The following is a 116,553-nucleotide window of genomic DNA, read 5'->3' as shown; positions in this document are numbered from 1 at the left end:
CCCCGCACCCCATCGTACCCCATCACCCCCAATCCCTCCCTCTGGCCTGAACCCACCACCCCACACCACTCCAACCCCTTTGCCCTGGAAACCACCACAGCCCAGCAGCCCCAACCCTTCAGGAGTTCCTTCAGGGAGATGAAAACCTTTTCACTCAGGAACCAAAGAAAATAAATAAGAAATACATCTTTATATTTATATATTTATCTACATAATTACCTAATACAATTAAAACAAATACACAAACATGATAAATAATATAAATAATAATGTTTTTACAGTGCTTTTTTTTGGAAAACAAGAATGTGTGAACCCTTCCCTGGCCAGATCCAACCAGCCATCCCTGCGTGTGATCCCATTGTCGGAAAGGCTCCAGGAGATGCCGAGCCTGTGCCAGACACTCCAGCCATGAGCTGTGCACGTTCTCTGCCCGCTGGAGATGGCTCCTGCAGCCTCAAGGGTGTCCTCAGGTCACCAGGAGTTGGTGTCACCATCTGCCTGCAGGTTAAGTGACATTTTTCTCTCTCCTTTCGAGAATAAAAGCATAATCCTTGTGGAATTGCATCGAGGACGTGACTGGAGGCAGAAATAAGGGGCAGAATAATCCTGGCTGGGTGGGTGACAAGTGGCCTTGTGCTCTTGGAAGAGCGTTGTGTGCAGGGCCAGGTGTCCCTTCCTGTGCTGGGGGGTGAAGGGCAATAATCTGACTTCCCCAGATTTTAAGGCAATTAAGGACACTTAAAGCACCGCTCCTCCTGCTGCTCCATCCCACTGCCAGTCTTGCCTGGCATACGGAGATGGATGGAGTAGGAATAGCGGTGACGGGTGCTCAATGCCATGCCTACAGCAAAAATAGATGTGGTTGGGCTGCGATGATGCAAAGCCAGAAGAATCCTTCTCCTCCGATTTCTCTGGCTTTGCTTTCAGTGCAGCTCCTGCCTGGCTGTCATTTGTCACTGGTGCTCACAGCTCCTCCATCCCCAGTACATTTTTTGGGGTGATTTTAGGCTGAAATTGGTTGATAAAGTCCTTTTCAAAGATCTTGCTCAGGTCATTCCTGCCTCGTCAGGGATGAGCTGTCGGCAGGAATGGGGTAGGAAGCTGCTGGTTCATTGTGTGAGGTCACTGCTACTGGGAAGCAGTGGGAGAAACATGAGATTTTGGGATTAATTAGTGCCCACGGGATGCAATACTCATTTACTACTCCTCAAATCAGCCTTCTGCTGGAGCTGGATGTAACAGAGGAGTTACCTGCAGGAACTCATCCCTCCTGCCCCTGATTTTTGGCTTTGCAGAAAGAGCTCAACAAACTTCTGCAGATGCTTTCCCAACCCTATGGAGCTGATACTGTTTCCCAGTTTGGGTGGATCTGTCTTGGTCCAGATGTGATGTTCAAGGGAAATCTGTGCTTTGGGGAAGAAGATTTCAGAGCACTGGTACAAAACAGCTGGAGAGGTGACAACCAGATGGAAAAAAAGGTCCTAAAAGGGGTGCAGGATCCAGCAGGAAAGGGAAAGCATCTTCCAAGGGTAGCCTTGTAGGCAAAATCATTCCTCCCTGGAAAGAGATGCTGGCATGGAATGAGTCTGGAATGCAGCAGCAAGACTGATAAAATGAGCAAAAGGCCATGAGAGGTTGAAGGAGGGTTTGTTTAGTCTGGAGAAGGACAGGATAACCCACTGTGTGTGAAGGGCTGCCTTGAAAAAACAGGACAAACTAGGAAAAAACCGGAGTGTTTGGTCGACTGGACACAGGAGGAACAGGAGATGCTGTTCCTCAGCTGGAGGTTTTGGGAGGAGGTCAGGCAAACATCTGGGACTACCAAATCCATGTTGGGGCCAGCCCAGGGGGTTCCTGAGTCTCCTCCCAGCTCAGGAGAAACAGTCTGGCCCACAACTCCATTTTATCCCAAACCCTTGGTAAGCCTGTCTCAGCAGGCAGGTTGGGATCCACGAGATTCCATCACCCTGTTCTGGCAGACTGGTCTTACTGGGACTTGCACTCAGGGCACTGGTTGGGCTCCTGCTAATGGAGCAGCTGTGTTGGGATCTCTCCTTGGATCCCACATCCCCAGAGGGTGTTGGGAACAGGACGGAGAAAGGACAGCAGGCGGAGGGAGGATCCTGCCTCGAGCCAGCAAGGATGTGGTTACCCCAGGAGTTACCCCAGGAGGCTGCAGTAATCCAAGAGGGAAAAGCTCAGTGACCTGGCCCAGGAGAAACCCACCTCACCTCTCTGACCTGCAAGTTTTCCCTGAATCCTTAAGGATGTTTTTCACTATTCATCATACAGAGAATCTCAGGAGAGCTTCATCCCACCCCTGCACTGTTGGGATTGGGAACAAGGTGGGAATGCAGCTGCTCATTGCTCCATGGGGGACACCTCTGGCTGCCGAGACTGCACAGGTCAGGCAGTGCCAAAACAAAGCCCTGAGTAAACCCTGTCCTAAAAATGAACCCATTTCCTTAAGGAAAGGACTTGGTTTGCTGTCCTTTGTTCTCCCCAGCCTGTGGCAGAGATGACTGTGCACAGTGGACTGGGACATGCTGCCAGAGCAGCTCCCACCTGCCCCTCACCACTCTGAGCAAGCCACCAGGCAGCTCCAGGCTGGGCCTGATCCCAAATTTCCCTCATGTGCTGGTGATGAACTGTCTGAAATGCAATTTTTGGCTTTTAGAATCCTCCCAGCTGGAGAATGGTGCAGCTGCTATGGAGGAGAGGGAAGAGCATGAAGGACTGGCATGGAAGCAGCCCACCTTGGGAGACAGGAAGAGCAGAGCTGAGAAAATAATTCACAATTTGGTTGGAAAATGCATCCATGCTTTTCAACCATTTTGCTCACCCTTTGCTGGGACATCAGTGAAAATCTACTCACTACTCACTGGATTTTAGAAGTTTCCAAGTCTGCAACAGTCAGGAATGCTGAGGTGGAGGGACTGGCACGGCTGGGTAATTAAATTAGTGTCTGTGTTAATTACAGCTGTGCTGGGGCTGAGCATGAGTGAGACATTAACGATGGGAATGGTGGACAGGCACCAGGAGCTCCAAGCTTTGCTGACTCTCCCGAGGTGATGCCAAAGGTATAGATCTGTGGGAACACAGTGTGGAGCACAGGCCAGGTGACAGAGATTGGCACTAAAGAGGGTGCAAGCAGGAAAATTAAAGGATCAACTTCTCCCAGCTCCAAAGCAGCTCCACTGGGATGGATGGGAGCACCTGCATTTTATGTGATCAATGTGCAAAATAAATTGCTTGAACCCCAGTGAAGGAGATGCAAGGAAAAATGGGATTTTTAGGAGCTCATGGAATTCCATGAGGAGCAGTGCAAGGGGTGCCTGAATATACTGAACCCACAACTGCCTCCATACTGCCCAGCTCCCTCAAGCTCCACAATCCCTCCAGGGCCCCTCCTCATGCCCAGGGAAAGGCAGGAGATGCTGCAGGGACAGGAGCATCCCCTGCACAGGGAGAGGCTCAATCTACCCCAGAGGAAATTCCACCTGCATGTGTGGGGAGAGGAGAGCAGCACAAACAGCTCCTGGTTTCCTTTTTCCCCTCCACGTGCTTCCAAGGTTTTCATCAGTCCTCCGCTGACAGGAAAGCAGGTCTGGAAAGGGCACAGCCTGTCACATCCAGCCAGCAGATGCTGCTCCAGCAGAGATTCCCTGCTGCCCTGGTGGGATCCATGCTGGGGGTCAGGGCAGGCTCCTCCTCCCATGGATGATTCCTGCCTTCCTGCTGGCAGAGCACCAGGCCAGCCAGCTGTGGGTTCCAGCACACATCCCACAGCCTCCTGCCAGCTGTGCCACAGGGCAACACTTCAGCCTGGGAGCATCAGAGCCTGGGCTGTTCCTGGACTGAGAGCTCTGGGAATGATTCAGCAGTAGGAAGTGCTGGACAGGCTCTCCTCACCAGGCCAGCTACAGCAGCTCTTCCCCAAACCCCCAGAAAATCTTTAATGTGGATTATGGGGTGCACCTCAGCAAGCTGCTGCTCACAGTAAACACCCACTTCCTCTGGCACCCTTGGTGGGATTTTCATCTGGATCTGAGCCTTACCAGCACCCCTGGTCCTCACGACGACTTTGAGGGGCTGCAGCGTGTCCAGGGAATGGAACAGAGCTGGGAAGGGGCTGGAGCACCAGGGGTGGCTGAGGGAGCTGGGAAGGGGCTCAGCCTGGAGCAAAGGAGGCTCAGGGGGGACCTTGTGGCTCTGCACAACTCCTGACAGGAGGGGACAGCTGGGGGTGGTCAGGCTCTGCTCCCAGGGAACAGGGACAGGACAAGGGGAAACAGCATCAAGCTGTGCCAGGGAAGTTCTAGTTGGACAGCAGAAGGGATTTCTTCATGTAAAGCGTGGTCAGGCACTGGAAGGAGCTGCTGAGGGAGGTGGTGGAGTCCCCATCCCTGCAGAGATTTAAAAACCCTGTGGATATGGCTTTTGGGGACATGGGTACGTGGTAGCCTTGGCAGTGCTGGGGAGTGGCTGGAGTCCATCTGAGAGGGCTTTTCCAAACAAAATGATTCCATGATGCACCATGGCCTTGCAATGCTCACACCAAGCACAGACCTGGCACAGGGATTTGGGACACGCTCAGCACAGGAGCCATGTGACACATTGCAAAAAATGGGTCACCAGGAGCAGCCAACTCCAAAATGTGTCACCAGGAGCAGCTCAGACAATTTACAATAATTACTGCCATGGTCCTGTTGTACACTCTGGAGAGTAAAACCAGGGAAATTTTAACAAATACCTGGATGATTTTTAAATCCCTAAGACACCTGGTGTGCTGCTGCTGGCTACCTCCTCTCCAGGCAGCTGAAGCAGGTGGGGCCTGTTCCCTCAGTCTCTTTCTTTGCATGATGGCACACCATCCTCCTTAAACTTTGTTCCCTACATCCATAGAAATAATCAGTTTTGAGTCTAGAAATTTCCATTATTTCCACAAAACCCCACATTCTCACCACAAAGCAACGTGGAAAGCTCCTCCAACACAAGATTAAAAAATAACTGGCTCAGAGATCCAAGTGCACAAATTCACTACGTGGTATGACAGATACACATGAAGTGTTGGCCCAAAAGCTTTTAAATACAAGTGGCAACAGCTAAACACCCAAATAAGGGATTCAGTGCTCATTTCACAATTGAGAAATAGACTTGAGAAGCACCTCAGATGCAATTTACTTGTGGATGTTTACATCAAAAGACTGGTTCTTCCTGGAAGGAGTGGATGGCACTTGCCCTGGGATTACCTCCATGCTTTTGTTTTCTTGGCAAAAATAAGAAGGGAAGGAAAAAAAACAAATGTCTTTTTATTTTATTTTCTCACTTTTGGAAAGCATTTTACACAGGTTTGGATCTTGGGAATAACTTGGAATCAGTAGAAAAAACTTACTGAACAGTTTTTGTCTTTACAATAGAAACCTTTCAGGAGTCAAAATGGAGACTAAAAAAATACATGCAAAACATACTCCTTTCAAAACACAACTGGAAACAAAGCACCAAACTACACAAATACGCAGAATGAAACAGCATTGAACACCACAGAAGTTGTCTTCATAAAAGGTGTAAAAGTCACCTAATTCACTAGGCACTGTCACTTGGTTAAACAGAAGAGACAATAAAAAAATATTGTCCACAAACTTGCAATTTCAACTCAAAGGCTGTAGCTAGAAATTCCTCTATGTGTCATGCTTTAATAGCGACCTGAAAGACAAAAACCCAACAGTCAGACTTCATGGATTGAGAGATTTCTGGCTAAATCCACTGCCTCTCCTCAAACCTGCATCAGATCTGAGCTGATGGCCTAGAGGTAAGCAAACTCCCAAACTCCTGTTTTAACAGAGTTTTGGAGGAAGAAACAGGATCTTACACTCAAAACAAGGGCTGTTATCTCACTTGGTTTTCCCTAAGTATTTACTCTTCCCTCAAGGTTTCTCAATGAAGCAATAAAGGAACTGTGGCTCAATAAAATATCCACACCAAAGTCCATCTTAGTGGACACAGCAGCTCAAAAGAAGTTCAAGGAATGGCAAATTTACTTCTCAGACATGAACTCTGTGACTGGGCTAGGCCCAGGTATGGTAAGGCTGGAGGGGCTTGGAGCAGCCTGGTCTATGGAAGGTGTTCCTGCCCCTGGCAGGGGTGGAATGGGACGAGCTTTAAGGTCCCTCCCAACCCAAAGCATTCCCTGAGCCCATGGCTACTTACGAGGTGAGTAGGACCGGGATCTGGACCGGGATCTGTAGCCCCCTCGGCTGTAGTACGGTGACGGTGACCTCCTCCTGTGACAGGGGTGACACAAACAATCCCCTTGTTAAAACCTGCACAGCTGAGTGGCACAGCTTTATGTGGGTAGCTCTAACCCCATCCTGGTCTCAGGAATGCTAACAAGCATGGGAGACCTGATCAACGTTTCTACTGGGTAACAAAGCAAAGATCTGAATTCTTTTTTTTGTTACCAGTATTATTTTTGACTAATACAACAAATACAAGCTCTTGCACTCACAATCTGCTTTCATGTGAATTTAGTTTGAAGCCAGGAGCATCCCACACAAGCAGGGTAAGCCAAATCCACCTTCACTTTTAATCTGAATTACTTGTCCAAGGTGAAGATGTCCTTGACTTACAGCCAGGCACCCCCAAATCCAACCCAAGCACTCCCAGGTTTTGTGTTTCCTTGTCCAGTTCCACTAATCCAGTACACACCTGTAAAACTGATCCCTGTCCTGAACAGCTCTCCAGCCTCCTCCGCCGCCACCGCCTCCTCCTCTGTGAAAACAAAAGCAGAATGACTTTTAGGAATTTCAAAAATAAAAAGTTCACTGTACAAAACTCCTCCATCGAGTAAGAAAATCATGTGAAGATAAGACAACATTAGTTCCTATACTGGGTGATGCTGATTTACTTAATTTAACATTGATTTTTAAACACCTATTCAAGGAAAACCCTCTTACTTATTATTTTCAAGCAGCAAGATCAACTCACTATCCAGAAGAAAAACATTGATTCCAAGGTGGAGGCAGGGAAAAACCTCCTATCCTGACATTTTAACACTTTACAGTCACATTTAAACAAGAACTGTGATGTAACTTCTTCTGGAGAACAAAAACCAGACCATACAGCATTAACACTGAGTGGTTGGACTGGAACCTCCTCAGATTCAGATCAGCAAAGCTTTACCAGGAGACTAAATCAAGTTGAAAGTCTTCCCCAGTTGTTTTTGGAGGATTGCTTTTTAAAGTTTATTCCCTTATTTACAGTTAGTTTTTCAGGCAAAATTAAACTTCCCACTGCAACAAGGAGAAACTGAAGTTTTAACAGAACAATTCCCATCTGACACTGCATTTCCCTTAGGGCATTATTTTCACACAGGGCAGGGAATGCAAAGGAATTGTTACCAATGGAATTTTTAGGGTGGGGTATGCAATGCTCCACTGCATCTTGAACAATTCCAACTCTTTCTTCCTCAGGGAAGCCCTGACAACACAGCAACACTTCTCTGTTCCTCAACCAACCCATGTGTGTAGGAGGGTAAAGTAGCACCATGACATTTTTCAAGTAGCCACAGAAGAGTCATTTGTGGCTCCATATTTCTTCACAGAATCCCAGAATGGTTTGGGTTGGGACCCTCAACACCATCCAGGGGCACACCCCTGCCACAGGCAGGGACAGCTCCCACTGGCTTTCTCCTGACCCAATAACAGCTTCTGGTAACATCCACAAACCCTATCAGAAGGAAAAGGCACCACTTAAGACTTGGGCACATTGTAACTTTAACACAGAATTCTGCAATTGCAGGAAAGTTTGGTAGTGCACATAGAAAAAATCAACTCTTCTTTTTGTGTTCAACTTAAAACGGTCCCAGAAATTGTGAGGATTTTGCAGGGGACGAGGATTTTGCTAGAAAAATGCTATCACCAAAATCAATAATGATTACACACACATTCAACCTGGCAAGGGGTGTTAAAAAAGTCTTTTAATGCAGATGTCCAATCCCCAATTCCTTATTTTTGAGGTGCCATAATTATCAGCAGGAGCTACTGGGGACCACAGAAATTTCCCACTTTTTATCTACTACACTGTGCTCAAAATATAAATTGACACTGTAATACCAACTCAAACATTAATCTGCACTATTTCAGTGCTAACAGATGAACCTAAAGAATCTAAAATAAAGAATCTAAAATAAAACTACAAAGAACAAACTTTTGTTTTTTAAAGCTTCAGTGCAGAAACATTTTGGACTAAGCTAGGCCACAGGTCAAACAACATCAAGTATTTCTCAATCCAACCAACTTGATTTGTACTGAGCAATCATTTTGGTGGAGATGTCACAGGAAGATTCCAGAACGACATCGAGTGCAAAAACATTCTGGAATAGTTATGTAGGATGAACTGCCTAAAGCTTGCACAGGCAGATGAGAAAGCAGAGTTTAGAAAGCAGCAAAATATTGCAAATATGCTCACCTGTATGACCTGCTGTAGTAGTCACGGTCATCGTAGCCTCTGTCATAGCCTCTGTCGTAGTAATCTCGTCGCCGTGAGCTGCCACTGCAGGGAGTGAAGGAAATTGCATTTACTAAGACACAGAACTTTAACTTTGTTGGTAGTCAGGTAAATTCACACTATTTAAACTAGATTGTATTATTATGTCCCATGCTTACAGCTGGAAGACTGTGAGCACTCCTGTTTTCCCATCAGTGCAGGTGGGAACAGGACTACTTAAACAACTGCTTTTTAAATGCTTGAACTTTCAGTTGTTTTCCTCAATCTTTATAAACCTCAACCTTCTGGTATCACAGGCACACAAGGAATTCCATTCTGAAGCAACTCTTCATCCCCTTTTAACTCTGAAAAAGCTCCTGTTCAATCAACTTTGTGACTAAAAAAATCAGAAACTTGTAGTCTTAACATCACCATCAGTAAGCTGAAAGTCTAGGGAAATGAACTGGGGAATGACTTGGGAAAACAACTGACACTGCTGGCAACTTGAAGTCAAAAGTGCATGCAGTATGTGAAGACAGCACACTGCTAAGCCCTAATGCTAACTGAGCCACGCAGCTCCTTGACCAACACTTGTTCACTCACTCTTGAAAATCTGAGCTTGGAAAGGACACGAATATTTGAAGGTACACAGGAAAACTACTTGAAGTAATTTAGAAATTGTCAAAATGTCTTCCTGTTGACACAAGCATTACTACTGATGCTCATGTCTAGTGTTTTCAGTGTACAGCACAGCAGCCATGAATAAGGGAACACAACTTATGCATTAATGTGGAAAACCACTCAGAATCAGGTCTCAGAGGAGAAACAGGAATTTTTACAAAATAATGAATCCTATCCTGTACTGGTTGGGAAGGAAAAAACCCACCCAAATCACAGATAAAACTCACTAAGTAGGTCTTCCCATATAGATTCCAGGGGTAGGTGTGTGAGGTCTCTTTGTTATGGAAAAGTCTACCCGGATCCTTCTTCCATCCAGCTCCATTCCATTGGCACGTTCCTTTGCCTAAGGAAGGACAGAAGAGCATTAGCTGTAGGTATGAACTTTAACAACAATTTCTAACCACTGCATTAAGTGTTAAAATGTCTTAAACACAGCTGAGTTTGGAGGCAGGTCTGAGTGTCACATCTTGCACTGAATGAACTGTGCGAGACAATCTAGGTAAGCTGAACTTCAGTGCCAGTAATCACTGAAAATGTGACTTTTATGCCATTAAAATCCTGAAAGGAACACCACTGGGCAATTGTTTCAGTGCCTCTGACACGACTAAGAGCAATCTTTGAACATGCTGATGTAGGGAGATATAACTACTCCATCACACAACATAAAACATTTAAAGGTTAAAAGAACATCAATAAGGTATTCAAATACATCCTTCAAATTACCATAACCTTGAATATAATATCAGAGTTACAAATAAAAAGTAAAAAACCAAAACCAATTGTGCTTTGGTTTATTTTTGTCTGGCAAGTAGCAGGACCTACATATCAAGCTGCAAACCAAAATGGAAGACTTCATGACCTGGAAAAAACGTGGAAGAGATGTGGAAAAGATGTGGAAAAAACTGGAGATTCTTTGGAGTTTATGCAGAATGTAAGCCTTGTTCCAGCCCATAAAGGGTAGCTTTACAAGGATTGGTATGAGTGTAGGATTCTCTACTTTTTGAGAAGTGATTACAGAATTCCCAATTCATTCCGCAGCACTGGTAAGCCCAAATTCCATGATTACAAAACTCCAAGTATTTTCCAGGCTATGAGTTTCTCCTGGCTATACCCTGTGACAGAACACACACCCCAGGAGCTCAGAGCCCAGCAAACACTTTATAAATACATAATGAGAAGCCCACACTGTGCACCCCAACCGACCTCCTTGGCATCCTCGACGTTCTCGAAGTAGACGAAGGCGAACCCTCGGGAGCGCCGCGACTGCTGATCGTACACGATGGAAACGTCGGCAATGGGGCCATACTTGGAGAAAACCTCCCGCAGGTCTCGTTCTGTAGTGTACAGACTCAGCCCAAACACTCCGAGACAACAGTTTGGATCAGGATTTGCCTAAAGGAAAGGACACAGATATTCAAATCAAATTGGGTTTATCTGCAGTGCAACATTTTTCTCAAGTTGCGATTGTCAGAGCTTCAAGAAGAAAAAACTAAGGTGGGGCTGACATTTGGGTCATGTGAAAAATGCCAATCACTTGGTTTTTTTTAAATTTTAAAAGCTTAATAGTAATAAAATGGTTACAAAAATAGTAATACAATTAGAGTAATAATAATTTGGACAATTTGAATTAGGATGAGACAACAGAGACAAAGAGTTATGGATGTCAGGATACCTTTTTCTGGGCAACACGAGCCAGAAAAAGGACACCAATTAACAAAGGATTAACCCTTAATAGCAATAGCCTGTTGCATATTCATACATCATGCATAAATTCCATTCAAAGACAGGATTCTGTCTGGTCATCCCCAACATCTTCCTCTGAATCCTAATAGCACCTTCAAGGCAGGAAGAAGTTCTTTTCTTCTGTTAAGAGGGCAATAAATTCCCTTATTCTGAAAGATTTAAGTGTCCTGTGGCTGCTATCTCGCTGCGAGTCCCTTCTTTAAAAAAATTATCCTACATAGCATAGTTTCTATTTTAACATTTCTTATAACCTAAAACTATATTTAACACACTACTTAAGAGAATTAATACAGCATTACTTTCTAACACAACACATCTAATATTCATTTTAATATTTGCGAAAAGCCAATCATAAACCAGACATTTTTCACAGGTCACCTACTAATAGACAGCAATACATTAAACCTACAGGAGCACAAGCGTTTCACAAAGGCCTTTGTGTTCCTCAGGGCGCAGAGCCCGTGACTCATGGCTCACACACGTACCCTGTTCCCAATGTGCCGTCTGCGAGTAGACATGGGGGAATGGCTGTGACTGTGCCGCCGCCGGTAGTCCCGACTGTACGACCTGCTCCTGGATCTCCTGTGCGAGCGCGACCGCGAGCGCGACCTGGTGTAGTGTCTGCGGGAACTCCTCCTCGACCTAGACCTGAGGGAAAGAACAGAGAGGTACAGTGCTGGGCTTGTTGGGGTGTTAAATATTTTAAAAATCCAACAGACAGTCACAAAATGCTCAAATAATTGTCTTCCAAAATCCTGCAGTACCACATACCTCAGGTATAATCCATTTACTCACTATTCTCAATAGATGAATCTCTCTACTCTCTGTGTGCTAAATCTTTACTATCAGATTACTGCAGATAGTCTCAGGGCATTCCTGCTGCAGTCCAGGAACTTGCACTTGATCAGTCAGCTCTTCCTTTAACAAAGCTACCTGGGTGTGACAACTTAGGGCTTAGAATATTCAGTGTTTAGGTAAAAACAAGTGGAGTGGCTTTCTTTTCACACTAATCAGTCAAATATGCTTTAACACAAAGCATGCACCACTAAGGAGGGCACTCTCTTTCTTAGTGCTGCCTTGGGTGACACTGAAATCAAATGTCCCTGGAAAAGAGCTTAACACAATCTGAAGAAATCAATCCTGAGCTGGCTCATTTACCTGCTGGTATTTCAGCAGTTATTTGGCACTGTTTGTTCATGAATATTTACATGTTCTGACTCTTAAGCGCATTTATGCAACTGCTCACTAATTCTTTTTCCCCAAAAATATTTTCTTACATCATGAGCTCTGTGGACATGAGGGTCTGAAACTCTACAATTCCTTCTCCCAAAGCCTCATCCCTCCCAACACAGGCAATCCTAGAAGAAAAGCTGAGCACTCATACAGGGATACTACACCTGATCTTGGTCTGCTGATGGCTGCACTGAGTAACCTGTGCTCCACACCACTCCAAAGGAAAAACCCTCAAGGCTAAGAAGTGCAGTAAACAGTGTAAAAGTCAATGGATCTGAGTCACAAATTCCAGATTTTCAGGCTTTCACGTCTTAAATGTCCCCTTCCTCTAATTCCACAGCAGCACCACTCCACTGGTGTGAGGGAAGCTCTGAACCTGAACTGCTTTAACTCCTGAGCATTTAACAGCTTCTTCCAAGATTTCTCACCAAGTGTCACCAGGCAGGCAAACTGTTCAATCTAGTTCCTCAAAAAACACCTCCAACCCCATCAGGAGAGAGTCAGAGAAGCTCAACTTAAAATGCATATCCATGTTCAGGAGAAATTAATTCAGCATGTCCCATTACAGCACTTCTCATTATGTATTTATAAAGAAAACATTATTTTTGGCAACAAAATAAAAAAAACAGAGAGAGAACTTCCCTGAAGCTGGGAAAACAGTAAAAAAAGAAAGAATATAAAAAAAAAGAAGCTCCACACATGCACACAGCCACATTTTAGACACTGATATAGGAAAAAAAAAATTAAGGCAAACAGAACTGATATTTCAGGTACCAGAATGGTATCAGCCAAAGATAGGAATGACAAACATCAATAAAAGTGATTTTAAAATCAAGTATATCCACACGCCAACTGATAAAAACACCAGGACACAGGTTGGTTCCCAAATCAAAGTTTAATTTATAAAGCTTGTAACTTAAAAATACATTTGCAACAGAAACTACCAAGAAATAAAGAAGTTATCACAGGGTTATTTCTCTGGGGAAAGCCAGAGTTCAAAGATCTGCCCATGACCACATCTCAACGTGTGACAGCACTGAACAGAGATTAAAGTAGGTTGTTTCTAAATATGTGCCTCGACACAATTCTGTCCAAATCTACTAATCAACACTAACTCTGGCACATAATTCCATTATTTCCAGCCAGAGGCACCTTCAAGATAGCTGTTAAATGCTCAGGAAGCTGTGGTAGTTATAAATTTCTACTGTTTGGTCATCAAAAAGTAAAAGCCAATTGCCAGGGTATTATTTAAACACTGTTTATTGCAAAAGTAAGATGTGCCAGGTCTCTCATAAATTCTACATCTTCTATTTGCTTCCTCAGAATTGTGTACCATCTGTGACTGTATTTTCACTCAGTGTTGTGGTTATTCTGTAAGTGGGAAATATTTTAAGGAGTATGGAATCCCAGGAGTCATATGGATTAAAGGGCAGGAGAATATGCTGGGGTGTAGTGACTTTGTTGTTTTAATATTAAAAGGTTTCCTCAAAGGTGTTCTACAGCTTCCCTGACCTGAGGTTTTCAAACCCCAAGTGGATAAAGCCCTGACAGCAGGGTCAGAGCCCAGAGCAGGACCTGGGACTGGGCCCTTCCCGAGCTGCCCCAGCATCTCTCACTGCTGGCACTCCCACAGGACACTCCAATTCCACACTCACTAATGGTACTACTCTAACAAGTATTTATTCCTTTTATTCAACACATTTCTTCTTACACTACAGGGACTGCCAGGTGCATGATATGACACTTGTGACTGTGCCTGAATTAAACAAAAACCTTCATTCTTCTGCTGTCACAGCTTCCCAATCACATTCCTTCTCACAAAAGCCTTTCTGTCTGATCTTGCAAGATTTAACACACTACTTGATTATGTTTTCAACCCTGGGTGATTGCTGACAGCACAGTATCTTCCTCCAGCCTGCCCCCCAAGGCTTTGGCAATTCACTACTTGTTCACACAGAAAGTTTGTTGTGAACAGCTCACCTGAAAACCACACTGCTGAAACCTCACTTTTTTTAGCCTGAATGTCTACAAATGAGTGAATAAATTATCAACACATTAATTACTGTAGTCAGCTGTCAACTACCTACTCTTTTTAAGAGGAATTCTGACCCTGCACACAGCTTGCTTGGCAGGTGATTATCAGGAGAGGTAATACAGTGCAAAAGGCACGTGGATGTTTGTGCTGCCACATAACAAATACAATAAGCAAGCTCTCCACAACCTTTCTGGAAGAGCTTGCAGAGCTGTCTAATATTCAAAGCTTCCCACGATGCTAATTTTCAAGTTAAATCAACGTATTTAAAATGTCAGACTGTGAAATTCCCATTTATCTCTACTGCTTCTTTCAACTATTCAAGGAACATCACTGCTTCCAGTGAAGAAATGTAATACAGCAATGTGGCTTAAAATGGGAAATCTGTTGATGCACAAAAAAACTAAGATCTAAACTCCAGGCTCAGAGACAATTTAGTATACCAAGAGATAAAAGGCAGGCACTTCCAAAGTGTATCAGCAAGGATACAAAGCTCCATAGCTATTTAACTATTGGAAGAAGCAGCAGAAACATCTGAATTGATATAACTTGTATTTCCCAATCCTGAAACCACGCATGCCCCTTTGCAGTCCATGTCCACAGAAGAGTCACTAACTCTGGGAACAGAACTGGCTAAGCTGGGCCATCTCTGACAATCATCTGACTTGTGAGGAGGAGGAAGAGGTAAAAGAAGCAAACTCACCTGGATTCAGACCTGGATCTAGATTTTGACCTGGAGCGCCTGGAATCCTCCTTAGAGCGAGATCTTGCAGGGGTGTGCCTCCCCGACTTGCCAGACCCATGAGCACTTCCGCTTCTGGAAGCAGAACGGGATTCCTGCACGCAGATATTGAAAGCCTAATTTGTACACAATTCCTTGTTCACCTAGGGGCTGTAAACAAGCTCCAGTGAAATCAATGGTAAATATTCATAGCTATGTGTCCGGGCAGTCGGCATTAGCACTGCCTAGATTTTTAAGGAGGTTTTATTTTTTTTTTTCCCTGGTAGACACTTCTTTACCCTGCATGTACTTTTGCTATTAAACAGATAATGCATGCATGTTTAGCAAAATATACAGGGACACATAAACAGACTAGTAATTACTTAGCGTAGTGCTTTCAGATTCCAGATTACTTCTTATCTTAACTTCATTTTTATTCCTTTTCTTCATTCTTCCGTTTCAAATTCTGACTTCTTTCATCTTCCCCACTTCACACAAATTGCTCAATATTCTACAAGTGGGACTTCTGGTCTGATAATTAGCATGCATTCACTTTCTTTTTTTTCAAATTTCAGCTTCACTTATTCCTGAGCTTCAAATAATTCTCATTTATAAAACTTGTCAAATGGCGACTTCCGCATTTTCCTTCTTCAACATTAACCTTAATAGAAAAAGAACAGGATGAAGAATATTTAAGAACTCCAGGATAAAATCTAGTGCCAAAACTGAAACTAGAAAAAAAAAGTGTTGTGGACTTTTACTATAAATGCAGTTCAAGAATTGAATCTACCAAAGCCCTATAATTTTATCAACAGGTTCAGTCAACTCAGTTTAACTTAACCCTAAGTAGCTGAATTTGCTATTTATGCCTGTATTTAACAGTAAGTGCAACTGGATCAACTGAGTACCTACTAAGGAATTGTAGCATCAGCAAACTCCAAATAATTTGCTCTATCAGCCACACACTGAGACAAAATCACCAAGGAGTGACTCCAGTGAGGTCCTGCTGCGGCCACTGCTGGATGTGCAGAAAGCACAGCATTGGTCATTCCATGAACTTCAATTATCTGAATTTTGGGCCCCTCCTGCAGTTTGGCAGCCCTGGTGTGAAGGTTTAGGAGCACACACCCCCAGCTGCCTGCACAAGTGGCATTATATGTGCAGGCTTTGTGTTTCCACAGAAATCTGCATTCCCCACTGACCAGAACTGCACTGGAGCCCCACACTCAAACTGCTCTGGGCTAACACCCCACCTGCTCTGTTATATGTTGGCAATCTCTTCTGGCAGTGACATGACCTAATTAGCAGTTTGAACTTATGTATTTTTATTTTAAAATCAGTAAAATGCTTGGTTTTAGTCATATGCCTTTAATACCTGAACACGCTAGTAGAAAATATTCTTTATTTCAAGGTATTAGAGAAAACTTAAAATTCAGCAGAATTGTACTTCTTTCTAAAATCAAGCCTTAATTTAGTGTAAATTCTGATGAAGCTCACCAATGACACTGGGTACCATTTTTTTCAAAAATCCCGTTTTAGTTTTCTAACACCTCTTAAACCTGAACACTAACTTAATGGGAATCCTGTAGCAAGCATTCAGAAATTCATTTGCTAACAAGAAATTTGCACACTTCAATCACTTCCATACCACTTCAACCAAATGTTACCATTTTACAATTCCCTTCTATACAGGGGAAAGAAACACGATGCACAGGACAAAGCAGGTTTGCAATTAATCCCAAGAGCAACAGAAATAGCACAGAGTTGGCCAAAGCTGTATTCCTCATACAGATGTTTAATGTTTTGTTCTAAACTACAGTTTCCCCATGTACTAACACTGCAAAGGGCAGGGGGAATGTTTAGGAGCAATTTAATTTACAATTAACTAATTTAATCTAAATCCATTAGTAACTTCCAAAGAAAACACTCCACAGAGATGAGTTCTGAGTTAATACATTAATTTTGCCATAAGAAGTCTAAGCTCTTTAACAAAGTTAGAGAAAGCAAGATTGAAGAAGGATTAAAACGCAAACCAAGGCTGCTTTTCACCTGAGAAAAAATAATTCCATTCACAAAAGACAATCTGGGCTAAACACAAGGAGTTGTATCCAATTACAGGTGGAGACCAGAAAGAAAAGGAGAAATGCAGGATTGGAGGGAAGCAGTTGGGAGGATTTTGCCCACAAACACACACCAAACCCTTTTTCAGAGCATTGAAAAGTCAAAAAGCTTTGAAGAAATGAGTAGAGAACAGGCAAATCTTCATATATTTGGTACATTTTTCAGGCAGTCTTTGCTGTACTATGCTAAGGTTGATATGGAGTCTGGACACTGAGGAGCTGAGCAGAAACTTGGGAAGAAAATGTCTTTAAGACAAATGTCTACCAAAACAAAAACAGTTTAACAGCTGGCCTATTTTCATTCAACTCCTTTGCATTTCAAATTTTCCAGTCTTTAAAAATCCACTTTTTTCCCCAGATCATCCTTCAATCCACCCATTTTACAGGATTATTGCACTTCTTTATTCCAGCCTTAAAGGAATTCAATGCACCTCACCTGCTCTGGACATCACCAGGACTGGTAATAAGCCCAAAATTACCAAGTTGTCCCTGTTTCACCCCAAGCCCCAGGAAATCCTCCCGATCCAAAACTCCAAGTACCAGGGGCCTGCAGCACTGCAAATTTATTTTACACCCTTGAGGGCTCACATCAGTCACTCCCACAGCTTGTTTCTTGCATCCTTTTTGGTTGTTCTTTATATTTGCTTTTCCTACTCTTTGCTCTTTCACTCTGTGAGTTTTAAGTTATTGAAAAATGCCCAAGTGTGCTCCTGGCATGACACGGGGAAGAGGGAACAAACAATCTTCTTACTCTGACTGTATTCCAGCACTGCTGGTCAGCACATCCAGACTTTTATTCACTAAACAATAACCATTTTTCCCCCCTAACCTTGTCAAGTTGAATTTAACCTCCCTCCCCACATCCCTTGTCTTTATCAACAGCTCTTCCCCTTCATCAAGCACTTCTGGAATTCACGTGGAAGCCCCGAAGCTTGTGGATTGTGGATTCCAAATGGTTCATTCCAGACCTTGAGCCCATTCAAACCAAGTGCTGGGGTGATTATATCAGCTCTAAGCACATTCCCAAAGAGCCATGGACTCTGAGCAGGGAATGTCCCAGAGCAGGATTATTTGGGGGACAGTAGGTGGGAAAGGTTTCCATGGACAGAAGCAGTAGATGATGGCCGCAGTTCTTTGCACTTCTGAGATCCAGGTTTTCCTCACAGGAATCAGTTACAGATTTCAGTCAGTAATGTAAGATACAGAGAAATAAAAGTATTAAGGTTTTATAATCATATATTCCTATGAAATAATCTATTTCCACTTGTTTTCCTAAGAAAAGGTGCAGCCTCACATGACACTATCAGACCTGCAACCTCTTTATTCAAGGTGTCACTGTGCTGACTGCACATTCCCCAACCTCTCCCTGATGGAAGTTGCCTCCCTTCCCCTGAGGAACACGAGATCACTGCTGGGGATTCACTGCAGGGAGAGCAGAAACCTTCCACAGGTTTCCAAACTCCACACAGAAAGAACAGTGTGTTCTCAAAAATCAGGCCACAGCTTCCTCCCACCACCTCTGCCACGGGCTCTGTGAGCTCCTCCAGTGCCCAGGCTGGAAGGAAATTAATCCACCAGCAAAACCCAAATTATCTTCAACAGGTTCGGGCACTGAATGAGCTCCCCAAGAGGTGCCATCAAGAGCCAGCTGGTGAGGGAGGAACACAGGGCATGGTCCATCCCTGGGGTGGCACTGAGTGATCAGCTCATCTCTAATCTCAAACTGCTTCCTCAGACCTCCTCACACAGTTTAGTAATAAAAACCACTCTTTCTTGAAAATACATGTATTAAATACCTTGTAAGTAATCTGTAAACTGAGCTTTTATACATTAGAAACGCCCAAATCCCCACCCCGACTTGCATATTAAACAGTTTCTGACCACATACCAAGCCATTACTACAATTAACTAATTCACAGGGCAGGATTCATTAATTTGGCCTTTAACTCATCTTCTTCCAAACCTTCCATGCCTAAATTCCATGTGTTTCAGTGAGAACAATTTCAGTGAAAACGAAATTAAGTTGGAAAACCATGACATTGCAACACAACGACAGCATCTCAAGTACATTCCAGTATTTAACAATTTACAGTTTCTTCAGTTCATCTCCCCATGGAGCAAAAGCTGTGAAAGAGAACTCAAGTGGGGATTTTTTCACCTTCTTAACTTTCCTCTCCCTTTTATAAACACCACAATCCAGAGTAAATTCGTGCTGCTGCTTAAACAAGTCCCATCCCTGGCAAAAGCACCTGGAATTTCTTCATCCCCAAAGCGGCCATGAGGGCTCAATCAAGTCAGGCCTGCAAACCGATGCAGCTGGAAATGGAGTAAAACAAGATGCAGCTGACTGAATTCCCAGATCTGACTGCCTAAGGAACACCAATAAAGGAGAGAGCTCAATTCCTGCTGGCAGCCTGCACCTGGGACGGTTTAAGACAGCTGCAATCATATTCCAGATTATTTATCCAAACACTAACTCAAGTCTGCAGAGACTCCAGCTTGGAAAAGCACAAAAGCCATTGACTCAGTAAAACATAAGCCTTCAGTAAGCAAAAAAATCCATAAATAACACAGGCAAGAGCAGAAGGAAAACCAATCCCTGCTCCAGTCTGGAATAGCAGGTGTGCAGCTCTATGGTTTCACCTTTACAGACATGTCCATTTCAAACAACTTACCTATTTAAAGGTCACAAAAGTTCACACATAATTCATTCTAGGCACTGGCAAAGACTGCCTACAAATGCTTTCATACATTTTTAATATTAAAAATATAATCTGCACAATTGTTTCACACAAAGAAACTTTGCTATAGACGCTTTAATATTTCCACTGTTTCTGACTGAAAAGATAATGCAGGTTATCCTAGCAAATTTTATTAAGACTACACTGGCTTCCAGTTTGACCTTCACAACAATTAAAGCATCTTTAAAAAAAACTAACGCACAAATAATTCACCCTGAGCAAAAAACACCCCCTCACCAAAAAAACTTCAGAGTGAATGAAGATACCAATGAAAACCCTGGTGCAAGCACGAGCCTATTCCTTAATCCCTGTCTTTCACCATTCATTCCCATTTTTAGCTCCCTGGAGACCAATTTTTTTTATTTTTACCATCCTTGAAGTAGAAACACTTAGACATAACAGCTTCTAATAGTGAATTAATTAGACAAAACCGTATTCTAAGAAAGACATTGCTCAAAATTACTACGTTTTTTAATATTTATTGCCCTCTCTATTTTAAAACTTAGGAACTTATCACCTCCACAATTCCCTCCGATACTGCAACAAAATATTTGAATTATGCTAAAAAAATCCCCAAAACCCAGTAGTGACCCTAAATAAAGACATCAAAAGCTGATCCAGTAAACAAAAAGCAACTACAGATGTGTATCAGAAACGTGAAGCTTAGCAAGGCATCTATTTGGACATTAATAAAAACTCTTTTGGACAGTGAGATCTTTCCGAGGCTAGGAGCCCTGGCAGGGATCTGCTGCAGTTTTCACAAAGCCAAGGGGTTGCCTCCATTATCAAATTTAAATCAGAGAAGAGCCCAAGCCACCTGGACGCCAGGCCCGAGAAGCAGAGTTATTGTTACAGGGCAGATACAGCGAAAAGCGGTCTAAATTAAAGAGCGACTCAAGAGTGGATAGCGAGGCGGCTCTGGAGGGAGGATGATATCAGGATTCCCCCTCCGCAGGGTGGGATGGAGGGCGAGGGGCCCCTGAGGGCCCGGGGCCGCCATTTTGTCCCTCCCGGGCGCGCGGTCCCGGCCCAAGATGGCGCCGGGCGCCTCATGCGGGGAGCGGCCCCTCCGCCATCGACCCCGCAGCGCCGCCTCACCCGCCTCTCCGCTCCCGCGGAGGCTCCGCCACCCGCAAAAGGGGACACGGGGAGGACACGGGGGAACCGGCGCCACCCGAAGGCGATGGAGGGGTGTGTGGGGTTGGGAGGGAAAGGGGGGGCCCGGCCGCGCAGCGTGCTCGGGCTCCGTGTATTACCCGCTCGCCGTAGTTTTGCTCCCCGCTGTCGCTCATCGTCCCGTCCCGCTGCTCCCGACACCGCCGCCCGAACCGGACACGACCGACCCCGGCGACAGCGCCGTCCGCGCGGGAAGTGACGAGACCGCGGGGCCGCGCGCGCGCGCTCGGCAGGACACGCCCCCAGGGGCACATCCCTGAGCCGGAGACCGCGCCCCCAAAGCCACGCCCCCAACCTTAGACCACGCCTTACAAAAGGGCCGCCCATGAGGCGAAATCACGCCCCCTACGTGGCCGCGCCCCTTCTCCCACCCCAAGCCCCTTAGCCGTCACTCGACTTGAGGCCACGCCCCTGACGTCAGCTGTGAGGCGACTGTCACGACCCCGCCCCCACTAAGCCCCGCCCCACCGAGGCTCCGCCCCCGCCCCGCCCCCTCAGGTGAGGCTCCGCACCCTCGCCTCAGGTGAGGTCGCGGCCCTCGCCCTCGCCATGCTGCGGAAACAGTTTAAAAATGTGATTGCGAGGGAGTTTTTTTGAGTGTTAAAGCATTAGTTCAAAGCACGTGGGCAGAGAAGAGCGGGATATTTCTTAGGCACCCACTCGAGGGCAGCAGAGTGTCGCTGAAATGGCGGGCTGTCCTCTGTCCTTCGCAAAGTTTCTCCACAAAATATGCACAGCAAGGAGGAGCGTCACAAACACCTCCATTGTATCTGTTTTATGTCACAAGCAGCACCAGTAAAGGGCCAGGACTGTGCAGGGATTAGCAAAGGACACCCACAGAGAGAGGACCACCCGGATTTAAAACACACAGCTGTGGTTTAACCAAAATACTGAATTCTTCAGTGCTTTTCAAACCACAACACTGCACAAAGCTTGGAGCTGGGAGACAGGAAGGAGACATTGCACCTGCTCAGCTCATCCCAGGGAGTCCCAGAATTGGCTAATTTAGATATGAAAAGCTCATCCATTTCCACCCCCTTCCACTAGCCCAGGAGCCTCAGGTGATCGGGAATTAGGGAAGCCTCCCTACCTTTGGGAACACCTGAGCCTGCTGTGCCTGGCCTCTCACACAGAGATGTGTGAGATGATCCCAAGGAGATTATCTATCTCCCTGCTCTCAGCAGCACTCAGAGAGCGAGCCTTTTGTGCAAGGAGTGCCACTGGATTGCAGAGGCATTTTTTTGTTTGCTTAGGCCACTTCCAGCTTGTATTGCAGTGCCAGTCTGGATTTGGGGGCCCCCTGGCCATGGTCTCCACAGATATATTCCTGCCAGAGTTTGTGAAACACCTTTTGCAGTTAAATTTACAGTCTCACCTGTGCTTGGACACTGTTTCCTACAGCGTTCTCCCTGAGAAACTGGCTGCTCATGGGTGCACTGTTAGCTGGGCAAAAACCTGGCTGATGGCTGGGCAGAGGGAATGGTGGGAATGGAGTCACATCCAGCTTGGGCTGGGCACCACTGGAGCACCCCAGGGCTCAATGTTGGACTCAGCACTGTTTAATTCCTTTATCCATGGTCTGGATGAGGGGATTGGCCACCCTCAGTACGTTCATAGGTGACACCAAGTTGGGTGGGAGTGTGGAGGGCAGGAAGACTCTGCAGAGGGATCTGGATAGGCTGGATCCATGGGCTGAGGGTCAACAAGGCCAAGTTCCTGCCCTTGGGTCACACCAAGCCTGTGGAGCTCCAGGCTGGGGACAGACTGGCTGGAAAGCTGGGACAGGCCCTGGGGGTGCTGGTGGCAGCAGCCGGACACGAGCCCAGGTGTGCCCAGCTGGGCAAGAGGCCAATGGCCCCTGGGCTGTCCCAGCCATGGTGTGTCCAGCAGGCCCAGGGCAGTGACTGCCCCTCTGTGCTGGGACCTGTGAGGCACCTCCTGCCCTGGGGACAGCTCTGGGCCCAGCAATTCAGGAAGGACATGGAGGGGCTGGAGTGTTCCAGGGCAGGGAACAGAGCTGGGGAAGGGGCTGGAGCACCAGGAGAGGCTGAGGGAGCTGGGAAGGGGCTCAGCCTGGAGAAAAGGAGGCTCAGGGGGAACCTTGTGGCTCTGCACAACTCCTGACAGGAGGGGACAGCCAGGATTGGGGTTGGGCTCTGCTCCCAGGGAACAGGGACAGCATGAGAAGAAACAGCCTCATGGTTACAGATGAAATGCTAAAATAAGGAGCAAGTTTCACTGCACCCAGTGCTCTGTAGAGACAGTTGTTATCAGTTCCTTTTGCCAATAGCATGCATCCTGTGAATACATTTACATGGGAATTGGAATCCTGCTGATTGGCAAATCAAAGTGAAATATGATGTTTCTTTATGCAGAGTGTGTGATGCTGTGAGATGCACAGGAAGGAGCCTGAAGGGATCAGGATGATATGTCCCTTTCTTATAAAGAGACCAAAAAACATGGGAAAAAGGCAAGACATCAGAGTTAAGGTGGGCCAGGAGGCTCCCTCTTGCCTTCCTCCTTTCTGAGGATTTAGTGAAGGGAGCCCAAACAGAGTGGGAACTGTAGGGAATCAAAAAAGGGTCTGGAGAAGGGCACAAAGAGGCACAGGGAGCTGAACCAGCACTTTTGTCCACCCAGATCTACCAAGGACAATGCTGCTTTGCAGCCAAGTTGTTTCACCTCTTAATCCTGTTCCTTCCTCACACCCCCCCTTAGGAGGTCAGTGTCATGCAAGAGCAAAGATTAAGTAACGATTAAGAACATGTAAGTGAAGATTAAAGATTAGGAACAAAGGGTGAGTGAAAATTCACGAGGAGAAAATGTTTGCGCCTCAGAGCTGCTATAACAGCTCCCAGAACAGCAATTTCCCTCTCTCCAGTTATGTGTAACCCCTAAAATTGATCCCAAGTGAAGACTGGCTCGTGCCTACACTGTTGAGGTCTCTGGGCTGCTCTGGCTACATCCATATCAACTCCTGGTGGAAACCTTCCAGCTGTTCCTCAGCTGAGCAAAGGCTGAAGTACATCCATAGGTCCTGCTAATCCATGCTAATTGAGACTGAACTTTGAGGTTAATTTTTCAGTTTTTTTTTTTCAACAGATAACCAACCAAAGGAAAAAAAAAATCCAAAAAACCCATAAAAACTAAGGTGGGAATTACTTAAATTGGAAGTTTCACAAACCCACCTGCACAGTTTATTCTCAGGATCGATGGAATGAGTCACCTGTTATGCTTGCCATGTTTACCATGTAAAAGGCAAACAGGGATGCTCAGCTGGGGGGGTTGTGGCATTTGCCTGCTGAATTGCAGGCTGAAAAAGCCACACTTGTGAAGTTATGGAAAGGAGTTTGTCTGTTCCAGCAGCACACGTGTGCAGCTGCAGAGCCAGCCTGCCAGCTCCTGCTGCCCTCAGCCATTTCTGCCCCCACACAGCACATGGACAGGCTTCCAGAGCAGCAGCAACCACAGGAGGGAGTGAGCCAGCTCAGGAATCAGTAGTGAATGTTGGTGGCTCTGCTGCTGAGGGGGACAGACCAGGCTCTCAAACAGCTTTTCCCTGGAGCATGTGTGGCACCTTTCCCACGTGAGCTCCCACTGCGGCCTTTCCTGGCTCTGTGCTGCCCACAGCTCTGCCACACCCAGCACCTGTGCAGCTCTCTGCTGCCAGGGGATCACAGAAACCATCCTGCTAGGAGTAACCTTTATCCCCAAGTCCCAGCTCAACTTCCTGCCAACAGAGCAGAGGGAAGTGAGCAGAACAGAATCATTTAGGTTGGAAAACTCAAGTTCAACTGAAGCCATGATATTTTCTGAAAAATCCTTTCCTTAGGATTTTTTTCTCCTGAGAAGCTGAGAAGCCTCAGGAACAAAATGTAAACCATGATTATCTGCTGCGGTGGAATGCAACAGGTGCATCTGTGATTGGTCTCATGTGGTTGTTTCTAATTAATGGCCAATCACAGCCCAGCTGTCCAGACTGTCTCAGTCACAAACCTTGGTAATTCATTATTTTTCATTCTTAGCTAGCCTTCTGATGAAATCCTTTCTTCTATTCTTTTAGTATAGTTTTAATATAATATGTATCAGAAAATAATAAATCAAGCCTTCTGAAACATGGAGTCAGATCCTCATCTCTTCCCTCAGCCTCAGACCACTGTGAACACCATCACATTCAACCATCAGCCTTACACTGCTAAGTCCACAACTTGTTCCCTGGGAGCTGAGGCAGACTCCTGACCCTGTCAGAGCCAGAAGGTTCCCCCTGAGCCTCTTCTTCTCCAGGCTGAGCCCCTTTCCAAGCTCCCTCAGCCCCTCCTGGTGCTCCAGCCCTTTCCCCAGCTCATTTCCCTTCTCTGGACTCACACCAGCTCCTCAATACTCGTTTTATGCTCTTGGCTGTGATTTCCCTTTACTGTGGATGTCTGTCTTGGGAATTTATATTTGTTGGGTGAGATAGATCTTGTCTCTTGGGAACTTCCTCATCCTGCTCAGTCCACTGGAGCTGTGCAGTGTCCTCAGGTGGCTTCAGGTGTGGCTGTGGTGTCTGTAGAGCTGCTTTCTGGTGAAACAGAGCTAGTGCTGGTGTCATCAAAGGACAACAGAGGGAGCAGGAGTTTTCCTGGAAATCCTCTCCAAAGCTTTTCCCCAGAAATTCTGCAGAAGCTCCTCTGTTAATTTGGCACTGGAGTGCTCATCTGCCTCCCTAGCTCTGGAAGTGTCTTGTAGAGTAGACACAGGTGTTCCTCTTAGCTGGCTCTTCAGAGGGAATAAGAGGGAATATTTCCCAAAATGAAAACTGACAGAGCCTGTGTGACATGCCTGTCTCCATCCATCACTATGACATGATTATTTTGTTTGTTCTTGCCAAACTTTGACATTTCCTGCACACGTCTAAATAGTGATTGCACACGGTGTTCTGGACCCAGGGCAGTGACAGCAGCAGACAGGGAATGTCCTGTGGGTGGAAAAGCTGCTGGAGAGCTGCCATGAGCATCCTCAGAACTACAGCATGGCCAAGCCTGCCATGACCCCACACTGCCTCATTTCTGAGCAACAAGTTGTTCCTGTAACTGCTGCACTCTCAAATGCATGAGGCTTCTCCAGGGAAAAGGAAAGGGCAAGGAGCAGAGCCCATCTCAGGAGGGCTGAGCACCTCTCCAGGGTACCAGGAAAACAAAACTCTCCCAAAGCTATGTTGTTCCTCCTATCCTGTTGAACATCTTTTTCTCCATCAGGATGGTTCTTGATAGGAATCAGCTTCTGGAACACAAAGCTGCTGTGGGGTTGCACCAGGAGAGGTGGCTTGTCACAGATGTCTTTTATGAAATTTTTTTTTTTAAGATTTTTCTTCCTGAGAAGCTGAGAAGCCTCAGAAATGAAATGTAAACAATGATTATCTGCTGCTGTGGAATGCAACAGGTGAATCTTTGATTTGCTCATGTTGGTTGTTTCTAATTAATGGCCAATCACAGTCAGCTGGCTCGGACAGAGAGCCCAAGACACAAGCTTTTGTTATCATTCTTTCTTTTTCTATTCTTAGCCAGCCTTCTGAAGAAATCCTTTCCTCTATCCTTTTAGTACAGTTTTAATGTAATATATATAATAAAATAATAAATCAAGCCTACTGAAACATGGAGTCAGATCCTCATCTCTTCCCTCATCCTGAGACCCCTGTGAACACCATCAGAGTGGCTCTGGTTGCCCTCCCAGCTGCCAGGACTCAAGAGGTGTCTCCATATAGGCACTGCCATTCTATCTCCATCTCCACAAAGGGTTAGTGAGATCTGACATGGCCAATGGAAGAGAAAACCACACCATGCAGGACCTGAAGGATTGTCAGGATGTTACGCTGAGGGGAGATTTGGGTTGGATAATAGGAAAAGGTTCTTCCCCCCCAGAAGTGGTGGAGCACTGAACAGGTTCCCAGGGAAGGGGCACAGCCCCAAGGCTGCCAGAGCTCCAGCAGCATTTGGACAATGCTCTCAGGGATGCCCAGGGTGGGATTGTTGGGGTGTCTGTGCAAGACCAGGAGTTGGACTGGATGATCCTTGTGGGTCCCTTCCAGCTTGGGGTATTGTGTGATTCTATGATTCCATGATACCTGGGAGGGCAGACAGCCATCAGTGACAAGCCTGGAGAGCAGTGTGGATGTCAGGCTGCTACTGGCAGCAAGGGCAGTCATCACTATCACTGGCAGCTCCCAGCTCCTTCAAATTCCCTGTGTGTGACCCCCCACTCCAACAGCAATCCCACACCACATCCAGGTGGTTCAGTTCAGTAACCAGAACACTTGGGGGGGGTTCTACCTTTTCCTTCTGAGGCTATTGTGGGTGAGCTGTGAGACCCTGCATAAAGGAATCACAGATCACAGCAGTGTCCTGCTTGGAAATGAGAAGAAAAAATACATACAAGGATTACATGCAAGAAATGGCTTTCCTGCACGCTCCACAAAGCCATTAAACAGGTTCTAATAGGCTCATTTTATAAAACACTGATACAAAGGTGGAAAAGAAATACGAGGCTGCTGTATAGTACAGACCTGACTGAAGGTACTTCAGATATGAGCCCAAGTGTGCAAAGACATTTTTGCTGTCTGGCTCCCACAGACTCAAAAAGTGTCCACAATCCAGCACCAGGAATTAGGGGGTGAGGTGAGGCCTCATGAGGGCCATGGGGATACCTGACCCCTGCTCTGGAACATTGAAAGATCCATTAGTGACACTGCAGGGATGTGAGCAGGATGTGGATGTGATGTGCCATGGATTGCAGGTGATCCTGTGCAGCCTGGAGAGGCCACGTGCTGCCAGGCCTCAGGGGCTCTCCTGTTCTCTGCATGTACTTCACAAGCCTAAATGCATTATTTAACTGCTCTCTTTTTAAAAGACTGGGGCAGAGGTTTGCCTGAGATGATTATTGCTACTGCTTGCAGAATTAAACTGTGGATTAAAATAGGTTTTATTTAATTAACATAAATGAAATAAATGTTTGTGTCTGAATCAGTCTCAGGAGAGGTCCCAGATCAGACAGTGCCAGTAAAACTGACTGACCTGTGCTTTTTCCAGCAGGATGAGCACAAAAATCTCTCTGTGGCATCTAGACAAGATTCCTTAATCTCCTTAGGCTGTCTCAGGGACAGGCATAGCTGCCAACAGTGCAGGGGCTGGGATTGCAGGGCTGGGTGGGTAAAATTGTGCTTGGGTTCCACGTTCCAGTGGAAGTGAAAGCAGCCTGGGATTTGGTGAACAAAGTACCACAAAGTCCTGGATATTGCTCTTCCTCAGGTCCTGCTGCTGCCCTCACTGACACACAGCCCAAGTGCCCCAATCCTGATTATCCTCGTGCCAGCTGGCCTGTGGACAGCTGCATGCAGAAAACCTAAAAATTCCAAGAATTGCTCCATCTGAGTGCTTGCATATCCAGCTCTAAAATCCTCATGCACCACCTGTGTCCTGTCTGTCTGTGGGTGTGATGGCAGCTCAGTGCTGAGGCAGAGAGAGGGAAGCGCAGTGGGATGATCTGCCAAACCTGTTTATCCCACATTTTTCCTGAAAAGTGTGTGCCCACTGATCCCAAACAATGTATCCCTCAGCCCTTCCCTTATCTTATTCCTTTATGGAAGTGTGGCAATCAAGAGGGGAGGGAGTTCAGTGCCACCCATCTCCTCTCCCAACACAAGGCAATCACCACAAACCAGGGTTCACTTCCAGCATGTTCCATAGAATCATGGAATCATTAAGGCTGGAAATGCTCTCTAATTTCAAGTCTAACCATTAACCCAGCACTACTGTGTTCACCACTGGCTCATATCAGGAACAGGGTGTCCAGCAGGCCCAGGGCAGTGACTGTCTCTCTGTGCTGGGACCTGTGAGGCACCTCCAGCCCTGGAGACAGCTCTGGGCCCTCACAGCAAGAGACACTGAGGGGCTGGAGCACATGCAGGGAATGGAATAGAGCTGGGGAAGGGAATGGAGCACCAGGAGTGGCTGAAGGAGCTGGAAAGGGGCTCAGCCTGGAGAAAAGGAGGCTCAGGGGGGACCCTGTGGCTCTGCACAGCTCCTGACAGGGGGGGACAGCTGGGGGTGGTCGGGCTCTACTCCCAGGGAACAGGGACAGGACAAGGGGGAACAGCATCAAGTTGTGCCACAGGAGTTTCAGGTTGGATATCAGGAGGAATTTCTCCACTGTAAGGGTGCTCAGGCCTTGGAAGGGGCTGCCCAGGGAGGTTTAGAGTCCCATCCCTGCAGGTGTCCAAGGAATACCTGGACATGGCACTCAGTGCCATAAGCTGGGTGACACAGTGGGGTGTCACAGCATATGTTGGAGTCGAGGGGGCCACAATATACAGAGCATCACCACACAAATTCAGAAAGCTTTAAGCACTTGCTCAAGCAGAGTAACACCTTACCTCATCAGAAAGCTTCAGGCATCTGCCCATACAGAGTAACAGTGTCACTCCAGAAAGCTTCAAGCAGCTCTTTGCTGTTTTACAGTACAGCCTTTTATATTCCTCATCCCACATGCACTGCACCTGTGTGCCCTCTGTTCCCTTTGGTGGTTGGTCAGTGCCCCTGGGCACTCCGTGGCTCATTGCTGTCAGTGCTGCTCACCTGCTGCTCACAGCTGTGCCCACTGGGGCTCAGCCCCACTCCCAAACACCACAAACTGTGTGCCTACAACACAGGTTGGGGATTGGTCACAGGTTGGACTTGATGAGCTTGGAGGTGTTTTCCTACCTCATTGATTCTGTGATTTTGTAAACTATGTCCCAAAGTGTCCCACTGACACACCTGAACCCTTCCTTTTGCAGCAGCACCCAAACACCCACACAACCAAACATGGAACACCCAACCTCCATCCTGCGGTTGCTTCTGTTGCCAAATCAGGTGGAAATACACAGAAAAATGCTGGGAAACTCTGAATTAATCCCTTTTTTTGACTAACCATACTGCTTCTCCAGATCTTCTTATTCCAGCTCTCCCATTTAACCACCTGCTGCTGTTACACCCCTGAAGATATAAATTGGAGGTTTTCCCATATCATACAGTGGTGTAGAAACCCAGGAGTCTAGAAGATTCCTAAATTACTTTGGCTCTGTAAAAACGAGTCCTGAGCCACTTGAGTCCCAAGGCTGAGTCAAAGGTGAGCGTTAGTTTTCTTATTGCCACATGGGATAAGAGGAGTAAGAAACTGTAGTGCTGTATTAGTCATTCTTGCAATAGTCATAACTATTATTTGTACAATAGTTCAAGGGCTGAACTATAACCTGTTGGAATGTTTAGGAGCTTATTGAGGAGAGGGGAGCAGATGGGGAGCAGGCAGGGATGGGTGAGAGGGCAAAAATTATATATTTATTGTAGCAAATGTAGATATATTTTATTTATGCACACTGCATACATGCATAGATAGACGGGTATATGGGAATATATGTGTAAAGTCACATAAACCACACACGAGTGTATAAAATGATACACTCGTGTTATTCCAAGGCAGAATGGGTTCAAATTGAAGGAGTAGGTTTATATTAGATATTAGGGGGAAAAAAAATTCCCTGTGAGGGTGGTGAGGCCCTGGCACAGGTTGCCTAGAGAAGCAACCTGTGCCCAACTCTGGACATCTTCAAGGCCGGTCTGGACGGGGCTTGGAGCAACCTGGGATAGTGAAAGTTGTCCCTGCCCATGGCAGGGGTTTGGAACGAGATGGGTCCAAACCATTCCACGATTCCATGGTGATCCTTCCTCATAAGCATACACCCGCAAAGGCGCAGCTCTGTGTACAAAGCATTCTCTAATAAACCATAATTAGACGGCTAATAGCATTTACCCGTAAACACCAATAACCACCTGAACGCGCGCCCGTTGCGGCAGCGGCGGTGCCGGGCCCGCGGCGGGGCGGGGAGAAGGCGAATCCAGCCCCGGAGCTGCGGCCGTGCCGGGGAGGAGGAGAAGGCGAATCCAGCCCCGGAGCTGCGGCCGTGCCGGGGAGGAGGAGAAGGCGAATCCAGCCCTGGAGCTGCGACGGGGTGGGGAGGAGGAGGCGAATCCAGCCCCGGAGCCGCCCCGGCCGGGCGGGGCCTGGGCCCAGCGGAGCCGCCCCTGCAGCCGCGGCCCGGCCCGGCATGAGGCTGAGCCGGGCGGCCGTGCTGGCACAGGCCAAGGCGGCCGCGCTCGACGGCGTCCGCCGCCTCAACTGCTGGTGGGCGCGGGGACAGCAGGGACAGGGGGCCGGGGGACGGCAGGGATGAGGGGGGACAGGCAGGGGTGAGGAAGGAGGACAGGCTCGGGTGAGGCTGAGAGGACAGTGATGGAGGAGGGACAGGCAGGCCTGGGCTGGGGGCACAGGCTGGGATCAGGAGAGGGCACGGGCAGGGATGGATGAGGGGCGGCAGGGCAGGATGGAGAGGGGAGAGGAAGGGTTGGAGATGGGATAGGCAGCGGTGAGGCTGGGGACACGGGCAGAGATGGGGAGGGGGTTCAGACAGGGCTGGGGAGGGGGGACAAGGGTGAAGGGAAGGAGCTGGGTGTCAGGGATGGGGAGGAGAGACAAGGATGGAGGAGGGAGCTGGGTGTCAGGCCGGGATGGGGAAGGGGAGGCAAAGCAAGGCCCGTGGCAGACTGTGCTAGAGCAGTTTGGTGGGGCCAGGCGGGGGCTGGGGCTGTGAACCTGGCTGTGGGGGTGCAGGGGGAGGCTGAGCTGTGCTCTCCCTGACTCCCCTCTCCTCTTGCAGGGGCAGCCACCTGACGGATGTAAGTACTGGAGGAGCCAGAGGAGCCTGGGCCCACAGCTGGAGCAGGGACACCGTGGAGGCCATGGGATTGGCAGGGCACTGGGGAGGGCCTGGCTTCGGTCTGGCCTGGTGCCTGTGAGCTGCAGGACTTTTCAGGCTTGATTAGCATCTCACACCATTAAAAAGGAAGTGATTGCTGCTGTTTCCACATTGGAAAATTTCTCTCCGAGGTCCAGCATGGAGTCTCGGAGAGCAGGACCCTGAGTCCTGCCTCTGTGGTGATTTTGGATGAGGTTCTGTCGCTAGGGGAGGGCTGGCAGGGGTGGGAGGGAGCCTTTCTTGCATGTGGAGGCTGCAGAGTTGCTGGAGCAGAAGAACAATGTGACACTGCCTGGTATCTGCACTTCCACTCCTGAGCAGAGGCTGGAGGAGCTGCTGACGCTGCACTCTCTGTGTCAGAAAATCTCTGGTGTTGTTAAGCTCGGGTTAGACTGAAGCAAACCCAAATTCCTGATGGTGCTTTTTGTGATTTCAATTTGGTTTATTTATATTTTCCCCCATGAGTGCCGACTTGTTGTTTCTGTCTCTCCCTGCTCAGATATCAATATGCCGGGATTTGCCCAACATCGAGGTGATCACGTTCAGGTGAATGCCAGTTTGCCAGCTTTGGAGAGGGCAGGGAAATCACCTTTTCCTGGGGGTTGTTTCTTTCCATGTTGCTGGGGTTGTGTGTGTGAGCTGCCTGGCTCTTTGTGCCCCATTTCTCAAGCAGCAGAGATACAGACAGGATTATTCCACAACAGCTCTTGTGCACTACTCCCTGTGCTCTTGAGAAAATATTCTCTGTTTTGACAAGTGATAAAACCCCTTAGGATTGTTGCTCCTGAAATTCTACTCCGTAGTTTTGACAGGGATCTTCTTGGCCTCTCTATGTGGCCTGTTTCCAAAATACTTGTTGAAATATTTTGTGGATCTCTCAAAGCTTTCCCTTTCCGTAATATGCTCAACTTTCACCTGTCCTGGGGATCCCATGGAGCGAATCTCTGTGAATTGGAGCCTTTTAACTTGGGAATTTTACGTGGGTTCTCCTTGGGTGGGTCTGAGGAGCTGCTACAGAAAAGGGGGCAGGTTTGGGGAAAGAAGAGGCTCTTTGTCATCCTCAGCAGGGTGGAGCAAGGGCTCTTTCAATTCTTCCCTCTGCTGACAAAGATGAAATGCCACAAGCCGTGGGCTGAACGCCCCTTGCTGTGCCCTGCTGGGGTGAGGCAGTTGCAGGAAGGGGCATGGGGCAGGATGGGCTCTGACTGTGTCTTTGCAGTGTGAATGGCATCTCAGACCTGGAGCCGCTGCACCAGTGCCAGAACCTGAGCGAGCTCTACTTGAGGAGGAACAACATCAGGAGCCTGGATGAGCTGTTTTACCTGAAGACGCTGCCGCGGCTGCGGGTGCTGTGGCTGGCAGAGAACCCCTGCTGCGGGCCCGACCCGCACCGCTACCGCATGACCGTGCTGCGCAACCTGCCCTGCCTGCAGAAACTCGACAACCAGGGTGGGCTTTGGTCACCTGCACGCAGCCCTGGGCCACCAGGGTGGGCTTTGGTCACCTGCACACAGCCCCGGGCCACCAGGGTGGGCTCTGGTCACCTGCAAGCAGCCCCAGGCCAGTGCCACCTGGGAAAAGGGGATGTGTTGGCTCCTCTTGAGGGCATCCTTTGAGTTTTGCTAGTCAGGGGATGTTAGGGGTTGAGTTAAATCTGGTGCTTCTAAGCTGTTTTCTCTCTGTCTTCCCTTTTCATTTATCTTCCCCTTTCCCATCTGCCTCCTCTTCCTCCTTCTCCTTTTCCTATCTCCTTTTCCTTTCCCTATCCCTGTCCCCTTTTCCCTTCCCTATCCCTATCCCCTTTCCCTATCCCTATCCCTTTTTTCCTTCCCTATCCCCTTTTCCCTATCCTCTTTTCCCTTCCTTTCCCTTCACTATCCCTTCCCTATGGTAACAAAACAGAGTGCCTCATTATAGCTTGGACAGTACCACTAATTAGTGGTTTTTAGAGCTCTCTCTTTGCTGTGGCCAGACAAAGGTTCTATAACTGGATCTGCTGCTGTAGAAAAGCTTCTCTGTTTTCTTTTTCTTCCATCCAGTAGCAGAAATTTGGTTGCTTTTGGAGCCTTCTCCAGAGACAAGAAATAGTAAAGCACGTTTGCATCCCTCCCTGATACCCTTCTTGCTTTGGGAGGCTGGTGATTGCTTCCAGCATTCTCCTGCACTCTCTGCAGCAGCAGAACCTGCCCTGCTAGAGATGCCATCCCCTTGGGCTGCTGCAGTTGGTAGCAACAGGCATTTGCTGTGTCCCTTGCAGCTGTGACAGAGGAGGAGCTGTCGCAGGCGCTGGTGGATGGCGTGGAGATCACGGCGCCGCCGGCCCGCAGCCCCGTGGAGAACGGCTGGCCCAGCACCGCCTCCAGCACCGCTGGAGCCACCACGGAGCCCCAGAGCCAGCTGCTCAGCTGCTGCCTGGAGGACACCAGGTGAGGGCTGGGCAGCTGCCAGCATGGCTGGGGTGCTGAATTCGTGTGTAGCAAGAAAGGAGCCTGACATTCCAGGCCCACAGCCGGTGCAGCTTCCCACTGTGCTGGTTGCTGCAGTGGAGCTGTGCTGGTTCTGTGGGGCTGGTTCTGCTGTTGGGGGTGGCTTGGGCTCATCAGCTGCTTGTGCAGGCAGGAGTGGATCCTCTCCATTCCCTGGGGTCCTCCAGCTGGATTCTCCTTGCATGGCTGCCTGTGATGAGGAAGGATTGGCCTGGCAATTCTCCCACCTGGTCATAATAACATTTGCTTTTCCTCCCTTTTTTTTAAGCAAAACTCAGGATGAGCTTGATATGAAGCTTGTTCCCAGGGATAAATACTCCTCCTTTTCCACTCAAGAGACAGACTGCAGCTGCAAGAAGACAGTGAGTATCTTTTAAAGACCAAATTGCTTTTCCTTGTACGCGGGGCTGAGCCCCAGTGTTGAAGGATGTGAAGAACTTTGGATGTCCCCAGAGGAGGGGAACAGAGCTGGAAGAAATGTCCAGGAGCAGCTGAGGGCTCTGGGTTTGTTTGATTTGGAGAGAAGGAGGCCGAGGGGTGATCTCATGCCCCTCTGCATCTTCCAGAGGAGAGGATATGGGGAAGGGGTGCTTAGCTCTTCTACTTGGGATCCAGTGATAGAAGACATGGTGATGGTTCAAAGCTGTGCCAGAGCAGGTTCAGACTGGATATTAGGAAGTGTTTCTTTAGCAAGAGGAGGTCAAACCTTGGGAAGTGGCTGCTTAACAGGAAACTTAAGTGGTTCTTCAGCCCCCTCCATCATGTAGCCTTGGATGAATCTGGATTTTGGTGGTTCAGCTGGGAATTGCAGAGTGCTGGACTCAGTGCCATTGCATCAATCAGCAGAGCAAGATCTAACCCATAGCTGCCTAGAGCAGCCCCACTGTCTCTGACCTTTAAAAATGGGAGAAGTAGTACCCCATTGCAGCTGAAGAGGCTCAGGTTGGATGTTGGGCAAAAGATTCTCCCTAGAAGGACAGCTATTTAGGCTGTGGAATCTCTCCCTGGAGTTCTTCAGGACATGATTTGACAGAGCCACGACCTGGCATTGGCACTGGTCCTGTGGTGGTGGCAGGGCTGGAGACCTTCAAGGGTCCTTTGCAGAGAGCACCAGCTCTCCTCATTCCTCAGAGCAGGGCTGTCCTTTCCCATCCTACACACGCTGGAGAGCGAGTGCAGCCGCTCCTGGCTGTGCCTTTCCTGACAGAAGGCAGGCTGGAGCGTGGCCGGCAGCCAGAGGCTGTGGGCAGAGCACAGGATGGGTTTGTCCTGCATTCCAGCCTCATCACGTGCCTCTCCCTGCCTGTGTTTGCCCCGAGGGCTCGGCTGTGGGTGTTAGTCCCGGTCTGGTGGCTGCAGGTGGCTGCTCCAAACTGCTGCCAGTCGTGGTGGTGGTGGTGGTGGTGGTGGAGGAGTTCCTAGAGAGAGCAGGGAAAATCGAGTGTCCTTGTCCTGGCTGGCTGGTCCAAAGCAGTGTGTGCCTTATCCCCACAGAACAACGTCCTGGATGCCATCCTGCTTCTCATGAAGGAACTGGACGCAGAGGAGCTGGAGATCATCCAGCAGACGGTGGCCAGGAGGCTCCAGGCCTTGCAGAAGAAGGAGCTGCAGGAGGAGTGACAGCAGCCATCCCCTTCCAGCCTCCCTGGAGCCCCAGCCCCACGGTGCTGTCCTGCCCACACCCCTGGCTGCAGCCAAAGCCTCGGGCATGGCATGGGATGCTGCTTCTCTGGAGATTCCCTGCCACTGCAGCAGGCTCTGACACTGTACCCTGCGTGGCTGGGGCTCTTGGGTGGGAGTTGCAGGCAAATCAGCAAGGCAGAACTGAACAGGGCTGCAGCCAGAGGTGCTGTGATTTGAGGGGGAGCAGAGCCTGCTGATGGCTGGGAGGGACTCCACCCTTCAGCCAGCCTGGGGGTGCACAGCACCTCTGAGGGCAGTTTGTACCACAGAGATTTGCTTTGGTAGAGTCTGACAGGGAGACATTGCCTGAGATGGTCACCAAGACCTATCTGTGCAGGTGCTGAAGGTCAATGTCCAGTTATTAATTTATTTTCCAGCTCCTGGCTGACTTCTTCAGGTCCTTCCTGGTGTATGCAGTGCCTGCCGGTCAGGCAGCCCAAAGAGAAGCTCAGAGCAGCCTAGGTGAACCAGGAATGACTCCCACATCCTGAATGCTCAGCTGTACTCTCACCCCAGCATTCCCTGCAGGCATTAGAGCAGCTTAAAGAAACATCCCAGTTAAAAGGCCCTGACCATTCTGCCTGCTTTGGACAGGCATCCGGGGTGGGTGTTGCTCTTTAACTGATAAAACTGCATTTACCAAGTTTTGTAGAGCTGTTAAGAGCAAACTAAACTGTTGTGACATACCAAATAAACCCAATTATCCCTCAAGGCTGTGTGAGTGGTGGCTGGAGTTCAGCAGAGGCCTGGCTTGGGGCACTGCTCCATTACCTCTGGTTCAGGGAGTGCATTGTGAGCACTGTGGAGGAGGAGGAGGGCTGTGCCTTCCCGCTTCACTGCGCCTCTGGAACGGTGAGCCTGCTCCCAGCACTGCCTGCAGGGCCACTGGGCTGCCTTACAACCTTCCTGCAGCCACAGCAAAGGCAGGCAGCAAAAGAGGTGCTGAGCAAAGCTCAGTGCAGAGCCACCTGGGCAGGATGTGTCCCTGAGATACAGGACACGAGGCCTCCCTGTCTCCCAGTGCTGCACTGGTGATGTGGCTGTAACATGGCCCCAGTCCCTGTTTGAGCAGTGTCCAGGCTGTGCTACCAGGAAGGAATGCTCCTCAGGGATGGTGACAGCCTCCTTGTGTCCACAAGCCTGTTTGCCTGACCTTGGTGGGAACAGGCACAGCTTGACCCTCATCACTCAGGGGGAGATTTGCTGATGTCTTTAACTCCTCTAAAGACCTTTGTTCTTGCCTTTTGCGTTAAACCCAGCTGCACTTGTGTGATTTATGATGTCCCAGACTTTGACATCCAGGGCCTGGGAGACTCACCCTGCTGAGTGCAAGTCTTCTCCCAGGCCCCTGGCCTGTCCATGTCAAGGAACGAGGGAGTTGCTGTTGGGGTGAGCTGGACCCCCAGCTTCTCTGGGATGTTAGTGATCAGAGGAAGTGTCCATCAGGACCTGGTCATGGGGCTGGTGGAGCAATCACTGTGCCCTTGAGGCCACACTGACACAATTCCTGGAGAAGCTGGGCTGTTTTTTGCCTATGTGCTTGACATCCTTGGCTGTTGCTGGTGCTGCCCTCGGGGCTCCCAACTGCTCCTTGCAGCATCCCCAGCGGGAGCTCAGCCCCTCCAGGGCCCTGGCAGCCTGCCTTCCCCTGCAGGATGCTTCTGGAGGCTCTGCCCTCTCTTCAGGGTGGGCTGGATGTGCTGGGAATCTGGGAGCACAGTCACGCCCCTCCTGCTCATCCTCGGAATTCAGTGGCTGTGCCTGTCCCTTTTCTCCCAGGAATTTGGCCCTCCAGGTATTTTTTTTTTGGTGGAAATGAGGTGTGGGGGCTGCAGCGATTCCTGTCCCTCAACATGCAGCTGGTCTGAGCCCTGTCCCCATTCACACCCTAAACCTGTTTGCTGCAGGGCAGTGCTGCAGACAGATTTTCCACATGACCTGCTGTCACCCTGCCCTGCCTCCGCCGGGAATATCGAGCGGTGAATGCAGATGATTCCAGCTCTGGAAAATGCCAGCAGCTGTGCTGAGCTGTTCCCTTCAAACCACCCTCAGAGACTCTGAGAGGCTGCTGGTGAGGCAGGTGTGAGGGCCATGGCTGAGGGAGGGAGGGAAGGAGTGGGCTGGGGCTCCCCCAAAGTGGAGTGGCACATGGGAGAGTGGAAGAGCCCCTTTCCCACCCAGGAAATGGAGCTCCAGGAGAAGCCAGGTCTCTGCCTGGGGTCTCCAAAGCAGGTAGTTACAAGAGCAGCAATGTTGCCTCCATCAGCAAGGTCTGCTAGTTATGGGTCCAGGGAGGAGATAAAAGTTACTATCTTCCTCCAGAGCCTAAAATGTGTTTAGTCAGGGGAAAAGCACTGAAACAATGGAATGGTTTTGGGTGGGAAGAGACCTGGAAGCCCATCTCATTCTACTCCCTGCCATGGGCAGGGACACCTTCCACTAGCCCAGGTTGCTCCAAGCCCTATCCAACCTGGCCTTGGACACTCCCAGGGATCCAGGGGCAGCCACAGCTGCTCTGGGCAACCTGTGCCAGAGCCCCACACCCTCACAGGAGAAATTCCTTCCCCTTATCCCATCTAACCCTGCGGCAGTGGGAGGCCATTCCCCTTTGGTGTGTCACTCCAGGCCCTTGTCCAAAGTCCTTCTCCAGCTTCCTTATTGGCTCCTTCAGGTACTGACTGTGAGGTCACCCCTCAGCTTCTCCAGGTGAACAATCCCAGCTGTGCCAGCCTTTCCTCCCAGCAGAGCTGCTCCATCCCTCTGCTCACCCTGGTGCCTCCTCTGGGCTCTCTCCAGCAGCTCCAGCTCCTTCCTGTGCTGGGCCCCAGGGCTGGGGCAGCTCTGCAGGTGGGGTCTCACCTGAGCAGGGCAGAGGGGCACAATCCCAACCCCTTTCCTGCTGCCCACCCTGGGATCAGCCCAGCACAGGGGGGTCCTGGATGGGGCATGGCCAGCCCTCACCACCTGCAGCCCCAAGTCCTTCTCCAGGCCTGCTCCCTCTGCTCATCCCCAGCCTGGATTGATCCCAGGGGTTGCCCTGACCCAGGGGCAGCACCAGCACTTGGTTCTGTCAAACCTCAGGAGATTCCCATGGGTCCCTTCTGGAGCTTCTCCAGGGCCCTCTGCATGGCCCTGTCCTTCGGGAGTGTCACTGCACCCTCAGCCTGGTGTCACCTGCAAACCTGCTGAGGGTGCCCAAACCCTCTGTGCCACTGATGGAGACCCCAAATGTCGCTGGTCCCAGTGCAGAGCCTGGGGCACCACTGGTCACTGATGGCCACTGTGAGCCACTGCCCCTCTGGATGTGACCCTCCAGCCAATCCCTGATCCATGTGACAGCCCATCCATGGAACCCAGCTGTCTGCAATGCAGAGAGAAGGATGTTGGGTGGGATTGTGTCCAGGCTGTACAGAAACCAGGATAAATGTCATCCATAACCTTTCCCTTGCCCGCTGAGGGAGTGACTCCATCAGAGAAAGGCAGGGGGCAAGTCAGGGGCAACTTTCACTCGGGGACAGCTCCATGGGGAGGACAAAATGCTTGACCCCAAAGGCTGTGATGCATGCTGATGCTGTCCCACAGGCTGGAGCCGTCAGCCAGCAGCCCCAGGAGGGAAGTGGCCTGGGAAAGGGGCTCCCTGTGACCGTCTGGCACAGCCTGAGCATGCCGAGCTCGGCCAGAAGTGTGAGAAATTGCCTCACAAACAAGCCCAGCACCACCCTAAAGCACTTGGGTGGTTCCCTGGAGGTGGGAACGCAGTGATTTTTCTCTGGAATCGCAAAGCATTTGCGAAAGGATGCTGACCTTGCACCCACCACAACTTGGACAGGGAGGAACAGCCGCCTGTGGTCCCACTCTCCCAGGCTTTGAGGATGCACAAAACCAGGGAATGTCTTGGCCCAATGTAGCAGGCACAGGGCCTGCTAGGGCCCCATGGAAGGCAGAGGCCTGAAGATAAGAAATGCCAAGTCATGGCAAGCCTGTTTTCCACCTTTCTGACCCCAGCTTATCTCTCTGTAACCCCATAGGTCACTTCTCCTTAACCCCTGCTATTGGACAATTTTGGATCCCCCTATATCCTATGTAATGAGCTGTTTTAGCCCTTTCTGGTTAGAAGAGCTGTTGCTGGAACCTTTTGCAGAACATCCAATAAAGACATCACTGTGGAATCCCAGAATAGCCTTCTCCTCTCTCGCCCTGAGTCTGCTAGCCTGCCTGCAGTACCTTGCAAGCTAGGAGCTAGAATCACAAAGGGCTGATTGATAATCACTAAAAGAGCTGATATCCCTTAAGCTTGCTAAGACTGCCAGTGGCTATGAGCTGCTTGGGATTTCAGGAGTCTGTCCCCATAAAAGACTGAGCTATCCGGCCTTGCAGCCTGCCTGGGGGCAAACCAGCCCAACATTAACCCGGCTTGAGAAACCCATCAGGCTTTGGTGTTCCCCCCACCCCAGCCCTGTCCTGCCACCCGTTGCCCCCACAATGACCACTCCAGGAGGCAGGTTTGGCTCCAGCAGGTTTTATCTCTAGAGGAGAGGAGCAGCGCCGCGGGCGGTGCAGGATCCAGGGTGAGGTGACGGACACGGCGCCCACAGCCACGTGGTGACGGTCGCAGCCAAGCGTCATGCAAGGGGACAGGGGCTCGCCAGGACCCCCGTGCTCAGCCCTCGAGACCCCCATGGGGGATGGAGCTCCACAGGGACACCCAGAAGCTCCAAGGAACTGCTCCAATCCACTCTGATGGCTCTGCATCCTCCTCGCTCCCCTCCCGCACGTGGGGCAGGCGACTACAAGCAGTAGCAGTTGGCTCAGGCGGTCAAGCCGCTAAATAAGGACTCAAAATACCCCAAGATTAAATAATAATAAACTATTAAGGGAAGATTAAGGGTCTGGGCTGCACGGCTGGCTCAAGCAACTCTTCTGCATCCGCACAGGGACCAGAACCTGCAGCAGTGATTGTGCCGTTCTGGGACACAGCACCAGGCTCTGCCTGCTGTAAGGGGTCGATGGCAAAGCTACAGGGCTACTGAGAACAGAGGGGACCAGTGCTTCCCCAGCAGCATGTGGGCACAAGAGGACATGGCGGGGGCTGTGGGCCAGGCTGGTGGGACTAGAAGCCCTTCTCGATGCTGAGGGTGCGCCGGGTGACGTGCTCCATCTGGCCTGAGATGTACTCGGTGAGGCTGATCTGGTAGTTGGCGAGCATCTTCAGCATCAGCCGTAGGTTCAGCCACCACTGCTCCTGGGGCAGCCTGTGCCTGTGCAGGGGACACAGCTCTGGAGCAGACACCCCAGGAAGGTTCCCCCAGGAGCTGGTGAACCGCTGGGGCATGGGGACTTACTCAAAATCCGTGACTTTCTTGAGCTCTGTCACAGGGCTGAAGGCCACCACCTTCTTCCGCAGCCCAATCACACAGGCAGTGTCTCCAGAGTTGGCAAACACACGTCCTGGGAAAAGGACACTGCTGACCTTGGCCACCTCACTGGGGACCAAGCCTGGAAGCCTGGAGCAGCAGCCACCAGCCTTCCCTACGCCCTGTGGGATCCCCAGCCCTCGGCTCACCCTTGCTGTAGACTTGCTGCAGCTTCTCTGACATCCACAGCACCGCCTTCACTCCCAGCTTGGTCCCGTAGTTCCGGTCAAAGGGGGTCGGGGCTCCCCCCTGGGGACAAAGAAATGGGGATGTCAGGCCTTGCCCAGCTCTCAGGGCCAGCAGGGCCCTTGCCACCCTGTCCCCTGTACCTCTGTACCTGCTGCAGGTGGCCCAGGACATTGATCCTGCAGTCGAAGATGCCTTTGCCCTCGGAGGAGTAAAGGTTGTAGAGGAACTCGGTGGTGTAGTGCTCATGGCACTTCTCATTGCTGGGGAGCAGAGGAAGGGTTTGGGGGGCTGCTCCTTCCCCTGGCATGACCAGGGGATCTCCCTTTGTTTCCCATAACACCTTTTTTGTGGTGTTTTGTTCTCCCTGAGGCCCAGAACCCCAGTTTGTGTCTCCAGGACGACCCTGGGGCTGGAGAGGCACCCAGTGTCTCCAGGGCCAAGTGCCAAACCTCACCATGCCTAGGACCCCTCTCTGGCCATGGGAAGGGCTCAGCTCCAGCCTTGCTCCCTGCCACGGGGCTGGGGTTTGCAGTGACTGTTCCCAAGTGCCCCCAACTCACCGCAGCACCAGCCCTCTCTGGATATCCGTCTTCATTTTGTCAGTCAAGTGCTCCACGTTGGCCTGCAGGATGAACACCAAGATGCCAGCAGCCATCCCACAGCCCTCCTGTCCTGACATCAACCCAGCATGGCCATGTCCTCCAGCTCCTGCCCTGCTCTGGAGCCCTCCCTTCTCCAATTTTCCTTCTCATTTTAGCCAGAGAGCCTCTCCTGCCCGCCCACCTTTAAGTCGTGGATAGTGAAGGGATCCTCGTAGACGTAGGCAGCGTCGGCGCCCACGGCGATGCCGGTGACCGTGGACAGGTACCCGCAGTAGCCCCCCATGGTCTCCACGATGAACACGCGGCGCTTGGTGCCCGAGGCCGACTGCTTGATGCGGTCACAGCTCTGCGCCCAGACAGGGGGAGGTCACACCAGGGAAAGCCACCTTGCATGGGACATTGGCCACTCCAGGCCGTGATGGAAGGCGGTGGAGCACAGTGAGCTGTCCCTGTTGGTGTCCCTCACCTCCATGGCAGCGTTGACAGCCGTGTCAGAGCCCAGGCTGAAGTCGGTGCCGGGCACGTTGTTGCTGATGGTGGCGGGGATGACGCACATGACGATGCAGAGCTCCTCGTATTGGCCACGTGCCTCCACCAGCTGCAGCACCCCCTCGTACGCCTGCAAGCAGACAAAGTATTGGGAAATGCTGGCCCTCCCTGCAGCCAGGTCTGCATCCCAGAAAGATTCCTCTGGGATGCCCACAGCCACCATGGTCCCCACTGATTCACCTCAAAGCCCCCAATGACCAGCAGCCCCTGGATGTTGAATTTGCGCACGTTCTCCACGATCTTCTCCATGCAGGTCTTGGGCAGCGTCCTGTGGTGGGGGAGGGGGGCAGACAGTGGGGTGAGGATGGTGGGAACACCCTTCCCCTATGTTCCTGTCCCCAGGGCTGCACTCACCGCTTGGTGCCCAGCATGGAGCCACCACGGCCCAGCCATCCTGCCACATCATGCCAGCCCACCTCGCGGACCTGTGGGCATCACCAACAAGTTAGGGGAGGGGAGAATCCCCCCATCCCCAAGCCCAATCCCATCCTCCAGGACATCCCAGGTGCTCCTTACCTGCCCCTTGGCCAGGCCCTCGAAGCCGTCATTGACCACATAGATGGTGTGTCCCTGGCAGATGCCGATGCGCACGGCCGAGCGCACCGCAGCGTTCATGCCGGCGGCCGGCGCTCCCACATTCAGAATGGCCATGCTAAAGGGACTCTGCGGGGACAGGGATGGGAACAGCACATCCCCACATGTCCCCAGAGCAGGGATAGTGTACCCTCCTGCTCCCCGTCACCCCTCACCTTCTCCTGAGCCGGCTTCTGGTGCGCCAGCAGCTTGTAGATGTTCCAGTTGTTCTCAAAGCTCCTGCAAGGACACGGTGATGTGTCTGCAAGGCACGTCTGGGAGAAGGGGAAGTCTCCCCACTGCCCCTGGATGTGACTGGGGACACCCTTCTGGTTGCAGGAGCCAACAGCGTCCCCAGAAGGAGAAGCCTCTATCCAAGAGGGATGTCTCCCCTGGTCCTGGTCCCTCCTCCTCACCTTCCACGGAGCTGGATGGCCTCGTCAAACCTCTTCTCATCCATGGCCTTCTGCACATCCTTTGTCTTGAGGAGGGGGAAAGATGCAACACCATAACACCCACGTTCACAGGGAGGGGAGTGAGACCCCCCAGCCAGCTTCCCTGGTACTCACCACCTGGACACACTCCATGAGTGGCAGCCGCACCGACTGGTTCCCGGAGTGGCTGACCACACAGGCTGGGGTGTCTGGCGTGGCCTCCAGCAGCGCCATCACCGCCTCCATCCCCATCTTGCTGCTCTGCAAAGGGACATGGGCACCCCTGTGACACTGGGGCCCACCAATGCCAGCTGGGTGGGATGCTCAGGGATACTCCCACAGGTTTGGAAACCACGTGGCTGCTGATTCACTGCTGGAAAGCTGATGGGTTTATTTAAAAATCCATGAAATTTGGAGTAAATGAGGAGAAATGGGTGCAAGGCCGAGCCCATGTGAGCCTCACCCCTTTCCATTGGGCAGAAGGATGGCAGGAGCAGGGTTCCCCCTCTCTGTGTCCTCCCCTGCACCTACCAGCACGCGGTCGAAGGCGGACGGGGTCCCTCCGCGCTGCACGTGGCCGAGGACGGTGACCCGCGTGTCGAAGCCCAGGCGCTGCACCACCAGCTGTGGGGAAGAGGGGACACCACGTTGGGGACCCGTCGGTGTCTGTGGGTGCCAGGGTGGTGCCGGGGCTGTCCCTTACGTCCTTCACGTAGTTGGAGGAGATGGGTTTGCCGCTGCGGTCGATGGCGCCCTCGGCGATGATGATGATGTTGAGCCGCGAGCCCCGGCTGCGTGTCTGCCACGAGGGGAGGACAAAGGGCCACCCCCTGAGCTATGTGTGAGCGCCCTGCCCTCCCCTTCCCACCCTCTGTGCTGCCCTGGGGGTGCTCAGGTCACGGGCAGCCGAGCCCCCAAGCCAACGCTGCCCCTGGCACGCGAGGGCTGGATTTGCGCTCGGCTGAGTGCCCCGGCTCACAGGGACAATGGCGGCAGCTCCCGAAGCTTCGCAGGGGCCGGGCACGGCTGCAGGGCTCAGCCTGGGCCTCTGCAGGGACTCCCCAGGGGGAACAGGGCATGGATGGGATGGCAGGAACCCCCCCTCACCTCCCCGAGCCTCTCGCACATGAGGTCCTCCCAGCCGTCCTCCGGAGGGGATTCAGGGATGAAGAGCCAGTCAGCGCCCGAGGCCAGGCCGGACACCAGCGCCAGGTACCTGGGGGCACATGGAGGTGGGCAGCACTGGCCCCAAAATGTGGCATCCCATCCCACCAATGGCTTCCCCACCCACAGGGACTTACCCACAGTGGCGACCCATCACCTCCAGCACGAACGTCCGCTGGTGGCTGCAAGGACACAGGTGAGAAGAGAAGGTGAGTGGGTGGGTGGGTGCAAAGGCCGGGGCGCTGCAGCCCCCAGCCCCCCATCCCCCTCACCTCTGTGCTGTGGTGGTGATGGCGTCCACGACCTCCATGATGCGGTGCAGCGCCGAGTCGGTGCCGATGGTCATGTCGGTGCCACAGAAGTCGTTGTCGATGGAGCCCACCAGACCCACGATGTTCAGGTGGCAGTTCTTCCTCGCCACCTCCTCGCTGATCTGCCCTGGAGGGGGTCACAGCCACCACACCGGTTATTTCAGGGCACCATCACGGGGCTACGGCCCAGGCCTCCTTGGGGTCACAGCACTGGGGTGACCCTCCAGGCCTCACCACCCCAAAGAGGGGCTCACCCACCGTCTCGCACCAGCTCCTCGAGCAGCCCAGCCCACTCGGAGCGGAAGATGTTGGCCCCGGTGAGGCTGCCGTCACCGCCGATGACGCACAGGTTGGTGATGCCGTGCTCCACCAGGTTGCGGGCGGCGCGGAGCCGGCCCGCCCGCGTGGTGAAGGCCTTGCAGCGGGCACTGCCGATCACCGTCCCGCCCTGGGGACAGAACGGGACACGGGGCTTGTCACACACCTGTGGGGGGCTGGGAGCTGGAGTCCCGCGGCCCCATGGTGGCCCTCACCAGCTGGATGATGTTGGAGACGCTGAGCCAGTTGGCTTGCTTGATGTTGTCACCCCCCTCCACCAGCCCCTCGTAGCCCTGTGGAGAAGCAGAGGGTGGAGGTGAAAGGTACCCCAGCAGAAGGGGGGGGAGATCCCCCCAGCCATGATGGGGAGCAGGGGGGAGCCCCAACCTCGTAGATGAGGAAGACCTTGGCTCCCACGTATATCCCCATGCGGGTGACAGCGCGGACAGCGGCGTTCATGCCTGGAAAAGTGATATGTGAGTGGAGCATTCCCATGGAATCCTGCAGATACAGGATCCTACAGGTGACCCTGAGGTGTCCCTTCAAGCGGGAGGAACCCCATGGGAGCCTGCATCTCACAAGGAATGCGATCCCATAGGTGACCCTGAGGTGTCCCCTTGAGTGGGCGGGGAGCCACGTGGGCTGAGACCGGGGAAACTCACCGCAGAGCCGGGGACGAGAAACAGCCCGGGAGCGAGAGAGTTGCTTATCCCGGGGGGAAACGGGGATGGGGACAGGGACGGGCACACCCCATCCGTGGGCTCCCCCCGTGGGGCCCCTGCCCTCCCACGGCCCGAGGGCGCCAGGGACGGGGACGCGGGGCGGGCACACGGCAGGGGGGTCCCCATCCATCCGCCCGCCCGGGAGCAGCGCGGGCCGCGGGCTCCGGCCCCGGGTGGTCGCGGTCACGGGCACGGACACGCGGGGACCCCGCGGGCCCGGGCCGAGCCCCCCGCCCCGCCGGGCGCACCTTGCGCGTCGCCGCCGCTGGTGAGGACGGCGATGGCCATGCCGGCCCCCGCCATCCGCAGCCGCTCCAGCTCCGCCGCCGCCGCCATCGCTGCGCTCCCGGTGCCGGCGCCGCCGCCGAGGACACGCCCCGGGACACGCACGGACCGGCGACACGCCCCGAGCCAGGGGACACGCCCCGAGCCAGGGGACACGCCCCGGCCGCCGCCACGGAGCGACAGACGGCGGGACACGTCGCTCCGTGTCGCGACATGGTGCGCTGTTATATCGTGCCGGGCAGTGGGGACATGCCCCGCCGTCCCGCACCGCGCCATCCTGCCGGAGATCCGTCCTTGAGTCCTGAAGGATTTGGCTGATGGAGCTGCCCAGCTGATCTCCAGGATGTTTGGAAGGTCCTGGGTGTCCGGTCAGGCCCAGGTGATTGCAAAAAAACGGAGAGGTTTTCCTTGTCCCCATCTTCAAAAAAGGTGGAAAGGAGGAGCCTGGGGCGCGGAGCTGCCGGCCGCCAGCCTCCCCTCTGTGCTCGGGAAGATGGAGCTGTCCCCGAGTGAAAGTTGCCCCTGACTTGCCCCCTGCCTTTCTCTGATGGAGTCACTCCCTCAGCGGGCAAGGGAAAGGTTATGGATGACATTTATCCTGGTTTCTGTACAGCCTGGACACAATCCCACCCAACATCCTTCTCTCTGCATTGCAGACAGCTGGGTTCCATGGATGGGCTGTCACATGGATCAGGGATTGGCTGGAGGGTCACATCCAGAGGGGCAGTGGCTCACAGTGGCCATCAGTGACCAGTGGTGCCCCAGGCTCTGCACTGGGACCAGCGACATTTGGGGTCTCCATCAGTGGCACAGAGGGTTTGGGCACCCTCAGCAGGTTTGCAGGTGACACCAGGCTGAGGGTGCAGTGACACTCCCGAAGGACAGGGCCATGCAGAGGGCCCTGGAGAAGCTCCAGAAGGGACCCATGGGAATCTCCTGAGGTTTGACAGCACCAGGTGCTGGTGCTGCCCCTGGGTTGGGGATGAGCAAAGGGAGCAGGCCTGGAGAAGGACTTGGGGCTGCAGGTGGTGAGGGCTGGCCATGCCCCATCCAGGACCCCCCTGTGCTGGGCTGATCCCAGGGTGGGCAGCAGGAAAGGGGTTGGGATTGTGCCCCTCTGCCCTGCTCAGGTGAGACCCCACCTGCAGAGCTGCCCCAGCCCTGGGGCCCAGCACAGGAAGGAGCTGGAGCTGTTGGAGAGAGCCCAGAAGAGGCACCAGGGTGAGCAGAGGGATGGAGCAGCTCTGCTGGGAGGAAAGGCTGGCACAGCTGGGACTGTTCAGCCTGCAGAAGCTCTGGGGTGACCTCACTGTGGCCCTCCAGTACCTGAAGGAGCCAACAAGAAACATGGAGAGAGAATATTCCCAAGGGCCCTGACAGGGGGAATGGCATCAAACTGCCAGAAGATAGGTTCAGATGGGATACTGGGAAGAAATTCTTGGCTGTGAGTGTGGGGAGGCCCTGGCACAGGGTGCCCAGAGCAGCTGTGACTGCCCCTGGATCCCTGGAAGTGTCCAAGGCCAGGTTGGACAGGGCTTGGAGCAAACCTGGGTGTCCCTGACTATGGCACGGGATGGAATGAGCTGGGCTTTCAGATCTCTGCCCACCCAGAGCATTCCATGCCTGTATTCCATGCCATGGCATTGATGCTATTATGTTCCATGCCAGGCTGTGCCATGCTCTGCCGATGAGACAAGCTGGACCTTTTAGCACAAATTTCCCATTTTAAAATTTTTAATTTATAATTATTTTAGATGTAATTAAAAAACAAACCTATGGAGGTTTGGCCCTGCCATTGATTTCTCATCCTCACTGCCCATCTCAGCTTCCCAGTGTCACCCCTTTCCAGGGAGGGGGGTCCTGTTGCTGGATGCCCTCTCCGCAGGGGATGGGATCCTATAGGTGACACCCTGAGGTGTCCCTTCGAGCAGGGGGAACCCCATGGGACCCTAAACCCTTCAGGGAATGGGATGCAGGTGGGTGCAGTGAGGTGCTGGGAGGCTGCTCCCTCCAATGGTCCCCATCACCCTGCTCCCCCTGCTCCCTCTGCTCCCCCAGGGGAGTGGGACAGCGCCCTGCCCATGGGGAAACTGAGTCAGGGGCTGGCAGCTCGCCCAATTCCAACTGTGCCAGGAGGAGCTGGAGCCTCATCCTGCATCCTCAGGCACCGCGGGGCCCTGCACATCCGGCAGGGAAGGGGTGGCTCGGCTTAAGGAAATGGGAGAGACCTGGCCGGAGTCCCGCTCTCCTCCCCCCGCAGCTCCACCTCCCTCCCCGGCCCGCTTAACATCCCCCGGGCCAGCAGCGGGGACAGCAGAGCGATCCGAGCCCGGAGCGGGGCAGGGGCTGAGCTGCGAGCCGGGACAGCAGCAGGGACACCAGCGTGTCCCCAGCGCGGTGCCGCGGCTGAACTGCGGGCCGGGACAGCATCAGGGCCACCAGCGCCGTGTCAGTGCTGAGCTGCGAGCCGGGACAGCAGCGCGAACGCAGAGCCGGGGCTGAACTGCGAACCGGGACAGCAGCAGGGCCACCAGCGTGTCCCCAGCGTGTCCCCAGCGTCGTGCCCAGGCTGAGCTCCGAGCCGGGCCACCAGCGTGTCCCCAGCGCGGTTCCCGTCCCCACGATGCTGCGGCTGCTGCTGCTCGCCGGGATCCTGGGCTGCGGGGCTGAGCAGGCAGGTAAGGCTGGTTGGGGACAGCGTGAGGACACACGGGGCTCAGGGAGGGTGACGGGACGGTGGCTGATGTCCCGCGTCTCCCGCAGCTCCGCTCGCCTTCACCATGCTGCAGCTGACCCGCGTCTACAAGGGCAATTCCATGTTCCGGGGGAACGCCAGCCTGAATGGGCAGCTCAGCCATGTCCTGGAAGGGAATAATGTCACCCAGGTGATCCCGCTGGAGTCCCCGGACGCCTGGGCCCGGCGGCAGGACGAGGTGATCGCCTACCTGGGGAACTTCAGGCAGCTGGTGATGCTCTTCAACAAGGAGAGACCCACCGATTGTGAGTGGTGCCCGGGGGACGGGGGTGGGTGCCCCGGGGAACGAGAGCCTCTTCCGTGCTACCAGGGACAGATGGGCGAAGGGATGGGGACACAGCCATGTGCAAAACCTCCCTGTGGGCAAAGGGAGCCCTTCTGCTGAGCCGGGAATTTCTTACCCGGAGCACACCCTGTGAATGGGATGATGCTCAACCTGTTGCTGCTCGTCAGGAAAAGGGCTGGGGGCTGTGTGGTGGTGAGGTGTAGGAACCCTGTCTGCTCCCTGCCTGTGCTCTGCCTGCATCCCACCTGTATCCCACTGATACCCTGCCTGCATCCCGCCTGCATCCCGCAGCCTGTGGGAGCTGTGGGACGCTGCTGCCGATGGTTTTGTGCTCCTGCTCGCTCTGCCCCACAAGCCCTGTCACCTCTGCTGCTCCTGCCCGAGGTGTGCTTTCCTTTCCTTTCCTTAGTTACCCCCAAACTGGTTTTGCCCCAGCCCCACACTCCTGTACCCTTGGGGAGCCCGGTGTCACCGCAGAGTCTCAGGCATGACCTGTCCCTGTCCCGGTGTCCGTGTCCCGGTGTCTTGCTCCATCCACAAGAGCCACGAGCAGCTCTGTGCCCAGAGCCTCCCTCTCTGCAGAATCTGTGCTGTGTGGGGATAAAGGAGGGGAAATAATCCCGGTCACTGCCATGCTCAAACCGAGGGGAAGCAAAGCTGTGGCTGGTGCTGAGGCTGGGTGAACTCTGTGCCCAGTTTGCTGCTGGTGCCCAGGGCGGGAGCGTGGTGACCCTGTCCCCTCCCTCTGTCCCTGCAGTCACCCATCACCTGTGCTGCCACCTCGGCTGCCGCCTCTACCCCAACGGCACGGCCCAGAGCTTCTACGAGGTGACCCTCAACAGGACGGCGTTCCTGAGCTTCCATGTCCCCAGTGCCACCTGGGAGCGGCGCTGGCCCGGAGAGCTCCCGGTGGCCGCCTTTGCACAGGCACAGCTGATGAAATACCCCATAACCACGCAGGACCTGCAGTATTTCCTCAACACCACCTGTGTCAGCCTCCTGCAGGATCAGAGTGCCAGGACAGGTCCGTGCTGGGCCGGGGATGGGGATGGGGACATGGTGGCGCGGCCTGGTTGTCACCTCTGTCCCTCTCGCCTCTTGCAGGAAGAGTCAGTGGCCGATCGCGCACCCCGCTGGTGCTGGGGCTGGTGCTGGGCAGCCTCGGCCTGCTGGGCATGGCCCTGGGCATCTTCCTGTGCACGGGAGGGAGCTGCTAGTGTGGGCAGATGCCCCATGTCACCCCATGGACACAGGGGATGGACCTGTCATCTCCTCGTGCAGCCATCACCACCCCATGGAGGCAGGGGACAGACCCATCATGTCCCTGTGGAGGCAGGAATGGACCCATCATCTTCCCAAGGATCCAGCAACTCTCCATGGATCCATCATCACCCTGGGGAGACAGGGATGGATCCACCATCTCCATGTGGAGACAGGGATGGATCCATCATCACCCTGTGGAGGCAGGGATGGATCCATTATCTTCCCAAGGACCCAGGAACTTTCCATGGATCCATCATCACCCTGGCGAGGCAGGGATGGATCCATCATCCCTGCATAGAGACAGAGGCTGGATCCATCATCCCTCCGTGGAGGCAGGGACCAAGCCCATCCCTGACAAGGGATACACGTCCCCATTGCCGCAGGCTTTGCTCCCCAAGGACACCAGTGGCTTCCCAGTCCTGTCCCAGCTGGGCTGACCTCTCCAGCAGCCCCCAGCCCTGTGGATGGTTCTCACTTCAGGCAATGCACTGGGGATCCACACAGAAACATTGGGCATGGATGGGAAAATGGCGGGGGAGAGGCATGGGGGAAAGCAGCAGGAGGAACAGCCATGGAATGGTTAAAAGGATGGTGTTAAACCCTCATTCATCCCTGTTCCAGTGGGGATGGAGGGAGGATGTCACACCTTGTGTAATAAAACTGCCCATCAGCTCCCACCACACCTCTGGCTGCTCTTGTTTCCCCTGGCAGCACCAATGTGGGGCTGTGGATCCATCCTGGGCCATGGCTGCTGCTGCTGCTGGGTGGGCTCGCTGGTGTTGCCAGCCCCTGGGTTGTGTGCTAAGTTTTCCAGGTCCCTGGAAAGACACTGGTGGTGTTTGCACCTCCTGAACTCATTTCAACCCTCTCCCAGCTTTGGTTTGACTCAATTGAGTAATTTTCTCAACGTTTTTAATTTCCTTGCTCGATGTGAGATGCTGAGGTCAAGTACACACAGCTGTGAGGGGACAGTTTTCCACAATCCAAATCTGAGCTAAAACCTCCACTCTGACTGTTTAAACTTTGATTGTGTTGATAAGAAACTCTTGGCCACATTTCCCTTTCACCCAAAAGTGGATTTTGAGCTCTCCTGTGCATCTCCACTGCTCTGGCAGCAGGAAGGGAGCCAGGAGCTGGCTGGGGACAGCACAGGATAGAGGCTTTCCTGGATTAGCTTCCAGCTCTTTCTTTTCTAAACACCTTGTGAGCAAGAGAGGGTGGGATGAGGGAAGATGGGAAAAGAGATGAGGACAGAAGGGATGCGAGGATGACCTTAGGGGTTGGAGGGATGGAGGAGGAGGTCACATCTCATCACCCTGGCCCCCAGCCACCCCTGGAGCAGCCCCTGCCTCCCCCAGGCTCCTGGGGCAGGGGCTGGGGCGCTCCCCACCCTTGGCGGGCTCCGAGAGGCCGGAGAATCCAAAACAACACGGCCGAGGCCCGGCAACGTCATGGCTCAGCCCTTGGAGCAGTGCCCTTGGCAGGAGCTGTGCTGTGGGCTGAGTGCTCCAGGCACATCCAGGGACACCAGGGCAGTGCCCAAGGTCACACGTGCTGCATCTGCTGCCTGCAAAGGCATGCAATCCCTTCCAGCTGGGAGGAACCGCTGCATTCCCAGCTCTGCTTTGAGTTTCACACTCAGGGCCTCTCTGGTGCCTGCAGATGTTGCACTGTGGTCCCCAAGACTTGGAGGGATTGCTGATCTCAATCCCCTCTCCCTGAGCTGCAGCTCCCTGCTCTGGCTGGGATGGCTGAGTGTGGATGCTGTGGGATGCCCATGGCTGGGATGGAGCAGGGATGGCACCCACAATGGACAGACCCAGGTGGCAAACACTGGCGGGGAGGCCTGGAACAGCAGAGCTTGCTTTGCTTTTTGCTCCAGAAATGTGTCATCTTTTGGACAGATGAGCAAGTCTGAGCTTGCCCACTTCACACAGCTCTGGAAAAGCCTTTTTCCTGCCCCTGAGCTCCCTGTGTGTGTCTGGAGAATGCTCCAGAACAGAGCTGACCCTGCTGCTGCTCTTGAGTTTCCACAAGGGACTGGGCAGTGGGGATCCCCCAAAAGTGCAGAACCCCAAGGAACAGCTTCATCTCCATTGGTGTCCATGGGCAATGCACCCAAACCTGGCACCTCCACCCCAAGGCAACTCCCTGGCAGTGACAATCAGTGTCTGACCTGGATGTGGTGGCCAGCAGCAAAGGATTATGGTGGCAGCATCCACCTCCAACACATTGTAGCCCCAGAATTTCTCTTCCTCTCCCCAAAACCCTCAAGTGCCTCATGGTGAGGCCTGTCTGGGTGTGGCAGCTGGGGACAGTAGTCCAGCTGCCTCAGAACAGGGAGCTGGGCTCCTGTTCCACACACACTCCAAGAGCAGCCACATGCACAGCTTATCCCTTCCCAAATTTGGTTGCTCTCCCGCTCCGTTCACAGCTTGGGACGGGCGCCAGTGTGTATCCCATCAGCGAGGGATGGTTTCAATTTTCTCCTTGGAGGACTTCTGGGCTCTGCAGGAGGGTGAATGAACCCACATGGAAGCCTCTGGCAGCTTTAGCCAGCTCCCAGAGTGATCCATCCCTGTTATCTTCAGGGATTGCTGGGCAAGGCTTTGTTTTCCATGCATGGTTTCCATCAGCCCGCTCTGCTGCTGCTGTCTTGGATAAGGGCTCAGATAAGACACCCAAGCCTCGATCCAGCAAGTGATCCTCACTAGTTCCAGTGAGGCAATGTCCTCGTGCACCAGCTCTTTCCTTCAGCCATCCCATGGGGAACTTGGATGGGATGGGCATCACCCTGTTTCCTTTTGGACATCAGCTCCCTCTGCAAGGCTGGTATCTCCACCTGTGTCCTTTGGGAGACAAAGGGCTGGATGGCTCCAGGAGCTGCCAAAAACCAGGCTCTGGTGTCTGCTGGGGTGGGAGGGGGGGAAAAAAGTGGGGCTGATGGGATCCATCTGGAAGGAAGCGGGATTATCCCTGTAAACACCTCTTACGCACTCGGCGCCTGCACTGGTGTCATTGTGGCTTTTCAGGACTAAACAAACCCCATCCTTTCAAATCCTCACAGGTCACAGTGTCACAGCCACAGATGTTTGAATTCCTGACTTTGGGACGTGCTTGTTAACACCAGGGGCTGCACTGGGGGTGAGGGGATCTGCCTCCCAGCAGCCTCCTGCTCCCACATGGGAAGGAGCAGCTCCCTGGAAAGCCTCTGAGCACAGGGAAGGGCCGTGCTGGCCACTCCCTCCTCGCAGGGCCATCGGTGCCCAGCGCTGCCCTCTTCCCTTCCTGCTCACCTCCCAGGTCAGCAGGAGGAAAGGGGAGGAGAGCTGGCTGCTGGCCAGGAGCAGGGATAGGTGGCAGGCAGTGGGTATCAGCCATCCCCCACCTCTGCCCTGCCCCTGGGGGCTGCTCCACCAGCCCCTGCAATGCAGGGAGCAGGGATGGGATGGCAACTCCTGGCTGGGAATCACAGTCAGGATTCCAGCAAAAAATCATTGCTTCACCTTCTTTCCCAGCTGGAGGTTGCCACTCCAAACCCAGCAAACTTCTCCTGGCACCAGTCCCTTCTCCCTTCTTCCTCCACTGCCCAGCCCTGGAGCAGAAAGGCTCAGAGGGAGATAAACATGTGAAAAAACAAGATTTTTCTTTGCAAAAAACCCAAGCTTGCTTTCAGAGGTTTCCCTGGAAAAATGGCTGTTTGGGAACATTTTCACCCACTTCCCAGAGTTGGGAGCAGCCTTTGGTGTGACAGAGGCCATTGGGAGCAAAGCTCTCCTCCAAAGACCCCCATACTATGGGTTGAAACTCCTTGGAGCAGCCCCAAAACTTCACCATCCAGCCTGGGATGGGGCATGTGTTTCTCAGTGCAGCCAGCCCAGGCTGTGGAGGGACAGAAAACACAGACAAGGCTGCAGGGCATGATGGATCTGAGCCCTGTATTCCCTCCCATCATCAACCTGCTATGGAATCCTCATCCCATCTGCTCCTTGCCCTCCCCTGGGATGGGAGGGATCCAGCCAGAGGGTGGGAACACAGCTGATGGAGGTGATGACATCTAACAGCCAGCCTGTGGTGAGGCCCTGAAAGAACACACACAGCTTTGGAGGTGCTGAAAACCATTCCTTTCAGGAATAAACCAGGACCCCATTTCAGCCAGGCCTTCCCAAAGCAGCAGGGACTTCTGGGAGTGCATTCCAAGGACAAGTGTTTTCCTAGAAGACTTGAACAAGATGCCTTCATCTGAACTCTCACAATCCTCACTGTTCCAAGGATTTAGGTTAAAAGAAGCCCAGGAAATTTGTGTTTATTTGTTCCAATTTGGGAATGGCGTTGCTTAGAAAGTACTGGAAATTCAAGCTGTGCATTACAGAATTCCCAGCCTGGAGGTTCAGTCAGGATCCTTGTTTGGTGCCAGAACAAGATATGAACATCTAAAACTCATGGCAAGCATTTCTATGGGTAAAGGAGTCCATGTCTGCCATAACTTGCTCCCATCAGCTCCATGTCACAGGAGAAGGGGACAGAGGACACCCAGCACCCTCTGCACCCCCAGTCCTTGGAGGACAAATCTTCCATGTGCTAAAACAAGCACAGTGAGTGGGCCAGGACCAAAACCACTGGGAATGTTTGAACAAGCGCTGCTGAGGCTGCTGGGCAACAGCATGGAACCCTGGAAGCTTTGTCTGGAGGTGGGAAAGGCATTGGAAGCTGGCTCTGAACACACCCCATAGCATGGGGGGAAGGGTGGAAGGAAGCAAGTGGTTTTGGTTGGAATTTGGGGCTTTTTTTTCCCCTGTCTTTCTCCCTGCTGGTGTGCAAGCTGGGGCTCTGCAGCCATTGTTCTGTTTTCCAAAGAGTCTAGCCCCACAATGCAATAAAAACAAACCACAGGAAGGAAAGGAATTAGCAGGGAAAGGAAAAGCAGCAGTGGGAACAAGAACTCAGGCCCAAAATAAACCTGCATGCTGCTGCTGGGGGTGCAGGTAGGAGAGGTTACACAATGGAACTTAGGGGTAAAATCCTGGCTTTTTGGATTTATTGCTACAGGTGAACAGGGTTGCAAGGGGCTGGAATAACAGGAAACGGTCTCAGGAACAGGGATATGGGAAGGAACTTCTTTGAAATTTGAGGTTTCCTAGAAACTTGAGCTAAGGGGGAGCAGAGGCAGCACCTGGAAAAGACTGGGCATTGTGGGCAGAGGAAGCAGCCTCAGCTGGGGTTACCACTTTATCCTTACAGATTCTGAGGAGAAGCAGGAGTTTGGCATTTGGGGTTGGTTTCAGCTGCTCTCCAAGCCCCTGCTGTGCTCTGCCAAGGCAAATGTACACAAGATCCAACAGGAAATCTTCCCGGGGCTGCTGCTTCCCCTGCGTCACTGTCCTGGAGCTGCAGGGAGGGTGGGACTTGCTGGAGCAAGGGCAGCATGGACACAGGGGCTGTGCCCACCTTGAGCTGCTTCCTGCTCCCAGGGAATAAACTGAAAACAAAACCACCCCGAGGCTGCATCTGCTGCTCCTCAGCAAACACTTCCCTGCAGGCAAACCAGAGCCCATCCACTTCCCAAAGATGGAATGGGATAGGGAGAAGGTGGAAGATTCACAGCCCCAAGATTCCTGAAGGAATTGGAAGGAGTGTGGAGCCAGGTGACATTGGGCTCTTCTCCCAGGGAACAAGCAACAGGACAAGAGGAAATGGCTCCAGGGAAGGTTTAGATTGGATGACAGAAAATTCCTTGCCTAAAAGGGTGGTCAAGCATTGGCACAGCTGCCCAGGGCAGTGGTGGAGTCCCCATCCCTGAGAGGTTTAACAGATGTGTGGATGTGGCACCTGGGGACATGGGTTAAAGGTAGCCTTGGCAGTGCTGGGGGAATGGTTGGACTTTACCTCAGAGGGCTTTTCCAGCCTTACTGATTCCATGATTTCTGCTGCTGCCTGGCACAGGGAAGCCCAGGTCTGTCCCAGAAACACATCACCAGGGAGGTTTTGCCATTCCAACTCCAACAAACACTTTATTCCCATCAGCCTCACCCGTCCTCACAGAGGACAGAGCGCAGGAGGGGAGGGAGCTTTTCCAGACTGGTTCCATGTGGGGGCAACGAGGGACAACCAGGGCCATGAGGAGCCATTCCCAAATTCCACCATGACCAAGGAGTCCTTGCTAAGCTGGTGCAACTTCAAATTTCAGACCAATTTTTGGGACTTTGTAGTTAGGAGAGCCCACAGAGGCCTTGAAAGATTCTTTTCCCAATCAATTGTGGGGCCTGACACAGCCCAGTGCACTTCCAACAGCACCAGTATTCCTGACCCAAAACCAGACTCTGAACCAATACCACACTCTGGACTCAGAGGGGAAGGGGAGGAAGGGCTAGGATTAAAAATATCACCCCAAAACAACAGGAATTTGGAAGAAATTGACACGAAGGACGTAAAAAGCAGGAGCAGCTATGAAAATATGTTGAGATGGCCAAGAAAAGTCACATCAAAATATATTTAAAAACCAGAAATTCCAATCTGTGTGGAATTTAAAACTCCTTTCCCCCACCTATGTTTTCCTGCTCAAGGAATCTCTGTTGTTCCAGGATGTGGAACATGATAGGCAGCACCAGTTATGTCCTGAAAAAGTATTTCCCCAAACTGTGAGCACTTCCATAATTTACAAACCAAAGATGAGCTAAACCTCAACCATCACCCCCCTCCCTCTTCCCCCTTCTACAGTGGGCAGGAGAAAAGACTGCAAACAAATCTGACTTTGCATTTCCACGGAAGTCCAATTTTTCCACACATCAATATCCCTGCAATCCATTGTAGACCTTCTGCACTGATCCTTGCTTCAACAGCTGCTTGAGACCTGCAAGGGAAGGGAGAGCGTCACACACAGAGCACAGCAAAGATGTCAGGATGACTTTTCCAGCACTTCTTCCCCATTCCTGAAATCCCATCCACCAAACACTCCAAGGAACAGGCAGTTCAAGGATCTGGCAGTATCAAATTCTTACCAAACAGGCTAAAGAGTGAGTCAGCCCTTCAATCCATAATAGCTCATTCTCCTGGGGTCGGCACGACAGGGAAGGGCTGGCAGGTCTCCACTGCTGCTTAAAGGGCAAGCCCAGAGGGAGCAGAGGAAGCAGAGTGGCAAGGGTGGATGTGTCACTGTTTTTCCAGAGATTACAGAGGGAGTCCCCTCTGATGAACTCAGCCTGGTCACTCACTGCCCTGGAACCCCTCAGGACACAGCTCAGAGCAGCCTCAAAAACCACTGAGCCCAAAACAGAGGGAAACTCCCAACACTGTGGGCGACCTTCAGATAACTAAAAGAAGGACATTGAGGGCTGGAGCATGTCCAGAGAAGAGAATGGAGCACCAGGAGTGGCTGAGGGTGCTGGAAAGGGGCTCAGCCTGGAGAAAAGGAGGCTCAAGGGGAACATTCTGCCTCTGCACAACTCCTGACAGGAGGCAGCCAGGTGGGGTCAGACTCTGCTTAGGAGAACAAGTGACAGGATGAGAGGAAATGGCCTCAAGTTGCTCCAGGGGAGATTTAGATTGACTATCAGTAATGAAACCAACCAATTTACTTGTACAGAAGAAAATTCCAACCTTCAGGCATGCAAATCCTTCAGGAAATCCAGCTAAAAAACAGTTTGTCTCCCTGCAACCCTTGTCCTGCTTGTCTATCTTTTTGGCTACACATTCTACTGCCCTTGAAAACCAGTGATGAGATGCATAAGGCTTACAGTAGCTGGGTTAAAATACTGGAAAACTGTCCTGGAAGTAGTAACTGGAAGCAGGATGTCTCTCTGCCAGGCAAGAACTTCTCATGCCTAGCTTGATGGCCAGAGATTCCTGAACTTTTTTTAGGAACACCAGGACAAAGTGAACTCCTGGCAAAGAGCTGCTCATTATTAGAACAGGTCATTCTCTAAGGCAAATTCACTTCCTGAGGAGCCTTCAAGTCACTTTCCAGCTGGTGGGTGAGATGATGTGGCTCCTGGGTGGCTGGTTCTTAGAAAGGAAGGCTGTAGCTGGAGAAAGGTGTAATCCTGAAAAAAACTGGGATTAGCACCATCCCACACCTCATTTCCCAGCAGCTCCCACACCTCTGGCAGAACACCCCCTGTAGTGCACAGGATATTTCATCATGTACCAGAGTTTTAATTAGGAATTCCAACCAGGAATCCCAACAATTGGTGCTACTGCACTTCCCTGAAGTGCAGCCTGAAGTCAATTTTTCCTTTGAAATGTTGTTGATACCAACAAGAAGTGACAGGTTACAGCACAGAGGGAGAGGAAGCCCCGATCAGCAGTGTGATCAAGTCCATCTGCAGGAAAGAAGGGATATTATTTCTGTGACTCCAAAGCTGGGGGTGGTGCTCTTGGAGCCAGAGTATCTTCTGACAGCCCCAGGAGCTGGATATGTGGTCAGGAGATAAGAAATGAGGAGCACTGCCAACAATAAGGAAAAAAGGGATGTTTTGAATTCTGAAGCCCACAGTTTTCCACTGAATGTGTACACTGAGCTGCTGCCACACACAGGGATAGACCTATTCCCTCATAAAACTCCTGATATCGTGGATGTTTGGAGATACCCAGCACACAGAAAGGCATTTGACTGCCTACCCAGTCACCTTCCCCTGGGAAATGTGTAATTGCTTTGGGAGGGAGAGAAACACCCAAGGCCCTGTGCCTGAACACACCCTTGCCAGTGCCATCATCTCTGTTTCTGGATATCTGTAGAGGTGTGTGAGCAATTCTGTCAAAAACATGGAGGCTTCTGTCACTGCTCCTTGCTCAGTGTCCTCTAAACTGCCAAGAGCAACAGCTGGAATATCACATGTGTTTCAGAGCTGCTGTTGCCTGATGAAGCTTCTGGAAGGGCAGCAGAGCCTGGACTGAGACTCCACAGTGAGGAGGCCATTGTGCCCTGTACAACACTCTTGGAACAAGAGGGAAAGCACAGGGATAAATCCACAAAGCAGGATTACTCTAAGCCCAGCCCAGAGGTACAGAGCTCCCAGCCCAAAGAGCTGCAGGAGGAGCCTCAGGACATCTGGAGCTGCAGCCACCAGCTGGACTGCACAGGGCAGCTGGAACAGTGTGGCCAAGGCAGTGGAATAGAAAACTACTGGCAGTGGAATAAAACACCACTTGAGGAGTCCAGGAAATCCACTAAAAGAAGTCAATCCACTTCAGAAGAAGCCCTGGAAGAAGTTCTGGGGATTTCCTAAAGAGCTGCACTAGTACATGCCAGGAATATCTTTGTCCCATGGCAGAGGATGAGACCCTTGATTCCTACTCTGATGTGGAGCAGCAGAACCACAGAGGCTGCTGGAGCAAAGAATTCCCTGCTGGGAGTACAGGATTTAAGGATTTACCCTCCTGGAAATTTTAGGATTCCTACATGGTTCATCAGGTTTCCATTTGAAGCTGAGCAGCAGATCTAGAAGGAATAGGGTGGAAGGAGCTGTGGGAAGGAACAACCTTTCTCCTGACAGTGTGACATTCCTTCCCCTCAGCAGCAGCGGGATTTCCTCAAGTCTTCCCTCCAAGAAAGTAGCAGCAGGGGCTGGAAAACCCTTTGTGATCCCATTCCAGCTGAGGCAAAGCAGACAGAGGCTGAGCCCAGCAAGGCTGTGGGGTCAGACAGATGGGCAGCACCAAAACAAAGCACCTGCACACTTGCCAAGAGCTGCATTCCAGCAGCAGCACATCCCAACCTCAGCAGCCAAGCTCCCTCACTTCCAAGGGATGTGGGAGTCCATCACAGGCCACCAGCCAACTGTGCTATGTTGGACAAGGGGCACAGGGACAGGAGAGCCCCTCCTGACTGCTCCAGCCCCTGGAGGAGCTGTGCCAGGGTCAGCCTGAGGGCTCTGGGCACGCACCTTCCCGCTGCTCCGGTGTCAGCTGCTCCTTGGGGAACTCCACATCAAAGGTGATTATTAGGGAGCCTTTGATGTTGTTGTTATCAAAGTTTGGAAGCCCTTCTCCCTTCTTCCACAGCTTGGCGCCGGGTTTTGTGGTTTTATCCCGCACAATGTGAACCTGGAGAGAAAAGGAAAGTTAGAACATTAGTGGTGTTACAAGATCAATGAAGTTTGGAAAGACTTCCAAGATTACTGAGTCCAAGCCATGACTGATTCTGACCTTGTCAACCAGAACAGAGCACTGAGGACCACATCCAGATGTTTCTTGAACACATCCAGGGACAGGGACTCCAGTACCTCCCTGGGTAGTCCATGTTCTGTGTGTGCACCCCAATACTCCAACACTCTTTCCAACCCACTGGAAAGCTCCAACTGGCATTGATTCCTTGCCAAAACCAGTGATATCCCATGGGTCCAGGCTGTTTCACTGGACACATGCCAGAACTAACGCCACCCTCTGCTGCTGGGACAGCATGGAAGTGAGGCACCCCTCATTGGCCTGGAATGCTCCAACAGAGGGAATACTGTAGATAACCAGATCCTAAGCAAGCCAACCCTCAGCACAGAGCTGCAGGTGAAATTTGGGATGCACACAACACCCTGGGCCTCACCTTGTGCCCATCCAAGTGGGCAATATCCATCTCAAAGCCTGTCAGTGCCTCGACCAGCGAGATTGTCACGTTTGTGTACAAGTCATCTCCTCTCCTTTCAAACACTGGGTGCCTGTGGAAATAAGAGCCATTGAACTTTACTCCTTCCCCAGAGGGGAAACAGGTCCTCGAGCTTCTTTCCTTCAATTTGGGAGGTTGAAGAAATCATAAATAGGAGGGGAAGTGAGGAATGAATCAAATTTAGCTTCATTTTCCTGTATAAGATATGCACTGATAAATGCCTTTTCTATTTCTAGGGCACTGAGTGGTGAGGTGTGGCAAGAAGTCCTGACTCACACAGCAATTTTCTTAGTAGTGCATTTCCTTACAACAGCAACATTGTGTGCTAGGGAAAAGGAGATATTTGTTCTGAATCACACAAGGTGAATTCAAGCCAAAAACAATAAGATACTTTGATAATTCTACTTTTAACAGCATCAAGTCCAGCTCCTCCAGCACCATGAGGGCTGAGCATCCTGCACAGCCCTGAGTGCCAGACCTGCAGCTGCCCTGCTGAAGGACAAGCTCCATCTGGCCAAGCAAGAGCCCACCTAGGCCAGAGACTTACTTGAGAACTTTTATTCGGAAGCGCAAATCTCCTGGCTCCCCATCCACGTGGGGCTCACCTGTAGGGGAGAAAGAAAAGTTTGGTTTAAAGGAAATAGTTAGGAATGAGTGGAGAGACAAGCAGGATATTACAGTTAAAGGAAAAAAACAACCCAACTAATTGATCTTTAGATGATCAAAATTCTGCTTAAACATCTCCTAAAGAGCTTAGAGCTTTATGGGTGTTGCCCCAGCAAGGTCACACCTCTGCTTTTCTGGAAGATCTGTCTCATGTTAATGATGTCCTTTAGGCACAGAAGGGCAGAGGGGATCCCTTCAAAGCCAAAAGCTTGGAACAGATGCTCCTGCTCAGGTGTTGTGCATGTCCCCACTCCCAGCTAAGGGAGTGGAACTGTTAGGACTTAGGAACATGCTCCTGGATTTCAGCACATGCAGAGAACACTTCTGACCACATGGAAACCATGTGCCAGTGGAGCATGGAGGAGAAGCAGCTCAGAGCTGAGCACACACTCACCTTCCCCAATGAAGGGATACTCCATGCCATCCCTCACCCCTGGCTCTATCTCCACTTCCAGTGTCCTCTCTTCATTCACCAGCCTAAAAACGGGAAGAGCAACTCAGCACTCAGTTTTCAACTTTATTTATTTATTTCAGCTTCATCTCAACTTTTTATTTGTGTCCCTGAGGTAAGGAGAGCACCCCCACAAGCTCACACATACTGTCCTTGCTCACATCTAAACCTGTCTTTTAGTGAGCTGTCTTTTTGGTGAGCTGAGACTCAGGGAGCAGAGAAGGTGAAGTTGAAAGCTCCCAAATACACAGTCAGCACCAGGGGGTGTGATGGCATTCCATTTCAGCATGGCGTTCCATATCCAGCTGTTCCCAGCTGTGTGCTTCCCATTCAGATCTAGCTGTGGAACTTTGTGGAAGGAATAAAAGGCTGGAAGGGGAAATTGGGGAGCTCTGCATCCAACAGATGTAAGAATCAAGAGCGGCTCCCTGGAAACGAGAACTCAGTGTTAAACCTTTCCGAAGTGCCCAGCTCTTCCTGGGAACGCAGGCGCGCTCCCCCATCTAGCGGTGGGTTTTGGAATAAACATCCCTACCTTGACGTCCCTACATAAAATCACGGAATTTAGGATTCTGTGGAGCAGGAAAGAGCACCAAACTCACTTGACGTTGGGACACTCATCACAAACAACTTCCTGAGTCATCTGGAAGCGCCCAGGGCCCAGCTGGGTGGTTCTCATCTCCTGCCTGCAGTTGCATTTCCGTTTGCCAGGTGCCTGTCTTGCCACTGGCTTGTTCCTGACAACCTGCAGGGAAGAGGGAGAGGCTGATGTCAGTGTTCCTGGGTCTCCACAAGAGTCTGGATTTCTCTGAACAGAGAATTTGGGGTGGAAGGGACCTTAAAGATCACCTAATTCCAGCCTTGTGCCACTGGCAGGGACATGTTGTGTGGTGCTGCCACAATAGCTCCAAATGTGGCCTTGGCAAAACAATGACAAGTTTTCACCTTGTGATCACATGTTAAACAGCAAAAAAGCTCCCTGTGACATCACTATTGCCATTCTCTTTCCACACTTTTCCACATAGGAAAGGTAACTCTAGGATGGGACACTCTACACTTTGGTTATGATACTTCCTTGCCCCACACAATAGGGAAATTATCTGGACACAACACAAAATCAACCAAAGGAAAGCCAGCCAACAGACAGGAGGGACTGTCAGCACCAGAGATGGAGCTTGCTTGAAAGAAAATAATAATTTTCCACATACTCTTCTCAGTTATATAATCTAGAAACTTGCAGTGGCACATTTGGCCATAGAAAGAGACTGAAAAATCCTCAATGTGGTTTTACAAGAATTGCAAAGTGAATTTGAAGCTTATCAACAGCCCCTGAAATATTCCTAAATTCTACAGAGGGACAATTTGCACCTCTTTCAAGTGGGCTGCTGCACTAATCAAGCTGAGCTGGTGACTGACAGCCAACAAATCAGTATTATCACATTTTTGGAGACACTGCCAGATGCAAAAGATGAATAAATGTGTGGGTTTTTCAATAAACAGCACCACAACATCCTCCACTGCCAGCACAGAAATGCAGCATCTATTTCAGCTCTAATTTTTGGGAGAAGATATTCTGTACTCTGGTCAGGCACCTCAAACCTGGGAACAGAAGAAACACTGAGAGAAATAAACTTACTTCTACAAAGTTTCCTGAATACACCTCCTCCAGTGTGACCTCCAGGTCCACGATGATGTCACTTCCCCGGGGAATATTCCTGTCCTGCTGCCGAGGGCTTCCTCCAAACATGAATCCAAAGTCCCCAAAGAAACTGGAGTTAAGCACACTGGTTAGCTCAGGAAGGAATTCTAGGCAAATGCTTCTACTCCACTAAAAAGCATCCTCCTCGCAGTCCTAAAGCTCCAGAGTGAACCCGGAAACCTCTTTTTGTTAAGACAACTAAAGTCTTCAAACACAGCAGCCATTTTGGAAGAGTTTTCTGTACTAAAGAAAATAAAATTTGGAGCAGAACACTCAAATTCTGACCTCTCCACATTGCACTGCTGCTCAGCTGCCATCGCTAAAAGGTGTAAACTCTGAGTAGCACTGCAAGGTACTGCTAGCAGGTTGGTTTTTAGTAGTTTAAAGACAAGAGGGATAAGGAAAACTCCCTAGGAATTCTGCATAATGTCCCTCAGAACAGAGCAGAGGAGAGCAGCAGTGCAAGTCCTCATCCAGTATTACAAGAACTGAGCAACTTCTGGAATAATTTTAGGAAATTTATCCAAAGAGACAGAAAATCAGGTTCTGTCCAAGCAATGTGTCAGTGCTTTTGGTTTTTAATGCTCCAAATTCTACAGGGGCTGTGCAAGTAACCACAGCATTGCTTTGCAGAAGGCAAAGTGTCCCCAAAGTGATGTGTGACAACAGGTTAAACCCCAATCACACACAGATAACCTGAGAAAGTTTCCACATGTTTGAAGCAGGTGCTGCACCTGAAAAATCACCCACAGTGCCCAGAGGTGCCCATGTGGGAAGTCTCTACTGGATCCTGCTTGCAGCAAGGAGTGGGGCACACCAAAACTGGAAATTGCATGTAATATATCTCTTCAAATTCTCAACTTGCACATCAGCAACCTTGGGCCAGGTAAAACTCCCATCAAAAGGGTGCTTGAGCATCACAGAATCAGAGCAGCAGCTGCAAAGGGGTTAAAACAGCCCAAAGGGGTTAAAACTCCTTACTGGGAGAAGATGTCTCCATGGGAGCTCTGGTGGCCATCCTTCAGGCCCTCCTCTCCATAGGCATCGTACTGCTTCCTCTTCTCCTCGTCTGACAGCACCTGGAAAAGGCAGGGATGGAGCAAAGGCTCACCTGGAGCTCAGGGGAGGTGTTGGACAAGGCTCTGAGGGCCCCCAGCACTTTTCATTGGGGACTCTACAGGAGCCCTGCTTGCTGTGCTGTCTGCAAAAGTTAACCCCATAAAAAACACATTTCATTCACTAAAAAAGCAGAAGCAGCCTGGAAAACATAAACATTGAGTTTATCTTAAATATTAAAAAAAGAATCACAGGGAATAACTCAAATTCTACAGAGCAGGACATGCTGAGACAAATAATCACATACCACCATGCCTGTGTCTCAGCCATGACTTTTAAGCATTGATTTTATTTCCTAAGTTGTGATCTTTGCTCTTTCCTGCCTCAGAGATCCAGAAGTCTCTGGTCACATTTAGTCTTCCTTGCCCTTCCTCCCTCATTGATCAGATTTGGAAAAGCCAGAGTTGACAGGTTGGCTTTCAGAAGGCTGCAGAGGAGTGGGAACAGATGGAGAAGCAACTCAACAGGTGGAGAAGCAACTGAAAGAGGAAAAGCAGCTGAATTTGGGGTGTTTGGAGAAGCTGTGGCAGCCCCATCCCTGGAAATGTCCAAGGCCAGGTGGGATGTGGCTTGGAGCAACCTGGGATAGTGGGAGGTGTCCCTGCCCATGGCAGGGAGTGGAACTGGATGAGCTTTAAGGTCCCCCCCAACTCAAACCATGCTGAGATTCTGTGGAATCATAACCACTGATAAATGTTAGCAACAGGGGAAAATTAGCAGTGACTTTGCCAATTCCACCCAGCAGGTAAGGGTTCAGTTCTCCCTTTGCACTTGAGATTCCCAGGGAAACTCCTCCCAAACCCATCCTGAGACTCATGGCTCTTTGCAAAAGAGTCTCACTCCCTCTCCTGGGATCAGTCTCTTTCCTGGTTCCAACAGCTGAATTCAGAGCACACAGCTCTGCGCTGGAATCACGGAGCCTGTGAAAATGAACACACTGAGCAGGTTCATTAACCTATTTTCCCCTCAATGTTTTGGGAAAGCTTTGCCATAATCAGCTACCCAGCCCCTGAGCAGCAGTGCTATTAACAGAGGCTTTATGGTGAGGAAAATTCTGCTTTATAAGGGACACCCAATTCTGGTTCCATTCTGCCCAAAAATCAACTCACTGTGTCCCACAGCTAACTCAGCAGAAGGGTTTCCAAGCTGTCCTGGCTAAACACAGATAAAAACCTGGCAGGGAGGGCATCAAAAGCTTCCTCCAAACCTCACACACATGAATACTGGATTTCTGATTTGATTTTACAACCATTTTTTCACTCAGCTTTAAAATAGAAAGAATAATCTCAGCTGCTGGCAAACACTTAAACCAGCTGGAACTCGAGGAAGAGGCAGAGGAATCCTTTGCCAGCAGGAAGTGCCAACAAGATCCCAGCTCACAGAAGCAGCACCAAGCTCACAGCTCCATCAATCCTGAAGTGCTCACAGTTCCATCCTGAGGTGCTGCAAATGACAGAGAATTACTTTTTCCCACAAAAAATGTCTTTATATTCATTTTCCCTGTGATAATAAAGCCAGTTTATTTAAGTCAGAACTAAAAAGGGGTCCCAGCTTTTGGAGAAAACAAAAGTGAACAGTTTTCTTTCTCAACACAAAGAAACAAATGCCAGCTGTTCTCTCACTTCCTCTTTTGGGGAATATTTGCATAGCTGAGGAGCACCAGGGATGGAAGCAGGAGCCAGGCTGCAAACCCTTTTTCCTGCAGCTGGGTTTTTCCCAAAGGACCCCAAGCTCCCACCCAAAGAGCAATTCACTGCTAGGAATTTCTGCTAATGGAATTTTTCAGCATCATCTTCCTCTCTGCTGCACAGGGGGGAGCAGGAGCAGATGGAGTGACAAAAAGGACAGAAAACATGGAGGAAACAGCCTCTATTGCATTCACTATACATGTACAGCCAAGGAAAGCAGGCTTTCACTTCACACCTTTGGGCAATACAATGATCTGGATTTGATTTATTTAATGCACTGGGCTATTAGTGTGGGGGATCATTTGCATGCCACAGCATCATCATGGAATAACAGGAATCCTGCTGTGTCCCACAATTACTTTTCTCACTTAATATCCTCTAAACCCAAGGCCAGCCCCTTTCACTTCCCATCAGCTCAGACTAATCTCAGCCAGGCCCTACACACACTTGGAGCTGCTGCACCTCCCTTTAGGAACTGGGAATAAATTCCAAAGAACTTTAATCTGGTGCCTTGGCTTCCTCCTGGCTGAGAGAGGTGAGAGGTGTTGGATTGTCCTCTGGCAGGAGCAGCTCTCCAAGCAACCTGGTAGGCTCTGGATCTCTGTTTTTTTATTTGGGAGAGTATCTGGAACTGGATGTATTAACAGGGGCTGGATGGAATTTGGTGTAGTAATAGGGGGAGGATGGAAAGCAACCTGCCCTTCCTTGCAAGGAGTTTATCCGTGTTTAGCCAGGACAGCTTGGAAATCCTTCTGCTGAATTGGCTGTGGGACACAGTGAGTTGATTTGGTTGTTCTGGGTGAAATGGAACCAGAATTGGGTGTCCCTTTTAAAGCCACTTGGTATGCTCTGGATCTCTGCTTTTCATTTGGGAGAGTATCTGGAATTTGTTGTATTAACAGAGGCAGGATGGAATTTGGTGTAGTAATAGGAGGAGGATGGAAATTGATGAGGAGGAGAAGGAATAAAGGAAATTTGATGTGGAAGGTGTCCATGGCCATGGTGAAGGGATGAAATGAGATCATCTTTAAGTTCCTTTGAACCTAAACCATCCTGGGATTCTGTAACAATAAGAGATGTGGGATAGAATTCAATATATTAACAGGGGGAAGATGGAATTTCACATGGTACGGGGAAGGACGGATTCCAGCTGCACCTTGGGGAAAAGCCTTTAATTCCCTACAAACCTTCTTTTCCATCCCCTGAACGCTCCAGGATGAATCCTACGAGCCACATCCACCCATCCCAGTCCGGGGAGGCCATTCCCGGCTCCCTTAGGGACATTCCCAGCTCTCGGCCTCACCTCGTAAGCAGCGCCCAGGTCCTGGAACTTCTCCTGGGCGCGGGGGTCGTCGGGGTTCCTGTCGGGATGGAGCTGCAGCGCCAGTTTGCGATAGGCCTTCTTGATGTCCTTGATGGAGGCGCCGCGGGACACCCCCAGGATCTTGTAGAAGTCTCTCCTGCCGTGGGGGGAGAGAGAAGGTGAGGGAAGGGGAGCGGGGACAGCGTGAAGGAGAACGGGAATGGGAGAGGCGGGAAGCGAGAGGGGAGAGGGGGAACAGGGGAGCGATGAGGGGAAGAGAGAGAGGTCCCGTCAGCGCCGCGCCCGCCGACCCTCAGCAGGGGGAAGGCCGGTGCTGAGGCGGAACCTGCGGCCCGTGGGCGCGGCCCGGCGCACTCACCCCGCGGCGGCCTCCCCGCAGAGGCACAGCAGGAGCAGGCAGAGGCGGCCGATCCAGGCGGGGGCCATGGCGGGCCCGGCCCTGCCGGCTGAGGGGGAGCGGCGGGAGCGGCGCGTCCCGGCGGCTCCGCAGCGCCGCGGCCCCAGCCAATGGCAGCGCCGGGTGTTCCACGCTAGCCAATCCGAGCGCGCCGCCGCGCAACGCCGGCCAATGGGCTGCTCACACTTCACCGCCGCCGGCCAATCGCCTGCCGGAGCGTCGCCGCGGAGCGCGCCGGCCACGCCTCGCCGCCCCTCCGGGGTGACTTCCTTCCGAACAGCCAATCAGCGATCGCACCGCTTTTTCCCGCCCTCGCGCTGGCAGTCTCAGCCAATGGGCGGCGGCTCCCGGCGGGCGGGAACGGCCGTCTCTATGGTGCCCGCGGCGGAACTCGGAAGTGGCGGCGGCGATGGCGGCGGGGCCGGTGCGGCTGTGGGTGCGCACGGAGCCGTTCCTGGTGGGAGCGCTCCCGGCCCCGCCGCCCGCCCGCCTCGCCCCGCACTACCTGCGCAAGGCGGCCGCCTACGCCCGCGCTCGGGCGGACCAGGGCTGCTTCCCGCGGCTGAGCTGGCCCAGCTGGCGGCACCTTGCCTGCGGGAAGCTGCTGCTGAGCCCCGACATCGCCTGGCTCTACTTCGAGCTCTACCGCGGCCTCCGCGGGCCCTCCGCGCCGCTCCGCCTGCGCTGGGCCGAGGCTGAGGCGGCCTGCAGCAGCGCCGAGGAGCTGGAGTGGGAGCGGAGCAAGGCAAGAGCCCGAGCCCGGCCTAGGGCAGGGGGAGCCCCGACCCCGCCGAAAGGGGAGCCCGGCCCAGGCTGACACTTCTCTGTCTCTCCCCAGCTCTCCGTGGACACGCTGCAGTTCCTGCTGTTCCTGTACGTGCAGCAGTTCCACAACGTGTCCCTGCGGCGCTCTCTGCTCGGGGACGAGTGGCCCAGCCCCAGGACCAAGTCTCCCTGCCTGTCAGAGAAATCGGGCACCGGGAATAAGGTACTCGTGCCTCCGGGATTGTCCGTGTGCAGGAGGAGCCTCTTCACTCTGAGGGGGCTTGGGAAAGGGGCTGGTTTGTTCCCCGGAGGGTTTCACCTGTGAGCAGAGCTCCAGCTGCAGAGCTCCTGTTCCTTAGTAAACAAAGTGAAGTTGTTGTGATCTCTACAGTTTATAAAAAGCTTCTTTAAATTTTTCCATGAGACTTTCCTGGAGTCCAAACCCAACTGAATATTCCCTGAGAGTCTTGGCAAGTCTCCTTTTGAGAAGCAACAGCCTTTTTTGTTTTGTTAGTCAAGCAGGGTGCTCTTCTCATGCTCATAGCACCTTTCCCGTGATCCAGTGTGGAATTTTTGATTCCAGGGTGTCACATTCTGTTTCTGAGAGGGGAGTTGGTTGTTCAGCTGTAGATCAACCACATGGAAATGCTGTTTCCTTTTAAAATACTGCCAGGTATTTAGGAAGGAGTGGGTTGAATGTGTCCTGTGGGCAGCTCTGTGTGGGGGAATGCATTACAATTTGCAACCCTGTGTAAGGCCATGCCAGCCTCTGGAATTCTGGCACAGATGTGCTGCTGTGAGTGGGATGAGCTGGTGAAATGTAGCTTGGGGCAAGCTGGAGTGATTAAAAATAGGAGCTGGACAACTTTATCCTGCAATGTTGAACAAAAGTGGTGAGGACAAGGTGTAATCACAGCCCTGTGTTCCTGCAGCAAAACTCAGCTTTATGAAGCTCTGCCTGAATTGCAGTCTCCTGCTTTTATTGGGCTAGGGCCTTTTAAAATTTGAAATAAGGACTCTTTCAGAGGGTTTGGTTTATTGGAGAAATGACCCTCTGCTTTTTATCCTGGTAGTCAATCCTGGCTGCAGGGATTTTCCATTGAAGCAGCTCCAGGACCTTGAGTGTCAATTATTGATTTGTGTCCTCCCTTTGAATGCCAGCAGCAGTGGCCTGGGTTTGTGTGGAGCTGTAGAAGAGCCTGGTGCTACTCTCTAGAATGAAATACTTGGTACTTGAGTTGGAATGAAATGCTTTATTTTGAGTTTTTGGGAGGAGATGTCTTTCCAGCTTTGTGAGAGCAGAGCAGCAGGAATGAGCACTGTGTCTGACTGGCTTTCCTTCTTCTAGAAGGATTCTAAGCAAGGATTTGTATCCATGATGTCCATGCAGCTTCTTGGAGAACTCACCCCCTCCTGTGTTTTCCTGCCCCTCCAGAAATTGAATGAATGCTTGGTACTCGAGTTGGAATGAAATGCTTTATTTTGAGTTTTTGGGAGGAGGTGTCTTTCCAGCTTTGTGAGAGCAGAGCAGCAGGAATGAGCACTGTGCCTGACTGGCTTTCCTTCTTCTAAAAGGATTGTGAGCAAAGATTTATATACATGATGTCCATGGAGCTTCTCAGCTTGGAGAACTCACTCCCTCATGTGTTTTTCTGCCCCTTCAGAACTGGGACGACCAGGAGCACCTTGCCTTTGTTCAGAGCCACCTCTTGGATATCTTGGAGCTGCTGCTGGAGCCAGAGCAGCTCTCAGCCTCCTCCCATTCCAGCTGCAGCAGCCTGGTGTCCTTGGAAGCCGTGTGTGCCCTCAGCTTCCTGCTGGAGGGCACCGTCAGCAATTCGGGCACCGTCCGTCCCCTGCACAAGCTGGCACTCAGGCAGCCCTGCCATGGCCTCAATGGGTACTCCAAGGGTTCCAGAACCTTCTCCCTGCCCAAGCTGGAGAGCTGGCTGCGCTCCTCCCTCACTGCCAATCCCCTGGGAATAACTGTCTGCGTCAGCGCTGGCAAGAATCTCGTACGGGCACAGCAAGGTGGGCAAAACTGCTGGGGAGGTGTTGTTAGACAGACAGAAATATGGGGGGAAATGGGGATGTGGGGGGACACTGGGATGTGGAGGGGAATGGAAATATGGGAGCAAAATAGAAATATACAGAAATATATATTTTTATATACAGAAATACGGTAAGTACGAGTATGGAAAAACAAAAGCAGAAGTGCACAGAAATGTAGAAATAAATATATAAAAATAAATATAGTAAGTATATAAATATAAGAAATATGATATAGATATTAATATAATAAAAATATAGAAATAAATAGAATTACAAAAGTGTGTGGGGAGATTGGGATGTGGGAGGGTATTGGGATCTGGGGGGGAATGGAAATATGGGAGCAAAATAGAAATATATAGAAATATACAGAAATACGGTAAGTACGAGTATGGAAAAACAAAAGCAGAAGTGCACAGAAATGTAGAAATAAATATATAAAAATAAACATATAAATATAATAAATATACAAATATAATATAATACATATGATAAAGATATAAATATAATAAAATTATATAGAAATAAATATAATTATTATAAAACAAAAAAGTGTGGGGGGACATTGGGATGTGGAGGGGAATGGAAAAATGTGAGCGAAATAGAAATTCTATATAGAAATATACAGAAATATGGTAAGTACGAGTATGGAAAAACAAAAGCAGAAGTGCACAGAAATGTAGAAAAAATAGAAATAAAGATATATAAAATATAAAAATAAATATAATAAATAAATAAATAAATAACTATAATAAATATATAACTATAATATAAAATATGATAAATATATAAATATAATAAATAAATATATAGAGAAATAAATAGAATTACAAAAGTGTAGAGAAATCGAAAAATAGAGAAAATTAGAAATACAGAAATCAATTTAGAAATACAGAAAAATAAATCTAGATAAATAGTATAAATAAAATTTAAAGCAAAAAAACCCAGAAATGAGAACTCAGCTCTTGTTGCTGAGCAGGGATGTGGCAGTGGGGTGTGATCTGGTCTAGGTTTCCTTGTCTCCAATCCAGCCCCTCTCCTTCAGGGATGTGGCAGTGGAGGCAAGACACTTTCCCCCTTAGAATAAGGAATTTAACTCAATGTTTTGTTTCCCTGACTGCAGGGTCCCAGGAGGGGCAGGGAGGATAGAGAAGGGCTTAATGATTGTGTCCTAGAGGGAGCATTTCCCTTTTTGAAATACACAATTCCTGCTTAAAACTCACCCTCAGGATCTTCCTGCTGAGCTGAATCTTGGGTTCAGCAACAGGCTTGTGGAACTGGAGATTCTTGAGCTTGTGGGAGGCTTTGACTGCTCCTAGGTAATCTTGAAATGGTTTTGGTCCTTCAGTGTCTCTCAGTTTCTGAAATTTCTGGTGCCTCGTGCTGCTGACCTGCCCAGGAGGCATCAGGGATGCTGTGGGATGTACCATCCTTGACTGCTGTGGGATATATCATCCTTGAACTTTGGGGCTCATTATTTTCCTGAGGGATTGCTGCACCCAGAACTTCTGTGGGCTTTGTTTTGCAGGGGGAGGATCAACCAGGAAAGCCAAGATTGCCTGCAGTGCCCGGGTGGTGCCAGAGGTGTCCCCCCTGGTGATGATGAGCCACGTGTACAAGCAGACCGTGGCCAAGAGCTCGGACACCCTGGTGGGGGCTCACGTCAGCATCTGTCGCTGCCACGATTCCTTCATTTACCTCCTGTCCCCTCTGAGGTGAGTTTGGCTTCTCCTGGACACAGCTGGGCTCCTGGCTGACCATGAGTGAGTCCTGGGGGCCACGAGGCCAGTGGGATACTGGGGGATGTTAGGAAGAGCATTCCTAGTTGGTCAAGGAGTGATGCTGTTCATCTACTCAGCCCTGTGAGGCACAGCTGGGATGCCGGGTTCAGGTCTGGGTTCCTCAGGAGGGGCAAGGAGCTCCTGAGAGGGTCCAGTGGATGATACAGAGATGATGAAGGGACTGGAGAGTCTCCCTGACAAGGAAAGGCTGAGGGAGCTGGGCCTGGTTAGTCTGGAGAAGACCAGACTGAGGTGGGGTCACGTCAATCCATACAGAGATCTCCAGGTGGTGCCAGGCTTTGCTCAGCGCTGACAGTGACAGGATAAGGAGCAATGGCCATAAACTAAAACACAACAGAACTTCCTTCTATTGCAGCTGCCCAGGGAAGAGGTGGAGTCTCCCTCTCTGGAGACATTCTAAACCCACCTGGACACGTGCCTGTGTCACCTGCTGCAGGTGACCCTGTGGTGGTGTTCACAGGGGTCCCAGGATGAGGGACCATGTTTCAGAAGGCTGATTTATTATTTTATGATATTTATTATATTAAAAGAAAATTATATATTAAAACTACACTAAAAGAATAGAGAGAAAAGGATTTCATCAGAAGGCCAGCAAAGGAAAGAAAAATGATAATAAAATCTTGTGACTGACCAGAGAGTCCGAGGCAGCTGGACTGTGGTCATTAATTAAAAACAACCACATGGACCAATCAAAGATCCACCTGTTGCATTCCATAGCAGCAGATAATTATTGTTTTTCTTTTCCTCTGAGGCTTCTCAGCTTCTCAGGAGAAAAAAATCCTGTGTCACAGACATGTTTTATGAAAAATCCTTTCCTTAGGATTTTTTCTCCTGAGAAGCTGAGAGGCCTCAGGAACAAAATGTAAACAATGGTTATCTGCTGCTGTGGAATGCAACAGGTGCATCTGTGATTGGTCTTATGTGGTTGTTTTTAATTAATGGCCAATCACAGTCAGCTGGCTTGGACCGTCTGGTCAGTCACATGATTCTGTTATTACTCCATTCTTTTGCTTTCCTTTCAAGCCTTCTGATGAAATCCTTTCTTCTATTCTTTTAATATAGTTTTAATAGTATATATATAATAAAATAATAAATCAGCTATCTGAAACATGGAGTCAGATCCTTGTCTCTTCCCTCATCCTGCAAACACCACCACAATCCTGGCAAAAGGATTTTTCATAAATATATCTGTGACAGTAAACCTGCCTTGGTTTGGATGGAGGTTCCTTCCACCCCTGATGGTTCTGTACTTCCTTGGCAGGTCTGTGACCATCGAGAAGTGCCGGAACAGCACCTTTGTCCTGGGCCCTGTGGAGGTATCAGTGCACGTCCAGGGCTGTGACAACGTCAAGGTCATCGCGGTTTGCTATCGCTTGTCCCTTTCGTCCACCAAGGGCTGCACTTTCCACACCCTCACACCCACGCAGCCCCTCATCCTCTCTGGGAACCAGGAAGTCAGCTTTGCCCCTTTCCACACCCATTATCCCATGCTGGAAGACCACATGGCTCAGGTGGGCTTGGCCACTCTGCCAAACTACTGGGACAGCCCCATGCTGGTGTGCAGGGACAGCGGTGACACCAGCGTCTTCCGGCTTCTGCCCCCCTCGGACTTCTACACCTTTGTGATTCCCTTTGAGATGGAAGGAGACACCACAGAGACCCCAGGGGGGCTTCCCCAGGAGTACCAGGAGGTGCTGAAGAAGCGGGAGCAGAAGGTGCAGGTGTGGCAGCGCATGGTGAAGGAGGCAGGGCTGAGCAGGTGAGTGTTCCCCTCAGCCACGTGGACAGAGGGTTGTTTGATGGGGATTTCCACAGAAATCCTTGAAGGGTGCCTTGGGTTGTGTGAGCCATGCCTTGCAGGCCAGTCCTAGAGCATTAGTAATTAGCAATCCTGGGATTCTGCTTGGTGATGGGGGAAGGCAAATGCTCACAGGCAAAGTTCAGGGAGAATTCCAAAATGCCTTGGGTTGGAAGGGACCTTAAAGCTGATCCTGTTCCACCCCCTGCTGTGGAACACCCTCCACTATCCCAGGTTACTCCAAGCCCTGTCCAACCTGGCCTTCAGCAGTTCAGGGATGGAGCAGCCACAGCTTCTGTGGGCACCCTGTGCCAGGGCCTCACCACCCTCACAGGGAAGAATTTATTCCCAATACCCCATCTAGCCCTGCCCTCTGGCAGTGGGAAGCCATTCCCTTATGTCCTGTCACTCCAGTCCCTTGTCCAAAGTCTCTCTCCAGCTCTCCTGGAGCCCCTTTAGGTGCTGTGATGTCTCCCTGGAGCCTTCTTCTCTCCAGGTGAACACCCCCAGCTCTCCCAGCCTGGCTCCAGCCCCTGGAGCACCTCCATGGCCTCCTCTGGATTCCAGCAGCAGCACATCCTTGTTGTGCTGCGTATCCCAGAGCTGAAGGCAGCTCTGCAGGTGGGGCCTCACCAAATGGAGTGAAGGGGGACAATCCCCTCCCTCACCCACACTGCTCCTGAGGAGGTGCTTTCTCATGGCTGCATTTTTCCAACTTGTGAGGCTCCAGGAAAAGCTTTCCCAGATGCTGCTGACGTGAGGGATCCACCCTGGCAGTGGATTGGGCCAGGGCTGGGTGTGCCCCCTGAGCTGCCTGGGGTCCCTCTTAGCCCAGCCTTCCCCTTGGATTGAAGCTGTAAATGGCTGTCCCAGCCCTTGTTGAGGGAAAGTGCTCGTGGATCATTGTAGCAGATCACCTTTGGGCAGTAACTTTGAAATTCCTCTGCCCAGCTTCCTTGGCAAGCACAAAATGGGGATAAAACCCCATTTCAAATATCTGTTGTTCTTCCCAGGCTTCTGCTGCTTCCCTGCACAGTTTTGGGAAGGAGTTTGGCCTGTCAGAACCTTCCTGTGAAAGAAATATGAGGAAATAGGGATTGATGTGCTTAGATTTGCCATCATCTGCTGCAGTCACAGGAAGCAAGAGCTTGCTGCTTATTCCATAAAAGGGGGGAAACTCTGGCAAGTTTAGAAGCTTGTTGAAAAGAAAGTGGGCAGCTGACAGTGGAAAATGTCTGTTGTCTCCTGCAGGCAGGGAAACAAGAAGGGAGACAAGTAGGAGGCTTAGAGCAAACAGGATATCAGGCTTGTAGAAAGAAAAAAGCTGCTGTGCTCAAGCGGGGAGGTGAAAGAGAGTGTTAGAAATAAGAAGACATCTTTCAAGAAGTTGAAGTTGTCTGATTGAGGAAAGTGGGGCAAAAAAAGAATGTAAATCCTGCCAGGCTGAAAGTAAAACCCCCATAAGACAGGACCAAGAAGACAGCTTGAGGAACAACTTGCAAAAGCATAAAATCCTGTTTATTCATTTTCCTGAGCGTATCAGACAGAAAGTCTTTCAGGGTCAGCAGCAGATCAAGGTAGAGAAAAAGCTCTTGGAGAAGATAAATCCACAAGGGAAGAAAGAAGTGGCTGCCTTTGTGTTCACTGGGGAGGAATTTGGGTTAGTTTGTTTGAAAACCCTGCTTTGTGGGGAATGGCTCAAATGGAAGAGAACACATACACAGCAGCCTTAACTTGGAAAAAGGGTGTGGATACATGGAGCCTGTCTGAGGGTGAGTGGGACAAAACTGAATAGAATGGCCTGAATTGGAAGGGACCTTAAAAAGGGAAGGGAAGGGACCAAGTAGATTCCCCTCCTGCCATGTGCAGGGACACCTCCCACTGTCCCAGGTTGCTCCAAGCCCTGTCCAGCCTGGCCTTGGACACTGCCAGGGATCCAGGGGCAGCCACAGCTGCTCTGGGCACCCTGTGCCAGGGCCTGCCCACCCTCACAGTGAGGAATTCCTTCCCAGTATCCCATCTGACCCTGCTCTCTGGCAGTGAGAAGCCATTCCCCCTTGTGCTGTCACTTCAGGCTCTTGCAGAGTCTCTCTCCTTGTTTCTTGTAGCTCCTTCAGGCACTGGAAGGCCACAGTGATTTCACCCTGAAGTTTCTCTTCTCCAGGCTGAACAATTCCAAATCTCCCAGCTTTTCCTTAGAGGAGGGATGCTCTATCCCTCTGATCACCTTTGTGGTCTCCTCTGGAGCTGGTTTCCTGCTTTTCCCAGTACAGAATGGGGTCAGCACATCAAATTAGGAATGCGTTCAAAGCAAACCCACATAAAATCTCCACAATACTGAAAAGTGTTCATTTTCATTGCTGTTCAGAAATTAATTGTGTAAACTGCTTGAAAAAGTCCATCAGGAGCTACTCAACAGCTGTGCCACCTTTGGCTTGAGAAATTCCAGATGTGAGCTGATCCCAGAGGGCTGGGATGCTGTTCTGGAGATGCTTTTGGGCATCTGACCAGTGCCAGTTAGCCTGAGCTGAGTGGCCCACCCTGTTAGGCTTGCCAAAAACACCCCAAACAGAAAATGATGTGAGATTTGTTTATAGGTGCATTTTTTTTCCTGATCTCCTTCCTCTCTGGTGCTGTCAGAACAGAATTTGGTGTCCTTAGTGCTTAACCACTGGTTGTTAATTTTAGTCTTTTCAGACAGTTTTTCAGCTGTGCCCTGAGGAGAAAGTGGAGGCAGCCCTGGAGCAGGGTGGTTGTGGTGGTGGGATGGAGAATTTTGTATGACTTCTCCAATTCCACCAGGTTCTGTCTTTGGGGTTCATTATCATCACATTCACTTGGTAAAAACCTTTCTTGGATGTCTCTGCAAGGTTCAGGAACCAAGCCTGGCTCTTCCTGATCCATCTGGAGGCTTGTTTGGATAATGAAGGCATGGTAGAAGTATAATACTGTGAATAAACATGAATTTTTCCTTATTTCCCTGCTGCTGTGTCTGTTTCAGGGATCAGAGGAAACAGCTCCAGGCTGTGGTAGAAGACAAATTTTATGAGTGGCTGGTTCAGACGGGGAACAGGCAGCAGCTGGACAGCCTGGTCCCTCCTGCCCTGGGCTCCAAGCAGGCAGCAGGATAACATTCCTGGCCAGGATAACATTCCTGGGCAGCAGGAGGAAAGGGAGGTGAGTAAAAGGCTTCCTTCTCTTCATTCATCTCTCACCCCAAGAACTGTCCCATGTTGGTGTGCACAGCCAAGGCAGAGGTAGGAGAAGGGAGTGTTCTCACAAGAGCCTGGCATTTGGGTTTAGTTCTTACTTTCCTATCAAAACCCATTTTTAGCTGAAATCTCTGTCCTCAGCATGGCCTTGCTGCCAAGTTTGATTTGTTGGAGGCATCTCTAAGGCAGATGGGCAAATTGCACATAATGTGATACAAAACTGATTGGAATAGCTGCTCTTTCAAAGAAACTGTATATTGATGTCCACCCATCTCACTTCTTGCTAAAGAGAGCTGAGTGAGACTTTGGGTCATTCTTACAATAAGACTTTGGATAATTCTCACTCTTCCCAAGCAGAAGTGGTTTAGGAGCTGGAGACCTGCCTTTATTGTACTCTTCTGCCATGGCGTGTTTCAAACTGTTAGAAAATTGTTTTATTTTTGATTTAGCCTTTGAATTCCTTTTTCTTTGCTGGTGTTAGAAGTAAAATTGTCTCCTTTTATTTTGTTCCAGAGCTCTGGGAGCAGCCAGTGATCCACTCAGCCCAGTTCTCATTAAGACTTTGTGCCATCCCAGCTGCACCCACTGGATCTGCCTGCCAGCCCTGGTGTGGATGGGACTGCCTGGCTGCTGTAGGATTCCTGAGCATTGCTGCTTTCCCAGGAATGTGCTGTAGCCATCCTGTAGGTGACAGAGAGGTGCCTGGCACTGGGGGAAGATGAAGTGTGCCTTGTTGCAGAGCTGTCACAGCAGTCCATAGTGTCCAACACACCAGCTTTCCTGGGACAAAGCTGGATGCAGGCTGTGGGCATCACCTGCATCCTCATGGTACAAACCAGTGGTGCTGTTTTAATAAATGTGAAAATGAAATGTTTAATTTTTTTTATGAATGAAATCAAACAGGTTCTTTTTTAATATGAAGATGGCACTTTTAGAAGATAAATTTTTGTATATGGTTGCATTGTTTTGACAAATGTCAATAAACCAGATTTGTTAGATAAACCTGGCCCATGTCCTGGGGAAGGGGTTTTAACTGTACAGTTGATCTTAGGGGAACACAGCATCTTTTATCTTAATGAAATATGAACCTGTCAGACAGAGAAACTGCTAATTTATGGGGAAAGTGGGTCAAAAAAAGAATGTAAGTCCTGCCAGGCTGAAAGCAAAACTCCTGTAAACTTCAGCCATGCAGCTGAAGGCTGCCCTGGCACAAAGTTTTGAAACCAGCCCTATTCCTGTCTCTCATAATTTTCATAAAGATTATCAGCTTGAATAAGCACCATTCTCATGTGCTGGTGGGATGTGTTTTGGGGAGATGTGCTCATAGCTGAGCACTTAAATAAGCTTGGAAAATAGGCAAAGGCATTGCATGGATGAGTGGAGGCAGCTGCTGGTGGTGCCTTGGGAAGAGCTCTCCAAGCTGAGTGAGGGGAAGGCACAGTGCTCTTGAGTGCACAGCCTCAGAGTTCCTCTGAAGGTCTCCTGGGCAGGCAGGTGAGGTGAGTTTATTATATTTATTCTATTTATTTAAGATGATTTATTATATTTAACCAAACTCTAAAGGAGGGATGTGTGAAGTGACCACAGCTTTGAGCTGTGAACCTGCTGATAGAACCCATCTTGTGCTTGAACTGTGATCTTCAGGAGTTAAAAACTAAATCAGTCCAAGTGGCCTCAGTGAGAGCAACAGCTTTGGGTGATTCAAGGCTCCTAAAATGGGAAGAGGAGCAGCTGCTGATTGTGTGTGCCCCAGGCTCTCCCATCTGCCTGCATTTACAGAGCTGCTGTTGCGAGAGTGCTTGTCCTGACAGATTTGAAAGAGGGGCTGCGTGTTTCGGGCGCTGCTGTGCCAAATTCGTGTCCCTTTGTCTCGCTAAGCCTTTGGGCTGGGGCACTGAATAGCTGCAGAGGTGGTTTTTCATAATGCACTGCCGGGGGGGTGGCTGTGGAAGCCAGTGATCCTCGGCCTGCCTGCTCCCAGGGCCAGAGTGTGGCCGAAGGGAAAACTCCTCTGCTCCAGCCTCAGAGGCTGGGCTGAGAGTTGGGGTTCAATTTGTGACACTTGAAGAGACAACAGAAATCTGGGCGTTGTTTGATGTGTGAAATCACTCACTTTGTGGGGAGTGGGGAGGTGGCCACGCTTCCTTCTTTCCCTCTATGTCAGGAGGTGTTTGGAGCAGTGTGGCTCCAGCTGAGGGTGTCCCAGGAAAATCTGCAGCCTCTTTGATGCACAGATGTCTCCATTGAGAGCTTTCAGTGCACAGCTGGTCTTTGCAATCCTCTGGTGTCTGCCCTGAGCACTTGTTTGTCATTCTTTAACTGCATCCTTCACTGCACCAGAACATTCCCTGATGAATACCAGGTGCCCTCCTTACAAATGGGGTGGGTCTCCAAGAGCCAACGAGGATTCCTTCTTGTTTAACAAGCTTGGAAGGGAGGGAGCAGCCAAATGACCACTTGTCCTTGGCAGGGGGCTGCGTGTTTTGAGTGCATTTGGCAGAGTTTTGGTGTTCTGACTCAGCAAATGGTAACAAAGGGAGGATGGCGAAGCCTTCCTTTATTCCATAATCCTGTTTGCTTTTCTGGAAATCGGCTATAGCCTCAGAATCACTGACTCAATTTTTGGATCCTATTCTCATGACAAAGCGGCTGTCTGGTTTAAAACAAGCCCGTTATAAAAAGGGCACCTCGGATCCTGGCTGTTTGTAACAGCTGCTGACGTTCCTCCGGCACAGGGGAGCTTGGCTGGAACGGAAAATGTCCAGAGCTGGAACCAAGGTAGGTTTGTTTGCAGTGTATATTCATGATTTTGGCTGAAAGTGCAGAATTTTGCAGGGATGAATTGTGGAGAAACTTTGGTTTTTTTTGTTCTGCTGACAGCTTTCTCGTTCTGTCAGTGTGTGGGCAGGGGGAGATGCTTGAAATCCCTCCTCACGTGGAGGGAAGCTGGAGCTGAGCCCTCTCAAGTATTTTCCCAGATTTTGGCTGGTTCCTCTAGGTGTGGCTCTGCCAGAGGATGGAATCAAGTGCAGTGACTGGTGAGAGGCATTTTGAAATGGTCCTAAATCCACAGGGTCTGATGCCTTGTGAATTGGGGGTGGAGGGGCTGTACCAGCTGGGAATCACTGCACTTCCAGAGTGGGGTGTCATGGAAAGGTCCCTTGGAGAGAGCCTGACTGCCAGCACCAGCAGAGCAGCCACATCTCTTTTCCATGGTGGAGCAGAGGGTGTGCTGGGACAGAAAGGCTCCATGGATGGCCATGGCACAGAAGGGAAGAGTGTTCCCTGAGGGATGATGCACACCGGCCTTGGGATTCGGTGCAATCGGCAGGGATGAACTGAAATCAGAGAAGGAGGTAGGTTGGGAAGCTCAGCTTCAGCTGGAGAGACATCTCAGGTGGGGATGCAGCTCCTCAGGCTTGGGTATAGCTGAACTGAGGTGGCTGATCCCACAGAACTTGTACTGGGTCTGGGACTGGGCAGGGAGAAACAGCTGGGAAGGGAAAGGAAAGGAGGGTGGGGACTTGGGCCAGTGTCCCCTATGGAATACTGAACACTAGGAAGCTGTGGGAAGAGCTTTATGTGGGTTTAGCTTTTGGGCTGGTTTCCTTTCAGCCTGTGGAGGCTGTGAGACCCAAGGGGCTTTGGAAGCACAGTGGGTTTGGCACATCTGGCCCCGGCTTTTCCGTGTCCTTCGGCTCTGTGGCTCTCAGGCTGTTGGGCTGGGAAGCCGAGGAGGGTGTGTTGGTGGCTCCTGGATCCTGAGGTGCAAACTTTCTGTACATAAACCTAAAAAAGGTGCTGGGGAACTGCAACTGCTCCGTCCTTGAGTCTCCTCTCAACTTAGAAAGCCTTGAGCCTTTCCCCGGCCGAAAGCCGTGTCCCCTCGGAGTGTGCCACGGGGAATTTGTGGAATATATACTGCTGGGTGGCAGCAAGATGGCCAGAAGGAGTTATCTCCTATTTCTGTATGCTGTCCTCTTTTTTAGCACATTCCAGGGAGAAGAAAAGGGCAAAATAGGGAATTAAAAACCATTTCTCACAGCCTCGGTGAGTGATCGGCCCTGGAAAGGGATGACTCCTGATAGAGGAGTGGATGTTTTTTTATGAGTTGGATACTATTTTATGAGTAAAAATTTTGTATTTTTTATGAGTTTCCTTTTAGCTAAGCTACTGTTGAAAAGCAATATGTGATAACTCAGGTGAGGTGACCAAAGTGAGAGTTTTACATTCCTGCAAGCAAGATCTGCTCTGGCAAATGTGGGATGTGCCTGGTAACCCCTAAAAGGCAAGGTTTGGGCATGGAGAGGTTAACAGGGGAGTGCTGGAGCAGAGCTCCTGCAGGGTTTGGCTGAAGGAAAGCAATTTCCCTGTGAGTGAGAGGGGACAGAAACAAAGCTGCAAATCTGGAATTGGAATCTGTAATTAGTCTATGGGTGAAAACATCAGCCTGAATCCATGCAGGAAAGCTGGGAAGCAGAGGACTGAAAGGAGCTGAGGGTGTGTCTGAAGGGCTGTTCTGGAGAATGGGTGGGGAGGACCCCTTAAATTCTGAAACTGAACCAGGGAGCAGCACTTAGGTTGTAATTAGGAACAGCCATATCCTTAATGTGTATGTATATATATACAAGCCTTTGGATTTCTTTGGCTTTGTGCTTTTATAAATACAGGGAAAATTCCCCCTGGAAACATCAGGCTCCAGTTTGGTTGTGTGAGGCTGGGTGGGGAAGGAACATCACTGAATCCCAGAACAGTTTGGGTTGGAAAGGACCTTAAAGCCCATCCAGTTCCACCCCCTTCCATGGGCAGGGACATCTTCCACTATCTCAGGTTGCTGCAAGTTCCATCCAAGCTGGCCTTGAACTCATCCAGGTTCCCTGTGCCCAGAAAACAGATCCACACTGGGCAGAGTTCATCATCATCAACCATATTGGGCAGGAGTGGGACAGGATCAGAGCTTGGGACTGATATTGGAGAGAGGGATCAGCTATCCCAGCAGAGGATAATGCTGAACTGGGAATAAATGAATCACTGCAGAGGCTTTTCCAGGGCTGCTGTGGCTTCCTTGAACACTGGCTTCAAGAAGAGGGTGACTGGCGATGCATGACTGCCAAACCCAGTGAGCAGAGCTTTCGGTGTTGCCTTTGGGTCAGACTGGCAGATTTTTTGGGTGATACCTTTAGGGACAATGATCCAGAAGCAGCATGTGGAAAAGGCAGTGGGCTGTGGCCAGGAAGACCTGGCCAGCGTGGTTAACTGCCCAAGAGTGGGAAAATCAGGAGCTGGGCATTTCAGTCCTCTCCTTTCACAGCCCTCATTCACTGCTGGAAAGGTCAGAGTGATTCCCAGCTCTCCACTGAAGGTGGGGAGAGCTTGCTCAGGATGTTAGGGGACAGGTTGTTTTGTGTGCACCAATTGCTTTGTGATGGCAAATCAGTCCTTGAAATTAAAGGAAAATAGCATTATCCTAATAAATGTTCAGTAACAGGCCACAAGATCAAGGGCATGAATCCTCTGGCATGACCAGTCTGACTCCCCAGATCACTTGGTCAGGCTGGTGGGGCACGCTGACCAACCAGCTCCAGGAAAACTCCAGCTAATTTAATTTTAAGCACAAAAAAAATGATTAAAAATAAAAAGTGAGAGAGTTGTCCTGGATTTGTGTTGAAACACTGACAATTAATGATTTTTGAAGAGCAGGGAGGTTACATTGATACCAGTAGCCAAAGCACTGTAGGGGAAGTACTGCAGGTGGGGATGTGTCTTAATAATCACACTTTGGAAAAAAAACCTGGGAAAAATGGATTGTGGACCACTGCATGTTGGGTGTGGCCAGAAAGATTCTCTCTAGACCATCTGGTGTTGTGAGCAAGCGAGGGGTGTAGTCAAGATAGATGTGATGGTTTGGGAATCCTTTTGGAGAAGAGCAAAGTTTGATGAGTAATTGGCACCTGGGAGGATCTAAAAATGGGGCTGGAGAAAGGACTGGTCACGTCTAGGGCTTGGTAATATTTAAATGAAGGGATTTTTGAGGAAAACTGTCTCCTCTCCAGGGCTGGCTGGGTGGGTGTTGCCTCGGGTGGGAGGAATGGGATTTGCCCATCAGCTCCAAAGATCTTCCAAGCCAGGTTGTGTTCAAGGATAAAGTGCTTTGGGGTCAGCAGCATGGCCATAGAGCAGCTCTTGGGAAAAAAATGTGGGGATGGATTGTGAATTTGTCAGAGGTTTCATTGACTTGCAGCAACCAAAGCAGAATGAGCCAACTGCAAATACAATCCTTGGATATCCATAAAACTGCTCCCCACCACACACATGGAATGCTCCCTTAGTTTCTCCTGGCTTGGGCAAAGCTTGCGTGATGTCCAGGTTTGAGCAGTGAGTTTTGAGAAAGGAAGTTTTGGATTGTTCAAGTGAGAACAAGGACGGGCTAGAAGACATGATCTGGGAGGAAAGAGACTTCTTCACCCCCTTCAGATCAGTTAAGATCTCACTGCAAACACTTGGTAAGTCAGTATAAAGGAAATAATAGAATTGTTAAGGCTGGAAAAGCCCTCTAAAGGCATCAAGTCCAACTGCTAAGCCAGTGCTTCCGGACCCACCCATGTCCCCAGAAACCTGCTTTGTAAATTCCATTGACTTCTCACAGCTCTCCAGCCATAATTTAGTAACTCCTGATCTAGAGAGGGTGGGAGGGAATTGCTTTGATGGTGTTTTGCTGGAAAAAAGACAAGGACTTCTCTGTGGGAGTGTTGTGTTGGACTGGGAGAGAACAAAGGTCTGAGAAGGGCAGAACACTGTTGGCAGTGGAGGCACTGAGGCCAGACAGGTGAATTAGTCTGTCTGACTGCAGTTGGTCCCGTTCCAAGGCTGGGCTTGATGATTTCTGATATCTTGAGTATTGTATTTGTGGGCTGCCCAAATGAAGGGAGGAATGATGAATCTGACTCCATGTTCTCAGAAGATTATTATTTTATGATGCTATATTATATTGAAGAATACTAAACTAAACTATACTAAAGAATACAGAAAGGATACTTACAGAATGCTAAAAAGATAATAATGAAAACTCGTGACTCCTTCCTGAGTCCTGATACAGCTTGGCTCTGATTGGCCAAAGAGTGAAAACAACTCACAGCAGAATCCAATGGAACAATCACCTGTGGATAAACAATCTCCAAACACATTCCAAAGGGGCAAAACATAGGAGAAGCAAATGAGATAAGAATTGTTTTCCTTTCTCTCTGAGGCTTCTCAGCTTCCCAGGAGAAGAATCCTGGGTGATTTTTCAGAGAATGGGAATGCCACACTCGAGGGCTCTACTTTCAGATATTTCCTGCCGTGGTGTGGCTGGAATATAGAGATGTTCTGGATGAGGAACCTCCCCTCTCTGCCCCCTCTACTCGTTTCAGGTCACCTTCTATGAAGACAAGAACTTCCTGGGCCGTTACTACGAGTGCGACAGCGACTGCCCCGATTTCCACAGCTACCTGAGCCGCTGCAACTCCATCCGTGTGGATGGAGGCACCTGGGTGGCCTACGAGAGGCCCAACTATGCTGGGAACATGTACGTGCTGACCCACGGGGAGTACCCCGACTACCACCACTGGATGGGCCTCAACGACCGCCTGGGCTCCTGCAAGTACATCCAGATCGTAGGTGTCACCCCTCGCCAGGGGATGCTGCCATTTATCCCATCCTGGGAGGGTTTCATGGGGGGCAACATGGTGTTCATCTTCCTGGGGAGCCACAGAGGGTGGGCTGCAAGGATTTGGTCCCACAGTCCTGCTCTGGGAGTAGCAAGGTGTTTGGTGTGGGGAGAAGGTGAGTGTGTCCCAGTTGGATTGCAGTGGGGAAAGACAGATCTGTGGTGGTCCTCACAGGGGCCCCAGGACGAGGGAAGACATGAGAATCTTGACTCCGTGTTTCAGAAGGCTGACTTATTATTTTATGATATATATATTATATTAAAACTTTACTAAAAGAATAGAAGAAAGGATTTCATCAGAAGGCTTGAAAGGAAGGGAATAAAATCTTGACTGACCAGAGAGTCTGATACAGCTGACTGTGATTGGCCATTAATTAAAAATAACCACATGAGACCAATCACAGATCCACCTGCTGCATTCCACAGCAGCAGATAATCATTGTTTACATTTCATTTCTGACACCTCTCAGCTTCTCAGGAGGAAAAATCCTAAGGAAAAGATTTTTCATGGAAGTTGTCTGCAACACCCACCCACCGCAGGGAGGTAGAACTGGATCATCTTTAAATCCCTTCCAACCCAAACTCTATAATTTTCTCTTCCCCCACCCTTTTATTTTTTTTTCCAGCCAAGTGGAGGCCGAGGCCACATCCAGGTGTTTGAGAAGGGAGATTTTGGCGGGCAGATGTTCGAAGCCACCGAAGACTGCCCCTCCATCATGGAGGAGTGGCACATGCGTGAGGTGCACGCCTGCAGGGTGCTGGAGGGCGTCTGGGTGTTCTACGAGCACCCCAACTACCGGGGCCGGCAGTACGTGCTGCCCAAGGGGGAGTACCGCAAGCCCGTGGAGTGGGGCGCGGCCAGCCCCGCCGTCCAGTCCTTCCGCAGCATCTCCGAGTGAGCCAGCCCCGTGCTGGGCTGCTACAGCCCCCAATAAAGCAACTGAGTCGCTCAGCTCCGCCTTGTCCTGCTTATTCTTGGGATTTGGGTGCGACGTGTCCTGCCTTGGGGAGCTGGGATGGAGCAGAGCCTTCCCTGCCTCATTGTCACCCCCTTCCCCATCCCCTGCCCTTCTGATCCCGGGGGAGCTGGGGGGGAGCAGAGCCTTCCCTGCCTCATTGTCACCTTCCCCATCCCCTGCCCTTCTGATCCTGGGGGAGCCGGGGGGGAGCAGAGCCTTCCCTGCCTCATTGTCACCTTCCCCATCCCCTGCCCTTCTGATCCTGGGGGAGCTGGGGTGGAGCAGAGCCTTCCCTGCCTCATTGTCACCCCCTTCCCCATCCCCTGCCCTTCTGATCCTGGGGGAGCCGGGGGGGAGCAGAGCCTTCCCTGCCTCATTGTCACCCCCTTCCCCATCCCCTGCCCCTCTGATCCTTTAGGAAGAAGGCATCCCTGAGCTGGAGTTTGTGCTCCAGCATTTGGCCATCCTGGTGGAGTGGTGGCACCACACATCCCTGGGTTCCCAGTTGTCAGTGGTGGCTCAGTCTGTCATGTCCCTGTGGAGTCCCTGCCTGCTCTGTTGCTGCTCTATGGTGGCTTGGGAGAAGGGATGAGATTTTTGTCAGTGCCATGTGTCCTCCTGGACACCCTGAGCAGGCAGCTGCTGTTCTGGTCCTGGATGAGTTTGTCCTCCCAGGACTGTCCCAAAGCCCTCCCAGCCGTGCTCTGCAGTCCCTTCCCCCTGATGTACGAGGTTATTACAGAGCAGGGAGCCAGGGGAGGGGATGCTCGCCAAGCCATGGGGCTGCCACCTCGTGGGAAAGCTGCTGCTGGTAGGAAATGGGAAGGAGCTGCCAAGTCCAGCCCTCTGGACTTCCCCCAGCACAAGGATGAGCTGAAGGGTTGCCTTCCCCTTCTTCCTCTTCCTCCTCTCCCTGCTGTCACCTCCTCCCTTAGCACCATACCCCACTCCAGCCTTTCCTTGCAAATGATGATGCATCTTCACCCACTTCCATCTTTCCTCCACTCTTCTCCATCATGGATCAGCAGGATGCAGATGATCCAACAACACAGTTGGCTTTCACTGTATTTTTCCCCATAATATTTCTCCAGGATCAGCCCTCAGCTCCAGGTCCCCTTTTCCCCCTGGCTCCATGCAAAGGTCTCCAAGAGCAGCAGCTTGAGCACAGCCTGGCTCCTGTTTTTTTTTTTTTTGACAGTGAGACTGTTGCTGTCCCTGTTGTGATGAAAATTCTGTAGGTAAGAGCTCCATCCAGTGCATTTCTAGCCACCTCCCACCCTGATTCTGGGGAATGTCCCCCTGTCCCCATCCCACATGCCCTGCACTGGAAGGGTTTGGGATGCTCCACCTCTGTGGTTGCTGTATGCATCCACCCCAGAGCACTGCATGAGCCAGACCTGGAGCTGGTTTGCCCTTAAGGTAACATTTTCCCATGTCCTTCCCTTTCACTGCTGATCTCCCCACTTTTAAAACCCAATTATCCCAAGTCTTCCCTCCTTCTCCTTGTCCTCCAGGCTTCTTCGGGTGTTGTGGGTCCCCAGGATGAGGTGAGAGATGAGAATTTGACTCCAAGTTCTCAGAAGGCTGATTTATTATTTTATGATATTATATGAAAATAAATAATATATTAAAATAATACTAAAGAAAGAGAAAGGATACATCAGAAGGTTAGACAAGAATGAATAATAAAAACTTGTGACTGACCAGAGTCCTGGCACAACTGGACTGGGATTGGTCATTAAATTAAAACAATTCACATGCTGGGTAAACAATTCTCCAAATCACATTCCAGAGGAGCAAAACATGGAGAAGCTGAGACTTCTCACCTTGCCAGGAGAAGAAATCCGGGCGAAGGGATTTTTCATAAAATATCACAATGACACAGGCTCTTGCCCTTGGGTGAACGTTGTGTCCTCAACATTTGCAGCCAACACAAATAACAATAAACTGCTACTTGGGTGGTTTTTTTTTACCATTAGTTTTTATTTTGATTCCAGATGACTTTTTCCATTTTTCCCCTGCCACAGCAGAGCAGGGTGCCTGTGGAGATGAGCGGGGAGCGCAGCCGTGCTGATGCCGGGTTTTCCTTGACAGCTAATTTCCATTCTCCAGTATCAGGGGGTCTGCTCCTGTAATTGGCATGCAGATTGTGTCCGGTGGGCCTGTTAGACATGAGCAAAGGCTCTGCTGCTTGGAATAAGCCAACCCCAGGCTGATGGATGGGGTGTAAGGAGGTCATGGGGAGAGAGAATTTCCAGATGCCTGCGTGCACACACCTACGAAATTTCCCATTCCATGCCCTCCCCCCCATCCCTACTTTCTTTATCCAGCAAACTCTAATCTATCATATTTCATTGAGACAAATCCTGCTCCATTTCTCTGTCTCTCCCTTTTTCCCTCTAAGGGAAATGTGATGGAACCTGCTCCTGGATTTAATGAGAAGATGGTGCGGCATAGCAGGAATTAAAGCGGTGCCATGCTTCATTAGCAGCTGGGGATCACATGGAGCAGGCCCAGATGTTAATTACACTTTGGGAATTAATTGGTATAAGTCATTCCTCTCCTCCATCATGCCTAATCCGGTGGGTGTGTGAGGACTTCTGGAAGCAGAGACCTCCAGGCAGGTGTCTGTCTGTCTCTGCCCCCTCCTCAGCCTGCCTGACACAGGCTGGTTTGGAAATTTTGAAGTCACCTTCATTTCCATCCCCTTGGTGCCCAAGGACCTGCTGTAATTTTTCCCTCTTTTCCTTCCTGTGCCAGTCTCCTCCAAAGATTTTCTCCAGCTGCTGGGGAAAGCGGGTCTGGATGGGATGGGGTGATGGTGGGAGATGGCACTGTGTTGAAGGAGGAAAGAACACACCCCTCAGAGCTGGTCATCCCCAATGGATTCCAGGACAGCCTGGTCCTTTCTCCTGCTCCTTGACCTGTCCTGGCTGGCCCATCCCTTTCCTCCATTTCTGGAGGCAGACAGGGGAGCCACAATCTGCCCCCACAGCCCCTCTGCTGCTGAAATCCCCCCAGTTGTCAAAGGGCAATGGTCTCCAGTTTCTTCCCTTTTCCAGCTTGGGTTCAGCCTGACAAAATGCAAAAGGTGAGGGGGGTGTTATTTTGCCAGAGGACAGAAATTATATGCTTGGAAATGAAGAATATTGTCAGAAACATCCACCATACACAGAGTATCACCACACAATTTCAGACCACTTCAACTCATACAGAGCAACACCTTACCTCCTCAGAAGGCTGCAAGCTCTGCCCCTCTTGTTCTTTAGCCCAGCCTTTTATCCCCTCCTGTTGATGGCCTGCACCTGTGTGCCCTCTGCTCCCTTTGGTGGTTGGTCAGTGCCCCTGGGCACTCCCTGGCTCATTGCTGTCAGTGCTGCTCACCTGCTGCTCACAGCTGTGCCCACTGGGGCTCAGCCCCACCCCAATCACCACAAACTGTGTGCCTACAGAATATTCCTCTGAATGCTGCCAACTTGTTCCTTTCCTGAGCTGGCTGGTGGCCCAGTGTGGGGCACGGATGTTACTGAGATGGGGCAGCACATCTCTGGGATCTGATCTGGAATTTGCTGCACAGCCCCAGTGGGACACTCAAACTCAGCTCTGCTCCCCCCCAAACTGCTCACAGGCCCTGACAGTGGGACACAGCCACTATAACCAGCCCAGGCTCCCATTTTCCCTCCTTTTCCCAAGGTCCTCAGGGTTTTGTGGGTCTTCCCTTGGTGTTGCTGATGCTCCTTGGTCTCAAGGTGTCAGCACCTTGATGCATCTTTGTTCTTCCAGCAAAGATCATTCCTGGATGAGAGCCACCGTCTCTCCCTCCCATCCTCCAAAAGTGTGTGGATGTGGCACTTAGGGACAGAGATGTGGCAAAACAGAGCAGTTCAAGGCCACTTTGAAGTTATAGAAAAACTGCAAAATTTTCAAAACTGCAAAATTAATGGTTTTGATGTTGGATGGAGAAAGGAGATGTTCAATCCTTTTGTTTACACTTTCTTGATTTTTGGTTTAGGGTTGGGCATGGCAGTGCTGGGGAAACAATTGGTGCTTTTTGGGGACTTTTCCAACTTAAGCAATTCTATAATTCTGTGATTTCACAATTCCATGATTCTATGTTTCCATGATTCTATGGTTTATGATTCTATCCTTCCATGATTCTGTGACTCAGGGTAGCACCGCATTGCCACCTGGTTCCCTGGAGCCCTGCCACTTCAGATCCTGCATTTCCCACCATCTGCTCACTAAACCCCAAGTCCCTGAATCAGGGATTCAGCCTCCACCTCAACCCCTGCCTGCGCAGTCTGAAGATTACTGCAGTCCCCACTTTGGTTTTGGCAAAAACACTTCCCAGGTGTTGTTTTTCTTCTGTTTTATATCTGACCCACCCTGTGCATTCCCTGTTGGCCCTGGCTGAGCTGTGGTTTCAGGATGCTCCTTCCATCCTGTGAGCCTGTGGGCGATGCTTTGTGAGGCTGACCTAGAACGGAGGCTGGACAGAGTTAAAGAATAAAGCAGGGATTTATTAAAAGGGTCTCCTCAATACATACACCTTGGGCAACAGAGGAACCCAGCCAGTGCTGCACCCAAGATGAACCAAAATGGTCCCAAAATGCACGGCCAGGCATGGGGTCTCTCACTTTGATCAGTTCTGCTCTATTTGCACATTGGAGTTAATTGTCCCGTTCCAGTTTAGCCCATGCAGTCCCATCCTGCTTGTTTTTCTCTCTTCATTCCACCGTTGTTTATGTTCTTGGGCCTGAGATTTGGATCATTTGTCTTTGGTCCCCAGCTAGAGAAGGAATTGTTTTGTCTCCCTACTCTGTGCAGAGAGCTCACCATCCCCTCATATGAAGCCCAGACCTACACACTAAAGCAGTACAGAATCTGAAAAAGATAAAAGCTGAAACCTGAGACATCATGGGGAAAGTGTGGCCCAAATCTGGGCGGGGAGAGATGGAGCTGGTTTGTATCTCTCATACAGATGTTCTGGAGACCCCATCAGTGTCTGGCCACAGTCTCACGTGTCCTGTCACCCAGAGGTGCCGGGCTGGCCGTGTCTGTGAGTGTGTGAATGGTGCCATGGGAGGGAGCTGCCTCTCCAGGATGTATGCACGGCCTTGAGGGATGCTGGCACCTCAAATAGGGCTCTGAGATCTCCTAGAATTGCTGAGGTAAAGGAGAGGAGAGGGCACTTCCCAGGACGCCATCCTTCCCTTTGCCAGAGCCCAGCAGAGGGCAATAGAAGCAAATGGAAGAGACGAGACCTTGCGAGGGATGAGCGGCAGGAGCAGATTCCAAGGCAGAGCGGAGGGATGTGCAGGAGGGATGTGCAGGAGGATGTACAGGCAGAGGGATGTGCAAGAGCGGGGACCGTGCGCCCGGAGCTCTGTGCGGGGAGCAGGGCTGGGGGCGGCTGCTGAAGGAGCAAAACAGCAATTAAAAGTTATTTTGGTAAGGAGTTAAAGCAAACCGATGCTTTCCCAACTCCTAAATTCAGTGTTTTGGGGTTGGATGGAGAAGGAAAGGGAAATATTTAACTCTTTTGTTTAAACTTTCTGGATTTGATGTCAGTTTTTACGAGAAGCGCTGCATGGCTGAGCACCTCCAGTGGGTGATGCTGGGAGGGGAAGCTCTGAGAATTCCCAGCCCTGATTATGTTCCACCTGGTTAATTGTGCGACTGAGCTCAGCTCAGTTTCTCTTGGAAACCAAATTCCACGCGTGCCTGGAGCGTTCTGTGGGATCTGCCTGAGCCCTGGCAGGAGGGATGTGCTGGGCTGGGGCTGGCAGTGCCCATGGGCTCCCTTCCTCCCTGCAGAGGGAAAACCAGGGCAGGCTGTGGGGGTGAAGAGGCAGGGAAGAGTTGGGAACAGCATCCCCTTCCACCTTCCTGCAGCAGCTGGACCAGCTGGGACAGAGCTTGGGCAGGAGCTCCTCTCCTGCTCTCTGTTCCTGCTCCCTGCACGCTCCTGCCTGGCTAGGCAGGTATTCCCAACTGGATTTCCTACATATCCAGGTCACCTCCCTATGGTTTTTAAGCTTTTTTTTTGGTCCAAATTCTTTGGTGTCATGGATGTTTAACAAGGAAAATGTCCCATGGCAGGAGTGTGATCCTACAGCTGCCCAGATTCTACAGATGCCCTCCGGGACAGGGCATCTGCAGAGCCACAAGGGGAAGTCACACCTGGCAGATTCCCGCTTGAGACCTCGTCATTTTGGAAGGGGAAACAACAATTATTTCAAAGGGAAGGGTCAAATCCCTATGGCTGGGAGCTGCAGAAGGCCTGGATGTAGGATGCCTGGGAGGGCTGGACACCCCAGGAAGCAGCTCTGGGGGTTTTTGGGGCAGAGCCCCACTCCGGTGCTGCTGCTGCAGGGTGCGACCTTAGGAAAAAGGATGTTTTTTTTGGAAGTCTGGTGTAAGCATTTTTTGTTGAGCTGCTGCTGCTTGGAGAGAGGGCTCCGGTCTTAGAGGAGAAGAAGGAAGGGTCGTTCCCACCTTCCTCTGCGGAACCCCCCACCCGCCCCATTAAGGCCGTCCTTGGCGAGACGAGCGTGATCTGCCCATCTCAGCGTTATCTCCCGATCTGCCTCCTGCGCTGCCACGCTTCCAGATGCTCCTTATCTCCTCTCACCTTCCCGGGGAGCCGGCGTGCTGGGGGCAGGGCCGGCTGCCCACACTCCCCGCCTGTGATCTCCCCGGCTCTTATCAGGCTCCCTGAGTCCTGATCGAGCCCCTGGCTCAAAGTCAAACGGATTTTGTGGCGGGGCGAGCGCGCCCAAGGTCGGGCGGTGGCGGGGAGGCTGCGGTGACCCTGCTCTCCCCCTGCGCCCCGCTCCAGCCCATTCCCCAGGTAGCGCCTTTCCCCGATTATTCTCCAACATTATCAATTACATTTGGATTATTATTCCTCATTGAAGCCCAAGTGAGCCGCAGACAGCTATTTCCTAATGGGGAAACGTTACAGGCAACTTATTAAGGAACAATGCGTCATTAAGGGGGGAGAGCTTCAAAGGCTCCTAAATGCGTTTCAAAGGACACAATGCGGAGCGGATCCTGCCGCCGCATATCTGGGGGACATGGGCAAAATTTGTGACAAGGAATAGACCGGGCCCAATGTAATTAACTAATTCTCGATCAAAGGGGTTTTAGAACTGAATGGTCAGGGAATTCAATTATGGGTTTCCTAATGAAGCACTCTGTGCCAAGGCAAGGGGGATGTTTTCTTCTGGAGTAGCAGGGCTGAAGATCAGGGCTGGGACTGGGAGAGAAACACCAGAGAGATCCTCCCGGGTGGATTTGGTGCAGGGGGGACAGAGATCATTGAATCATGGAATCCCAGAATGGTTTGGGTTGGAAGGGACCTTAAATCTCATCTCATTCCAATGTGCCATGGGCAGGTGCACCTTCCACTAGGCAGGGTTGCTGTGAGCTCCACGTGCCACCATCCAGGCTCTCTTTGATGGCTGTCTGTCCTGGACATGTCCCTGTGGTGGGATGTGTTCCCCCACCTCTGAGTTTGGGCAGATCCACAGCTCTTTGGAGCCAGAGCTGCTGGAAGGAGCTGTGGGATGCAGCGGGACGGCTGTGCCAGGGCTGGCATCTCCTTGATCCCCTTCCTGGAAAACCTGGGCAAGGGAGATTTCCTTCTCTGCTGCCTGAATCCAGCCTCTGGCAAAAATAGCATGGTTTTCTGCTCATGAAAGGAACATCTTCTAGTCCTCCACTAGTTTTCTCTTATTATAGAAAGTTGATTTGCTCACTTTACAAAGGGAAATGTATTATGAATTTTCCCTTCATTCTCCTTCTTTTTTTTGCCCCGTTTAACAACCGATTTGTGTGTTGCATGAAAGTTACACAGTTCTTTAGATGCATTTGCTATTTTATTTTCTTTCATTCAAAAATATGTCAGTAATCTTTTTGTTAACATGAAAGATAAAGGATTAGTAATGCAAGATGCAGTTTTCTTGTAACCTTCTTGAAAGCAGACTATAGTTTCTTATCTGGCTCTAACATTCATTTTCCTGAAATGAAAAAAAAAAAAAAAAAAAGAAAAAGGACTTCTTAAAATGAAATAAACTACATTCGATTCAGACGAGCAGCGCCAGCAAAGGAATTTATTGCAGCTGGCAGAATGGAGCAGCTGCACTGAAGTCGTTGTGCCGCAGCACTGGGGACCTTCCCCAGGAACAGCTCACATGGATCATTGGGCACCTGGGAAATGCTGCAGAGAAGAGAAACCACTGTAGAATCATGGAATCATGGAAAGGTTTAGCTTGGAACGGTCAGTGAGATCACTGAGTCCAGCTGCTCCCCCAGCACTGCCAAAGCCACCTTTAACCCATGTCCCCAAGTGCCACATCCACATGGCTTTTAAATCCCTTCAGGGATGGAGATTCCACCACTGCCCTGGCAGCTGTGCCAAGGCTGGAGAGACATAATAAAAGATCCAACCTGAACCTCCTCTGATTCAGCTTGAAACTATTTCTTCTTGTTCTATCAAGAGCAAACCTTGTGATGACATCATGACATCTCCCAAGATGTGCCTGTCCAGTTGACTTTGGCAGCCACCACGTTTACCTTGGGGACATCCAGGATGTCCCAAACTGGAGATGGGCCACTATTTCCTGGGCTTGGTGCTCACTGCAGATGCACAAAGAAGCTGCCAGGGAAGCTGTGGCTGCCCCTGGATCCCTGGAAGTGTCCCAGTCCAGGTTAGTCGGGGCTTGGAGCAACCCAGGATAGTGGAAGATGTCCCCACCCATGGCAGGGGTGGGAATGGATGAAGTTTAAATTTCTCCCAACCCAAACAATTCTGTGACTGTGACTACACCATCTTCCACTCATAGCTCATGAGCAAACAGGGATTTGCAGGACTTCCAGCTCCTGACAATTTATTTGAGCAGTGTTGGGTCTCCAGGAGGTCCCACCTTGTGTCACCCTACCTGTCCTGGCTCCTGTCCTCCCTGCCAGCTGACAGGGCTCCTGCTTTGGGCTGTGCAGGCTGGCAGGGGCAGCCAGGGAGAAAGGACATGGAAAAACACCAAAGAGGGGAAAAGGAGAAATGGGGACAGTGAGAGGGACTACCAGGGACCAGCAAGTGTTTGAGAAGAAAACAGCTTAATTTTCATGAAATGGTTTGGGTTAGAAGGGACTTAAAAGACCAACTCCCTCCGAATTTGATGAAGTTGATTTCTTTGTAGATACAGAGGATGAAAGGAAACTCAGGGTGAGCAGGGGCTGGTTTTCACAGCACCATGATCCTCCAGCCTGTAAAACCAGGGTAGCAGACAGGGAATGGCACAGCCCAGGAGGAGAGGAGATCCATGTGGGGGCACCAGGATGTCCTCCTGCCCTTCCTGCCCTGCCCACCCTGCTGCTGTGCCAGCCAGCCTCTCCCACCAGCCTGACAGCTCCTCAGGGGCTAAATCCTTTTATAAACTGCTGGATTTCTGTGGCAATCAGCTAATGGGTGCTCAGCATCTAAACAAGGTATTTTCCCTTCTTCAGGTGGATTTTGTTATTATTGAGTTGGCCTGACAAGGAATCAGCATTTACAACTTTGTTTATAACCTTTGTTTTGCTCCAGAGAAACTTGATATTTTCTATTGCAGAGGGGAATGGTGATTTCTGTCCCACACAAAGCAGATTGCAGGGCTTAATAATCAAATAAAATAAAGAAAAGCATCATCCTGTGGGCTCAAATCTTTGCCTCCAGTGTTTAATGGGGTTCTTGTCCTGCGCTAACAGATCCGTGGTTTCATTTGAGGAAAAAGTGTGTTTTCATATCAAAGGAGCCCCCCTGCACTGACCCAGCCTTCCCTTCCCCCTCTCTGCCCTGGCACACATGCTATTTTAATATTTCATATATTTCATAAGCTTTTATGCTTCTAAAAGAGAAGTGAATTTGTGGAGAGTTGAGCTCTCCAGAGCTGTACTTCAGAGCTGGGAAGTAATTCAGGGTGAAGCCTGTATTAATCTCAGGTGAGAGAGATATTTAAATTCAGGCTACCAGTGTGAATATAAAATGGGGATCTCTTTACAAAAATTTCAAATTGTAATATGCAAAGCTTAAAGAAAAGAAACCCCAAGGGAACAGCTTTCTTCTAGAACATTTTGTTCCAACCATCATCTCTTTACCTTTATTTTTTTATTTAAAAAACCCTCCCTTTGCCATTTTGTATTTTTAAATTAAATCTTTCAGTTTTTAAAATGAAATTCTTTATTGCTGGGAGATGGTGATGGGGAAGGGGGAGCAGGATGTAAGTGCCTGGCTGTGAAAAATGATGCGTGGACCCAAATTTTATCTGGCACAGAAGGAATAGTGACCAGTGGGAAAATAAATCCCTGTTTTGTTGGTCCAAGGAATGTGGGACCACCTTCCCACTTGGGGGATGCTGCTCAAATCTTGTTTTTGGAGAAAAATCTCTGCTTGGAGGGAGCAGAGAGGCAGCACAGCCATGTCCTTGCATCCTCCCCTGCCAGCACTGGGGAGCACTGGGGTGAACTGGTCCATCTCATCAGCTTCTCCTTCTCCACAGATAAACCTCAGAATGGATTTATGACCCTGAGTGCATTTTGGCAGGAGGGGGATCACCTGCAGGTGTCTGTGCTGGGCATAATGACCCAGAATGTCCCAAATCCCATGGTAGCATTCCTGGGAGAGCCCCGTGTTTGTATCCATGGCAAACACCTCCGGCTGCATAACCGACTCCCAGGTCAGGAGAACTGGTGACAGATGACATGCTATTATCAGCTCTGTCAATTAATTAAATTATACATTATGCTTATGAGGGTGATATACTGAGCGACTCTAGATTAAGTGTTGCAATTAAGTCTTTAATTTCTATTTAATAAGTAAGTTATTATATGTTAATAAAAGATCAATTAGTTGCTAACAGAGCATTGATCCAGGTACAATGAGTGTGTCAGGGAAACATCAGGGCTGACATGGAAGGGGCTGGGGGATTTTGTGCACGACATGTGTACAATTAGGATTTTAATAAAGACAAGCTAGAGTGGGCAGGAGGCATCCAGGTGGGTTTGAGATACTGCTGCATGTGTGAAACCTGCCTCTTCCCAGGCTGGCAGGGCTGGGACAGGCAGGACAGACCCAGTCAGAGAATCCCAGAATGGTTTGGGTTGGGACCTTAAAGCCCATCCTATTCTACCCCCTGCCATGGGCGGGGACACCTTCCACTAGCCCAGGTTGCTGCAAGCCCTGTCCAACCTGGCCTTGGACTCTTCCAGGGATCCAGGGGCAGCCACAGCTTCTGTGGGCAGCCTGTGCCAGGGCCTCAGCACCATAACAGCCAAGAATTCATTCCCAATATCCCATCTAACCCTAGTGTCTGGCAGTGGGAAGCCATTCCCCTTTGTCCTGTCACTCCAGGCCCTTGTCCAATATCCCTCTTCAAATATCCTGGAACCCTTTTAGGCACTGGAAGGGACTCTGAGGTCTCCTTGGAATTTTCTGTTCTCCAGGTTAGCACCCCCAGCTCTCTCTCCTGCGATGTCAGTGGCAACAGATGCTTCTCCTGTGTGGGATGACCCCAAGGAAGGACCTTCCCCCAGGATGGTCTCCAAGCCAGGTGTTTTATTGTTTCCTGCTCTATAAACTGTGCATCATGGCATTTTAACATGTGCCAGGACTCCCTTCCTCCCTTATCTGTTGCAGTGTGATTTCATGGTTTACCTCAGAACCCTGGTTCCTCCCCTGCTGATCCCTCCCAGGTGTGTCAGTCACCTCTCCTTTCCCCACCTTGACCCCTGCCAAGCACTGTCTGTCAATCCTGGCATTCCAGAAGGGCGTTGGGTGATTGGGCAGATACAAAAGACACCCCACTCCTGAGGAGACATTGGGCCATCCAGGTGTCCTCTGTCCCTTAACTCCTCTCCTGTACCTGGTTGGTGGGATTTCTACCCCTTCCCTTCTCCCCTCCCCTGGGTAAAAGAGTGAACAACCACACAGTTTAGGGAGTTCTGTTGGAGCTGTTGCTGAATTCAGAGGTCTGTGGGCCAGAATAAAACTCTGGATTAAAACCCTCCATCAGAACTGACTCCTTTCCTTCACCATCATCTTAAATCTTCTCCATCAGAGGGAAAGCTGAGGAGCAGCCCCTTCACGGGAGGAAGCTCCATCCCATCACCACTGGAGCTCCTGCATGCTGTACTTGTCTCCAAGTGCTCAGCTGCAATATCCAGCCAGCCAAAAGTGTCTGTGGGGTGAAACACCACACACCCAGCCAGCCAAAAGTGTGTGTGGGGTGAAACACCACAGTGCCACTATTTAGTTCAGCACCAAAGGGCCAGACAAGCCAAGGCACGTCCCGTCCCCAGTATTGGTGATACCAATACACATCCGAGCACGCTCATTCCCGCTGGGAAATTCCAGGTGAGCGCAGAGCAGTGGGGAGCCTGCGGCTGAGCTTCCAGCGGGAGAGGAGGGAAGCGCTGGGCTCCAGCAGAGCCAAGATTCCAGCTGAATATGGATGACATCATTATACGGGTGATCCTTTCAGCAACAGCGAGCCGGGTTTTAAAGTAGCGACCTACAGCATACAAATGATGGGTTTAAAGGAAATAAAAAAAGAGATGATTTGAATAGCAGACATTTAGAGAAGAAAAGCTTCCCCCCCTCCCTTTCCCCATTTCTAATATCTTCCGATGGGGCAGGCGCTCTGCATTCGAAAAGAAATTAAAACACTCCTCCTAAATACACTCCAGGCAGTAACAATGGCAAAGTTAAGAAGGTTACGAGACTTAGTTGTCCCAGCAACATGTCATCAAGTTGGAATGAGCAGGAAACACAGATAACGGGGGAGAAGGAGGAGGGGGAGGAGGAGAGGAATAAAACCACAGGAGGAAAAATGCCAAGAGATTGAGGAAGAAAAGGGAAACCCCTTTTTATTTGCTGTTTCGTTAGGATGAATCTGATTTTATAGTCCCTAAAAGAGGCTAAAATATAATCTCCTTTTGTGTAATGTGTGTGTTAGGAAAATGTGTCATCAGCAATTCTTCTGTACATGCCAGCAATAGTCAGAAAATTAGCAGGGATATTCAGGGCGGGCTACAAAGAAAAACAAACAGAAGGCTCACATTTCCAGCCTGAGCTGTCATTTAAGAGTGTTTCCAACTTTTTTGTTCACCTTTTTGATTGTTCCTTATGGTTTGTCTCTGCTGCAGCAGCAGAGCTTGAGGTTTCCAAAGGAAGACAAAGCAGAAGAGGAGGTTTGGGATGTGGCTGTAACTGCCTGGAGAGCCCAGGGCTCTCCCAGTACTGAGGACTTTTGTGATCAGCACTGGCAGAGGACAGAGAAAAGGAGAAAAAAGAGAAATGAGAGGCTCATCAGAGCCATAACCCCAAATTTCATCACACATGGGCCAGTTATCCTTATTCCAGGTGCCAGCCTGGTGCTGAGGCTGTGTGGCACATCTACCCCAGCTGGCTCCCAGACAGGTGCAATCCCAAGTGTCACAGGAGCCCACAGCTTTTAGTGGATGTGTCTCCAAAGCCCTGTGGTGCTCATCAGTGCCCACCACTGCCAGATGTGCTGGTTTTGGGCTCTCCAGAAGGATACATGCTCACTTCAGGTCAACATCTCCCCCTGGAAGTATTCCAGGGCAGTTGGATACGATTTGGAGCAACCTGGAACAGTGGAAGGTGTCCCTGCCCACGGCAGGGGATGAGATGGGCTTTAACGTTCCTTCCAAACCATGCCATGATTCTCTGATCCCATGATATTGATGTTTGATTCTTGACTAGAGTTACAAGGCAAAACTTTAAATAAAATAGTAATTAATCACTCAGCCTGTGGTTGTGGCAGGAAATTTGGGTGCTGCTTCCTCTTCTCTCAGAGTGCACTGGAGTGGTTGACAGCTCATTTGGATCCAAGGGGATGATGATACTGGGAGAAATGGGGCTGAACTGGGAGAAACTTCAACTTCAGTTCCTTCGTTCCTGATGGCAGAGCAGGGGCCTGGGGAGGAGCCCCTCCACCATCCCCCAGACTCAGCCCTCCCTGGAGAGGAATGAGGTTTGTGCTGACACGGGGAGTGAGGAGAGTATGAAACAGGATGAGGGAGGATGGACTTGATGATCCCAGAGAGCTCTTCCAGCCCTGTGTCCCTAAACTGGACTGAGTAACCCAATTTTATGCACTACTTTAAAAAATCCTGACCCATCTTTTTTGTGTGGGCTACCCCAAAACTCACAACACCCCCAAGTCCCTCAGTTACATCTGAAACCTCACACTGTGCCATAGCTTGCTCCATGCTGAGACATTTTTGGTGCTTGCATGTGGCATACAACTACCCAAAATGATACTGATCTCTGACAAAAATCCCTCCTCTCTCCTTCCCATCAGTTTCTTCCACAAATATTTATTTGCTATGTGTTTAAAAAAAAATTAATTCTCTCTTGCTGTGGCTTCTTGTGTGGATTATATTTTACAGCAAGCCTTGGTTTAGTTAATTGATGGAGAGCTTTGCCTGTGAGGATTCTGTAATCCTTGGCATTTTATCTTTGCAATAATTGCTGTGTTTGTGATTATTTCAAAGGACTCAGGGAAAACAGACAACAAGGAAACAACTCATCCACTCCTCTTTTGCAGCTTGTCCAGGCACCTGGGTGGGCTCCTTCTCTGCAAGGTGTTCCCTGTGCAGCAGAGAAGGAAAACCAGGGTGAAGACCTGGGGACCTGGAGCAGGCACAGCAATGTTGTGAGGTCACTGAGGGCCTTGGTGACACAGTGGCACTGAGGACTGAGAGTCATCTTTCATCGTAAGAAGCTGCCTTTTGGTAAAAAGGGTTTCATTGGGGTGTTGGTCTCTTCTCCCAGAAAAAATTGACAGGACAAGAGGAAAAGGCCTCAGGTGGCACCAGGGGAGGTTTAGATTGATTAGTTGGGAAAAAATTAATCCCAGAAGTGTTGTCCAGCCCTGGGACATTAGTGCAGGGCAGTGGTGGAGTTCCCATCCCTGGAGGGCTTTAAAACTGTGTGGATGTGGCACTTGGGGACATGAGTCAGTGGTGTCTTTGGCAGCACTGAAGGAACAGTTGGACACGATGATCTCAGAGGGCTTTTCCAACCTTAGTGATTCCATGATTCAATGGTTGACACCTTTCTGGCTTTGGGCCAACTGTGAGCCCCTGAGGGCTTGGATCTGACAGGAGGGATGGTGGGGACATGCCACATGGAGGACACAGGGTGCACAGCCATGCCTGTGTTTGCTGTAGGACTTGGGGTGCGAGGCTGTGTTGGTGTTTGCTGTGGGATGTCAGGAACAGGGCCACACTGGTGTTCACCAAAGAATGTTGAATACATGGCCACATTGATAGTGGCCTTGGGCCACTGGATGTGAGGCCAAACTGGAATTCACCATGAGACACTGGGGATGAAACCACACTGATGTGGTGTTTGCTGTGTGAGGCCACACTGGTGTCGGCTGTGGGTGATCAGACACGAGGCCACACTGGTATTTTCATGGCGTGCTGGACATGAGACCATGTCTGGTGGCTGTGGGATGGCTGTGGGATGTCTGTGGGACATCAGGAGTGAGGCCACACTGGCATTGGCCAGGGGACATTGGACATGAGGCTACAGTGGTGCTGGCAGTGGGACATTGAGGATGAAACCACATTGGTGTTGGCCATAGGACTCAAGGCCTCATTGGTTTTGGCTGTGGGACCTCGGATACGAGTGTTGGGTGTGAGGCCACACTGGTCTTTGCTGTGAGACAGCTGGGCACAAAACCACACTCGTGTTGGCTGTGGGGTGTTGAGGATGAAACCACGCTGGGCACAAAACCACACTCGTGTTGGCTGTGGGGTGTTGAGGATGAAACCACACTGGCCATAAGGCCACTCTGGTGCTGGCTGGGGGACACTGGACACAAGGCCAGAGTGGTGTGGGCCATGGGACACTGGGGATGAAATCACTCTGGCCATAAGGCCACTCTGGTGCTGGCTGAGGGACACTGGACACAAGGCCACAGTGGTGTAGGCCATGGAACACTGGGGATGAAACCATGCTGGCCATAATGCCGCTCTGGTGCTGGCTGAGGACACTGGACACACTGATGTTGGTTATGGGACACTGGGGATGAAACCATGCTAGCCATAATGCCACAATGGTGTAGGCCATGGGACTCTGGACACAAGGCCACAGTGCTGTAGGCCATGGGACATGGGGCTGAAACCACGCTGGCTGGTGCTGGCCATGGTACATGGCCACGAGGCCCCGCTGGCATTTGTGTGGGACACTGTCCAGGCTGCCACGCTGGTGCTGTTTGCCAGCTGGCCACTGGAGGCTGCTGCTGTCTTTGCAGTCACCGGCAGCTGCCTGAGGTCCCGGAGCACCCTCGGAGCTCTGCCCGGCCAGCAGGGCTGGACAGGAGGCTGAGGCTCCTGGTGCTCCCCCAGCAGCCCGAGGCTGAGCTGGGAAACATTCTCCTCCCTTGTCTTTCTGTCCTTCATAGCAAGGAGGCCAAGAAGCTGGGTAGGGATCCTGGGCTCCTGGGAAGGAGGAGGCATTTCTGTGCCACACTTTGAAGCAGGATGGTCTTCCAACCTCTCAGTGCCCAGGCGTGTTTTTAATAAGGAATAGAGACTTTTCAACGCTCTCTGTGCATTTTCATAGATTTAGAAGCTGATTAAAAGGGAGCCAGCCCTGGTATTGTGGACAGCCCTGGCATAAAGCCAGAGCCCTGAGTGTCCTGATGCCTCTTGGCTGCTCTGAGCAGGTTCACCTGGGACCCTGCCCCACACACACCCAGCTGCCCATGGAATCAAGAACTCCATTTAAGCCCAGACCTGGGTGTTTGCTCCTGGCAAAGGCCCTGCTGTAAGTCTGCTTGCCACCAGTCTTGCCTTTCTCCTGGGTAGGGCTGGAATGTGTGCTGGGTTTAGCTTGTCTTTAGCCCATTTTTTGAGGGGACTCTTGGGGTGGGCCTTGGGCTGGTCCAGCTCCTCATTGTGTCAGGTGTCCATTACCAGCACAGGGTGGGCTCTGTGGTGCTGAGGGGCTGTGCCAGGGTTAGTGAGGGCACTGCTTTTTCTGGGATCACCCTTGGCTCCCAGCTCATCCCACCTTGGACAGTAGTGGAGCTTCCTGCTGTGTGGTACCGGTGCAACCTCGTTGGAATGACCCTGCTGTGTGTGACTTGCTGGTTGTCAAACTAAGAACTTCCCAGTACTTTGAAATTTATGGATGAAAAACATAATCCAGATGGGACAAGCTCTGAATGCAACTAAATTTAAAGCTTGGGTGGGAAGCAAATTCCGAGCTGGACACCCAACCATAAAATCATGGAATGGTTTGGGTTGGAAGTGACCTTAAAAACCATCCTATCCAGTCCCACTCCTAGGGACAGGGACACCTTCCACTGTCCCAGATTTCTCCAAACCCCTCCAACCTGGCCTTGGACACTTCCAGGGATCCAGGGGCAGCCACAGCTTCTCTGGGCACCCTGTGCCAGCACCTCACCTCCCTCACAGGGAGGAATTTCTTCCTAATATCAAATCCAAACATCTCTTACTTAGTTTAAAACATGGAGAGACTTGACTTCTCCCGTGGACATGCTGTCACTCATGCTTTCATGATCCAGCTGCTTTTTGTGAATGCATTATACAAAATGTGATACTTTTGGTGAATCCCAAGGGAAACAGAGGCCATTTGAGTTCCGTGGTGTTGTCTGGAGAAGGATGAAGGTGTTGTCTGGAGAAGGATGACTCTTGCTGTGCTGTTTTTAAAGAGCTTCCAAGGATTTGGTGAGTGGAGAGCAGGCAAATAGTAAAAAATCACAGGATATGTTTCAGCCATAGAGGAAAAAATGTCCTGAAAAGATTCTGTAGCTTGTCAGGATGCTGGGAATGTGCATTTACCTGCTTGGCTCTTGGGATAGTGGGAGGCACAGCTTCCCTCAAAGATGGCAGTACACACACTGCATTTAAGAAAAACTCTTCCACACTTCTCCCTGCTATAACTGGAGTTTTGGTGACTTCATTTGAGTTGATTCTCTGGGCTTTTTTTGCCTGTTATAATTTGCTCAAACCCTTGGAATACACAGGAAAACTCCTTAAGTTACACAGGTCTCACGATGAAATGCTTTCAGTGTATGTGGTCTGCCATGCTCCAGCAATCACAGGTGATGTTTCTCACCTTCTCTAGGTGTCCTGACCATCCTCTCAAGCTCTGCCTCATCTTGGTGTGATGTGCATCAGCTCTCTCATACCTTTGTCTGGGTGTGGGGGTGCTGTGAGCTCTGTGCTAGGATTGGGGGGCAGTGAGATGTGGAGTCTCCCCCAAGCCCTCTGTGAGGCAGAACTGTGCAGGATTGAGAGCTCAGGGCACAGGAGGGAGCCTTCGTCAGCCTGAGGAGACTGGATTAGCTCCTGGAGATGCCTAGGGGGTCATTGCTCTCCTGCTGCTGCTTCATAAGCATGCTCCTGGTGCTAAATCCAGGGAAGTGTCATGATTGCAGGAGTCGAGCTCTGCTTGATCAGTTCCCAAGGCTGGCTGCTGAATTCCTGTGTTTTCCTAAACCTGTAAGGGCTGGAATTGCTCATGATGTTCTTGAGTTTAAGACCTGCCCAACATTGGGCATTAAAATCAGCTTCTGTCCCTGGAAGAAAGGAATATCAGGGTTATCTTTGGGACCTAATCCTCAGGATCACCTCCCTGTAATGTTGGCACCAGGGAAAGAGGTTGAGTCAATTGCTGGGCAGAGATCCTACAGCTCTGCATGAGACCAACAAACACAGACCCACAGAGATTGGAAACCCCTCTAAGATGATTAAGTCCAACCATTGGCCGTGGAAAAGAAAACTGGGCTTGCTTGAGGTTCTAGGAAGCTTCAGTCCAGAGTCTTGTCAACATACCCTAGGAATGAACCTCCAAACCCAGGTATTTGGGTGCTGAAGGGTAGAAATGGGTGCTGAAATACAGAGGCTGGATTTGGGAGAAAAGGAAATGTTTTCCTCATGAAGAAGGCAGATATTTGAAGGAAATAAATCCAGAGAGCAAGTGGGAGAACAGCTGATGAGGAAGTGGAGGGTCTGAGGCTGTGCTCTTGGCACACAGGAATGGCTGCATATTCCCTCTCCAGATCCTCTACTCATGTGACGAGCAGAGGTCTCCAAGGTCATTGATTTCTGCTCCTCTTGCTCAACTGCAGATGAATCCCAGGGGCCACCATGGCCTCTCTCATGTCCTCAGACTTGTTTTCAATACCTGTAGCAGATCCGTGATGCCCTGAGGTCTCTGTGCACTGATGGTGACTGCCTGAGATTCTGGCTTTGCTCCCAGAGCTGACCCCAACTTGGAGGTGTTCAGGGAGGGATTTTATGAGTAAAAATAAAATAAGCTGGTGCAATAACTTCTGAGAAAGACTAACTGTGACACAGAGATAGTGGAGGCTCATGTGGCAGCTCTACCAAGGCCATGAAACTCACCCCATTCCAGTACCTCCCTGCCAATAACACCATAACAGAACCACTCCCCATAAGAAAAACCTGGCACTTGAGGCAGCTTCTCTTCTGGCAGAGAAGAGGTGTTTTTTATTCCACACGGGGAGAAATTTATATGCAAAATGATGGATACAATTGACTCCCTGCCTTGAGGCATGTAGTGGAAGAGCTAAAAGAGGTTGTGAGTGCAGAGGGAGGAAGGTGTGGAGAGCTGTGGCCAAAATGAGACAGCACTACAGGAGCAGGTTAACAACACCTTTGTATCCCAAAGGCAGGGGAATTTGGGATCATTGCTGATGCAAGGAGACTCTAAAAAGGGAGCAGATTGACAGTGGAGAGATGGAGGTGCTCCTTTGTGTGTATTTAAGCTGCTGGCTGTAATGGCCCTGGATGGTCATCCCAGGTCTGTGCTGGGTCTTCTGGATAAATTCTTGAGCTACCTTTGTGAGCTACTGTTCTGCTAAGCCAGGCCTGAGGGGATGTCCTCTACTAGATCACAACAGTATTCTGTGTCCCTCAAATCCCTTTTGTTTTGGACCATAAAGGGGGAAATGCAGTGCATTCCCTGGAAAAGCCTTGCTCTGCCAGCCCTGTCCCTGACCCCACTCTTTGTATGCAGAACTTGCTGCTGGGAGTCCTTAATGTTTGTGCTGCTTCATCTTCCCAGGGTTTGGATCTGGCATGAGGGGAGTGAGCCATTTCCCAAGAGCCTCAAGCATTTGGGCAGCATTTCCATCCTCTTGCTGCCAAGGTTTTCCTGCTGCCTGGGGAAGCAGCAGCAGGAGCACTCCAGAAATGACAGAGATGGGAACGCTGCTATTTGGAAGCAGCAGCACCGAGGGAAGAAACTGTCCTTCCCTTCATCCATAGAGTCAATCCTTGATCACCTCCTGTTTTTCATATGCTGGCGAAGGCAGGGAGCAGGGAGGGAAATCTCATTAAAGACCTTGCTGTTGGGAATGGCTGGATAGCTCATTAGAGTGGGCAAAATGACTCGTTTCGTCTCTGCAGGTTTTTTTTCCCAGGAACTCCGTGGAGGGAAGGAGTTCATTTAAAAACAAATATTCACAGCAGCGTGCCTGCAGGACACACTGCTCCAGCACGGGATTCAATCCCAGCACCAGGAAAGAGCTCAGCACTCCTTCCCAAAAGAAAAACCTCATTTAGGAGCATTTTTTTGGGTGCTGCTTGATCTGCTACATCTCAGATTGTGGGAATGGGTCTCCCATGCTGGAAAAAGTGGGAAGCAAGAGGAGAGAGAGGTGGAGTTGGGGGTGGCTGTCCTTTAGCATGGGATTCAATCCCAGCACCCAGGGAAGAGCTCAGCGCTCCTTTCCAAAAGGAAGACCTCATTTAGGAGCATTTTTTGGGTGCTGCTTGATCTGCCACGTCTCAGATTGTGGGGATGGGTATTCCATGCTGGAAAAAGTGGGAAGCAAGAGGAAGGAGAGGTGGAGTTGGGGGTGGCTGTCCCTTCCCAGCACCCCACCCCATGCTCGGTGCACATTTGCGCACGCGGCCGCTGCCGTAGCGCCGTGCTCCTGCCAAGAGAAACTTGGGAAGGGGGGAGAGCCAGGCAGAGACAGCAAGCACACTTATCAAGTGGCTTGGACCGTAGCCGATTTGAAATATTACTAACCTTGCATTTTCAAATTTGATGCACAACAACCAAGATGCTAATACTTTCCTTAGTTTAGAAAAAAAAATCCTTTCACCCATCTCTTCTAGCCGAAGATTAGGAGAGAAGCTTTAAGAAGATTTAAAAAAAAAAAAAATCAACTTCTGAGCAGCGGAAAAAATGGTTTGTGATTCAGGGGCTCCGGGCAATTCATCATGGAAATTGGGTTTCTTAGCCGACATCATGTGAATCCTTTCGGCCCTGTCAACTTTTTAATACATTACATTGAGAATGTAAATCGTGTTGGTGAGGGGGAAAGAAGAGGGGGAAAAAAAAAAAAAAAGGGAGAAAAAAGAGAGCTGCTTCATTTTGGGTTTAGAGGGGAGGCAGCTTGAGGCCTGTAATTCATATTAACTAAATAATAATACTAAAAAAAACCCCTCTCTAAATCTACAGATATGGATATACACCTAGGGAGGGAGGGGGAGGGAAGTGAACGAGACAGCCCAAAATTGAAACCATTTTATCCTTTTGAAGGGTGAGTATTTGAGAGGGGTTTGTTATGGATTTATTTTTATTTTCTTTATTTTTTTTATTTGGGTTTATTTTATCCCTTTCTCAGCTTGAGCTCATTCTTCCATCAGAGAGAAGAGCAAAATGAATGTTTTGGAGGTGGAGGAAGATGGAGGAAACAGAAAAGGGAAAAGCTGCAGTAATATCTGGGATCTTTTTGGAGTTTGGTGGATTTTTTTTGCTCACATCCAGGTGATTTGGATTAACTCTTTCATGGGTGGTGGAAGCTCATGCTAATTTTTTGACTTTTTAGAGAGTGTGAAAATAAAGCTCTGGAAGGGGAGTAGCAGATAGTGCTGTGAGATCCCTGAGACTGGGCTTCATGGAATTGCAAGCACGAACCTCTCGGTGCATTTACTCCCTGAAAATGTCCTTTGGGAGGTTCACTGTGAGCTAAATGGAGCACAAAGGCTCCACATAAACCCCTGGATAGGGCTTAGCTGCTGTATGGGCTCCCAGCTGGCTGGAGGTGGGGAAGCTTTACCAGGCATGTTCTTGTTATAGCTGGTGGCTTCTCCTGTGCCTTGAAATGCTCCTGGCATTAGAAAAGGGGGATTGAAGCAGGGAAAACATAGAGTCTCTGGCCTTGCAGTGAAAATACCTTTATTTTTTCTCATTGGATGGTGCTACATGGAGATTGAGACGTTTAATGCCAGTCATAAAATAATTCAGGGTGCAAAGGACTTCTGTGGCGCTGTACATGGGTGTCCTGGTCAGAGCTGGGCTGGCTCCTGCATTCCAAACCTCTCTGCTTAAGGGCTGCTTGGGGAAAAAACAGGAAAAGAGGTGGAAGGATGTGTCAGGAGGGATTATAACAAATAGGACAAAGAGTTGATTGGTTTCAACACAAATTATGAGCATTGAAGTAATTGTATGAGAATAGAGTTATGAAGAAGGCTCCTTCAGTACCCACAGAGAAGGGAAAATGGCTCGAAGTGGGAACTGTAGCTGGGACACATCTATAAAATTCAGGGAGTCAAGCTTGTTTGGTCTGCAAAAGACTTCTTGGAAAGCATCTGAGCAGTTAAAACCCCTCTCAGAAAAGCCAGATGGACTCTCTCCCTCTGGAATGCTGGGCCAGTTTTGGATGCCGGCCACTGGCAGAGGGTGCTGGGGAATGGAAAGGCCTGGAGCACGAGGGCCAGACTCCTGGCTGGGGGATCTGAGAGTGGCTTGGAGCTGATAACACAACGTGCTTTTTCCAGCAGTGTCTGCTCTGCAAAGTGACACCCAAATGGAGTGTTGGAGGAGTCACCAGTGTGGCACAGGTGGCACTAGGCTGGGTGTGTCATCCCTTGGGGTTGGGTAGATCCAGCGCACAAAAAAATCTGTCACCAAACTGCTGTGTGGGGAGGAGCTCCTTTAAAAGGGTAATTAGTGGCTATTTTGGGGAGGGTTAATCAGGTGATTCCAACACTTCATCCCTCTCCCTTTCTTTCCCAGCCATAACAGGAAGGACTGAGAACTTCCCACCTCTCCCATGGGACAACTGGTTTATCACTGGTGCCTTCCTTGCTTGGCATCTGTGAAGGTCTTGAAAGAATGATGTAAGCTGAAGGTGTTCCCTTTACTTGTGACTTATTAACTGCAGTTGAGCCATTTAAACAACAAATATAAACCCTGAATGCTTCTGTTAGGGTTAACAATCCCCAGTTTTATTCTTCTTTTGGCTGCTACTCCTCACTCCAGACTGACAGCAAACACTGATCCTGCTATTTTTCTGGAGACATTTGCAGGTGAATTTGTAGGCACACACATGTGGACTGTGCAGTTATGCAAATCAAGGGGGTTGATATTAATAATGCACAAGGAAAGAGGCTGGGTGTTATTTTTATGCATGGGAATATTTCTGTGTGTGACTTTGAATTCCACAGTCAAGCAGTTGATGTCATCAATGTATTATTTAGTCTGAGGCTGGGTACAGCATTTCCAGAGGGGTTTTTGGGCCTGGTGTCCTTCAGAAATAATTCATTTCCCTTTTTGCTGCTTGGAGGTCTGCACAACTGCAGCTGGAAAACAGCCCTTCTCCTATCTTGTTTCCATTTAGACATTGCACCCATGGCCAGAACCTAATTGTGGATGTCTCTAATTCCTGCCAAGAGCCTCGTCTGCTTCAGCTTCAAAAGGCTCTGGAAGGGTGAAGCCAACACTCTTTGGGAGTAGACTCCAAAATACTGGAGTTCATTCATACGATGATATCCAAGGACTTTTGAACCCACTTCCCTGTGAGGGTGGGCAGGCCCTGGCACAGGGTGCCCAGAGAAGCTGTGGCTGCCCCTGGATCCCTGAGAGTGTCCAAGGCCAGGGCTTGGAGCTGCCTGGGATAGTGGAAGGTGTCCCTGCCCATGGCAAGGGGTGGCATGAGATGAGCTGTGAGGTCCCTTCCAATCCAGGCCATACTAGGATGAAAATTCCATTGGTGGGGTCACCTCTGAGGGGCTGAAGAAAGGATTTCCCACCTTCCTCTGTCAGTCAGGAGAGACAAATCTCAGGCAAGGAGAGACCCTTATCACCTGATGAAGGCTGTGTGGGCAATTCCCTGCTGAAGCCTGGACACATCCTCCCCTCATTCTGCACAACCTGGCTGCCTCTAACCTCAACACCTGAGATCCTACAGGAATCTCCTTCAAGAGGAGCTTCCAGAGCCTTTGGAATGTGCACACTCTCACCGATGAATGTGCACATTCCCAAGTCCTTCTAGGAAAGCCTTAGGCAGGTTACTTTTTTCTTTTTTTTTCCCTCTGGTGCTTCAATCCTCAATTGCCACTTGCTGGGATGGTGGGAATGAGTTGTTGAGGCTGTCAGGGCTGTGCAGCACATAATGAAGTGCACACACGTACATCTATACATTCATACGTGGGCAGGCTCATGTTGTGATGCTGTAATACAGCTTAATTAGGACATCACTCAGGCATCTGGGACTATGCCTAAGCTGGAGATTTTTTTTTATTTTGGTTTTCTCATTTAGGTTTTAGTCAGGTTCCCAAGTGAAATAAACAAAAGGCTAATTGCTTTTGGATTTTAATTACCACTGCAATACCTGGGTTTATTGTATGAATTGTGTTTTATAGGTGGTGAAAGGACACCACCAGCCAGTGACAGATTCTCAGCTGACAACAGCTCTGTTCAAACCAAAGGAATTCTTTGCAGTGGGATCCAAAGGACGGCACATTCATTTGCTAAACTCCTAATATTTTTTGTTGTGGAATGTAACTTCAAGACTTGGCTGACTTTTAAACATGATATAATTAATCACGCCTGAAAATGCAGTTACAAAAAAAAAAAAAAAAAAAAGAGACACAAAAGTAGAAGTACTTTATAATCCACAGTGTTAAGTCTCTTCAAATTCCTTGGATAGTTACACTGCTGCTTTAGTCGGGGTCACACAGCACAGTCCTAATACCTAATCCCAAGTGACTCTTCCCACAGTGACTCAGTTACCAGAGCTGTTTGGCTCCTATCTGGTTATCTTTAATACCTTGATCCATACATCTTCTGTCTGCTTTGCCAGGAGGGTTATTCCACTGATTTTCAAGACTACAAAATAGGCAAATCCTCATTTGACATCTATTTATTAATCCTAAAAATATTTGACATCTTTTTTCAACCCAGCTGTATTTCCTTGTCCATGATGTCCTGACTGATCAATTGCAGAAAAAAAAAGAAATTCTTCCTTGAACTGCTTTTAAATTTTATTTTCACAAGCTGGAAACTCCAGATTTCCATTTTCATTGATGGTCAAAGGAAGTAGCAGCAGTCAGATAATATATTTCAAGTGTATTTATGCCAAATATGTCTATTTGGGAGTAATGTTGAGACTTACATATATTTTTATATAACAAGCCTTGCACATCTCTAAACCCAAGTTGTTCTCACCTGAACAACTTTGAGATTTCTCCTTCAGAGTGAAAAGAATAAGAGGGGAAGAGTGAATTCATAGTTGAATGAACCATCAGATCCTGAGAGCCCTTGGCAGAAGCTGAGTGTGGATTTGATGGAAATCCTGATTTTTTTGAACCTATGGGTGAGAGGTTTGTGGAAGGACAAAGCATCTTCTGTGTTGAGACCTCTTTGGACATGTCCCCACAGGTAAGTTAATTGTAATTTTGGAAGGATTTAAGGTTCATCTGTAGGGATTTTGGTAAAAGGGCCATACAGATTTGAAGCACGGTGGTTGCTTTCGGCAGAAGTCTAAAAGAATGTCTTGTAAACCAAATTTTTGAAGTCATGGGATGTAACAATTTAAATTAAATTGTGTTTCTTTGGAAGTCCTGTGCTGAAAGTATAATGAGTCATAGAATTACTGGTTTGGGTTGGAAGGGCTCTTAAGCCCATCCAGTTCCACCCCTGCCATGGGCAGGGACTCCTTCCACTGTCCCAGGGTGCTCCAAGCCCTGTCCAACCTGGCCTTGGACACTTCCAGGGATCCAGGGGCAGCCACAGCTTCTCTGGGCACCCTGTGCCAGGGCCTCACCACCCTCACAGGGAGGAATTCCTTCCCAATATCCATCTAACCCTGCCCTCTGGCAGTGGGAAGCCATTCCCCCTTGGCCTGGCACTCCATCCTTTGGAAATATTCTCTCTCCATATTTCTTGTTGGCTCCTTCAGGCAGTGGAAGGCCATAATGAGGTCATCCTGAAGCTCCTCTTCTCCAGGCAGAGCAATTTTAACTCTCCCAGCCTTTCACCTGGCTTTAGCTCAAGACTGAAGATGAGAGCACACTCAGGCCTGTTTAAAGAAGGGTTTGCTCACACCATTGTGCAGCTCCAGCTGGTGCCTTTCTCTTTCAACCCAGGGTTTTATCTCTTTCAGAGAGGCTGTAGAAATCTCCTTCATCTCTGTTGCCTTGACTGTTTGATCCAGAAAAGGCAACAAACCTTGGTTGTCCCAGTGTCCTGGGTTAGGGCCCCACATCAGAAGGATTTCCCCTAAAACCATTTAATAAAATTGTCCTGTAATTTAGAGAAAGAAAAAAAAATCTGAATGGGAAGGCTGGGACCTCCTGGGTGACTGCTGTGAGCCTTTCTGGTTGGAGAGAAAAAAATGAGTTTATAGAATTCATCTAGGCTATATGAATTGGTAAAATGTATTGATTGATCCAAAACGACCCAAATCAAACAATGTACTTTTCAATGCCATCAAATGCAAGATCAAATAGCAAGAAAGATTAGGAAGCAATGATGGGCTCCAGGAGGTTATAATTTAGATATATATTTCTGAAAGGTGGCAGTGAATTAGAAGGGATTTTTGAATTTGAAGGGATTTTTTGTGTCCTTCCTTTTGGTGTCCTCAGACATGGAGGGTTTTGTGACACCTGTAGAGCAATTTAGAGCAAATAAGGGATATTATCTACACTAATGAAGCTGAGATGTTCCATTTTGGGAGGCACGACTCAGACATGGTGTACACACACTATGAGGGGGCATAAGTGCCTCAAAAGCTGTGGGTTCAGCAAACAGCTGCAAATGAGATGGAGTCAGGGGACCAAAAGGAAGCTCTGGAGGGTAATTTGACTGTGGTATCTCAATGTCAACGCCTGCACCAGATGCTTGAAGCATCTTTGCTCTGAGGGATACAGCACTTCCCACTGAACTCCTAGAACAGAGAGCTCCTAACAGGAGCACTTGGTGGGGCTGAAGTATGATAAATTCCCAAGGAAAATAAGATGCTGTCAGTGACAGCAATTAACTGCTGGAGCAGCCTCTCCTGAATCCCTCAGGACTGTTTGCCTCTTTATTAATGACAAAAGGGCTCTCTGAAAGGTTCCATCACATTCAGCCACTGCCATGGAATAGGCTTCAACTCTTTAAGGAGGTGGAAATCCTTCTACTGCTACACTTGGGAGATGAAATCTGTGATCCTCATGGCCAGCACAGCCTTCTCCAGGCTTGGCTCCCACTCACTCCAGGTAATGCATTCAGGCACAAACCCACATTCCTCTTCACAAATGCCTTTGGCACAGCGGCTTCCCTGGAACCAGGAAGGAAAATCTCATGAAGCCACTGTGATCTAATGAAAAAGAATTTCCCAGATCCCAGACCCACCAGAATTCCTGGATACAAGATGTCCCTGCTGCATTTTAAAATAGGAATGACACAATGGGGCTGTAATGCCTGACTGGACCTGGGTTTCTTATTGGGATTGGAAACTTGTCTCCAGCCAGAAGATACATCCAGCCATGGGAAGTCATACTCTTCCAACACCCCTTTTACACTCACTGTGCCTCAGCTTGGCTTTGAGACAAGTGTTTTAAGTTCCTTTTGTAAAATTGGAGAGGTTTTCCTGCCTTTGGGATGAATTCTGCTGAAGATAATAGAAGCAGATTTCACTTTCTGACCTAAATCCTTCTGTCTCTTCCTGGCAGCTGGAGCAGGTTGTGCCCAGGAGCTGGCAGAAGGAACCCTTGGCTGTGACAAAACAGGCACAAGGTGTGAAAGGTGCCAAGGATGAGGCATCTATATATGATAACAACTTGTTAGTACTTTCTTTACAATTATTTCATTCCCCCTTTCCCCTCTCTCATCTCCTCTTTTACATTTATTTTGCTTTTTCTCTTTCTGCTTCTCTCTCCCAGTCTTGTTTTCCCTTCCCTCTATGTATCTATGTATCTTGTTTTCCCTTCCCTCTATGTATCTATGTATCAGCCTTTCCTGCCACAAATCAACCCTATTAGAAGCTCCAAAGGGATTCTTTCCAATGGCCTCTCTTTGTGAACTCTGCCTTTTTTTTCTTTTTAATCTGCAGTGTTCCACATTACATTGCCATTGATTTAATAGACCACCATGAATTTTACTGCCTGTCAAACAACAGCACAATTATTTTGAATTCTATTGTGGCAGAGCTTGACACCCAGCTCTGGATCACCTTACACTTTTCACCTTTGCTAGAGTGCACTTGAAAATCCAGGATAATGTTATGTGTGATTCCAGGATGGTATTTTGTGGCATTGTTTTAATTCAGCATTTTAGGGATTGAATGATTTGGCAGGTGATGGATAAGGATGGTCCCACTTACCTGATCTGGAAATGACACATGGGATGTGGAAGTTATTACAGTGTTTTAAAAACCCCAAACCAATTCTGTTCTTCCCTCTCACTGCTCCCAGCTCTGAATAAGTGAGATAGGAAGAAAACCCGTTAGTTCATTGGGCATGGGCTGGTCCCAAAAGCTTCCTAAGCAGGATGCTGAGTCCTCTCTTGCTGGGCATTAATGGGTTGCTCTGCGTGGAAAAAGGCTGGATCCATGTTCCTGGAGGCACATTCCCTATGGAGAGGCAAAAACTGTCTTTGAGTACTTTGAGAGCTGATGTTGGCACTCACCAGTGTCCAGCAGATTTCTGACATGGAACGAGTGGATTACAGCTGTATCCAAATAAAGAAAGGGTTGGTTCATTCAGGATGAATCAGCTCTTTCTATCCCTGTTTTAAGAGCTCTTTCTATCATCCTGCATGCCCAGGATAAATTGTTTTCCTGATGACAGGGATAACAGGTTGAGTCTGTGTTGTCCCAGGGGCTGCATATGCAAAAAAGCTCCAACTCTGACATTGAATATACTAAGGAATGATATCCTGTGAATATATTAAAGAATAGAAACAGGTTTGTTGGTGAAAGTTTGGACTCAGAAGATTAAATGTCTTACCAAGGGCAAGAGTGAATCTGAGTTGTGCCTGGGACCTGTTTCCGGTGTCCTGAAGTTTTATTCCACAATGTTTTCCCATCCCTGCTGAACATGGTTCTTCCCACAGAGAAATGTCCTCCTCAGGATCTGAGGCAGATGGATTTGGAGTGTGAGTGATCACAGAAAGCAGTTTTGATAATCCAGATTGATGATGAGCTTTTCCTTTTACAGAACCACCCTGTTCCTAGGAGATCTCCT

The 116,553-nt window shown here is 50.2% G+C and overlaps 7 protein-coding genes across 10 annotated transcripts; 4 read left to right on the top strand and 3 right to left on the bottom strand.

Moving 5' to 3' along the window:
- Positions 1-5,292: 5,292 nt before the first annotated feature.
- Positions 5,293-21,134, bottom strand: TRA2B (transformer 2 beta homolog). 2 transcript variants are annotated; one of them, XM_059479285.1, is made up of 9 exons: positions 21,015-21,134; positions 14,880-15,013; positions 11,397-11,559; positions 10,372-10,560; positions 9,396-9,511; positions 8,470-8,553; positions 6,709-6,771; positions 6,211-6,284; positions 5,293-5,706 (listed from the first exon to the last, which is right to left on the bottom strand). In XM_059479285.1, exons 1-9 carry the CDS (start codon positions 21,048-21,050, stop codon positions 5,696-5,698), a joined length of 870 nt encoding a protein of 289 aa, XP_059335268.1. In that variant the 5' UTR covers positions 21,051-21,134; the 3' UTR covers positions 5,293-5,695. The 2 variants fall into 2 exon arrangements, with proteins under 2 accessions (XP_059335268.1, XP_059335269.1); XM_059479286.1 differs by lacking the exon at positions 5,293-5,706 and having other exon boundaries at positions 6,203-6,284.
- Positions 21,135-30,940: 9,806 nt separating this feature from the next.
- On the top strand, positions 30,941-36,639 carry CFAP410 (cilia and flagella associated protein 410). Its single transcript, XM_059479294.1, has 7 exons — positions 30,941-31,128; positions 31,661-31,679; positions 32,259-32,305; positions 32,979-33,208; positions 34,017-34,185; positions 34,514-34,607; positions 35,740-36,639. Exons 1-7 carry the CDS (start codon positions 31,052-31,054, stop codon positions 35,863-35,865), a joined length of 762 nt encoding a protein of 253 aa, XP_059335277.1. The 5' UTR covers positions 30,941-31,051; the 3' UTR covers positions 35,866-36,639.
- A 3,792-nt stretch (positions 36,640-40,431) lies between these two features.
- On the bottom strand, positions 40,432-46,570 carry PFKL (phosphofructokinase, liver type). The gene is made up of 22 exons (XM_059478988.1): positions 46,453-46,570; positions 45,870-45,943; positions 45,698-45,775; positions 45,423-45,612; positions 45,126-45,291; positions 44,991-45,035; positions 44,797-44,905; positions 44,393-44,488; positions 44,221-44,313; positions 43,825-43,950; positions 43,672-43,736; positions 43,432-43,495; positions 43,199-43,345; positions 43,037-43,107; positions 42,863-42,950; positions 42,600-42,752; positions 42,315-42,479; positions 42,092-42,153; positions 41,680-41,791; positions 41,492-41,591; positions 41,271-41,376; positions 40,432-41,186 (listed from the first exon to the last, which is right to left on the bottom strand). Exons 1-22 carry the CDS (start codon positions 46,538-46,540, stop codon positions 41,039-41,041), a joined length of 2,346 nt encoding a protein of 781 aa, XP_059334971.1. The 5' UTR covers positions 46,541-46,570; the 3' UTR covers positions 40,432-41,038.
- Positions 46,571-48,840: 2,270 nt separating this feature from the next.
- On the top strand, positions 48,841-51,470 carry PROCR (protein C receptor). Its single transcript, XM_059479458.1, has 4 exons — positions 48,841-49,167; positions 49,253-49,489; positions 50,288-50,554; positions 50,635-51,470. The coding sequence occupies exons 1-4, from the start codon at positions 49,113-49,115 to the stop codon at positions 50,745-50,747; spliced, it is 672 nt and encodes a 223-aa protein (XP_059335441.1). The 5' UTR covers positions 48,841-49,112; the 3' UTR covers positions 50,748-51,470.
- Positions 51,471-56,776: 5,306 nt separating this feature from the next.
- On the bottom strand, positions 56,777-68,808 carry DNAJB11 (DnaJ heat shock protein family (Hsp40) member B11). The gene is made up of 10 exons (XM_059479120.1): positions 68,690-68,808; positions 68,311-68,467; positions 65,185-65,282; positions 64,141-64,273; positions 63,107-63,249; positions 62,448-62,530; positions 61,935-61,992; positions 61,328-61,439; positions 60,675-60,834; positions 56,777-57,643 (listed from the first exon to the last, which is right to left on the bottom strand). The coding sequence occupies exons 1-10, from the start codon at positions 68,755-68,757 to the stop codon at positions 57,579-57,581; spliced, it is 1,077 nt and encodes a 358-aa protein (XP_059335103.1). The 5' UTR covers positions 68,758-68,808; the 3' UTR covers positions 56,777-57,578.
- On the top strand, positions 68,756-79,356 carry TBCCD1 (TBCC domain containing 1). Its single transcript, XM_059478888.1, has 8 exons — positions 68,756-68,934; positions 69,053-69,473; positions 69,567-69,716; positions 71,158-71,524; positions 73,071-73,257; positions 74,606-75,103; positions 78,144-78,319; positions 78,868-79,356. The coding sequence occupies exons 1-7, from the start codon at positions 68,756-68,758 to the stop codon at positions 78,271-78,273; spliced, it is 1,932 nt and encodes a 643-aa protein (XP_059334871.1). The 3' UTR covers positions 78,274-78,319; positions 78,868-79,356.
- A 112-nt stretch (positions 79,357-79,468) lies between these two features.
- On the top strand, positions 79,469-86,958 carry CRYGS (crystallin gamma S). Of its 3 annotated transcripts, none has more exons than XM_059479529.1 (3): positions 79,469-79,477; positions 85,764-86,010; positions 86,696-86,958. In XM_059479529.1, the coding sequence occupies exons 1-3, from the start codon at positions 79,469-79,471 to the stop codon at positions 86,956-86,958; spliced, it is 519 nt and encodes a 172-aa protein (XP_059335512.1). The 3 variants fall into 3 exon arrangements, with proteins under 3 accessions (XP_059335512.1, XP_059335510.1, XP_059335511.1); XM_059479527.1 differs by having other exon boundaries at positions 85,764-86,058; XM_059479528.1 differs by lacking the exon at positions 79,469-79,477 and adding an exon at positions 81,112-81,132 and having other exon boundaries at positions 85,764-86,006; positions 86,686-86,958.
- The last annotated feature ends 29,595 nt before the right edge of the window (positions 86,959-116,553 follow it).

This window comes from Ammospiza nelsoni, chromosome 10, assembly GCF_027579445.1.
Source record: "Ammospiza nelsoni isolate bAmmNel1 chromosome 10, bAmmNel1.pri, whole genome shotgun sequence".
NCBI lineage: Eukaryota > Metazoa > Chordata > Aves > Passeriformes > Passerellidae > Ammospiza > Ammospiza nelsoni.
The sequence above is the reverse complement of the archived record's forward strand: the minus strand, read 5'-3'. Positions and strand labels throughout refer to the sequence as shown.

Excerpts from the sequence above, each read along its gene's own strand:
- TBCCD1 (XM_059478888.1), top strand. The coding sequence starts at position 68,756 with ATGGCGGGCCCGGCCCTGCCGGCTGAGGGGGAGCGGCGGGAGCGGCGC. Across the intron at positions 69,474-69,566 it reads TGGAGTGGGAGCGGAGCAAG|CTCTCCGTGGACACGCTGCA; the intron begins GCAAGAGCCCGA and ends GTCTCTCCCCAG. Across the intron at positions 75,104-78,143 it reads AAGGAGGCAGGGCTGAGCAG|GGATCAGAGGAAACAGCTCC; the intron begins GTGAGTGTTCCC and ends TGTCTGTTTCAG.
- CFAP410 (XM_059479294.1), top strand. The coding sequence starts at position 31,052 with ATGAGGCTGAGCCGGGCGGCCGTGCTGGCACAGGCCAAGGCGGCCGCG. Across the intron at positions 32,306-32,978 it reads ATCGAGGTGATCACGTTCAG|TGTGAATGGCATCTCAGACC; the intron begins GTGAATGCCAGT and ends GTGTCTTTGCAG. Across the intron at positions 34,608-35,739 it reads ACTGCAGCTGCAAGAAGACA|AACAACGTCCTGGATGCCAT; the intron begins GTGAGTATCTTT and ends TTATCCCCACAG.
- DNAJB11 (XM_059479120.1), bottom strand. The coding sequence starts at position 68,757 with ATGGCCCCCGCCTGGATCGGCCGCCTCTGCCTGCTCCTGCTGTGCCTC. Across the intron at positions 63,250-64,140 it reads ATTCAGGAAACTTTGTAGAA|GTTGTCAGGAACAAGCCAGT; the intron begins GTAAGTTTATTT and ends TCTTCCCTGCAG. Across the intron at positions 57,644-60,674 it reads GACACCGGAGCAGCGGGAAG|GTCTCAAGCAGCTGTTGAAG; the intron begins GTGCGTGCCCAG and ends CTTCCCTTGCAG.
- PROCR (XM_059479458.1), top strand. The coding sequence starts at position 49,113 with ATGCTGCGGCTGCTGCTGCTCGCCGGGATCCTGGGCTGCGGGGCTGAG. Across the intron at positions 49,168-49,252 it reads CTGCGGGGCTGAGCAGGCAG|CTCCGCTCGCCTTCACCATG; the intron begins GTAAGGCTGGTT and ends CGTCTCCCGCAG. Across the intron at positions 50,555-50,634 it reads GGATCAGAGTGCCAGGACAG|GAAGAGTCAGTGGCCGATCG; the intron begins GTCCGTGCTGGG and ends CGCCTCTTGCAG.
- TRA2B (XM_059479285.1), bottom strand. The coding sequence starts at position 21,050 with ATGAGCGACAGCGGGGAGCAAAACTACGGCGAGCGG. Across the intron at positions 9,512-10,371 it reads ACGTCGAGGATGCCAAGGAG|GCAAAGGAACGTGCCAATGG; the intron begins GTCGGTTGGGGT and ends GTCCTTCCTTAG. Across the intron at positions 6,285-6,708 it reads GACAGGGATCAGTTTTACAG|GAGGAGGTCACCGTCACCGT; the intron begins GTGTGTACTGGA and ends CCCCTGTCACAG.
- CRYGS (XM_059479527.1), top strand. Across the intron at positions 86,059-86,695 it reads ATTTATCCCATCCTGGGAGG|GCCGAGGCCACATCCAGGTG; the intron begins GTTTCATGGGGG and ends AGCCAAGTGGAG.
- PFKL (XM_059478988.1), bottom strand. The coding sequence starts at position 46,540 with ATGGCGGCGGCGGCGGAGCTGGAGCGGCTGCGGATGGCGGGGGCCGGC. Across the intron at positions 45,944-46,452 it reads CAGCGGCGGCGACGCGCAAG|GCATGAACGCCGCTGTCCGC; the intron begins GTGCGCCCGGCG and ends TCACTTTTCCAG. Across the intron at positions 43,951-44,220 it reads CCGCCTTCGACCGCGTGCTG|AGCAGCAAGATGGGGATGGA; the intron begins GTAGGTGCAGGG and ends GTCCCTTTGCAG.